Here is a 112,598-nt window from a genome sequence, read left to right as displayed (position 1 = left end):
TTTTTGTTTTGAATTACCCAAATACATAGAGAAAACATGGGTGGATTAACAAAAGCAGAAGGCTTCTCCATACCTTTCTTTTTATAAATTATCGTTAATATAATATATTTGATACTTTTGGATATTTTATGAAAATAAGAGAAGGCAGGAAGAGACATCGGAGAGGGAGTTATGGAGAGTCGGCAAAGAAGAGGTGAGGTGATGGGGCCATGGGGGCAATGGCTCGCCAATAATGGCAATTGGGTGGCATAATAATTACACAACAGGACAAAAATCAAACAAAAAAAATAATTCTATTGAAAAGAACAAGTGTAATGTGTAATGTGTAATGTTAATAGTTGCTATATTTATGTAAAGGAGGGTCCATCCAAGAGCGTAACGTGACTTCACATGGCTGATGATGGCCCAGACTTTTCCTTGTCTGTCGTCGCACATCGCAGTACCTAAACTTCATATAGTTCCTTAAAACCAACTTCTTTTATATGGTTAACAACAACAACGGAAACTTCTTCTGCATGTTCAAAAACAACAAATTCCTGTATATACTTTTGCTTGATTGGTTAATATAGGTTAAATATGTGTAAACAAAAAGAAAGATTAATTGGATAGTGTTTGGAGGATTCAGTTATATACGTAGAACAAATAAGTTATCAAATTGTTAGTGTTTAATGGTAGTAGAATTAGGTTGGTTCTTTTGTGTGTTCAGCTTGAATCTTGTATTATGGTGCAAAAATCTTATCATTGAAATATGAATTTTTACAAACTGATTACAGGTATGTAAGAGATTATGAACTTAAAGTGCAGAACTTATAATGTTAATAACAAAAAACAATTTAATTTGGCGTTTTCATACATGCATGAGATCAAACAAATATCTCAGATGATATATCTTCTCTTTTTAAAAGTAATGAAATGTCTACATGTAAACCTATTACAAAAGAAAAAAGGTTGCATATCCAAAGCACGGGAAGATATTATAATGAGAAGCCTAACTATAGTTAGGACTAGGGGTGTTCAATCCGGATATCGGTTCGGTTTCGGTTCGGTTTTTTTCGGTTTTCGGTATTTCGGTTAGTAAAATATAACTACCATTCTAAATCCATATTTACTTCGGTTCGGTTCGGTTTATATACCGTCGGTTTTTGGTTTATTTGGTTTTATACCAAAAAACATAATTATTTTGTTTGAGATCATATTATATGAATTTTAGAGTCATATTGTCAATACAGTCATTTATTAAAAATATATTACATGTTCAAATAAATGAACAAAAAAGTAAAAATGCCTCTACCATCAAATAAAATAATCAAATATATAACTAAAATCAAAGCTTGAAATTTTGAAAATAAAAATATGAAACAAAATAGAAACATGAAAGAAAAGTTTTTCCACTCTTCCATATTTAGTGTTCATTAAAGTTATACTTTTTCAATTGAAAATTTTCCATTAATTATTGTCCATCAAATTTATAATCTTCATATTAATTTAGTGAAGACTAAAATAAATCAAAAAGATCAAAAAAAAGACTTAGAAAATAAGATGTATGAATTGCGATGTATTGTTATTTAGTTATAGTTCAAACGTTTTACAAATTAAGGTTTTTTATTACTATAAAATTATGGTAATAGTTATTAACACAAATTTAACTTATGTAACAAATAGATTTTCATGTATTGTTATAAAATAGATACATATTTACATGTTTCTACTTTTAATCGGTTTTGTTCGGTTTATTCGGTTTAATCGGTTATATACCAAACCATATCCAAATCCTATGGTTTTTATAAAATTATATCCATTCAGTTTATATGGTATATACCAAAACCAAACCATATTGTCTATTTCGGTTCGGTTCGGTTCGGTACGGTTCGGTTTTACCATATTGAACAGCCCTAGTTAGGACGGATATTTGAGTGTAGATAACTGAGATATCCAAATCCAATAAGAGAGGGATGAGAAGATTCATTTGCAGGCTGTCCTTATGATAGTGACAAGTCACATTCATGAATTCAAATTAGGAAAGGAAGACGGTGTGAACTATATATGATTGTGATTGATTATTATTATCGTCTCCTCTGGAAGTTTTTAACAAGACACTCGTGCAAACGGGCCCATACAAGCATTATCCAACCACCACCACCTTTTGCACAGATCATTTTCAAAATAACTATTTGGTGTTTAGATTATCTATATTCCTTTGATGAGCACACAAATACGAAAGAATATACGCTCACTAATTAAGTAGTTACAATCCATACACCCATGCACGTCGGTGTTTATCAGCACCCAAAGTTGAAGGAGATGTGTGACGACAATATATCTTAGTTTTGATTCTTCTCGCCTAACCAAAGATCTAAGTGGGTACCTCAATGATATTTTTTTTGTTTTAAAATGAAAGAAATTTAGTTATGAAAACAAAGACATGAGATTAGCAGAGTTTAGGTTAGGTACATACATGCATAGCGAACTCTATAATGGGATACGTCGCTATCGAAATAAAAGAACATTAAGTAGGCTTCGATGGAACAAATGAACGTTGTCCCCTTCACGTGGCTTTTACTTTCACAAGTCTAAACCCTATTTCATTTGACCTATCTATCTCTCTCCCTCTATATATATACAACTTCAGCTTCTTCCTCTATCTCAAAACCCATCAACAATGGCTGCCACCTACCATGTTAGATCTTGTAGCTTACCAGCTCGGCTACACTCAAATGGTCTCAACCATATTCAGCAACTCCTCATCAAGCTTCCTACAGATGATAAAAGTAGCCTCTCGTTTCTCTCAGAGCTCTATGACTCTCTTTCTAATCTCTTTAAAGAGTCACCAGCTTCATTACTACTCCCTCATCACTCCTTTTTCACACACCTTCTTGATCTTTCCCTTGTACACCTTGACTTGTGCTCCAAGCTAAGAGACATCACTTGCCGCATCAAGGACAGTATCCGAGACCTCCGTTCTGCTTTCAGACGGAGGAGACACGGTGGAGATTCTACGATCCAATGCCACGTCAAAGCCTTTACCCGCTCTCGGAGATTGATTCATAAGGATCTTGCTAAGCTACTCTTGTTGCTCAAACAAACCGAACATTCCTCCTCAGAGTCAACTCATCCTTTGATCACACTGCTCCAACAAGTTTGTTCCCAAACATGTATTTCCTTTAGGACAGTATTGTTGTCCTTATCCTCACCTGTACGAAAGCCCATGCCTTCCAAATGGGCTTTAGTCACCAAACTGATGATCAAGAACGATACTAACACAAATGCTCAAGTTCAGACAAACGAGTTCCAGATAATGGATGAGGAGCTACAAAGCCTCTCCATGGCGAAAGAGATAAAGAAGGAACGAATCAAGTCTTTGATCACAACCTTGGACAACGTAGATGTTGCAGTTGAAGAACTAGAATCCTCGCTTGAAACCTTGTACAGGCGTATGATACAAGCAAGAGTCTCTATTTTGAACACACTCTCAATGCATGTATGATTTTAATTAGAACTCCATTCACTAGATTCTCAATTGTGTATGTATACAACTTCACTCATATTTTTTGATGAAACATGTTAACCTTCATAGAGTAAAACAATAGATGTAGTTGTTGTCTAACTAAACAAAAGAAACTTAGCAACAACGACATTTCAACATATCTAAGCAAGTGTAGGGTCTTGCTCTATCCTCGAGTTCGAATGCAGTGGGCAGTGAGTCTAGAGTATGGTTACCGCAACAGACGTTGTGTAGATTCCTCTTAATGCCTCTGCTAAATGGATGCACTCGTTCCGGAATATTCCTACAAAACACATAAAGCTCTGTTATAAACCAATACACAATCTGATGTTATCAGTAGGTGATAGATAGAAGAGGGGTTGAATACCTCATGTAGGGAATACGTTTTCGTCTCACAAGTTCATAGGTGCTTTGATTCGTTAGAATGAGGTAGCTGCAGGAAACCAGTTTGGTAAATAGCAATTAGACAAAACGGTATGAGATTTTGAGGAGAATATCAAGAAAAATGTGAGTATACACACACATACCTGTGAAAAAGCAATAGAAGCAGCACAAATATCATGGAGATTACCAATACGACAAGGAGTAGTATGATGATTGCATTCTTCCACCTGTTCCCATTTCCATTAGCAAAATTTTATATTTCAAAGAAACTGGCAAAAACAAGTAGAGGGAGATGAAAAAGAGTAGTATACCAAGGCTTGGCTACGTTAGTAAGGTAGTCAATGTACATGATGAGTGTCCAGATGCATAGAGCACTCTCTTCACATATGTACCACCTGAGGCAAACCATTAAACTTGATTACAATCCAGCTTTGGTTATCTCTAACATAGTACAACTTGAGCATTTCTGCAGGGCTTACCAGAATTTACAATGGTTTTTCTGGCCAACACATGTTCCCAGCCAAACACAGTGATGATCAAACTGAAGAACACATCGATCACAATCATGACAATGCTTGGCTCGCGGTGGCTGCAGGGAAAACATTTAATAAACATGGTATTGAGTAATAATACGAGATTGAAATGTTTACCTGCTCCACATGACAATAGCCGCAAGTCAAATTTCTGCATGTTACAAAAAAAAAGAAGAATTCACAATCAGTAACACACCATCCTACTAATAACAAAAGCTGATTCTTTCAGGATCCATGATATGTACCTTAAGGATGTTCCAGGAGGGTACAAGTCAAGAACCAGCTTCCCCCAAGAGGAAGCTGGAGTCCTTCTACCACCACCTGAAGAAGCTGATTCTCCTTCCACATTAATAGCAAAGCTCCCATTTTTTCTGGAACCATGTTGTTGTCTTCGCTTAAATAACAACGACATAATAAAGAAGCATAAACACAACATTGAAACAGACAGACACAGTTCAATTCCATCCCATCAAAACCCCACCAACACAAGTTTGCTAACAACTACTACAACAATGATAATATAACGATTCTCACATTGAGGTCGTCGGTGTGTTTCTGTAGATAGCATCAGTCCCGGAAACCTCCCTCATTGCATCAATAACATACCTTACAAGACAAGCCAATGAATAAGCTTTTTTAGTACACTAGGGACAGTGTTGTTTACACATGAAGTGATGATGGGTATAGTTTAGTTTAGTTTAGTTTTACCCAGGTGAAGAGCCAGAAGTCACGAAGTACTGAAGAAGCGTGACAGAGAACAACAACAAGTAAGAAGCCATGTACCTGTTAACAGAATCAATTAAAAAAAAAACAAAGTTAAGATCTTTATAGAGTAAATTAGCCAAACGAGAAGAGCAGCTACCATGGATCTCGCTTAGTCTTCTCGATGAATTCACCATCGCAAACGAAGAGGAAGCCGATGAAGACGAGGTGTAGAGCTACAAGTCCCAGTTTCATAAACAGAGAAGATCTTCGAACTAGTTTCGTAATATCAAAAGCCAAAACACACAATTGGGTTTAGTGAAATCGCAACCTTAAACCGATTCAGATAAGGATCATGATGATTAGGGTTCAAAAAGGAAGGAGTGGTTACCAGGATCAGAGAGACAAGGGATGTTATCGAGATAGCTGTCTCGGGTTCGATCCCAGGGTCGGAGAATTGGACAGCAAACGCCCATGGTTGACTCTCTCTCTCTCTCTTTCAAGCAAACATTAGGGGGAGAGAGACAGAGACAGGGAGGATCGCTGCAGGAAAAGACAAAATAAGATTTCTCCAAAATGCGATCTTGTAGACTTGTAGCTGTATTGAGAGAGAGAGAGTAGAGAGATTAGTTGGCGATTGCCTGATTTTCTTATTAGCTTCAAACAAGGCAGTGGTGTGGTGATGAGATGATGTTGTTGTAAGAGCCTTGGAGAAGACATAATTTAGTTGGGCCTATTTTCTAAGTTAGGCCCGTTTTAAATTTAGATAGTTATGGGATTACCAATTATGTTTTGTTTCCACGTGATAGTTTAACAAAAGAAAGCCTTAACCCTAATCAAGCTAGGAAAAGCGAGAAATTAAAATCATACCCCCTCCAGATTTAAAAAGATTGATATTTAAGATTTGCACACAGAGGTTAACAAAAATTAAAGGGGAATTGCCACTAATACCACTTTCCTAATACCACTTTTCAACTTTACACTTTTCAAATTTACTATTAAAATTTTAATGGCTAAAGTACCATTATACCCCTCATTTCATTAATTTAACCTAGATCTATTCTTCTCCAAATGTCTGTCACGAGATGAAAATGAGATCAAATTGAGACGAGCTCCAACGAGATCTCTGGCAAACTCGGCGATCTCCGGCGAATTCGGCGATCTCCGGCGAACTTGGCGATCTCCGGCGAACTCGACGATCTCCGACGAACTCGACCGGATTGGGAGAGCGTGGCGGCGAGTGGACATCCCGCCGTTCCTCCGCCGGCATTATGTAGTCGTAGTAATCCTCCGATGCTAAATCGGTCACGTTCTTCACGAATCGCATGCCGAGAAGTTCTCCGGCAAAGCTGACAGACTCGACAAGCTCAGACGAACGAGACGATTTCTCTCCCAACGCCTAAGAAACACTAACAAAGGTAAGATGATAGTATATGGTGATTTTTGCCTTTTTCTGTAATCTTAGCTTGATTTATCAAAATCGATATGTTTCTAAGAAAGAAGACGAAGTTTTTCAAGTGAAGTTTTCAGATCTCAAATTTATAAGATCTTATAAATTGGGTCCTTTCAAATCTTACTATTGATCTGTTAGCAATCAAAAGACACAAAGCTTAACGTAAGAGTACAATTATTGATTTGGTTGATTTATTGTCATAGTTTTCAGATTTATATAATTATTTAATTCATGAGAAGGTACTAACCTAAGAGTATAATTATTCTATGATTACTTCTTCTCTTGGTTGATTTGGTGATGTTGCAGAGAATTACAAATGTGTGTTGTCAGCTTTTGGATTTAAAGGATGTTGTGGAGAATATGTGTGCTGATATGCATATCTAAGTATCTCACTTCTTTAAGGTGATACAATGCTACTATTTGTAGTTTGACTAGCAATGTTTTAGTATGTGCAGTATATGAGGTGGAACGTTGGTGTTTTGGTAGTGTAACGTTCTATTTATACTTTGTGAGTTTATTTTTTATGTCTTGTTTTGTGTATAATATCTACAGAAGCAGTGGAGATGAATGATGAGTTTGTTGAGTTACGAAAGCATACTATTTTTGAATCTTATTTTTGGAAGTGAATGCTGATGCGTAGAAATAATATGTGACTGGCTTTTGTTCAGATTTTGAAAATTTACGAGGTTGGTGAGCTGTTTGAAGAGGCAAGAGAGACTCTGAAGAAGAATGTGGTTTGTGCTATCAAAGAATTACGTATTTATAACGCTTTATAAAAGTTGCAGAGTTGGCTTCTTAGTACATTCTTCTCTCTCATCTTATTTAGACATCTCTTATACTAAAACAATTGTATCTCTCTTTTAGTAGTTGCATAGTTGAAGATATTAGTTGGACATGTAAGTGAGTTTGGTTTCAATTGTTTCTTTTATAGAAGAGTGAGATATGGAGAAGCCTTGATGTTCTCAGACTATGTTAAAGCAATATATCCCTTGTTGAAGGACGTGGCTCTTTCACCAGATATGTCTTTTTTGTGTTGATTGTCTTTTGGAGGGATTTTAGAAAAATTACCTTATAAGCTATTGTAAATAAATTTATAAACGCTTATAAATCACTTTGAGTTTCTTACACTCATTCTGCCTAGCATTCCTCACAAGACTTCTCAAGTTCAAACATTTATGTGTTTTGTATAGACATATACAATCAACTCTTGTTTAAAAACTTCTTAATAAAAACTTATAAATCGTCGAGTTGTACTTTTAACAATAGACTTATAAATAGCTTATATGTTCTTGTAAATAGTTTAATACACCCTTTTAAATAGTTTTATAAACCTGTATAAATAGTTATATACTTTTGTAAAGAGATGATGATACGTGGCAGATTGTGAGGCACATGAGGACAACAAGCAAGACTCCACCGCTTCAGAAATTTTACATACTTTTATAAATTATTTTATAATCCTTTATTATGGTGTATAAACTTTATAAATTATTTTTATAAACCCTTATAAAATATTTACATACTCTTGTAAACCCTTATATATTATTATACAAACCATTATAAATTATTTTATAAGGCTTTCATAAAGTTTTTATAAACCCTTATTAATAGTATACATACCTCTTATAAATTATTTATAAACTTTCATAACTTTCTTATAAACATTTATAAATGATTTATAGATCTTATAACTTGTTTTATATGCCTTTATTAATGGTTTATATACTCTTACAAATAATTTTACATACCCTTATAAGGCTTTGTAAAGAGATGATGATACGTGACAGATTCTAAGGCACATGTGGACAGCAAGCACGGCTCCACCGCTTCAGAAATTTTACATATCCTTATAAATTGTTTTATTATAATCCTTTATAATGGTGTATAAACTTTATAAATTATTTTTATAAACCCGTATACATTATTATACAAACCATTATAAATTATTTTATAAGGCTTTCTAAATGGTTATAGACTCTTTTAGTTGATTTATAAACCTATACAACTCTTATAATACCCCTTATAAATTGAATATAATCTTTCATAAAGTTTTTATAAACTCTTATTAATAGTATACATACCCCTTATAAATTATTTATAAACTTTCATAACTTTCTTATAAACATTTATAAATGGTTTATAGATTTTATAACTTGTTTTATATGCATTTATTAATGGTTTATAAACTCTTACAAATAATTTTACATATCCTTATAAGGATTTATAAGGAGATGATGATACGTGGCAGATTCTGAGGTACATGTGGACAGCAATCAAGACTCCACCGCTTCAAAAAATTTAAATTCCCTTATAAATCATTTTATAATATTTTATAATGGTGTATAAACTTAATAAATTATTTTTATAAACCCGTATACATTATTTACATACCCTTATAAACCCTTATAAATTATTATACAAACCATTATAAATTGTTTTATACGGCTTTCTAAATGGTTTTAGACTCTTTTAGTTGATTTATAAACCTATACAACTCTTATAATACGTCTTATAAATTGAATATAATCTTTTATACAGTTTTTATAAACTCTTATTAATAGTATACATACCCCTAATAAATTATTTATAAACTTTCATAACTTTCTTATAAACATTTATAAATGGTTTATAGATTTTATAACTTGTTTTATATGCATTTATTAATAGTTTATGAACTCTTACAAATAATTTTACATATCCTTATAAGGATTTGTAAGGAGATGATGATACGTGGCAGATTCTGAGGTACATGTGGACAACAATCAAGACTCCACCGCTTCAGAAATTTTAAATTCCCTTATAAATCATTTTATAATATTTTATAGTGGTGTATAAACTTACTAAATTATTTTTATAAACCCGTATACATTATTTACATACCCTTATAAACCCTTATAAATTATTATACAAACCATTATAAATTGTTTTATAAGGCTTTCTAAATGGTTTTAGACTCTTTTAGTTGATTTATAAACCTATACAACTCTTATAATACCTCTTATAAATTGAATATAATCTTTCATACAGTTTTTATAAACTCTTATTAATAGTATACATACCCCTTATAAATTATTTATAAACTTTCATAACTTTCTTATAAACATTTATAAATGGTTTATAGATTTTATAACATGTTTTATATGCATTTATTAATAGTTTATAAACTCTTACAAATAATTTTACATATCCTTATAAGGCTTTGTAAAGAGATGATGATACATGGCAGATTCTGAGGTACATGTGGACAGCAATCAAGACTCCACCGCTTCAGAAATTTTAAATTTCCATATAAATCATTTTATAATATTTATAATGGTGTATAAACTTAATAAATTATTTTTATAAACCCATATACATTATTTACGTATCCTTATAAACCCTTATAAATTATTATACAAACCATTATAAATTGTTTTATAAGGCTTTCTAAATTGTTATAGACTCTTTTAGTTGATTTATAAACCTATGGAACTCATATAATACCCTTATAAATTGAATGTATGCTTTCATAACGTTTTTTATAAACTTTTATAAATTATTTACATTCATCAATAATCATAAATCTAACCCCATTGGTTGATATGAGAAAGTGAACCATAGATCTACCCCCATTCATCAATAATCTTATTTGCATAAGGTTCTCCTGAAAATTGAATGTTATTCTTTCTAGCTAGTTCTATAACACTTCCGCAAGGTGTGAATTCTCAATTTCACTAAATTCCTCCTTACCTAAAATACAAAAAATCATTTTCAACATAATTCATATTTGAACGTTGGATGATCAGTTTTGGCTTGTCTGGTAGCTCTGTTGAAGTATCACAATACCTCGTAGTTAACTTCAAAACTGTGCAGAATTTATAAACCTTATAAATTATTTAACAAACTTTATAAACTGTCTTATAACTTCAAATGTTGAATCCTCAGCAAGAATCACAACCTGTAAGTATTTTTTCGGATTTTGTTGTTTTGATCTAAGAGAAAGAGTTATCTATTAATATTCTGATCTAAGAGAAAGATTTCTAATAGTGAACATTGAGTTTTTGAAAATTTATAACTCTTTATAAATCGAAGTTATTTAGTAATGTAATTGACATGTTCAGTTCTCGACACTCATAAAATAAGCATATGTTCAAGCTTATATGAGAGCCACAACTCTGCCATCACACATTTTCTTTGATCTACAATGTTAATCATCAAATTCATCATTGTCTCTTGTTTTTTTTTTCTAAAGTCTTATTGACCAACCATTGACATTTTTTAGTTTCTTCTTGTGTCTTAGATTGCAGAGTCTGTTTCTTTTAGCAGCGATAAAAAGTATGATATAACGCAAGTGAAGGCTCCACCTCAGCTGCAGAAAACGATGTGTTAAGTAACTCAATCAACTAAAAGACAATTTAGAAAGGCTTATAAGACAGTTTAGAAAGTTTGTTAAATAATCAACTGCGCATCGCCTCACCGTCCTCTCCATCTCCTCCACGACCCTCCACGGAAACAGAGCATCATCAAGATGCGCAGTAAACGCGAAATCAAACGCACCGTCGAAAAATGAAGGTTATGAGGATCAGCTCTTCTCTCGAGAGGAAGCGAATCCACCAACTCCACGGCGGTAACGTTAGATAACTCGATCTGGGCCATCGCCATCGGAGCGTGTCCGGCGCCGGCGGAGAGGCAGAGAGCTTTGGTGTGGTTGCGAAGCAATCCGAGATCGCAGAATCGGAGGAAGTAAGAGGAGAAGGAGGAGAGACGCGATATCCAAGCCTTGGTTAGGGACAGAGGAGAAGGAGGAGAGACAGGTGGATCTCCGGTGAATCGGAGACAGAGAAGAAGAAAAAAGATCGAGAGAAAGAGAGAGGAAGAAAAGAGGATTGCGAGAGAGAGAGAGAGAGATAAAGTTAGGGCTAATATGGTCTTTTGGTCATTAATGAAAAGTGTATTTGTGAAAATGTCCCCATACTAGTGGTATACTTGAAATGTGGTACTAAAGAAAGTGTAGAAGTAAAATTTCCCCAAAATTAAATATATACTTTGATTTATTAGTTTTTGTTGCTTTTATTTGCTTCTTAATAAAGTTCTACCATTCATATTTATAACTTTTAATTTATATTTTTTAATTTTAAAGTAAAATTTCTATTCTATTAAAAAAATGAAGTACCTTTTAGAAATATTCATTCTTTCATTTTAAAAATTACAACTTGTTCCACTAAATTAATAACTATTAGTTAATTAATCATAAATCATTTATTTTGTTTTTATTTTCTAGTCAAACTTATCAAGCTTAATTAATTAAATACAAATCATTTATTTTGTTAGATTCTTCTTTAATCAAACATGTCATTATTCGCTAACAAAATCTACAATAAAATTAAACAAATTTATTTAAAATGTGATTACAAACTTCAAAAATTATATTTTCATGTATATTATTATTTCATTTCACATACAATATACAATATATAAACTATAAATGTTTTTATTAAAACATATAAAGTTATTTTCAAATATATGTTAAATAATTTGATGATTAATATAATTCACACATACAATATATTTGAATTATAAGAATACAACAAATAAATTTTAATTTAATATTGTCCTCAAAAATAAACATAGAAGTGGAATTTATTTGGCATATAAAAACATAGAAGTGGAAATTATTTCAATTTAATAGATTGATATGTTTCTAAGTTTTTTTTTGTGTTTCAAAAAAAAAAACTTAGAAACATATCAATCTATCTTATTAAAATATAAATATATTTTTTGGAATGATATATTTATTAATATACAGAAACATAATGGTTGGTTTAATTATAAATGAATACATCAAAAATGGTTAATATAGATAAAAAGTATTAATTGACTAATATATTATATAATATTATTTTGATTGGTTTTATATCTCACTGTAATATGAGCAATCAACAAACTACAGAAAATTAAAAATTATTGATCTATCATAAATGTTATATATTATAAATCGAACAAACACTCTCGTATGTCTATGTCTGTGCAACCATTACATTCGTCTGTTGTGAATAATTCCATATGTTTATTTTATTAAAAACAAATTGAGCTCTAGTCTATTCTATTAAAAAGGAATCATTCTTGAAAAATCTACCTATGAAAGTTGTTTGGACCTTTTCTTTTTATTATATTTTGGTCTTCCCCTATATATAAGGTTGGACCTATCTATAACAAGTTATTATATTTTTAGTTATACAATTAATTATTCTAACTATATGCGATTAATAACTAACTATGCATATTTATTTTTTCTGTTACCATAAAAAAATTAAAACCCTAATATAGTGGGATCACGATTATTGTGATGAAGAAATCAAAAGAATATGTAGCGACTTCTTAAACTATACGAGAATACTATATTAAACAAGATCAATCATATTTAATCCAACTATGATTACCAAATTTAATGACTCTTAAATATACTAACAACTACAAAAATATAAGTTAACAAATAATACCTTTTGAAACACTAACAAATAATACCTATAATATTATTTTTCTTCTTTTAATGAAAATGACTATTTTACAAAATGTTCTTAAAATTACAAAACAAATTAATTCTCATTGATGAAAATTTGGTATTTTGGGTTTTGGGATAAAGACTATACATACCCATTAATTAATTTAATTCTTTGCATTCATGATCTATTAAAAATTTCTTATTGTATCAATCTTAATTTTAATTTTATTAATAAGTGTAAACCCATTGTATGCTTCTAAACAAAATAAATAAACAATATACATTTAAATTGTAATAGTATTGATCAATACAAAAACTATAAATTAAAATGCATAACATAAATACAATAAATTTATTTATATGACAAATAAAAAATTTATTCAGTTTTTTTGTAGTATTGTAAAGTATATGAAATGTTTAAAAGGTATTAAAATTATGGTTTTACCGGGTTAATCGGTGTCGGTCCACGGATTAATGGCAAATTTTTTGGTTTTATTGGATTTTAATTAATAAGTTTTCATTGAATACAAATTTTGTGGAAACATATGAGTTTGTAAAAAATCTGACAGAATGCTACATGAAAAACATAAACCAGTCCGGATTATATACGACCACTATATTTACCAGCTCGATCACAGATTTAAATCGGATATAAAAATATTTCTTATATCTTAATTCGTTTATAAATCACATATGTACTCCACTAAAAAGAGTTCAATAATTTTAAAAAAGAAATTTCTTCGCACCATTTAAATGGTATTGATGCACTATTAGTCATCATCATTAATATTTGTGAATGTATAATTTGTACTTTAAATATTCCGGTACCCATTCAGTTTTTGGTTTGATTTTAATTTTGGGTTCTAAAGATATATGATCTGCTCGGTTCTTTTTTTTTCAGTTTGATACAATTCAATTTGAGATTTCGAATAAATGTACTTAAACTTATACTCTTATATAGAAATTTATCAAAAATTTATATTTAATTTCGAAAACAAACCCGCACTTTCCAAGCGCGGGTAAAAATCTAGTATTAATTAAAGTTAAAACATCAATCTTTTATATACTACAAAAAATAAAATAAAATCAATGAATAACAACTTTCCAAAAAGAATAAAAGAGTTGAAACATGTAAACTTGAAACCAAAAGAAAAGAAAAACAAAAATCCTAACTAAAATGAAAATATTAATTGACCAAAGAAGAAAACCAAAAATTGAGCTAAAATCTAAGACAAAGCCAGGAAGAATTCTAAGTTTAACAGAAAATTACCAATAGATAGAAAATAGTCTTTTCTCTTCCTAAAAGCACAAGTGAGAAAAGGAGAAAAACTCAGATATGAAATACAGATTACAAGTAATTTGGATAAGTAAAATTATATGAAATATTTACTAAATTGACGAAGCTTTATAACAAATCAGATAATTCGAATATTTTTATGAAGCATTATAAATATTTTTTTTCATTTTAAATATTTTTGGATAATTGATAATAGTTCAAATTACATGAACAAGTGATTCGGATCTCTCTTCCCTGTCCAACTCGTTTACATATCATTTCCGTATCAATTGGAAAAAATCAAATTATCTCAAACGGATACTTTTTTTTTTGCTTAAATCTCAAACGGATACTTATTTTCAACATGTATTTGTAAATTTAGTCAAATTTTCAAAAAGCTTCCTTTATATATTTTTTACTGAAATTATTAACTAAATGAGTAAATGTTGAAGACAAAAACTAGTATTAACTATATGTAGAAAGACCAAAGACTTTTCTGTCTTCAAAAGTAATAAACAAAATCAAGTACAAAGTAGAGAAGAGCATGGGAGCACGTTCGTTCGTTAACATATCAACAAACAAAAATGGAGAGCACATCATCTCCATCCCTTAAAGCCACCGCCTTCACTTTTGTTTACATTTTACGTTTTCTTCTCCACGTTTCCGTTTTAAAACCTCCTAGCCAAAGCAGAGAGACAAGGGTTTCACAATATGGCCAACTCCAAAAGATTGTTTGGAGTCGTAAGGAGGAAACTTCTCAGTCGATCTCCCAGCAGTATCACCACCATTCGCTCGTCTATCCCAGAAACTACTAAAGAACACATTGCCGCCATTAAAATCCAAGCTTATTTCAGAGGTCACCTGGTAAAAAACATATACATTTTCTCTGGTGATTACAAAACATTGTTCTTGAAAAGTTAATTACCATTGCAAGTGCTGTAGGCAAGGAGAGCGTTTAGAGCGTTGAGGAGTCTTGTGAAGCTTCAGGCGGTGGCGAGAGGAGTGCTTGTGAGGAGACAAGCTCGAATAGCATTACATTGTATGCATGCTCTTGCTCGCTTGCAGGTTAGGGTTCGTGCTCGTCAGATTCTCTCCCATTAAAATCCCATGATATCCACTCCTAAATTTGCCCTTGTTTCTTCTACCTCTCTTTGTGATTGTGACATCTACATATAACATACCATTGTCCTTTCAAATTATTGTGATTTTTGTATATTTAACTAATTAACCCTAACACTCTTTAGTTTGTACTGATAAACAAGATCAGTCGAGCTGAAATTTCTGTCTTAATTTTTGTTTAATGAAAAGTAGTAGACGATATACATTCTAAAAGGATCCATCCCCTATATATTAATTGTGAATCATTTGAAAAGTTATAACCTCAAGTTTGTAATAATTAAAAATAGCCCCTTCCTACGTGTCCTTTTGTTGTGCTCTTAATTGTCTTACGTGGCAGTATAATAGAGCTCATTATGTTGAGCTTAGTATAAAATTAAACATCCTAGCAAAATGTTATGTAATTGTTACACCGTCAAATACAATTGTCACATTCCCCTATCGTCATTACTCATATACTCCTTACACAATGATTCGCTATATCTACATAAGTAAACTTTTGATTATGTATTTAATTCTAAATTTTATTATTAACATAATGGTTGGGCGTATTGAATTCGGAATGGGCTGACCGAATATGTAAAGGTACTATTTATTACGTATATGCTTTTCGTGCAAGGCATGAGTAGAGTAGAATGTCGTGTTTTGGAAGACTTCGTTGTAACTTTTCCTATATATACTTTTATAGTTTGGTACGAAGAATAAAAGTTGACAAATATTTTCTTTAAATCTATTCTAGGATGTCATCTAAAATCGCATGGCCAAACCATGAGAAGGTCATAAAATATAGAAAATATAATTATAGGGGATTTGCATTCAACTTACCGTTTATATAATTTTAGAAATTCATTTGTAAGATGCTTACTTAAAAACCTTTTTAATTTACAGATTGCTAAAGGGATATGGCGCCAGCTTATGTTTTCAAAGGAAGAAAACATAAGAGAAGACGAGTATGTGAATGTACTTGAACACCAACAGAAACAAAAGTTCTTGGAATGGATGAAGAATCAATCAGAACTTGCTGGAAATGTAGCGTGCTCTTCTATATGTTGTTTTGTTTGGCATACTATGTCTAAAACGTGGAAACCAAAATATGATAACAAAGACGAGTGTTCTCTGTTGATCCAATTTATTTAAAGAAAATTTGTTCAATTTTTATTTTGTTTATTAATTTTACTATCCAGTTTTCGAAAGAAACCAAAATACGCTTCTTTCGACGACAGAGTCAATGATGAAATGTGATTGTGTATGTCTATATCATACTAATTTGTTTTAAACTGTTGATGGATTGCCAAGTATTTGATGATAAGGTCATACATAAAGACAATAGAAACACCGTTAATTCTTATGATAACTCAATTTAACCGGTATGCCAAAGTTTAAATATCTTAGAAACACTGTGGAAAGAAAACACTGAACCATGGAATTTATTTTCTATAGGGGATTTGTATTGCGAAATTAAAACAAAATACTATAATATTGTCACATGTATCGTAGTTATTCGATAACATATGGTTTGTTATACTTACTTTGTAAGTATATGTCGTGGCATACATTAAACTTAGTATGCAATATTTAAATATAATATAACTTTGACTTTGGCAACAAGTTTTAAATCAGTAATGGTATTGCCAAAAATAAAGAAGTATCTTTTAATGATCGATTGGCCATCACGTTTATCCTATATTTTTGAGACTTAGTTTAGGAACGAAATTTGCAATCATTAATGCTATAAAACCATATAAAGGAAATAATAATATTTAACTTTACGTACCCATTAAATATTTGTGTGGCCATCACGTTTGCTTCGACACCAAGGTTTCATCGATGTTAATGTGATATATGAGATAAGGAAAACAAAATATGTAGTTTCCTGTGACCCTTTGATGTTAATGTGATCTCTACTGTTTGTTAAAAAAAATTGTCCTTTTTTTAACAGGATTCCACCAAATGCTTATTGATGTCTTGCAACAAGCATTCGAAGGGATAATGAGGAGGACGTTTGGTGTTACATTTTATCGTTTTCAGTTTTTTTCTTTCAGTTTTTGATTTTGCTTTATAATGTTCCTGGGTTTTATAACATAAGATAAATTTATTTTGATCTCTATTTTTACAATGCTAAATGATAGTTAATTTTTCACAAGTGCGTCCTTTACTGGGTCGTATAATTAATTATCTCACTATTGTGTCAATACAGTTGATGCTAACCTTATTAGTAGACGTCCTATTGTCTGAAAAAACACCCTTAGTTCCCACCTCTTCAATCTTTCTCTGCAATGTGAAACTCTTATTCAATATAAACTAAAATATATCGTCAACTCAAATACATTTAAGGATAATTCACAAAGTTTTGCTTTGCTTGATTGTTTAAGTATACTCATATCAAGCAAAGAATTTTTAATACTAATCATAAAAATTCTATTTCAATCAAGCAAACAATCATTAAATTTTAACATTTTTATCAAGCATTTGAATTCAAATAGATACTCCTAAATAGAATTTAGATTTGTTGAAATCATATAGGTAAACGATGGATTTAGGTTTTCTGTGAAAGCTATGTCAGATTTCAACCTATATTCGAGACCCGATTGAAAAATAAATACCGAAACAAATGAAACTCCCTGCAATTGATAATTGATTTTACAGATCTCAAAATATTATCAACTTGACTAACCTTATAGCTTCTCATTTTCTGAATCGATTGTTTACTCTGTGGAAGACCAGTAACCTTCGATTGCTGTTATTGATTAGGTTTGGAACGGGAATACGTATTGCACAGAGAGATAAATCAGAAGATCGCTTTGGAATCGTCTGTGACGGTGATAAACGAAACAGTCGATTCGGGAACGGCAAATATGGGAAAAATTAAAAAAATTTGGGAAACAATATATCTGCAATTTGTGTTAAGACAATGACTTGCTTTTCCCCTCAAATATTGGACAATCATAATTAAGGAACAAATATAATCGGGCCTTTCAATTTATTTGTTTATTATTATGGCCCATTATAATTATTCAACTCATCTATTATGTTATATATGTTACGACAATATAATTTACATAAATGTTGTGAGAAATATTTTTTTTAATTCCAAGTTCTATTAAGTTGTGTTAAAGTCTTTACAATAATCAAATATAAATCTTTTAATAAGATTAGTTACCAAAAAAATGGTATGCTATTTTATTTGTCTTACTAAAAATATATCACATACTCGGTAATAAACAAAAATATTTATAGAAAGATCATTGACTGTAAATACAATTTAATCTTCCAATATCTATAAATACTTATATAACGAAAAAACAAAAATCCTATATCTCTTAATAAAAACCCCACCACATATCAGTAATATTCATCTTATAACCTAATTTTTAAAAAATTTTAAAAAATCTCACCCCGCGCAAGGCGCGGGTCTAATCCTAGTAGATTATTATGAAGCAAAGCAGTAGAAGATATTTATTATACTTGGGAAAGAAGCTGATGGGGTACCTTGGATAGCAAGAAAGGCTTAGACCTCCATTGAGACATACCATTTTGACTAGTAAATTGACTTGTTTTTCTGAGAATCTGGAAATTATAAGCAAGTAATACCATAAAGAAAGGATATATGAATCTCCATTTTCAACACATACATAAGCAAAACGTCAATATATTGCTATAGGTAGATCTACAAGAAACAAAGAGAGACGAGAGAGCACTGAGATATTGACGCGGCTCAATCAGATAACTAAGAGAGTTGTCCGCGGTGTGGTTCGAGAAGATCTGAGTGAACCAGGCCAATATCAAAGAGGACTCTCTAGTGGTGCAGATTCAAAGGAAGACATATGAGAAAATAAAAGAAGATAGACGTTGTGAGGGGAAGTGTGATGAGGAGAAGGTGAGAATGTCTGTGGGGGAGAGTTATAAAGGAGAGGTATTAAATTAGGGTTAAAGAGAGAAGGAAATGGAAGGTATGGAGCATTAAAACCACATCTACTACCAATGCACAAAAGGCTGGCTTAACCCTCTTTACTCCATTTTCTTCTCTCTTCTCTCTCTTTTTATTTCAAGTTTCATATTACATATGTATCCATCGTTACAAACTAAATTGGCTATGCAATGTGAACCAATACTACTTTGTCTCCTACTCTGTCTTTCCTCGTTGAGTTTCACAACCAATTATTTAAAAAAAAAAATTGTGGTAACGTATGAAGATTTGAGGAAGAAGTTAAAAGAACATTGAAGATGCTATGTAATAAATTTTGAGGGAATCTCGCAGAAAAGATGGGACACTGGCTGCCTGCAACCATTAATGTTCTTACTGCTCTTTTTTTTCCAACTACTATACGCCCTCTCTTCCTCTCTCTGTGCCTTTCTGCTTTTTACTACCTCAAGTGAGTTATGAACCCTAATGACCTCTCTCTCTCCGTTGAAGAGATTCGAGTTTTTAATGTCACATTGTGTAACGCCAGAGCTTTGTGATGAATAACTATTCCTTTTTTTTTGTCTGTTGTTGTGATGGGTGGGGAAGGCAAGAACTATTGCACACCCGTATTTACGTTTCTCTCTAGCTCTACATTTAACGTCTACGGTCCACCATTGCCATAAATTTATGCAGAAACACACACTATCTTTTTCTACCCAATTATATTTTCTTAAAGACTTCCAAAATATATTAAAACTTACCTGCTCTTGCTGAACACATTATTTTCAGGTTATAATTACCATTGAGTAGCTTAATATCACTGCTCATTAAAAATAACACTGAGTCATTCAATCATGAATTAATTTTCTAAGTATATATCAAAACTTTTATGATTCAAAGTATATTTTATAAACATACTAGTGGTATTCCGGCGCTACGCGCCGGGCTCGTATGTTTTATTCTCTAAAGATTTCTAAATTGCTTTTTTATCCATTTGATAATAGTTAGTGACTGTAATGCATTACTTTGTTTTGTAGTTGCTTAAGTAAAAAAAAAGAATAGCATAAATGGTTTTCATGGATCAATGCATCAAAAATAGAATTGATACTGATAGTTACACCAAAGTAAATATAATTGAACTTAAAACATAAAGTAAAATCGATGTTCCAAATACATAAAGTAAAATCGATGTTCCAAAAGGAAACACGTAAATGCATGAGTTTGTTTTGTGATCATCTTGTTTGAATGAAAATAGCAAATTTGTTCATCCTCTTAAAGTAATAACAATCTTCGCATGCTTTGTCCATGTCATAGACGTAGCAATATGTTAGGGATTTCATTGTAGACGTATTGGTTAAAGTAGACTATAGTAAGCTAAAATGTGGAACTTGCTTTTCGCCAACAAATGATTTGCAATTTACTCCTTATGCTAGTGATGTGAATTAGAGCATGCCTTATGAGTCGTTGGTGCAAAAACTGAGATAAAGTGAAGCCGATTGTTAGTTTTGAATTGCATGCAATGGCATCGTTGCAAAGGGAAGGTATTAAGGGTAGTTTTAGTGAATGAGCTCTTATACACATTCATCAATCTAATTTAGACAGACTTCCCTTGTTTTAATCTTATATCGGAATCAAAACTGAGATGAGTGTATTTGGTTTAGCTGATTTTGTGTGAATAAGTTTAGTATGCGCCTGGCTTGTTTAAACCATTCTTCTACGACCAAGGAAATACATGTTTTGTTTATGAAATATCGGCAAGAGATTTGAATTATTTGATTGATAACTCATGTTTTAGAAGCTATATTATATTCGCTTCTTTTTAAACTGAATTTGAATTTTAAGAATATATATTTATTACAAATTAATTATTGGATGTGATAATGTATCAGTTATTGTCAATTTTATGATGAACTTTGTGACCGAGAAAGAAAAATCATGAAAGCCGATTCTTATTTTATCTTTTATCTTATTTGGTCTTTGTTTGATTAGACATGAAAAAAAGACAAATTAATCTTATTTTATCTTATTTTATCATATTGTATTTATGAATTTGTTCTTTAACAAATATTTTTGTGGATTATATGTATAATGTAGCTGTAAAATTTACAAACGTTAATCTCGTAATGATATATCATTGCTGAAAACATGGCATATATTCTATTAAAACAGGAACATGACCTATTGACATAGGTTGGTCCAACTATTTTAATATAATTATTAAAACATTTTATTAATCATTTAAGAGAGAATATTATATATAGCAAAACACAAATATGACTAAAAACACAAATATAAAAATTAAATTTCTAAAAAATGTAAAAAAGCGGGTCAGAATCTAGTTTTTTTTTTGAATTCATGCTCCATAGCGAATTGTAACGAATTGAAAGATTTAAGGCAAATCCATTCATTAACATTTAACTTCTTCACAAGATTACGTACACTTTTGTTTTCTAATAAAACTTGAAACGCTGGATTTTTTACCTAGCTAGGGAGGGGGAACGTCAAGTTTGATAATTGGAGTTGATTCCAGACTGTCTTCCTTTTTAACACTGAATGTTATTAAGCCACCAAGGCAAAGGATCCAACAATGTTATACAGACAAAGACAACAAAGACACACCAGTAGGCATAGAAGAAGAGGCCTAACTTCAAAAAAACGAAGTAGGCTAACGATAGAGAGAAGAGAAACAATGTATCATTTCCACTCTTTCACTTCCAGATAGGAGTAAGAAGAAAATGTACGTTCTCCAGGTCATGGATTTGAGGCTACTGCTTCTGCAGAGTTCAGAGGAAGAAGCCACGAAGGAACGCTGTTGGCGATGAACGATTAGTATGTTCAGAGGCTATATATATTATATATGCAGTGTCTTTCCACCAAGAAGCTTCAGCCTCTCTCACATGAAGCCTTTCTTAGCTTCTCCCAATGCAGTCTGCTGCTCTTTTATCTCCTTTTTTTGTCTTCTCTCCATGAGCCCGTGTAGCCTCTCCAGCTCATAAGGACACACTCCTTGTTGTTCCTCCAATGGTTCTGAACAGTTCCAAGCGCCATTTCCAAACGCCTTTTCCAAATGCCTTTTCCTTGTTGGGGTCTTGTGCATCACCAACCTTGATTAGCAAAGACGTGTAATAATGTATTAGACAGTTCTCAAATAATATATACATAACAATTGTGCTTAGTATAGAAGATGAACCTGTTGGTGGGTGACGTCAGCAGCAGGTACATTGGTCAATTTACACACTTCAGTGTCAAATGCTACTAATTCTGCGGTGTCGGTTGCATCATTTCGACATGGTACCTTGCATTTGTCAAGTTTAGTTTGTTATTTTCGTTCTCTTACGGGTTCGTTTTTGTAAACATTTTTTTTAAAAAGAATACAATCATGAGAATTTACCTAACAACTCCAACAGCGTCTTCCTTATTACAGAAAGCACATGTGAAAGATGAAAGCCACGGTTCAATTTCCTTGAGCATATGGAGCAGCCAATATAGCACCATCCATTTGATGTTTCTATTCCCCTCACAACCACTTTGCAAATGAACTCTACCGCCTGCAGAATAATAAACTAAACTTGTAAACCATTGCTCATATAAACCGTTTCAGAAAAAAAAAGTTCCATTAGAGAAGACAATAAAGATAAATGTTATGTGGGAGCCTATACGATGAAGTTTAGACAAAGAATCCAAATCTTTGACTGCTTGAATATCAAGGACTTTAAAGTCAAGTAGTTTACCTTGAGCTTGGAATAATTACCCTCCTGTTTTTATCCAATCTGAAGAAGATCAAACTCAGTTTGAAGTTCTGCTTCAAGCTGATCCAGTCTCCTCCAAAATCTTATTCCCCTTCCTTAAACCCGTAATGTTTTAAAGACCGTCATGTCCAACACACAAAGATGTCTCCAGGAACTGTGGAGGTTAATAGTGATCAGTAGAAGATTCTGGGCAATCTACAACGTCACTCATCGTGGAATACTGGGAAGTTCAGTTCTTGTTGTCCAAAGAGAGGCACTTGCTGTTTTCGCCTCAATTCATCATTGTGAAATTCTAATAATTTCTCTATATTGCCGCATCTCCTAATAATCTCTTGATGTTCTGACATTCAAGAAGCTTCTGTATATCGTTCCTTAGGTCGACGATCTTGTGAATCTCTTCTCTACCAGTAACGATCAGATTTAGTAAATAACAACTCACTCCAATGCTGAACAAAACTCCCTTCTTTGCAGTTCTGAAGACAAAATTGAGTGGGAGGAGGGATTAACTACATGTAAACGCGGAGTAAAGATCTGAGTTATGGCTGGTGAAGACGTTATGTAGATCGGAACGTCACCTTAAGTTTTCGTGGGATTTCATCGTCGAGGTCGCCGCTTAAGAGAAAGACGGAAGAGGGTAACCTCATCCCATGTAGGTTTGTGTGCTAAAGTATGGGCTTGAGGTTTGGACTTAATCTGCAGTTTAGATAAAAGCCCGGAAAAGTAAAAGAAATAATCGATCAGCAGAAAGCAAAAAAAAAATCGGAAGTACCCTGGTAAGCCGACACATGTCGAGATTTGCCCTCTCCTACCTGATGACGTGGCTTAATGAGGAGAGAGACAAGTCTGTTTTATTGTATAAGATTCCTTCTAAATGGACAAATCAATCAAGGAGTTGATTTTCAAGTGTATATTAGGTTGCTTTTTGTCAACATATAGCAGAAAAATTAATGAAAGATAAAATCATTTTAAATTCCTAAATAAACTAATAGAAAAACTAGTTATGAAATCATTCTCAATATAATTTATCTCGGATTGCATAAACTAGACTAGTAACCCAAAAGTGAGGAAAAAAAAATAAACCAAACTCTTTCATTTTGAATTCAAGTTTAACTAAAACGGATTTATATGATTATGGGGGTGATTGGTTGGCCGGTAAGAAGTGACTTTAGTTTTAATTTTCATCTACAACCTTAAATACTATCAATCATGTTTTATCTTAGTTCTTAAAGATACAACCAAAAAAACTAAAGCTACAGCAAAAACATACAAAAAATGGTTGTAAAAATCTTATTTTCTAAACCTCCATCTTTTTTTTTTTTTTTTTTTGTCGGCTACCCATGTGAACTAGATCAAGTGGTGGCAGACGAGCCGATTCTCCGAAGAGCATCTCCGTCTGTCCGGGTCTGATCTATATGGGAAAAGATATATCCTCTAGTTCTTGCTTCTTTCGCTAGCGTGTCCGCTCGACCATTCCTACTCCGAGGAATATGAGACACGCTCACATCTTCGAAGTCTTCCTGTAATCTCCGGAACATCTCGATCTCTATCGCAAAAGTTGGCCACTCCACCGGGTTCGTAGTCATGTCCACAAGGTCCGAACAATCCGTCTCGAACCGTATCGAAGGCATCCTCATGGTTCTCATACATGAGATAGCCCAAAGTAAACCTTCCATCTCAGCATGCAAAGCTGAGAGGCTTCTATTACACGCCCGTAATCCAAAGTGTTCCTCCATCTTTTTATCTGTAAGAAATTTTAAAGCTACATTATTTAAAGCTAAATAAAAAAATTCTACCGACTAAATTCTAAAGTAAATTTTCTACAGTTACAGCCCAACCAATCACCTCCTATTTATTTTGATAATTACAAAAAATAATATTTTTCTGTAACACTAAGCCTTTTTTTTCAAGTAACACTAAGTCAGTAAATGGGAAAACAATATGTAGAAAGAAACTTATAATACTCAGGTTGATTTCAACCTTCTCTCTACATGGCTACAGAATATGATCCCAGTTTACGGTAGATTCCTCCATATGAGAAAAAACTAAAAGTCTGCAAAGTCAACTATTTTAAACTCCTCAAATTTAAGCTTCCACTTGGCACCAAACAAGTAGAGATCAACAAGTAAGGTAAGCTTCACTTTGTTTCATTACTCTGGATGGGAAAGAGAATCATAAACAACTGAGAGGTAAGTGAGCTTAAATACTTCCTTATGGAATAAACCGACATAAACGTGCAACATGTATGGCATCTTATTGGGATAAATATAATGAAAGGATGGACCCTGAAGCGAGGACAAATGTATTCTGATGAATGCTCTGTCATAAATAATGTACACTTGAGAGCTGATTCTTGGATTCATTCACGTATTTAGAATGTAAATCATATTATCAAACACTTCTCTGTAGAGAGTTTTATCCAATACAAACATAGAGGGAAAGGCTTTACTACATTCATTCATCCATCAACAACAATTACATCATCACACACAAGTCTGTTTGAACAAATAAAAATCAATAATAATTACTGGAATGGGTTCGGTTCCAAACGTGTGTGGCTTTCACGTTAAAATTATACATTCTTTTATACCAACAAAGTGATATATATATATATATATATGTATATATTTTTGTAAATAACTACAAAAGATGGGAACCTAAAAACGTGGGAGTAGCTTTTAGAGTTTCTTTGGGAAGGTCATACCGCGGCCTCGGATAGAAAGAGAGGGTCCTCTGGCAGAGCTCACTACATTGGTATCAAGGTAGATGACCACCACAGTGATGTCATCGTGGAAATGCCTCCTCACGCCTCTCTCTATCTTCATCAGATCAGAGTATCTCATCTCTCTCTTCTTCGCTGCCGCTTGCATTGCCATTTTCACCAGCCTACGTGCTATCCCCTGCTTTTAAAGGACACAATCAATACTTGGTTTTTTAAAAAAGAACAAGATGAAGAAAAGAGTGTCTAACGCACGTTTCGTGGGTGGTTCTGAACGATGTCAACAGCTTCTTGGTTGCTAAGCTGTTCCCATAGTCCGTCTGAAGCAAATATCAGAAACTGGTCTTGTGGTTGTAGCTCATGCTCTGTGATCGACGGTTCTCCACTCAAGATTGGTCTTTTGATCGGCTCACGGAGTCTGTACTTAGTGTACAATGGTTCTCTGTTGAACTCTGCCTTCTTAAGATACATGTCTCCTATGGACCTAGATACCTGCCAAACAAACAAACAACCTCTAGCGTCTTTTGGCTTCAAGAAACCAAGTAACAAGTTTAATCATGTACCTGAATAAGGCCCTTAACGCGCCACACATTATGCTTTAACACGACGATATGCGAGTCATCCGGGTGCAAGGAGTGCATCTCCTGTCTAACAGACTCGATGCTCACATTATGTTCAGCTGAGAGCTGAAGCGCAATAGCCTCACCTGTGGCCTTCATAGCTCTTCCAAGGACAGCACGGGAATCTCCAACGTTAGCTATGTAAAGCATCCCTCCGCATATAACACCCACAAGGCAGCAAGACCCCACCGCTGCAATAAGTGGCTTAACTGGCCACTGCTTTGTCACTACCCCAAGAAAGCCTTCTTCAGTCGCTTCATAAGCCTTTCTAATCACGTCCATCGACATAGAGCCTTGCTCAGCTGCAAACCCTGCAGTATTCAATAAGATCTTTTTAGTTTCAATCAACAAGCAAGTATGTACAAATGACTCAGCTACTCACTCTTTAAATGCTGAAAGAGATGATCGTTAACAAAGCGGGAGGTCTCAGGGCCGCCATGACCATCATAGATTCCGATAAAAGTACCATAAGGACCAGAGGCAAGCGTACTCAAAGGACCAGACTCAACTTGGCTCTGATCCTCGAGGAGATTGTTGGCCTGAACAACAGCCATAGAGAAGTCGCCAAGTAGGTGCTGACCAGAGTCTTTGTACCAGAGAAGTCCATCTTGTTTTCCGGAAGAATCAACGGACCTCCCCGATGAAGGCCACAGACAAGCGCTCAAAAGTTTCATTAAAGTTGTTAACATCCCCCTCCCTCACGCCGCCACCATCAGGGAAACTCTCTTTCTCTTCCTCCACATAGGGATACAAGATCAAACAAGTGTAAAGGAGTAAGCTTTATGGATCTGCAGTTCAAAAATAGAAATGGGTTCTCAGAATTTCCCAAAATAGAAACCAAGTAGTAACTTAATCGGTGATGGAAACAAAAAAGATTGGAACTTTATCAAATTGAGGAAGATGGGTACCTGAGATATGTAACAGGGAGAAGTCAACAGATTCGAACGACGATGATGCACAATCAAAAGGAACTCCAGAACTGAGATCAAAATCTTAGACAAAGGGTTTAGTAGTAACCAGAGAAGATATCTGATGAAACTTTAGAAGAGGAAGAAGAAGCGATGGAGATCTGAAAGGATCAAAGAGAGAGAGGGATGGATGGATCTGAGTTGGATCCAGGAGGAGGAAGAAGAAGAAGAAGGGCTTGGTGGTGACGAGCCTCTCTGTGAGAGGAAAGACGAAAGAGAAGAGAAAGGGCTCCACAGCTTCTAACCAGACAATCCAATCCCTGTTACTGGATCAGATTTTTCTATTAAAACCTAACTCTCTTCTCTCTTGTTCCTCTAATTGACTTTTCCTCTTCTTTTTTCTTATTTTGCTAAACGGTCCTCTATCTTTCTAATACTTTCAATTTATGACACTAACTAATCACTCTCTTTATTAGGTCCCAAACGATTTGAGGGTTTATTTTATAGGCGGAGAAGCTACACGAAAAGTGTTGCGATTATATATACGAAACAAATGGAAAGAGAAGTGTGGTGTGTTGGTCGAAGAAGATTGATAGTTTACATAAAAAAAAGAGGAAAAAAAGGTGGAATATCTGTGAGTGATTGAAAGAGAGACACGTGATATAGTGACATCATTTTAAAGTTAGCTGTCTTAATAAGGATATACGTGTGGACCGTGTGGTGTGCAAATCAACTTCCACCTCCATCTCCACCTGCACCTGACCGACCAGCTTCACTTTTTTACCCGTTTCCTCTTCACTTCTCCCATGTGCTTTGCTTTCCTCTCTTCTCTTCTCTCCACATCATATTTTAAGAATTAAAAAAATATCAGTGGGCCTTTTCTCTATTAAATAGTCATTTAGAATGGGCCTTTCAGAGGTATGATTAGCCTTATGAACAAGAGGCCCCGCTGTAGATTCACAGAAGTGAAAAAAGCAAAAAAGGTGGGGGGAGTAGTCAAGAACATCAACCCTACTTTCACTCGTTGCCAAGACACTGAGGAATCGCAGAAATTTCACACGTGTAAATTTTGTCACGTTTTCTTTTTTAGTGTTTTGTCTAAGAATATATAACCAAACTTGGCTTCACTCAATCATCACTACAAATTTTAACGTGTTGCATTTTTAGTTTTCTGTTTCGTGTACATATAGATTCACACTAACTTATTGTTTTCCAGACTACATTTTAACAAAGGATCAATTTATATAATTAGTATCTGTTCTTTGGATTCACATATAAAAAGGAGAAAATATGCAACATCATTCAGAGATAACGACGTCAACGGATCAACCACTTTGCCCGAAGCCACGTCGTGTGTGTCCTTCTCTTCCTGATTTCCTCAAACCTCTCTCATGTCCCCTACACTCTTCTAACTGGTAACATTATATGATCTAGATTGTTAATATATATCTGCTTTCAGTTACGTTTGGTCTCTAGCATTTTCATTTCATAAGGATGTGTGAGGTGTTTCCTATGTATGCGCAAATAAATAATCCTCAAAAAAAAAAAAAAACTCCTCCCCTGCTTTTTCCTTGCCTTTATTGAAACTTCATCATGATGGCTCCTACATGTTTGTGCCAGCCAACAAAGTTCAGAGGGAAGAAGCGGCGTTCTCAGCATAATTGATAAGGTCATACTTGTTTTCTTCATCATAGATATAATTCTCAATCCAAAATTAGTAGTAATAACTTGACCAAACAAAATTAGTAGTAAGAACTAGCATGTAAAATAATTCAAAAGTCTGCTTGTTCTTTTCCTTTTTGTCAACATTCACTGTTTTTTAAGGAATATAAAACATGAATATATATCATAAATCACACGTATAATAGAATGGGAGGAGTATCTCCAAATTTACATGCACATGCATGGTTCTTGAGAGTTAATTAAATAAAAGTATATACTATATTGTGGTAGGTGCAGCCGATAGAAGGTGGAACAGTAGAGTCAATGTGGTACGCAGGGTCTCCACCTAGGCGAACCGGGAATCCTCTTGTACACGACCGTCATTTCATTCACTGCCTCGATCTTCTCCCCAGTTTCTCAAGCACTAAGGCTTGATCTTCACATCTTCTTGGAGGATATATGCATTCATAGCTGCACACAAGAAGAAAACGAAAAAAAAAGCTCCTTACATGCATCCACATTTATTGCCATATATATCTCGATATATCTCACCGTAAAGAACATTAACCTCATCAAGTAGAGGGTTTGCATACAGATATGCATCTGCTACTCAAGAAGTTTGGAGTTTGTTCTTTGTAGAATTGTATTTTGGATTGGTATTCTTGATCACCAAAAGTCCACACTGAAGTCAGCACAACACTGCTTACAAAACCAGCACCCACTTATATAGTACACGATGAGCGCATAGACCATTATCTCTTTTTATTAGGTCTGGATGTTTTTAATTTTTATTATAGACCATTATCTCTTTTGAGTTTGTTATGCCTTGTATTGGAGACATTCCTATAATTTTATATAAGACTTGTGTTCCCTTTGATTCTACCCGTCCGTGTAAGTTCCAGACTTTCTATCTTTTTTTGTTAGAACAGTTGATCGGTTGCTTGTATAGAGCTTCTTTTCCAAAATACAGTTAAAATTTAAATAAATGAGTATGTTTATGGAGATTCAATTTTCTTTTTGAATGTTTATCGAGATTAGAGATAAATCATTTTTCGACCAAAACGTAAAAACAAAAACAAAAAGAGATCAGTGAGTTAATTTATGATTGTGATTACGATCCAGGCTACCAATTTTTAACAACGCTTTTTTTTAAGGCAAAATATTACGGCTGCAACTGGAATGCTAAATTTTGGAATAGAATTGTTTGGAATGCATCATTTCATAGAATTCCAAAAAATATTTACCAGTTACATGAAACACCTTTTAAAATCAATTCCACATATTCCAAAAATGGAATAAAACTTAAAACAAATCCTTTGTAAAATCTTTTCCATTTGTTCCATATAAAAAATGATCGTGAATGTGTGGGATGATTGGAATTCCAATTCCAAAACAAATTTTAGTTTTTATTCCATTTTGTTTATCATTCCAATTTTTCGTATTCCATATATAATTATTCCTTTTATTCCATGTATTCTTATTAGGAATAACCAGTTACAGCCGAGTGGTTTTGAAAGTACTTTCGGTAACAAAATACAAAACGGGATTAAAAGTGACTTATTTTGGGAGCCTTTTAATTTAATAATCAACTAAATGATTGATTAATGCTTTTATATCATGTGTTATAGAGAAAAAGACCAAAATAGCACTAAATCAAGTTTTTGTTCCCAAACTAGCACTGAAGTCCAAAAGTCACAAAAATAACATTCAAGGGGTGGGGTTTAGGGTATAGAATTTAGGGTTTAGGGTATAGAGTTTAGGTTTTAGGGTTTAGAGTTGAGAAGTGAGGTTTTGGGGATAAGATTTCAAATTTTTAAAAATAAAAAAAATTAAAATTTTCAAAAGATAAAATGCTATTTTGGTCATTTTAGTTTTTAAGTGTTATTTTTGTGATATAAACTTAGAAATGTGCTATTTTGGAGATTTGCCCTGTGTTATATCGTGTGTTTAATTTTCAAATGATGCAATATAGATTTATTGAATTTTAGCGTGATGCAATCATGCATATAGAGCTGATTAGACTATAATGTTAATAAATTCTAGTTATGAAGATGAAATTTTTTTGAATAATTCTCTCTTGGTTGTTTTTTAAGAAAATAATTACAAGTAATTTTTTTTTTTGATCAAACAAGTAAAAATATTTTAGACAATAAAAAGAAGAGAAAGTGCGTGATTTGCGCCGGGTCAAGATATATGCGACACGTGGACATGACCTTGTCGGAAGTCAACGGTTTCTACTTACTATACTTTGTCGGTATTTGTATTCCTGTCCTCTTATCTTTATATCATTACAAAATCACCCCTTTGTTTCCCTTGTAGATTTCAACCTTTTCATCATTGCCATTTTGCTAAATGCGTGTTCAGCCTGCACCTAACTCATGGAACCAACAAACATCCCTCCACGTCTCTTTTCACATATCCACAAAATATATATATATACAGCCACACCAATTCAATCTAGATCATATACTTGTGATTTCATTTAGTTTATTAAGGTCATAATCAGAAAGACTATGATTTTATTTTCTATGTATGCTAGAATAATTAAACACAGAGTTGATGTTCTATAATTGAATCAAATATACGAATTTTCGTTGGCAACATATTCCTTCATCAATGATTTTACGAACTCGTTGACTAATACCAAGCACCAGGCAAAACGTTGACCTTTTCCCTCACATACACACACGAAAGAATAAACATGTAGTAAAAGAAACTCAAGTTGCAAGAAGCAACATCATCGTTCTTAATATAACAGAAGTTAGATTCATGGAGGAAGATAAAGATAGAAGAATGGTTCGGAGTATAGAGAAGTTGAGATGGATGTTGCAGTTTGGATTCTGCGTTATGAGTTTGGGATGTGCTTCAGTTTCAGGATCATTCTCCTTTCAAATTCACCATAGATTCTCGGACCAGGTCAAGACCGTTCTTGGTGGCCATGGCTTGCCTGAAATGGGCACTCTCGAGTACTACGAGACCTTGGTTCACCGTGACCGAGGTCGCCGGCTAACCTCCAACAACAATCAGACGACTGTTTCTTTCGCTCAAGGCAACTCCACACAAGAAATCATTTTGTATGATAATTCATCTGCTTTATTTCTTTCATTTTAGTACTATATGTTGACCTTTGATTATGTTCTTTTTTTGTTATTGATCAGTTTGCATTATGCGAATGTGACGGTAGGGACACCGGCTCAATGGTTCTTGGTGGCTTTAGACACGGGAAGTGATTTGTTCTGGTTACCTTGCAATTGCAAGTCCAGTTGCATACGTAGCATGGAGACCGACCAAGGCGAGGTAATAAACAATGAATCTTGCAATGCAGTAAATTATATGACATAAAGTTCGATCATCATTTAAGACACACATTTGTATACACATAGAGGATAAAGCTCAACATCTATGACCCAACCATATCAACATCAAGCTCAAAGGTTCCGTGCAATAGCACACTTTGTGCATTAAGAAACAGATGTGTTTCTCCTCTCAGCGATTGTCCTTATCGAATTCGATATCTCTCGCCCGGTAGTAGAAGCACAGGAGTGTTAGTGGATGATGTGATCCACATGAGGACAGAAGAAGGAGAACCAAGAGATGCTCGGATCACATTTGGGTTTGTAACTCTTTCAACTTTGAAAACAACAGTGTTCTAAAAATCAGAAGGCATCCCCTAAGTGGCAAATTTAAATCGATTATAATCGAAATGTTCTTTCTTTATTTTTTTAAAAAGAATCGGTATAAACGACTCCTAGACAGGTTGATCTTCTATAAAACTTATAACTGTCGTCTAGCAATTTCTTGAACTTCGATCATGAGTGACAATATGTACTACTAATTATCAAAGTAGAGCTCTCAAGAATTGACTAACAAGCTTTTTATACTACTTTCCCCTTTAATTTTAGACCTGAGACTGTTGCCACTTAATAATATAGAAAGTACTCAAATGGTGACTGCAGATGTAGTGAGTCCCAAGTAGGGTTGTTCGAAGAAACGGCTGTAAATGGTATAATGGGACTTGCAATAGCAGACATAGCGGTTCCAAACATGTTGGCTAAAGCCGGTGTAGCCTCAAACTCTTTCTCAATGTGTTTTGGTCTGAAAGGGAAGGGAACAATCAGTTTCGGAGACAAAGGCAGCTCAGACCAGCTTGAAACTCCATTGAGTGGCACTCTTTCTCCGTAAACACTCCCCTTAACACTTTTTTCTTCAATTTTTTCCAATAATATCTGATATGTAACGTATATTAGCATGTCTGAACACAGGCCGTTTTACGATGTGACCATCACCGAATTCAAGGTAGGAAGTGTGACGGTGGAAACAGAATTCACCGCAATATTTGACTCCGGGACTGCCGTTACATGGCTCATCGAACCTTACTACACTGCTGTTACCACAAACGTACCTACCTAACTATATTGGCATGCATCTCTTTTTATCCATGCCTAGCTTATTTGTTTGCATTTTAGTTTATGTGTTGGCGTTATATTTCAAATGAAAATTAGCTATGTTTGGTTTTAGAAAATGAATTTCCTTACAAACAGTAAGAAAATGCAAGCTTAAAATGTATAAATTGTGTTTGAAACAATCAAGACCTTATTATACCATAGCTTACTAATTGATTATATTTATATATATACTGATTTGTTTTGTGTTGTGTTGTGCAGTACCATCTTCAAGTAGCAGACAGACGACTTCCGGCAAGAGTGAAGAGTCCCTTTGAGTTCTGCTACATTATTACATCAGCGTGGGTTATGACTTAATAAGAACACGTAGTAAAAGTATTAAGTTTAAGGAATGTTGATGTATGTGTATTGTTTCTGTTTGCAGTACTGATGAAGAGAAGATTCCTTCAATTAGCTTTGAGATGCAAGGAGGAGCTACGTATAATGTTTTTAGCCCCGTACTTGTCTTCGACACCTCCGATGTACGTAGTATACAGATCTCTCATCTCATCAACTTATGCTAATAGTTACATATATGAATCTTCACTCGATTTACAGGGCGGACAAGTCTATTGCTTGGCCGTCTTAAAGGAAGTTACTGCCGGCTTCAACATCATCGGACGTACGCTACTTTTATTCTTCAACCAACATCATCTTATATATTGCCCATTGTTACCAATTTCTAATCAGATAATTTTATTTCATTTTGTTAGAAAACTTCATGACAAACTACAGAATCGTCCACGATCGTGAGAGAATGATTCTGGGATGGAAAGAATCCGACTGTACTGCCCTAACTTCTTCTCCAAGAAATAAAAACTATTTAATAGGTCTTAACTAATTTGCTTCTTGGAACTTTTCAGGTAACGATAAGAATGGTTTTACTGGACCTACTGCCTCAGCAAACCCGCCGTCGCTGACGCCAACGCCGTCTCCAAGAGCCAGAAGCCCTTCGACGCGTTTGAACCCGCTCGCTGCTTCTTCACTCCTCATCCTTTGCTTCTTTTCTTTTATACTAGGGGTTGGCCCGCCCTACGGGCGGATGAATTTACACTAAGACTATTAATTTTATAAAACATTTGAAAATTTACTTTATAGTCTAAATAATAGATATAATATGTTTATATAAGATGAAATCGTAATATTAAATTTTTACTGGTTTAAGTTGAAGAGAACCACTAACATTGATTTTTGTTAGAGAACACAAAATTTTCAAAGTAAAAAAAATGGAAAATGTAATGATTTATATTTTTCCTTTTTGATTTATATTTCAATTTGATATAGAAGAAGAAAATCTAAACTATAAATAACTAAATTTTTTTTTATTTCTAAAAGTATCAGATTTTAATAGTATTACAATAGGTAATTTTCTCACGATAATAAATTAATACACCCACCTCCAAACAAAATTGAAAATCTAATGTAATGTGATAAATTATAAAATTTATATTTTAAAGTAATATATAATAGTGTCAATAATGTCATATATAATAATTAGTATATATTATGCTACACCAAATGATGTTTTATAATATATGTTTGTTTCAGCTTATATTAGATTTTCAATTTACGATAATATATGATACGTTAGAGGTAATAGTGCTATAAGCTCATGTCATTTTTAGAGGTAGTAATGATATGGACCTTATGTTAATTATTAGAAATAATAATAATCGATTATGTAAATTGCGATAAACTTTTTGATCTTATAATTATGTATTAATTATGTTCAATATGTTTCTCAAAAATTTGCTCTGAAAACCATAGAGGATGTGGCAAAATATGGTAAAGAAGGTATGCACTTTGTAATTTTCTGTTTTTTTGGAAGAAAACACCCGTCTGTAAGAGACCACTGTTTATAACCTTTGCAAGTGTTAATATGTTTACACCCGCCTTGGCGGCTTCATGACATTTCTTTCTATGAAGGCACAAAATAGGGAAATTTTCTGCATAAAAAAATTTGCATTAATAATTTAAACGACAACCACAACATGAAGTTATAAAACAAAAGGGAAATAGAATTAAACGAAAAGTAAAAGATACTAAAAGCAGTAGTCGATAAGAAGTTGACGAAAATTAAAAGATAAGCAGTAGTCGATAAGAAGTTGTGGTTGTCTAAGAGCTAGCAGTGGACTCATTCCACACGTGCTTTCTTGCGGGCATTCCTATCAGCAGTAACTTGTTCTTTGTCCGATGCAGGACGTCCGGCAGTGGAAGCATCAGACGTGGATGGCTCTCCTCTGCCACATTGCAAGTGTTGGCATCTTTCTCCTCTGTTCCTGGTGCCACAACTTCATGCAGCGCTACCTCAGGAGCATTTGCACCTTCGTATTAATAAGGTAACAAACAGGAGACTATATATTGGAAGTAAAAGTAGATGTAGAAAATTAACGTTAAGAAACGGAACTAACAGGTATGACAAAGGCTGGCATAGGTGCAAGCTCTCGCTCTGGAAATATGCGGGAAATGGTGAAGGTTTGATGCTTCGAAGCAAAATTGAAATCGTTCAGTTTATGGAATGTGTAGGTTTTCCCAACAATCTCAGCAAGGGACCGATGCAACTCAGTATCAACCTGCGCATGAACACCTATCCCCTGCAACCCAGAAACAACATTTTAAATGTATTAGGATCTATCTAAATAATAGGGCCACTTAATTGTTACCAAAAAAAAAAAAATAGGACCACTTAATAGTTAACTGGTTGACTTTAGGAAATACCAGTCTGTGCAGCCTCAGAAGCTTAGATGTTTGTCAGTTTAGCAATCTTCGTATCAAAGCAAGGAAAGATGCTGAATCAGTGTCGTCTGACACCTACAATCATCGAGATTATAAATTGAAAACAAAGGTTTTCTTACATTCTCATCAATGAGTGGCATGTCAAGGCTCACCGCCTTTCTTCACATTCCTGGGGCTGAAGACGTTACAGTATTCAAGTCGGTGTTCTTAAGTTGCAGAGAGCCAAAAAAAAAAGGAGAGAGAAAGAGAGAGAGGCCTAGAATATCGTAGAGAAGAAGGCGATTAAACCTAATTAGTATGGGCTTCTCATTTTTTCCTTCAAGCCCACATAAGTTCAAAACCAGAAAAAAACCCAATCAACACAACAAAAACGAAAGCTCGGCAGAAGCTCACCAAACGTAGAGGAGAAGCGAATTTGCATTTTTTTGGGTGAAGCCACGTGGCGGAAAACGTCCCAGCCTTCTTGCTGAGCTGGATAGCCTAAGGAGAGAGACAACTCTCCTTTATTGTTATAGATGTTTGTGAATATCAGTTACATGTACATCTTTCTTTCGGTATCTATGATTGGAGTTTCACATATTGTTTAATCCACCCCCAGAATCCTCCACTTTTCATCTTCTGACCCTCTTATTCTTCCCTATTATATTTCATCCAAGTGGAATCTTGGTAAATAAACTAATTATTTAAAATAGTCAGATTTATATGAGAGCATGTCCATTCCTCATCCAAATTATAAAATATCCAAAAGCATAGGACTGACTTTATTTAAAAAAGTTCAACATAAAAATCGATGGATTAAATATGTAATATAGGCAAAAATATTTCAAACAGAAGAATGATTCAACTTATCCAGAGCTGCGACTCATAACGGCCTTTTTGTGTCTGCTGGTGAGCTTAGTTTCTAATTAGTTTGTTGAATATGTCGAATTAAGTATGACGATAAAATCTGTAACAATCCACCACAACTTCCTTTTTTTTTAAATCAGGTATATACTATTGATATCCTAATGCGACGTGAGTGACGCACTTTGTTAAAAGATCAACTTGTCTACAAGTATGCATTCTAATTAATATATATCCTTCAAATTGCATTCAATAATAGCAGGATTTAAGTGAAAAATAAGAAGAGTAAAGGGTCCTTTCCGCAAAAAGAAACCGTTGACTAATTTAAGTTAGCCACCCTCAACATCATGGACTTTCTTTCCAAAAAAACATCATAGACTCTGTTCTCGTCAACCTTGAGCTTCAGGGGAGAAGAAGATAATGGCTACTACTACTTGGATTAAACAATTATTATTAGTTCTAACAACCAAACCAGCTCTTCTCTGCTTGTCTGTAACAATTCGAAAGAGTCAACCTTTCTACTTTTTCAATACCTCAGTGTCCTTACAAATACAGGATTCGCCCCGCCGTAACACATTATACGAAAAGAGAGTTTGAAAAATAAAATAAATCATGGCGATAGGACGCCATGTCTTCGTGTTATTGTCTGTGTTAGTGTTGTCATGGGGACTAAAGAGATGTGAGGCTACTGGGAAGTTCAGCTTCGAAGTTCACCACATGTTCTCTGATGCTGTTAAACAAAATCTCGGGTTTGACAATCTTGTCCCTGAAGAAGGAAGTTTGGAGTACTTCAAGGTCTTAGCCCAACGTGATCTCTTCAGAGGTCGAGGTCTTGCCTCCAACAACGAAGATTCCCCTCTCACTTCCGCTGAAGGAAACCTCACGGTTTTCGTCAGTTTCTTGGGATCGTAAGCACTAACTTCTCTTCTTCTCTTGATTAGTTATCGTATGAATGTATTACCCTTTTGTTGCAGACTGCATTACGCAAATGTATCTGTGGGAACACCGGCTACTTGGTTCCTTGTGGCTTTGGACACAGGCAGCGATTTGTTCTGGTTGCCTTGCAATTGTGGTGTTACTTGCATCAGCGACTTGAAAGATGCTGGCTTTCCACAGGTTTACCTCTCTCTTTCTACAAGTAGTTACACCTTCTTTTTTTCTGATAACCCGTGGTGTCCCCTGAATCTGTTGGGATTGTGAAATCCCGTGTCCAACTCTATATTATCCGATTAGTACGATATTGTTCACTTTGGGCTTTAGGTAAATCCGCATGGATTTACTTTTGGTTTCTTTACCAAAAAGTTTCGTACTATTAGATTTGGATTTTTTTTTCTATATTAGACACTCCCTTGTCTAATTCTCTAATGTTTAATTCTCCAATGTGGAATTTAGTTTGTTATCTCACAGAATCTATATAAATTTATTAAGACGAATTTGTTTCGTTTTCTTTGAAACAGAGTGTACCACTGAATCTATACAGTCCCAATACATCTTCTACAAGTTCAAGCATCAGATGCAGTGACGATCGTTGTTTTGAATCGGAACGGTGTTCTTCTCCTTCTTCAAGTGTTTGTCCTTATCAGGTTTCCGAGTCTACCACCACAACCTCCACAGGGACATTGTTGCAAGACGTGTTTCATCTCGTCACAGAGGATGTGGATTTAAAGCCTGTGGAAGCTAACGTCACGCTTGGGTAAGTAATGATCCTCCTCGGTTAATGACATGTTCAGGCAAGCAAGAACTTGAATCCTTTGTTTTGTGATGCAGTTGCGGTCAGAGACAGACAGGTCTGTTCCAGAACTTTCAAGCCGTGAACGGTGTTCTCGGGCTTGGTGTGAAGGACTATTCTGTTCCTAGCCTTCTCGCAAAAGCCAAACTCGCCGCAAACTCCTTCTCGATATGTTTCGGACGTGTCATTGGCGTTGTTGGAAGAATCAGTTTCGGAGACAAAGGCTACACAGACCAGTCTGAGACTCCCTTCATATCTGTTGAACCAAGGTACAAACTCAGTTCCATATTACCATCTCCCATAATCATTACTTACCTTTGTGTTTTTTTCACATTCTTGAACCCAAAAATGAAAAACTAGTACGGCGTATGGTGTGAATGTGACGGGACTATCAGTGGGGAAAAAAGCTGTTGGGTTTAGCATGTTTGCACAGTTCGACACTGGCTCATCATACACACACTTAAGGGAGCCAGCATATAGTGCTTTTACCAAAGCTGTAAGTGCGTTGCGTTGCGTTGATTAGCCTAACTTTTGTGTTTGTTACATTCACATGACTTAACGTACGTTCATTTCATTTACTTTTTGTAGTTTAACAGCCGTGCCTTGGACATTCGAACACCATCCGATCCTCAGTTTCCGTTTGAGTTCTGTTACAACTTGAGGTCATGATGATAACTAGCTAAGTTTGCTTTTTGTACGCATGATCTGAAATTCTGATTGGTTTTTTCCTCTTTCGCATGCAGTCCAAACGCTACAAACATTACTTTCCCACCAATAGATATGACTTTTGAAGGAGGGTCAGTGATGAGCATCAAGAATCCTTTTGTCACAATAAAGACCGAGGCATGACATTGGTGTTTTTAATAGTTTTTTTGTTTTGTTTCTTGTCTTGTATTAGCGTATCTATTTACATTGTTTGTGTTTGGTTTTGAACAGGCAGGTGGTCGGATGTACTGTTTGAGTATTCTGAAAATTGAAGATCTTAGGCCTAACATCATTGGACGTGAGTGTCTCAATAACAATAACACAAATTTTAATGTATATGCTTTGATACTGAGAGTATGTGTGGATTACAGAGAACTTGATGGCTGGATACCGCATTGTATTCGACCGGGAGAGGATGGTTTTGGGTTGGAAGCGGTCTAATTGTAAGTGACTAACAATGAGAAAGTGATTGTACATATAGCCTAGGAAGTAAGCAGTTGCTAATGAAGTGCTGATGATGTCAGGTTTTGAGGATGAAAGCTTAACATCTGCTCCACCAGCAGAGTTTGGAGATTCTCCACCACCACCATCAGAGTCTGAAGGTCCTTCACCACCAGAGTCTGAAGCTCCTTCACCACCCACAGAATCCAATCCACTACTTCGTTCTCCTCCGCCTCCTCCTTTGTTTTTTACTACTACACCACCTAGTGACTCCACAGAAAGTCCTGGCTCGAGCGGTGTAGCCAATGTCAGCCCTCTTGGATCCCTGCTTCTGCTATCTCTTTTGGCCTTCCTGTGATTCATACAAAAGGCATTGGTTTGACCATTTAATGTTTCAATTTAATAAGAATCTTCGTTTGATGAGCAGAAGCAATCAATATTCATTGGTTTGAGAATTGTAATATTATCTTATCTCCCTGTTATAACCATGTATGTTTTTTTTTGTTATACTAATGTTTTGGACATGCCAAGTGCCTGGGGTAAATGCGCAAAGGAGGAGATACATTGTCATGACAAGTTTTAGAGGTCAGGATTAACAAATGAAAGAAGAGTTAAGGGGCATTTTTTTCTTGTAAACTTAAAGAAGACGTGAAGTACAATGTTGTTGTCTATAATGCTTTCCATAATAGCAGGAGTTAGGTGAAAGTTTGCTCGTTGATCAGAGAATACTATAATAGTAGGAAGTTTAAGTGCAAAATAAGAAGTTTAAGTGCAAAATAAGAAGAGTAAAGGGGCTATTTAGGCAAAAAGAAAGCGTTACTGATCTGACCTTGTCAACCATACCAATACCATCCAGCTTATGAGAAGAGGAAGCAGCAAAGTAATGGCTTACTAGTCCGAGTAAACAAGTATTATTATTTCTAAGAACCAACTCAACATCTCTCTGCTTGCCTGGAATAGCAAAGTAATGGCTTACTACTCCGACTAAAGTAATGACCTTTTTCATGCCAACGTATCTGTGGGAACACCGGTCAACTTGGTTCCTGGTGGCTATGGTCCTCTGGACACATGAAAGACCTTGGGCTTCATATTTACTACCTTTCTCCTCACTAAAGCAGAAACTTTCTCTTTTCTAACGCCTCTTCTTCTATTGTTTTTTTTTAATGCAACCACATTTTGAGTATGATTGATGCTTAACTAAGATACAAATCTGTTCAAAACACACATAAATACATAATGATGCATTTTGTCAACAACATTTTTATCCTCATTAGTTTCAGTCTTGCCTTAACAAAATCAAAGATCAATCAAACCACATCAGGTGCTGATACCCAAAAATGGTAGCTTGTAGACTTAAACATATGGTTTTGCAAAAAAAAAAAAACTATAACCTTTACATGATTACTCGTTTATCTGGTTAATTTATTCATAAGAAAAAAAATCCACCGGCGATTTCCTCCTCGGTTGATGCTGAGGATCCACCCACTCGATCCTCTGATTCCCACTTCTTCTTCTTATGGCTGCGGCGGCGAGTAGTCATTACCTGTTTCGAGCTTCATTGCGCACGAGGATCTTTCTCTCCTTCCTGGTGATGAATCCTTCCTTTTTCTCCACATAATAACGGCAATGCAAACCTTCCAAATTGCTCCGCCGAGGCCGGGACTCTGATAAAGGCAGAGTCTTTGGCCTGCTTCTCGTCCTCCGGTTTTCTCCAAACAAGTTGCCTTCTTTGGAACCGCTGAATGATTTATCCGAACGATCTCAGCACTGCGGCAGGTACGAGCTTTTTCTGCTCCAGGAATAGGATAAGAGAAGCAGAGGTTGCACCAATTTTTGCGAACGATCCATGCCTTGGTTCGATCTTGTTTTGCATTTTATTACTTTACAACTTTAACATCTACCAACTGCCTCTTGGATTACTGAATGTTTATAGCACCTAAGCAGCTTTTGATCTTGTTCAACATGTTAGCTTAGCTTACCAAGCAAGCATCTCCCTTGCTTGCTGCTACTTCATTTTTCACTAGTATCATCGCTAACCCGTTAATGCAGAAGCTGAGCCTTAGTGTACCAAGAGGATCAGGATTCGGCCCAAAGAGGTTGCTCTTATGTCGTGTCACAAACCCTCAGCTCCGAATTTTTTCACAGAAAACCGGAAAGAGAAGGTTTTTTTTTATCATCTTGAGGATCACAGCCATGGAAACAGGCAAAGCTATGACCAAGGTAATAACCGTAATCCGATTTAGAGATGTGCACATGCAGCCACAAGGCAGATGTTATTGTGCCTTATAGAACCGCGTTGAAGCCTGTGAAGCTGAGGATTTAGTGCTTGTTGTATGTGTTTTATACTGCAGGATGAATCTATATAAGGAGACGAGGTGATTGGCACAAGTATATATGGCGCTGTGATCACAGGAATTTATAACCAGACACATAACACTAATAGTTGGAAGCAGTTGGGGAATCACGAGAGCAAGAAACCAATACCAGCTTCCCTTACTGATATGTGATGTGATGCACATTGCCTTTTCCGGCTGTTGTGGGCATTTTGTCTACATGTACTGTGTGGCAATTGGTTTGATTGCTCCTCAGAAGTAGTACATCAACAACTATTTCTTTTTGTTTTCTGAGAATCGCAAAAGAACCGTGTTTGCATAAGCAAGAGAATAACATGGTAGAAGAAGCTTTGTTTGGTATCTTTTTACAGTAAGGGGATCAAACTTTCTTATACGTTCCCCCTTGGAAAGAAAAAAACTAGTACTACAAGAGACTTTATAGCAGCATTACAAGGAGAAAAGGGTGTTTTGTTTGATCCCCAGAAAAGCAGGAATACAATCAGAAATGAAAAGAAGAGAACCAGAGGAACAGTTCATCGGTCAGGAGGATGGTAGCTGGTGAAAACCGGCAGAGTGGACAGCAAATCTTCCTGCTGACATCGAACCACGTGTCAACGCAGAGACTATGAAACTCATGGGAACAAGGCAAGGACTTGATCACATCCTCATCCTCCATTCTCATCAAACACACACTGCAACATTCCTTTTCTCTCCTTCCTCCTTGCACTCTTGGGAACAGCAAAGCTAGCCACTTGTCAAGACCCATCGTCGTTTGGATTCTCTCCACCTTCGTCTGATCAATTTAAAAGAGTGAGAGGTCTTGTGTGCTGTGAGAGAACAAAAACAAGGAGGTTGGTCACTGTTGCGTGATGTGCAATGCCTATGGATTACAATGTACGTTAGAAACACCTTTTCTCTATGTTCACACACCAACACCAAGACCCTTACTTCTCACCTTCTTTGTTTCTCTCCTTTCTCTCTACGTATCCCCTTTTCTTTTTTTTTACTTGTGCATGCCAATCACATTCTAAAATCCAATTAAAACGATCATTTAGGTATATATAGAGTAACATGTGTGTGTAGATCTGGATTCTAACAAAAGAGACACATCCAGATAAAGTTTATAAAAAGATGATTTAGCATATCTTAATTTTGTTTTTAAAATTAGATGGTGTGTCTGTAATATGATTTGTAACTCAATCTTAACTAAAGTTAGGTCGTGAGGTGCCTTATCCCAATCACGCCATTTTTTAAGTTCCCTTTTATCTTCTTTTCAAACAAACAAAAAAGTTGCATAAAATTCTCCTAAATATTTTACTTTCTCTGTGTGTTCGGTATCTAGTTAGATTTGGATAGATTTTTCCGTTTTCAGTTTTTGGATATAAAGATATAAGAACTGTCAGTGAAATTTGGTTAAATTTAGTTCTACCGTTCTAGTAACAAAATTAAAAATGGTTGATATTCAATTTTTTTGATCTAATTCGGTTTAGTTGAATATATGAATATTTTGGAATAAATCTAATAAAAAGTTATTCAAATTTTTAAATAAACTAATCAGGCAGAAACAGTTTTATATAATTTAGATAAAATAGTAATTTGGTGTTTAGATAGTACATTTTATAATTTAAATATGTACATATATAAATATTTGATTCATAAATTATAATTTGAGATATTTAGTTATTTTAAACATAAATATAATATCTATATAGTATTTTGAGCATTTTTTTGTTTTTTTTTTGTTTTGTTCTAGGTTAGTTAAGGGAATAAGAAAACATAAACCATTTACATTTTAATAAATTTCGGTCTAGTTCGGTTTTGGTTTTGGTTATTGTAGTTCGGTTTGATGCTTTGATTGGTTTGGTGCCTGGTTTCCTCTAAACTATTTGATTTTAACACTCCTCTTTGGCATGATCAGACTTGGTTAGGAAAACCGGTATCCTCTTGCTCTCTCAGAGGGTCTCTCTTAAGGTTTTTAACACTGAACGATTTCTCCTTCCTTCGCCGCCTACGTTCTCCTTTACATCTGTAATCCGTTGACGTTCCTCAGTCCCAACATAGATATGATCGTTGGTTAATGGCGATTTCCGAATCCACCCTTGACTCAACTCTAAGAATCCAAGCTGGAGATGAATGGCAAAAGCTTCTTCTATTCGCCAATTCGTCACATCCAGATCTAACTCCAACGCCCCCGTTCTCGGTCTTCTCAAAAGTTTCAAACTCCTCGACGAATCAAGCTCCGTTGAACACCTCTTCCAAGTCCACGCGAGGCTCATCACCTCCGGTAACTTCTGGGATTCCTCTTGGGCCATCAGATTGTTGAAGTGTTCTTCGCGTTTCGGTGACGCTAGCTACACCGTTTCGATATTCCGCAGCATTGGGAAGCTCTACAACGCGAATGCTGTGTTTAAGGCGTTCTGGGTCTCTTCCACTCCTCATAAAGCATTGAGCTTTTACTTTGATGTACTGAGATGCGGGTTTGTTCCTGACTCCTACACCTTCGTCTCGTTGTTTGGTTGTATCGGGAAGATTGATTCCGGCAAAATGTGTCACGGGCAGGCTGTTAAGCGTGGATGCGATCAAGTTTTGGCTGTTCAGAACTCGTTAATGCGTATGTATACTTGTTGTGGCGAATTGGATCTTGCGAAGAAGGTGTTTGTTGAAATACCCAAGCGAGATATTGTATCTTGGAACTCGTTGATAGCTGGGTTGGTGAGACGTGGTGATGTTTGGTCGGCTCGCAAGTTGTTCGATGAAATGCCTGAGAGAAATTTGGTTTCTTGGAATATCATGATCGATGCTTATATGGGTGCTAACAACCCTGGTGTTTCGATTAGTTTGTTCCGTGAGATGGTCGGAGCAGGATTCCGAGGGAATGACAGTACTTTGGTTTTGTTACTGAAAGCTTGTGGAAGATCAGATAGACTTAAGGAAGGTAGGTCGGTTCATGCTTCTTTGATACGAACATTGGTGAATTCGAACGTGGTTGTTGATACAGCTCTTGTTGACATGTATGGAAAGTGCAAGGAAGTAGAGTTAGCACGTAGGATTTTTGACAGTGTATCCCGTAGGAACAGAGTTACGTGGAATGTGATGATATTGGCACATTGTCTTCACGGGAATCCTGAAAATGGGTTTGAATTATTTGAAGCCATGATCGATGGTGAGCTCATTCCCGATGAAGTAACGTTTGTTGGTGTTCTCTGCGGTTGTGCTAGATACGGGCTTCTTTCACAAGGAAAAAGTTACTACGCCCTGATGGTTGAAGAGTTCCAGATCAAACCCAACTTTGGACACCTATGGTGCATGGCTAACCTTTACTCCAGCGCCGGGTTGCCTGAAGAAGCTGAGGGGATGCTGAAGAACTTGCCAGAGGAAGATGTGACGCCAGAATCTACGAAATGGTCTAACTTGCTCAGCTCTACACGTTTCACAGGAAACTCGGCCCTAGGGGAGAGCATTGCCAAGTCACTGATAGAAAAAGATCCCCTGAACTACAAGTATTACCATTTGCTGATGAACGTTTACAGTGTTGCGGGGCGGTGGGAGGATGTTGATAGAGTGAGAGAGGTAGTGAAGGAGAGGAAAATAGGACGATTACCCGGGTGTGGCCTCGTGGACTTGAAGGAGATAGTCCATGACCTGAGACTAGGATGCGAAGAGGTGGACAAGGTGATTACTGAGACTAGTGTAGACGAAGATGTTACATCTTGTGCTGACATGATAAGCTAATCCCAAGTCCAAGTATACGGTTGCTCCTTTGCCAGATCCAGGCTTCATATTTGGAGGTTGTCAGGAATGCGCATGAATTGCTGTTCTTGCAGACAAGAGTAGAATAGAAACAAGAGAAATAAAAGGTCACTTGATTATATTTGATCCTATTTTAGTTTTTGTTCTTTTTTTGGGGTCAGATAATCCCAATTCTCAGAAGCTCTTTATAACACAAATCAATGTGTGGGAAGGCATGTGAGGAGCTAAAGAGGAGAGTGATGTGAATTTAAATGAGAAAATTGAAATTTTTACCTACTTTTGAATCAGTGAATGATACTAATTTTTTGATGGTATATATTCCCCTCTTGTTTCCAATCTATAGATCCTTTTAGTTTTCGCACATATTCATAAAACTTAATTTAATTATAAGATCATTATTTTTGACTAACTATTTTCAATAATTTTAAATTAATAGTAATCTAATAATTTTAGTTATTCTAAAATGTATCATTTATATATTAGTATTAACAAATAGTAATTTAATAAATATATAGAAAATATTCAAAGAGAAAAAAACTAGGATAACACTAAACCAAGTTTTTGTTCCCAAAGTAGCACTCAAGACTCAAAGTCACAAAAATAGGTTTCATTAAAGAGTTAAATATACACTTATACCCCTTGGTTTAATTAATCCAAACCTTAGGGTTTAGAGTTAAGGGATGGGGTTTTGGAATGGGCAATTGTCAATAATAGCACCTTTTGAAGTTTATGTCTCAAAAATAGCACTAGAAGGAGAAAGTCACAAAAATGACATTCATTAAAGGGTAAAATATCCATAATACCCTTGGTTTAAAATTAAATAAACAAACAAAAATAAATAAAAATAAATAAAATAAAAATAAAAAAAATGAAAAAAAGAATTTTTTTTTTGTAGTTTCAGATTATATGTTTTCAGATTCGAAATTTTTATAATCTTTTTTTTCAAAATTTTTTTTTTTTAATTTTTTTTTTTCAAATTTTCTTTTTATATTTAAAAATACTTTTTGAAACTGTTTTTAAAATTTTTATTTTTTATTTTAGTATTTTTTTTTATAAAATTTTAAACCCTAATTCCAAAAACCCACCCCTTAACTCTAAACCCTAAGGTTTGGATTAATTAACCCAAGGGGTATAAGTGTATATTTACCGCTTTAATGAAACCTATTTTTGTGACTTTGAGCTTTGAGTGCTACTTTGGGAACATAAACTTCGTTTAGTGCTATTTTAGTCTTTTTCTCTTTTGGAATTATGGTTTTAAATTTTATAAAAAATAAATGCTAAAATAAAAAATAAAATTTTAAAAAACAGTTTCAAAAAATATTTTTAAATTATAAAAAGAAATTTGAAAAAAAAAATTTCAAAAAAATTTCAAAAAAAAAATTTCGAATCTGAAAACATATAATCTGAAACTACAAAAAAAAAATTATTTTTTTCATTTTTTTTATTTTTATTTATTTTTGTTTGTTTATTTAATTTTAAACCAAGGGTATTAGGGATATTTTATCCTTTAATGAATATCATTTTTGTGACTTTCTCCTTCTAATGCTATTTTTGAGACATAAACTTCAAAATGTGTTATTATTGACAATTGCCCATATTCAAATGTATTTTGTTGATTTTTTTTTTAAATATGAATTATTTTAATTGTCATTATGTAACTAAATAAAAAAGTGTTTTGGCAAACGGATGATAATGAAGATAGAACAATTAAATGCGGAGAGACTTTATATTATTGGGTCAAAATTGAGACTCTTCTCTGTAAAGTTAGAAGTGAAACAGAATGATCGCCGACGACGATGAGAAGTGGCTCGCTGCCGCCACCGCCGCCGTTAAACAAAATGCTTTCTACATGCAGCGCGCGATCGTATCCATCTCCCCCTCTCTTCTTCTTCACTCAATTTTTCCGAATCGGAAATCGCATCGGAACACCCCTAACTTATGGATCCGTTTTTGCAATAATTGTTCTCGCAGGACTCCAACAATCTCAAAGACGCGCTTAAGTTCTCTGCTCAGATGCTCGGCGAGCTTCGCACTTCCAAGCTTTCTCCTCATAAATACTACGAACTCTGTGAGTCGCTCTATCTATCTATCTTCTTCCGACTCGCATTTCTCGAATTTGGGAGAATAACTCTTGTGCCGATCTGATTTGATCAGATATTCGAGCTTCTGATGAGCTGAGGAGTTTGGAGATGTTCTTTAGGGATGAGACGGCGCGTGGTTGCTCCATTGCTGAGCTTTACGAGCTTGTTCAGCACGCCGGTAACATTTTGCCAAGATTGTAAGCTGTTCGTCTCATTCTCGGAATATACATTGTCCTTTTGACTTCTCTGATTTTGAATGTATAATAATCAAGTTGGATTTCAGGTATCTTCTCTGTACCATAGGATCTGTATATATCAAATCCAAGGACGTTGCTGCTAAGGATATACTAAAGGATCTTGTTGAAATGTGCCGCGCTGTTCAACATCCCTTGCGTGGTCTCTTCTTGAGAAGTTACCTTGCTCAAGTCACTAGGGATAAGTTACCTAGCATTGGTTCAGAGTTGGAAGGGTAAAGCCTTACTAATTAGTTCTCATTCAACATGATGTTGAATGATTTTTGCTATTTTAAGACATATTTAAAGAGACAAATGATTTGTTAATTCTCTCCAGAGATACCGAAACACACATGGATGCTTTAGAGTTCGTGCTTCAAAATTTTACTGAGATGAACAAACTGTGGGTCCGAATGCAACATCAGGTTATTTTTCTTTCCCTCATATTCAGCATTGTATGTACTGAACATGGTTCTTATGTCTGTTCATGCTGTTGTCTACTCTTTTCTGACTTTTCCCTACTTAACTGAATCTGTTGAGGCTTTCTTGTATCTAGGGACCTACCCGGGAGAAGGAGAAACGGGAGAAAGAAAGGAATGAACTACGTGATCTTGTAATGACAGTAACTTGTAACCTATTTTTCTCATCTAGAGATTGCTAGTAATGTCTATTTGCTGAAATTCTTCTCTTGACTGCTAATTAGGTTGGAAAAAACCTTCATATACTTGGTCAGTTGGAAGGTGTTGACCTTGTAGTCTATAGAGATACTGTTCTTCCTAGAATACTGGAGCAGGTCTGGTTTCTCTCTTTCTTTAGATAGGTTCAGCATCCAAGTTTCCGTCTACTTGGTGGTGGAAATGAATTATGCATCACTTTGTAATAGGTTGTCAACTGCAAGGATGAGCTTGCACAGTGCTACCTAATGGATTGCATTATTCAAGTTTTTCCTGATGACTTTCACCTTCAAACTCTCGATGTATTATTAGGTGCTTGTCCACAACTTCAGGTACTTCTTATAAACCCACCCTTTCTTCTTTTATATGCAGTACTTGATAAAAGATAATACTTCTAAAAAACCTTATCCCATCAGAACATAAATTTCCTTTCATCATTTTTTGTTTTTCAGCCATCTGTTGATATCAAGACGGTCCTTTCGGGTCTAATGGAAAGGCTATCGAACTATGCTGCATCTAGTGTGGAAGCATTGCCTAATTTCCTGCAAGTAGATGCCTTTTCAAAGTTGAATCATGCCATTGGGAAGGTAAATCCTGCATCTAATCATGAAGTTAAAGGAACTTAACACTTAAACCTGAGTTTATCATGAGGGCGTCTAGTATTAGAGAATAGCTAAAAATTCTAGCTTTATCTCCGTGGTATTGTTACGAACGTTTAGCTCTTAAACAGTGTAATTTTTATGCTAGTTCCCTCTGATCGTATTACATTGATAATCTCTTTATGGTTATTTCATAAGCAGTTGACTGAGTCTATATCTTATATATGATTCAGGTTGTAGAAGCACAGGTGGACTTGCCAGCCTCATCATCTGTAACATTATATTTGTTTCTTCTGAAATTCACTCTCCATGTCCATTCCGATCGTCTAGACTATGTGGACCAAGTTTTGGTATAAAACCTTCCGAGCATGTATAAGCGTGTTAAGTTTATTAATAATTACGTTTTGTGTCTATTTAATCAGTTCTTTAAGTTGCTAATACACATTGTTGTCTCCCTTTTCAAATTTTCTTTAGGGATCTTGTGTTAGCCAACTCTCCGCCACAGGAAAACTTTGTGATGACAAGGCATCAAAACAGATCGTTGCATTTCTTAGCGCTCCATTGGAGAAGTTTAATGATGTTGTAACTATTTTGAAGCTTACAAACTATCCTCGAGTAATGGAATACCTTGACCACGATACAAATAAAGCAATGGCAATTATCATAATTCAGAGCATTTTGAAAAACGATACTCGCATTGCTACGGCTGATGAGGTGTGCTTTTCTATTATTTAACTTCTTCTTTCAGCATTCTCTATTGATTTGACGTTTCTTTATTGCGTGTTGCAGGTTGACGCATTGTTTGAACTGATAAAGGGACTTATCAAGGATTTTGACGGGCTAACTGATAATGATGAGGTACTAAATCATATATTTGATCAATCCTTATTGTATTCGTGTTCACAGTATTATAGTCACCTGAAAGGGTAATTTTTCTTTCGATAACTTACATGTTCTTGTACCCGACATGGTTTCTATACTGAGTTCTAGATTGATGAAGAAGATTTCCAGGAAGAGCAGAATTCTGTTGCACGGTTGGTTCACTTTCTCTACAATGATGACCCAGAAGAAATGCCTAAGGTGTGTATATATATTTATATTTGATACATTGCTAGGTGGGTGACCTTATCTGCAATTTCTAATTCATATGCCCAACTACAGATAATTTTCAGAATTAGGAAGCACATCCTGACTGGAGGACCTAAGCGTCTACCTCTTACGATACCACCACTTGTCTTTTCCGCTCTCAAGGTTTGTCTTTCTTTATATGATCAGTTATTCACTCTATTCTCCAACTAGGGAAAAGGTATTAAGTTCAGTCTAGCATTTGGAAGTATTTGTGTGTCCTTCCAATTTTTCAAGAAGAATTGATTTTAAATTTAAGTATGTACATGAGTTTTCTTGAGTTGATATGATATGCTTGCACAGTTAATTAGGCGAATGCGAGGTGGAGATGAAAACCCATTTGGAGATGACACGTCAACACCACAAAAAATTCTACAGCTCTTAACAGAGGTCAGTGTATGTACATACATCTTGATTGTTAGAAAAGAGTTCGCAAGGTTTAATTGTCTCGCGAGCTTCAATGGCGTTGTCCCAGTGAAAACCATTTGTTTTTTCTTTGGAAGAATGCTGTGAGGCGATTTTAAATCTCAATTTTTTTTCAGACCGTGGAAGTTCTAGCTGATGCCTCGGCATCTGAATTGGCATTGCGACTCTACTTGCAATGTGCTCAGGTATATGATCGTGTAGTTTACGATCATCCCGTATCAAAACCTGCAGATATAGTGAATGAGCTGATAGTTTTTTGAATCCCCAGGCAGCAAATGACTGTGAATTAGAAACAGTCGCATATGAGTTCTTCACGAAGGCATACCTTCTGTATGAAGAAGAAATTTCGGTAAGTGATATTTTTACGAGGCTACAAGTATCTCTTTAAGAAGGACTTTGACACGAGCCTTAAATTTTGGGTGTTGTAGGATTCAAAGGCACAAGTAACAGCATTACGTTTAATAATAGGGACACTACAGCGGATGCGTGTATTTAATGTTGAGAACAGAGATATTTTGACTCACAAGGCGACAGGGGTATCTTTCCTTACATTCCAGTTGACTTAGTGAGTGTTACATTGAATAATAACAAGGCTAAATTATATTTCGTTGTTGTAGTACTCTGCGAAACTCCTCAAGAAGCCAGATCAGTGTAGAGCTGTTTACGAATGTGCGCATCTTTACTGGGCTGAGGAAGGCGAGAACCTGAAAGATGGAGAGAGGTATGCTACATATGAATGCACTAAATCTTGATAGTTAAGACTGGGAAGGATAGACAATTAGCATACCGATAAATTAGTAGTTGTGATGGGAAACACGGCAACTTTAACTAATATGAAATTTATGAAATTGAGAACAGGGTTGTGCTTTGCCTGAAGAGGGCACAAAAAATTGCAGATGCTGTTCAGAAAATGGCCAACGCATCCCGTGGTGCCAGTAGCACCGGGTCTGTGTCTCTGTATGTCGAACTGCTGAACAAGTAAGTTACCCATTTAAGTTGCACCTACTTGGTACATACGCTGCAAAAAAAAGCTTTTTCTTAATTGAGTGAAAATTGCAGGTATCTCTACTTTTTGGAGAAAGGAAATCCACAGGTAACAGGCGAAACAATCCAGAGCTTAGCTGAATTAATCAGAAGTGAGACGAAGAAAGCTGAGTCGGGCGCAGGGACATTCATAACCAGCACTCTGCGTTACATGGAGTTTCAGAGACAACAGGAGGATGGTGGCATGAGTGAGAAATACCAGAAAATCAAAATGGAATGGTTTGAATGATAACTCTTTTTCTTTTGCATTATTTTAGACTCATCATCAATAGTCATGGCGTGTCGTCTTGTTGGAGAATAATGAAAAGAGTAACAAAACTTGTATCATCACTTTTACTTTCCCAGCTTACACTTATCTATAAACATGTTTGCTGAGTTTGAAACTTGCGCTGAATTACAGGTGATGGATACAACATACAAAATATGATTTAACTGGAGATATGTTGGGGATTGAAACTGGTTCATAATTAATTGCAGAAGCAAAAGTTGTTTAATTCGAATAAACTCCACTTAATTATAAGAACAAAACAAAAGACCAAAACCAAACTTGGGTGTCTGTCCATTAACTCATTGATGCATTGTTAGAAATTTCAACATACCAAAACCACAAATATATAAAAACAGAGCTTTCCCAATCATCACCATCATCATCATCATCATAGGATGGAGCATGCCTTCTGCGCTTTGCTCTTCTTCTTCTTCTGCTTCGGAGGTTGCAAGACCACTCGTATGGCTGCGTCAAACACCGCTTTCACATTCTGCATTCAAACATACAGTCACATTAACATTAGAAATCGGTTATAATAGTAACACAAATCAATGCTGTCACGTGTACCTCTTGAGATTTGGAACTGCATTCGACGTAAGTAGGTGCATCTATAAGCTTCCTCAGCTCCTCTCCCTGAGCAGTAGTAATGGGGACAGCACCAGGATGGTCGATGAAGAACTGCTTATCATCTCGAAGATCTAGAGAGCAGCAGCAAGTCAGCAATAACACTCATGTCATCAAACAGGTGAGAGAAGAAGCAAAGAAAGAAAATCTCACCAAGCTTTGATCCAACGAGAATGATGGGGACACCAGGAGCGTAATGTTTCAGCTCAGGGATCCACTGCAACAGACGCAATTATAAACTTTGTGAGAGAGTTAACCACACTTTACACCAGAAAAAACAAGAATTTTTGATGGATTTCTTTTTAAACCTTTTTGGAGACGTTTTCATAACTGGCTTTACTGATAAGAGAGAAGGCCAAGATGAAAACATCTGCTCCACGATAGCTCAGTGGTCTTAGTCTGTTGTAATCCTCTTGCCCTGTTTTTTTTTTGGTTGTTCATTATACAAATATCACAGATCCAAAAGCACACTAAAATCAAAATTTCAAAAACAACAAGATAAGTTTATATATAGAACCTGCAGTATCCCACAATCCAAGATTAACGGTGGCTCCGTTAACCACCACATTAGCACTGAAATTATCGAAAACGGTGGGCACATAGTCCTGTATGATTACAAACCAAGAACATAACACAATGAGATGTTGTTGTTTCACAGATGAAAGAAACTATTAAAAGAAAGAACGTAAGAGCATGAGAGGTAAAAGAATGGACAGAACCGTAGGGAAAGTGTTGCTTGTGTAAGAAATCAACAAACATGTTTTTCCGACAGCTCCATCACCAACCGTTACACACTTTACGAATCTCGAAGCGCTCATTTTCTCCCTCAAAAGATTATAATTTTCAGGGAAAATTTGAACAAAAATATTTTTTTTTAAAGCACAAAGATTCAGGCTAAGCAGGCCTTGAATTTGAGATCCTTCTGTTAAGCTTCTTCTTCTTCTTCTCGATGCTCAAACTAAATCGACAATCTGGGGATCAGAAGGAACGGACTTTGTCCCAGAAAGATGGGAAGTGACAGAAACGAAAACGAAACAGTTAGTTTAGCTTTGGCCGGGAAAAATGGAGTTGAAACGTTCTCTATTCTCTCTCTTTTATTTCGCCAACTAAAACTCTATTCTCTCTCTCTTTCTATTTCCGACTAATGTGGATTTTCCTCTTTTAATAGCTCTTTCAACAAAACAAAAAAACACCAAATTAGGGGAGGACTTGTCGTTTTCTTCTACCCTCCCAATCTCATCTCGAAATCTTTTATAACGAATCCTTTCTTTCTTTCTTGCGTACTACAAATCATGACAGTGTGTTTGGTTATCATCATTAAACGTTCTTTCCTTTTTAAGCAATGCCCCTAACTAACATCACTAACCAACAATCTGTCCAAAATTAATTAACTAGTAGGTAGGTAGGTTGGTAATTAATTACACAATACACACATTGTCACAATAACTTAACTGGGCAAAAAAAACTCGGAAACGAAGAACCCGAATGGTCCATATATTTCTATATCCAAAATAATCGAACCGGAATCAGAACCGAACCAACCCGAATATCCAAAAAAATAAATACCAAAAACCAAACGGGTACCCGAATATCCAAAAAAAATAAGTTTCAGCTTTCTAATATAAAGTAAAATGACATCAACCTCATTCGAACCCGGATTGGACAGGAAGAGTGAGAACATTGTTACCGTAAATACTTATAAAATTAACACTTTAATGACTTGAATTCTGGTTAAATTGACGAATATGTAAGTGCGTAACCACTAGACCACTTAGATTAACATGTTAAATAATATATTTTGTATATATATATATTTGATTCACATATTAAACAGATACTCGGAACTGATCTGAAACCGAACCAAAATCTCATAAATACCTATTGGATATAAGAATGATTTATCCGACATATCCAAAACCGAATTATCTAGAACCGAATTATTCATATCCGAAACCTAACCGAATATCCGAATGCCTAGGGCTAGACTTAACAAAACCATTTGGCAGTTGCATTGGGACTTGGTTGTCCTCTTATGAGTAACCGGGCCTAATGTGAATAAGTAAGACTTTAGGGGGTTTTGTTGAAACATTAGAGTAGAAAATGGGGGATAGTAACGTGAATATGCAAGAAACCTGTAGTTTTGCAATCAAATAAACATTCCTAAAAGCTAATGGCTTGTTTGGCTCAACGCCTTCGCAAATTCATCTTCCTTTCTCAAGCCCACTCTTCTTCACCATCATCATCATCAGTCACTACCTTGAGGTTAGAGTTTTACAAAAAAATTGATTCTTTCGTTCACTGTCTGATAATTCTGATTGGTTGGTATTATCGATTAGGGTTTTAGTAGCTTCCCGATCTCTCTGCATTTAAACATTTAAACTCACTCTGTTCGTGTCCGAATCTCTAGATGGCGACAGGGAACTCCAGTGACCAGCAACAGTACCAACCTCACCCAGTGTGGACAGCCTTGTTAACAAAGCTACTCGCAAACCTAATACTCGATCAGGTCCGTAAAGGAAACACTGCGAACAACTCCTTATCTAATAAAGCTTGGAACTTTATAACCAATGAGTTCTACACAAGAAGTGGTATCAAACGCGACAAAGAACATCTCAAGAACAGATTCGCTGCTCTCAGACGCGAGTTCTCTGTCGTTAAGCTGATCCTAGCTCGAGATAACTTCGTTTTCGATGAATCAACTGGTTGTATCATCGCCGCTGATGAATCTTGGGACCAATACGTAAAGGTCCTGACTTTTTTAACAATGTTGCTGCATGATCTTGTCTTTCAATCTCTATATATGTTTTTGCTGATCTTACAGGAGTGTCCAGACGCTGAGGCTGTAAGAAGAGGTGGTTGTCCAGTTTACAAGCAGCTCTTTGAGATATTCGCTGTTGTTCATCTTGAGGAGGAACCTGTGTTACCTCAACGCTCGTATGAGTACGCTGCTGTTAAGAGTAGGCCTAGTAGGGGAGTGGAGGCTACTATTGCCAGTGCTATAGTTGAAATGGCTGCTGCATCGAGGCTAAGGACTAATGCTTTGACGCAGATGAGGAGCAGGTTCACTCTTGCTGAGTGTATCAGAGAGCTTGATGGGATTCACGGTGTAGCAGAGAATGTATATTTTGCTGCACTTGAGAACTTCAACAACCCAAGTGCAAGAGAGACATTCTTGTCGTTGAGAAGCGACATGCGTTTGGCTTGGCTTCAGTGGAAATGTACTTAACATGAAATTTCAGGCAATGATTCAATGAAAAAGTTCATTTTTCTAAAATAGCATAAACTCAACTAAAGTTCATAACATTGTTTGTTGCCTAAAGGATGGGCTTTGGATCAAACAAAGACAGAGAAGAAACGGTAAAAGCAATTTCTCTTAAGGAAGCAACCTCTTGACCTCTTCTTGCTCCTCACCGATACACTTAGCTTGGTTGTACACAGACTCAAACGCTTGCATACACACACTTGAGAACCCAACCATTGCCTGAAACACATGAGGAAACCCCATCTGCAAGTTATTCAGAGTCATGGCTCTAGTAACACTCACCGCCTTCTCATGCTTACTCTTCTCCTCTTCCGCTTTGCCTTTCAAGAACTCAACCTTCGCTCTCTTCTCAATCACCGGGTTCTTCTTCCTCCCCTCAGGCACCGAGTAAGGACTATACTTGCTCTCCAGCCCCCTCAGCGAAGCAGCTTTCTTCTCAAAGTCTTTCAGCATGGAGTCTGATCTCTTCTTCTGCTTATGCTCCTCGGCTTGTTGCGCCACTATCCCGTGGACCGCGGTGAGAAAGCTGTTGATCCCTTCGGATGCTACTTTATCAGGGATCCTGTCGATAGCCAAATGCCACTCCTCGCAGAAGCTGTATATCTTTGACTCGTAGCTGCTCCTGACGAGTGGATTCTTGCTGAACTGGAACAGGCTTAGCCTCAGCCAGCCGGTGAGTGACTGGATGTAGTCACGCTGAGCCTTGACTAAGTTGCAGAAAGAGTGATGCCACTGCTGGATCTCGAGCTCTAGCTGAAAAGTCGATTGTCTGTGAAGCTCTGAAGTTGGTTCGGTTGAGGGAATGGTGTTGAGGTACTTAAGCTGTTGAACTATATGAGTTTGAACCTGGTGGCTCTCATACATGCTCCTCCACATACACATCAACCTACAACATTACATTACGCAATGTTCACTTATTCTTAATTTAAGATGCAAGCAGATGGAATGTTATACAACTAACTAACCCTTTAATGAGCTCCACAAGCTGAGGATAGAGCTCAGTCTCTCTGATCTTGATGATCTCGTTCGAGGCGCTCTGGATGGCTTGGGAAGATACAGTGAGCTGAGACTCTAACTTCTCAACGTCTTTCTTTGCCTTTTCGGTTTTGACATAGTCAGCTCTCTTCATCTCAAGCCTCCTCACTTGCTCCACTTTCTTCTCATGCTCCATCTTTATGCTCTCTGCATTCTGCAACAACATTTCACAAAACAACAATAAAGACACTCACTCTATTTGCATGCTTTGGCAAAATATATATTTTGTGTCAGTGTACTATTATTACAAATTTACAAAGAATCATATTGTCAGAATTTAAGTGCACATGTGGGTCTCTTACACAATCTACTCACTCCCTGGACCCACCCACATTTCAAATCTTTTATCTTTTTTATCCATTTTTAGATGAAAACTAAACAAGCAAACTTCAAAACTCCAAACTCCAAACTAAGCAATATTTTAAACTTTTTCAAAGAACTGAACTTTGTTTAAAGATTGAACATGCTTTTAAAATGTGAAATTAAGTGAAAAGGTTAAAACTTTTACAGTGGAATTAAAGTAAATTTACCTTAACCTCTTGAAAGAGCTTCTTCTCCCAGGCATAGAGCCTGTCAATAGTAGAGGAATGGCTACCAACAATGCAGTTTCCACCTCCAACTAATGCTGAGTTTCTGTATTCATTCAACTTAGGAGCAAATCCTTTTGTCCAAAACGACGTCGGATTCAAATTACATTCGTAGTTACTATACATTTTCCCTAAAGACAGAGAGACACACATGAATGAGATTCTCTAAGAAGAAAGACAAGAAGAGCTTAATTTGAGTTTTTTACCACCTTTGGCATGAGCAGAGAAAGCTGTAGCGTTGATAGAAGTCGAGATTTCGAGGAGAGAAGAGAGCGGTGCGCCTGAATCAGCAGCTTTGAGGAAGTACTCATCCACTTCTTTGATAATCTCCATCAGATCTTTGCTGTTCCTCGGCACCACCACTGCTAACTCGCTTCCCGTTGTCGTTGTGTCTTTAGAGAAGCCACTCACTACCGAGGAGCCTTGAGGAGTAGCTGTCGTCGGAGCCGTGGTGGGAGCAGCGTCTGAAGAAGCAGCTGTTCCCGTTGCGGTTCTCGTGGTGGTTCCGGTGGTTGTCTCTTCCTCCCACTCCTCCTCGGAGGAGGAAGGAGGAGGTGGGATGAACGGATCCCAGAAGTCCCATGTAGAGGAAGGCTGAGGAGGAGGCGGTGGTGGAGGTGGCGGCGGAGGAGGGAGAGCGGAGGAGGTTGTTGTGGAGGTCCATGTGGTCTCGGAGCTAGGGCTTAGAGGAGGTTGCTGAGGACGCGGCGGAGGAGGAGGAGGGAGAGGAGAGGGAGAAGGAGGGTTGTGGTGGAGATGGAGAGGGGTTTCTTTGGAGGAGAAGTTGACAAGGGAAGAGCCGGTGGCGCGTAGGGAACGGAGGTAGAGCGCGTGAGAGACAGAGAGAGTTTGTCTAGCTTTAACAAGATGTTTCAAGTATCTCTTCCTCGCTTTGCAACGAGACACTATCTCTTTTCTATCTATCCTTGACTGACAACACCCCATTTTTTACTTGTCTGAAAATGCTTTCTTCTCACTCACACTCACTATTCTTGTTCTTCAACATGCATCTATCTAACAAACAACAAAAGAAACACTCTTTCTCTTGTCTTCACAACGAATCTGAACTGAACTCACACTATACCTACAAATCCCATTTTCTACTCGTGAAGTGAAACCAAGTGCGCTTACCTTCGTTTGTGTCAAAAAAAAAATGAAAACCGAAAAAGAAAAAGCAAAAAAAGAAAAGATCCTAACTTTGTCCTGATCTGAAACTCAAAGGGTTTAACTTTAGGATTTAGAATGCTGAAGATTTTGAAGGTACTTTGGCTTCTCCAGAGGAATGTAGTTGGAGTTTGTGACTCTTCTCTTTTCAGTTTAGCCTCACAACACACTCTTTAAGCTTTGAACGGAGAGCCTTGTCCTTCCCAAACAGTGCACTTTGACCAAACTAACCTTTATTTTTCAACTTTATTACAGGAATGTACCATGGTCAAAGTTACTTTTGTTTTTAACCTTTTCTGAAACTCGAATTAATGAGGATATCAAAACTTTGAAATAGAGAGAGAGAGGTTAGAAAAGAAAACCGTTTAATGCTCAAGTTTGTAACACCGTTTCATTTGCCTTGGTTAAAATTAAAATAACAAGGGGGGGAGGGGTAGTTTCGGAACTGAATACAATTGCAACGGCTACACTTTTGATAATGCCAAGTGGAAGTGGACAAGCGTTTCTATAATCTGGTAGCAGCAGAAGAGTACGAGACCAAGTTGGTATTACTATTATTGTATACACACATTTAAATGTATAAACAGATACTTCACTCCCCTTAAACTTTATAAACTTGATCATAACAGTAAAACAATGACTCAAAAGATTAAGGGGCAACCTTTGGATCAATAGAGATGCACTAATATGTGGAGTTGATAGATGAATGAGACAGAAGAGTTATGGTAACTAACTACTCAGTAGTATATAACACACATGTGGAGCAAGGACACATGCACTAGTAAGTGTGATTGATAGATGAATGAGAGACGAGTAAATGAGTAATGGTAAGTGGTAACCACTTGCTAAGTATGTAAACACATGTGGAGCAAGAACATATATACACTAATGGTAATGCACTAATAAGTGTGAATGAGAGAGGAGAGTAAAATGGTCACCACTCACTCAGTATATAAACCACACATGTGGAGCAAGAGAACCCATAATATGCTTTTGTCATCTTCTCTTTTTGTCTCTCTCATTGGTTTTTACTTTTTAACATCTACACAATATTGTTATTATTAAGCTACAACATAGTCTGGAAAAGAACATAACTTTCAACTTTTTTATTATTGATCTACTACAATAATTGTGAACAATGTAACAACTTTAACCTGACAAAAAAACATTAATAAAAATTACCCAAGGAGAATAAGAGCTCATCTCCTTTTTCTTTACTAATAATAATAAATTAGAAAATAGATTTGGTTAGAGATTATTATTTGAGATATAAGAGCACCCCCATTAGTGAATTTATGGGGGGGTTCACACACATTCCCAAAAAAAAAAATATTAAAATAAGGAATAGTGATGAACCTGTCTCTCTCCACCCCTTCCCAGTGAACCTGGTTCATCACTGTAGCGCGGGCCCCACGGCACGTGGCGGCCCGCGACTGGTCCGAAAAAATATTTTTTTTTTTTTTTTTAAAAAAACAAAAATCAACTAAAAAAAAAAATAATAAAAAAATATTTTGTGAACCCCTTTCATGGGGTTCACTAATGGGGATGCTCTAACACTCAGGCTCTTGGGCTAAGGGAGGACAAAGTGATGTCCTGAAAAACCTTGAGCCTCTTCTTGTCCACCACTTTCATCTATGTCTCCAAGACAGTCATGATCATCGCTTCTTCAAACTCCTTGTTGTCTGGTAATCCACAGTCTATTGCTTTCTTCTCCATTGACAATCTTTTCTTCTTGTTTGTCTCTTCCTCACTAGGGCAGGACATCGTTACTCGTTACTCATCTTAAACTCGCTACTTGACTCGTACCCGCCTTGAAAATTCAAGTATTCGGTGTTATCAAGGCAAGTAACAAGTCTATAATTTTCATTACTTGCAAGATCAAGTCAAGTATCAAGTATCATTATTAGTTTTAGTACTTAACTCGTTACGCCCCGTTACTTGCCCAAGTACTTGCTATTTGTTACATGATCTATTAATTACTTGTTTATATTTGTCTTTTCTTTTACTTGCATTTATGATTGGACACAAATACTCATTACTCTTTTTATACTTATTACTTGTTTCGTATCCATCTTGATTTTTAAATACTCGTTGTCTTCGAGTCAAGTATTACGTAAAGAAGAAGACAAATAAAAAATATATATGCATATTTAGATATATAAACATTGTATAATTTTCACGATAACCAAAATTTCTTCTCTAAACAAGTAACATGTAATAACAAGTCATATAACTAAAATTTTAAGTAGAAAAAACAAAACAATTTTTTTTTCTATTTCTAATAGAGTATTATTTAGTAAGTAGTTCTTAAATATTCCAAAAAATTCGTAAATAGTTCACAAGTACTCGTAAATAATTCACAAATACTCGTAAATAATGAGTAATAGAGCAAGACAAGTAACTTGCAAGTAATTTATTTTTTATCAAGTACTTGAAATAGCAAGTACTCGTTTTAAACATATCAAGTACAAGTCAAAAATTTCATTACTCGTACAAGGCAAGTCAAGTCGCAAGTACACGCAAAATAGCTAGTATCTGCCTTGTGCCCAGCCCTATTCCTCACCACAACAACTCAACATCCCCATCGTTTGGCTAGACGATCTCGTCCTCTTCAGCTTCTCGTTATTTCTTACCAACTTCAAAGAGAAGAATGGTTTAGCATCAACCCTTAATGGGTTGTTTACAACTACATTCACATTCGTCTTCACGTTCTCGTCACCGTACCCACCCGGCTTTGCCTTGGGCTTCACGTTCTGTTGTTCTCTACAAGGCTGAGGCTGCCATATAGAGGAAGAACCAAACATGGCATCAAAAAGCTTTCTATGCTCAACTCTATCATCCCCTCCTCTTCTCATCGTCTCAGATCCAAGATCGTTAAGCATCTGCTGCGCTCTCTCGTAAGCTTTTATATGCGAATCACGCGTCGTAACGTCTCTTTGGCTTCATCGATCCTGCCTTGCTTCATAAGACAGATCCCGAGGTTACACATCTTGTTGTTGTCAGGCGCGATCGATAGAGCTCTCCTGTACGCATCTTCGGCTTCCACGAAGTTGTCTCTCTGCATCAAAGCCCATCCTAAGTTCCCCAGTAGCCGAGTTGCTTCTTGCTCCACAGAGACTTGAAACTTCTTCCCCTGAGATCGAGCTGTTTTGGTTCGTTTACAGTTAAAGGCGAGTCCTTTTTGGATCAAGAAGAGTTTGTGTTTCAATAGTGCAATATGGTCATCTAATCTCCCACATCTCTGCAAACAACAACACGTAAAGTTTCAATACAAACTCAAGCAATTGCAAAAGGAAATAGAGGAAAAACAGAGGATGTTCTGTTTTTTGTTGTAAAGTGAGAACCTTGTAGAGATCTAGGAGGATGTTGTCAAGAGACTCATGAGCTTGATCTGAACATCTGACTCTAAAAGATTTAATAGCTTCAATAGCTTCTTTGGTACGATCCTGCTGCTTCATCACAATAGCTATATCTTTCAAAGCACTGTCAACTCTGTCTCCAGCATTAATGGCGGACCAGAACAGAGGAATTGCTCTCTCGGGGTCCTTCTCTACCAACTGAATCAATAATCAATCGCAAAACAATCGGTCAGATGACAAGTTATATGATTGCAAGATATGAAAGAAAGGATGTAACTTTAATTCACCTGAACGTTTTTGGCTCTGATGTAAGGACTGTCTCCGATGGGAACTTTGTGACCGTGTGCGGGAGATGCCTAGTGGCTTTGCGGGAGAGCACGGAGCGGATTTGGTTGGTCTGAATACATCTTTGTAGTGAATGAAGACGACAAATGAATCTCAGAGGAGTGGTGAATGGAGAAAGATGTTGAGGTTTAATAAGACGGCTTGAGCTAATGTTGTCAAAAGCTCGGCCCAAGCCCACCCCGCCGAAATGCACAGTCCTTTACAGGTCGTTCCGCGGGCTGCGATCCAAAAGGTGCACCAATCGACTTCTAAGCGTTGTGTGCTGCTCCATGACACTTATTGACGCTGCATGCTGCTCCAAGAGACCAGGACGCTTCATCTACATGTTAAAGCTGTACGATTCAGGCTTTTATACTACATATCTAACTTCATGTTGTTCTTGTAGTCAATTTCAATTCATACATGTTTGATCTGTGATGTTTAGAACCCGAGATAGGAGTACCGGAGCTTGTCGCCGTCGCCGGAGCTCCAATTCTGTCGGTGGCGACTCGTCTTTCTCTCTCTCACTCTCTTTCTCCTTTGTTCTAAAGGTGGCTGACGAAATGAGAAGAGAAAAGGTTGTGAGATTTTAGGGTTACCGCGGGTTTGCTTGGGCCATCCCGCTTAAAGCCCATACCGCACAGTCTCTTTCCCGCGAGGCCCGCAACATTGCGGGATAACAAATCCTAGGCCCAAACCCGCCCCGCCACAGGTTTAAATGGGCCTGTCCCGCGGTCCAAGCCTTGAGCGAAATCCGAATTATAAAAAGGTTTAAAAAAATTTAGTAGCCTTTGAGGTCACTAGCCGTTGTGTTGCATTTTCTATTTCCGTTTGTTGAGGGAGCGTATTTCGCATCTAGTACCTTAACTTTCATTGTATTTTCAGATTTGCCCCACCAGAACAAAATCAAACAGATTTGGACATTATTATCTGAGATACTTTCTCTAATCTAACCTATACTAAAAAGAGAATATACTCAACAGAGAAGGTGTCCACGTCAGCAATTAATTCGAACCAGTAAAAGTGTTTTATTCTGCCACGTCATAACAGCCTTAAGTCGACAAGTATGAGAATATCTAACAACGCCTCTGGGCCAATAATAATTCTCAGAGGCCCATTTGAACCCCAATTCAGAGAAACCTAAACTCCAATGATAGCAATTATCGGTCGACTTTTCTTCATCGTCGGTTGGTAGGGGTGGGCAAAAAATCCGAACCGAACCGATCGAACCGAACCGACTGAACCGAAACCGATTTGAACCAAACCAAAGTCCATTTCAAATCATTCGGTTGAAGAGTTTTCCAACCCGAATGGTTCAGTTCAATTCGGTTTAAACTGAACCGAACCGATAAACCGAAGTGTTTTTATAATTATTTAAATTAAAAATATTAGTGATATCAAGATATTAAAATCCTAAGACTTAGCCCAAGTAATTTTCTTTTGCACGAAGGAAATCCTAATATAATTTGATTTCCATGACACTTCGTCTAACTTTTGTAATATTTGTCATTAAGCCCACATAATTTCCATATTAATTGTTATAAAGTTATAAACTATATTTGTAACTTTTAAAAACATTTTTATTTGGTTTAATATTGAATTTAATTTACATACTTAATTTTTTATTATGACCAACGCGATTATTTCATGACAATCATACATTTATGTATTAAAACATGATTTCTTGTACAATAAATAAACTAAGAGAAATCTGATTAAACCGAATCGAACCGAAATACAAACTGAATCGAATACAAACCGAACCGAATATAAACCGAACCGAACATAACTGAACCGAAATCAATCCAAACCAAACTAACTATGGTTTACTTCAGCTGGAAAAATTCTAGAACCGAACTAACCAAACCGAACCGAACTCGAACCGAACCGATAAAATAACCGAAGTGCCCACCCCTATCGGTTGGAATCACTGCAATTCACTGTTATCACAACCCACACTCCATCTTTCAATTATGTTCTTAACTCATTCCTTGATGGTTTCGTTTCAACTTCTTATGTTTCTCCTCTTTTATAAAATTACCTCATCGAATTTTCCATCCAAGCAAACTCTACAATCTCCATAGAAAAAAAAAATCAAGCAATGTCTTTCTATCAAAGAGCCCTCAGCTACGTTATGTTATATTGAAATCCGGTTTAGGTTTCTGTGGATGCATTGTGCAATGGGGATTCATTCAAATTTTAAAGTTTTGGGGATAGAAGAGCAAGCAAATCCATCTCTCTGAACCTGAAAGCAACAAGGTTAGATCCTCATGTCCCATCTTTCATAGATTAATCAAAGCATTCTATTGAAAGTGATCAACATTACAGTCCGAAGTATTTAGGAGTTGAATAAATTGACTTTAATAATTGTGTAGTTATGATTTGGCTAAGCTATGATACTAAACAATTGTTTTTAACAGAAAGATTACCATTTTCAGGATGGGGATGATAAAAGTGAGGACACAACCAGAAGTCAGGACAGGGAATGCGACAAAATCATCATGGCAGCAACGGTATTAATACTTTCCATCTAAGTACCACAATGGAAAGTTGTAATGAAATTTTGAGGCCCATTTTTTCTCATATCTTTTCCACAGGACGTGAAACCTCCATCAAGCTCATCACCTTTCCATTATAAATAGAATCTCCATCAACATCCGGTGGTGGTCTAAAAGATACTGCCCGTCCCGAGAAAGCTTGTTGGGACGCGAGTGTGCACAATGGGGTGTGGGAAACCGCTTTCTTCTCTGACAAAATTTAATCAGTTTCTCATCTATTAACCGAGATGTGTGGGATTTTGGTTTCCTTTATGCACTCTGCAAGTATCTGAATCCTCACTTGGGTATTGAAGATTTTGTACACCTCATTATATCTTTACTTGTGCTACATTTGAATACTTAATTATGAAATAAATATATCGTTCCTTTCTAACTATGTACGTTTTGATTGCCATTAATTAAATCTGTAGAGATCAGGTGTTACGAGGCCTTTATATTGGAATTGATACTCATCACATTTCTACGACAAGCAAAACGGTACACTTCTTGCAGTTCATTCTTCACGTTTTAGAAGCTGAGTTAGTAAAATTTTCTCGGTAAGGTCTATTCCTCATTTTCTCAGGTTGAAGAACACACGGATATGCAAAATGCAGCTGGCAGTCCCATAAGGGTATTGCAGGAGCGAACACATTTGCGCATGAAAGTGGATTTCATGAGGTCAGTTGACGCCTTCTCTTATTGCAAAGAATCAACAGAGCTACAGATAAGTGGTATCTTCAAGGAACCAAAGATTAAGGATTGGTTTCTCTCCTCTCTTGCTTTATGTGGCGAGAGAGACTCCCTTACGCAGCTAAACCTAAAGAAGAGTTTGACTTGCTCTCTTCTCCTGCATATCCAAGAAAACCTTTACCTGGGTCCATAAACGTATTGCCTTTTGTGTCAATGTGACAGGTCGATATTGACGCTTAGAGTTTTGTGGATCCGAGTTTTGTGCATTCGGTAAAAACTAATTGGTAAAGTACATCTTTAAGTTAAACTAGAAGAAGCTATTTTTAATCATGTCTCGACTTGTGATGCCATTTTGTTTATTATCGGTTAAATTACTGAAACAAAAGCAGCGAAGAGTTTTATTTGTACAACATTTTTCTTCAGATTTTGTAAGGTGTATTAGGAATTATAAAAAACAGGAGGTAGTTTTCTATTTATTTCATAGTTGTATAATTGGCCATTAGTTTGGTAAAGAACAATAGATGAATCTGACTTCCATACTTCCCTCACAGTTACAAAGGCTACACACTACCCAAAACGTTTGCATCTATGTAACTTCATAAAAGACCTGAAGACAAAATAAACCTTCAGTGCTATACACAGACATTTCATTTCTCAACTGCCTTACAATCTTTCTACTTTTACTTTTATTATTCCTACGAGGCAAATTCATTTAGTGCTATACACATGCATTTAAACAGTGATATATCATCTTGATCAAGCCATCGGTGGCGTCTGCATTCTAACATTGAATGTTAGTTTATTCTTGGGTGAGAGTTTCTTTTTTTTTGTTTTTTTGGTCAAACGGGTGAAAGTTTCTTCACTTTCTCTTTTGTCAAAAAAAAAGTTTCTTCACTTTCTTGGGTGTCTAAATTAATATCTATATCTTTCTCAACATTCGGCAGAACTACATGAATTATGTCATTATATAGCCACACATGTATACCAAATTAGTGAAATTTCTTACTATAATAATGACATATTTTATCTATCAATATGTTTCAGTTAATACACAAACAAAAAACACTAGAATAGCTAAATGTCAAAAAAAAGGACGAAGAATTTTGCTACTATAAATAAAGCCGGCATGAAATTCGACTCTTAACCAATTATAAGTTTATAACTCACAAGATTTTTTTTTAAATCTACAATTAGTATAGAAGACTATATATTAAAAATAAAATGTACATTTATAAAGAAGTATACTAATAACTCGCAATAAGTTTTTAATTACATCAGATAGTTTAAATCTTAAAAAACAATATACTATATATAATAATTTTAAAAAATATGCATACAATACATATGGGTAAAACAGCATATCTGCTATTTTCCTATTTAGTCATACTGCTCTCTTTTAGTGTTTCCTTATATGTAACATTATTTAAAAATGAACATAAGTTTTTTTTTTTAAAGAACATTATTTACATATACAAGACGTCCATTAAAAATAATATTCATGTTTACAAAAATAGACAAAAATGTCAAACTATAAAAATAGAAAGTTAATATTTGACAAAAACGGTTGAAAATAAAAATGTTAAATATAAATAAAATATAACATGGTAAATAATACTACAAGCAAAATAAATTATAACAAATCTTTTAAAACAATACTCGCGTATAGAATATTAATCCAACAGCACAATCAATTAAGTTACAACGAGCGGAACTTTGCGGTCCAGTGGCAGTGGAGGGCCTCTGGATATAAAAACATTTTGGGTTTAATATTCCTACTACGTAAACTAAATCACATTATTCTGATCACCACGGCTGCACATCTGTCCGTATGAATATCTGAGAGAGGGTATGTCATGGATTGTACATCCCACCTCTCCAAGAGTTAAGGTCTGGATTTTTAATAGATATATGGATTTAATTTTTTTTATTAAAATAAAAATTTACAATGTGGTTGCCAATTATAAAATTCTTTTCTGATTATATAATAAATCTTTCATTCATCCTATGTGGCTAAACTCTATAGATATTACTAGAAGCTCAAGAAGAAAAATAAGAGAAATATTTAAACACACAAATGCACTATTACAAAACAATACGCAATAGATATATGGAGGTCAACAACAAAATGAACAAAAGTGTTAATCAATATCTACCTTTTTATTCTCGAAAAAAGTATTCATATTTGAACTTTTAGGAAACACCAAACATAATAATCAAATACACTTCCGTGTTACGGAACTAAATTCTCAACTAAATAAGAGAATATTTTAGCAACAAAAAACATAGTAGAAAACTATGTGCATATTAATCTTACTTTAAAGAAAAAATACAAAGGAAAAAATATTAAAAAAATATATTAAACATGAAATCACAAAAAAATTGAATATACAATATGCGTATAATGCGGCAGTATTCTACTTTTCAATAAATTTGATTAGTCAATCACATAATTTAACGATTTCTCTATGCACATATTAAAATTTATCTTCGCTCATTATTATAATAAATTAAAATAAAATGTCTTATAGCATAATTTTCGACAAATTATTCACCCTTCAAGTTACGTCTAAAACTATTTAGTGACATAAACTTTTAACATATGTATATATAATCCATGTGTTACTCATCAACTATAGGTCTGACTGGTGACCATTCGAGAATCAAGAGAAACGAATAAAAAATGAATGTACGGGAACAAAATATCAGGAATGAAAATGAATGTTTGTTCCTTATCAAATTTAACAAAGAATAATTTTGTTCTTAAATTCTCTACAAAAAAGAGAATGAAAGGGAATGAGAGTGAATTATTATTCCTTGTGAATGGTGATTTTTTTTATGAACGTTAGGGAATGCATTATTCCTCACCGTTTCCTGGTCACCATTCATACATGTCTTAATAAATTTGGTGTTTGTTCTCATTTAACACAAAATATTACTTTCCTCTATTAAATTTTACAAGAATTTTTATTTAAATTAAAACAAAATATTCAACCTACATAATCGGTCTGAATTTCTGGTAATCCAAATTACAATAAATAAAGACTAATACCACATTCATATATGAGTTTAAATATAGGTTGCACAGAAGCTTCATTGGACATATGCTTTCCGTTTCGAAACCGGAATCAGAATTTTGTGAAAGTTTACGAAATTTTGGTTCCAAAAAGATTCAAAAATCTTCTATTTAAAAACATGTCGGGAGCTTACAATTCCGTTTTACTATCATTTTCCCGTTTAAGAAAACGCAATACATAGAATATAAAATCATGTTTTTTTTTGTTTTTTTGTATAAAATCAAAAAGTTATTAATACTTAAATAAAAAAGAATAAAAATTTGCAAATATTAAAACTAATACAGTAAATAATATTTATGCCCTGAATTCTTATTAGAGATATAACATATATGTATAAATATATTGTGTTAATTATTTATGAAATTTTGAAAATAATTAATTGGGTAATAATTTTTGAAGTTAATTTATTTATATTTTCAAAATTATAATAAATGATTATAAATGAAGATTTTTTTTTAATTTGAATAAAATATTTTAGTCATAAGTTTTATAATTTTTTCTTATATTTAATATGTATATATATATATATTTGGATATATGTTTCAAACGTATCCGCTTCCTAATGTTTTGAAAATTCTCGCTTCTATGCATCCATACGGTTCCGTTTCCGCATACCGATTTCCACGTACCCGCTTCCGTATACCCCTTTCGATTTCATGTAATATATGTTTAAATTATCCAAACTACAAAAATACTCTAAGTAAAACAAAATATACCCAAAACATTCATACATATTATATGTCCAACTTACAATCAGTTGTTACGTGTGGCCGCTGACAACACATATCTACTATTAAATATTTTTTAAAAAAATTGTATTTAAACACTTAAATTTCAAAAAGTATTTATTTTGTTAGACAAGTATATATTATGTAAGAAGTAAACCTTAAAATTATAATGCAGAATTGTTTTTGTAAAATTTCTGTAAAATATGTAAATACGAATCAATAAAATTGAAGAAGAAATATAAGAAATGATTTAATCTAAAATTATTTCCGTGTTTGACATTTTCTGCGTCTCTGTGTATAGGATGAACAATCACCAAAATTTAAACAATTGCAAAACATTCAATATAAGAAAATCAAAATTTTTGATACCAAAACATTAAACCAAACATCAATAAAGGTGAAAGGGGAAGTGCATTGCAAATTATTATTTTTTGAATAATGCATGAAAGTTATTACTCACTTAAACATCATGAACAAGATTTACTTTGGATTTTACCATAGATGTTATTAACAATTCAGAAGAAACAAATCAGTCAAATTAAAATGCTTAGAAGTAGAATCAAAACATAAAGAGCATAAAAGACTAATAGCACATCCAATATGACAATAATATATAAAGCAATTTATATTTATCTAATTTATTACTTTAGAAATGATTTGGTTAATGGTTCGAAATTATACAAAGCTATTAAAAATACATGAAAATAAAATAGGGACCGTGAAAAAATTTATATTGCATAATCTGCGCGTAGCGCGGAGAAAAGATCTAGTGTATATAGAAACTGAATATTCATTTCATTTTAGTCTATCGAAAAAGACAATAGAAGATCAAAATTTGGCCCGTTTAAAATATTAAAAGGCCCATTAAGCCCATAGTTTGTTGAGAGAGAATCAATCATACGTTGTTGGCTTCTTCAATATCTTGCAGAGTTTTGTTTTGTGTACTATAATAAGTTTATTACCAGCCGCTCATGTTGATCTTGGAGTTTTGGGAACGGCCTCCTTTGTCCTTGTATGTGTTTCTTGAAGACTGTGACTTTCTACCTCCCCTGGCTGCTGCCATGGCTCTGCGTCTTTGCTTTCCCAGTTTTTTGTCCAGCTCCTGAAGCAAAGGAAGTTGCATTATTTGTTAAGCTAACGCAATACTCTCTAAGTTACTACACGGAAGATACTACTGACCTCATCTCTTCCAGCTTCGTTTTCATCTCCACTGCTTTCGTCTTTCTTATTATCATCCAATTCAACTTCAGCCTCAACGCCATTTGAACTATTCTGCTCCTACACATCATACGAAAGCATATAGTGTTAGCATGGTAAGAGAGAACATGTTTCAGTTTATATGGAAATGTTTTATACCTCCTCTTGCAACTGTAGTGATCTCATTTCATTTAGGTTTCCTTCTTCATTTGACTCAACAGTCTCCTCTTCATCATCAGATTCCTCATCCTCGTCAGAATCTTCATTCTTCTCCATCCCACCTTCGATAAACTACACAAGACATGAAACCACATCTTCATTCTAATATACCATTCACAGGCAAAACATTGTAGAGATTAGTGCTGCAAAATTACAACACAACTGACACATTAGGCAGCCTGTCATTTAAAATACGTGTTTCATAAGTACATACGGCCCCAGATAGATAAGCAGTGTTATTACTTAGGTAAAAAGGATCACATACTTTGTCGAGGTCATTCTGCTCCTTTTTAGTGAAACCACTAGCTTCTAGTTCTCTATCCAGAGCGTTGGCATCTTTGGTTATATCAAAGAAAGATGGTCTGCTGTTCTCATCCACTTCCACCTCTGTCTCATCATCTCTCTCTTCTTGGAAAGACATATTAAACCTGGAAAGATAGGAATTGAGTTCACAGAAACTAAGAATGAGATTTTGATACCAGGACTTGTGAACAGATGATATGTAATTAACCTTTTTCTGAAAAACTTGAAGATGCATTCTATATCACGGTCAAAGTACCTGAAAGACAAAAAAAAAATCCATAAACAAAACAAGAACACGGCACGGAAAATGAAAAGAGAGGACGGAGGCATGATCCAGAGACGAGAGACATCACATACATCTGTGCATTTTGGTGTGAAACAGATACCATTTGTGGAAAGTCAATCATCGTAATCTTTTCTTCATCATCAATCTAAAACATAGACATATAAACAAAGGTGTAAGAAAATGAAAAAACTAGCATGATTACAGAATCATATAACGAGGCAGCTTCAAACAGATGCATTCAATGTTCAGCAAAAGTAACTTAGAGTATACAAGGCATTAATGAACTAGATAATTCAAAGTGTATCTCACCATGATGTTGAATTCATTAAAGTCGCAATGGATTAGACCATGCTCAGCCAAACGAACAACAATGCCAATAATCTTCTCGAAAATTGTCTCAGGGTTCTGTAATTGCTTCACCTGAACCCTATCATAGATCAAATATGAAAGATGTGATTCACCGCAGCAAGGTTATAACTGTTTCTTAGTGAGTGAGTGAGTGAGTGAAGCAAATGGATCAACTTCTAAGGAGCCTCGAATCCAATGCATGAAGGTAGATCCTTACATGGGGTATCCTTGCACAAGAGACATGATAACACAATGCCTATTGCAGTCGATAGCTTTTGGAACAGGAAAGTCATGTTCTTCCAAAGCCTGCTCGATTCAGAAGCCAAACCAAACATTAGGCCAAGAAGAATAACAAGAATAATGTTTACAATTACATTAATGGAACAAAAGGCAATAATAAAAAACCTTCATGAAAGCAAACTCCTTGAGAGCGGCAAGACGGGAGAGATACAACCAGCTGAAACTACTGCGATGCCTCAAGTAGTCACGCTTAGATTTAACAGCCCTAAAGGAGGTTCTCCCTAGTCTATGCAACTTCATTGCCAGAATAGTTCCGTCTTCCTGAGCCACCTCAAATATGTCTATTTATAACCCATAACTATCAGAACAATATCTCTTCAGCAACGAAATGGATCAAAAAAAAAAAAAAAAAAGGTAAAAGACTGACCAGACTCTTTACCAACCCCAATCTGACGACCAACACCGGTAAAAACACCACGGTTGACCAATGTTTTAATGGCAAGAAAGTCGTATCCCAGATAAGTGAGTCTGAATCCATCATCTAAACAAGAAACAAGGCAACAGAGATTAGAATATGCGAGTTTCTAAGACTAACAAGCAGAAAAAGCTACTAATGCATTTAGAGAGAAGAGAGGTAGTCACATTTAGAGCGGTCGTGATGCAAAAGCTTATACTTGAGCAAGTTCTTGAGGACTTTGTATGTGCCTCCATGTCTGTGCAATATAACAGGTATGTGAATCACACAATATGGTTCATCAAAGCAAAAAAGTAAGCATTCAAAGCATCAAGATAGAGGCATACTTGAGACCAGCAATGCGATCTACGAGCTCAGAAGGAACAATCTCGTGCTGCAAATACGAAAACAACAAAGAAATAAAAAAAAGGCTAATACTAATAAGAAAAGGAATAGAGAAGAGAAGAGAAGGACTGACGTTACGCATTCCCATCTCCACAGCAGTGAGAACTCTAAAATCATCTTTAGATAGATATCTCAGCACATTCACGTCAAGCTTCATCCTTTACGCCTCACTGTGAAACCAACCCCCTTTTGATTCAACCCCCTGGCTGCTAAATAAGATAAAAACAGTTTTTAAATTGATGTAATAGTGAATCAAACCCTAGAACGGTGTGGATTCAAGCTAACACTAAAATGTTCAAACTTGACAACTAAAGTAATAAACATTGGCTCTCGAACAAAAACAAGTAGACGCCGGTTACATACGAATTAATCTCAAACTAGAACTCTAAAAATAAAAGATTTCGACAAGAAGGGAGAGAGCTATATTAATAATAGGTATGTCGATTGATATAACAAAACCTTGGAAGACGGAGGAAGCTTATGTCTAGAAACGAAACACGCAGGAGGAGGGAGCGATGCACAAACAAAACAACTGTCAGAAGCTGGAGGAGCTTTACCTGAAAAGTTAGAGAAAGAGAGAGAGAGCGCGGCGCAAACTCTCGAAGCCCAGAGAGAAGTCGTTAACTAACAGTCGTAAGATTGCAATTATCTAATTAAATAATATATATGTTAGTTATGTTTTCAATCTTCCCTTAACAACAATGTCGTTGTAGTATAGTGGTAAGTATTCCCGCCTGTCACGCGGGTGACCCGGGTTCGATCCCCGGCAACGGCGAATTTTTTTGCTTTGTTAATAAAGTTCAAAATATCGAAAAATTCAATTGGCTTCGCTCGGGTTCGAACCGGAGACCTTCAGTGTGTTAGACTGACGTGATAACCAACTACACCACGAAACCATTTTGTTAGTTTAACGACACAAATAAATTCTATAATACGCTGACCTGAACTGATCTCGTAGCGTTCCAACCAATTATCGAATTTCTTTTGATTCAAAACTCTATTGTTCCTACTTTCCTATGCATTCTTCTGGTTCTGGAAGTTAATATCAGCTAAATTGGTCTTTAGGGGGATGTATTCAATCAAACATTTCAAGTGATTTGATTTTAATTAGGGTTTTAGATGATTTCAAGAGGTTACAGAGATTTAGGTGATTTTTGTTAAACCACTCTAGAATATCACTTAAAACCATGAGATTTGAGTTTAATTTTTTTAATTAAGAAACTTCATCGAAACACCCCGAAATCAATTGAAAACTTTAAAACTTCAGAACTTAAAATATTTTCAATAACAGTGGATTTCAAAGTACTTTATGAAATGTCAAATCCAATAACAGTAAATTTTAAATGAACAGTGGATTTGTCATTTTAATACAAATCACCTAAAATTCTCAGTTGACTACACCCCTCTTAATGTTTTTCTATTCATGCTATTTTTATTTTTTGGGTTAAGTTGTTCATGCTATATTTGTCTACAACAACCATATGGTGAAGCAAAGATGACCAAGAAAAAAAACTCAGTCAAACATTCGTGCATAAAATAGCAAAATAATGAAATGTCAAACAGGCTAATAATCCAACAACATGAACTAAAGCAGTCCAGATATTTTGTATTCAACCCTCAATTATCTTACTTTGAACCAACACCAGAATTTCGAAACCAGACTGTAAGATCGGACTCATGTTTCCCTTGAAGGGGCTTTCTTGGCTGCTTCTGCGGCCGCCTTCTCAGCTTCAATCTCAGCCACAATAGCATCGATTTCAGCTTCTTCTAGCTGCTTCAGAGTACCTTCCTCCCTTGTCATTAAAGCAACCTCAATGTTCTTTCCACCACTCTCAACTACCTGCAAAGTTGTCAAGCTCATCAGCATTTTACAAGATTCAGTTACTTGTTCATTTGCTCATCAAACGTTATTCTCCTTTTCAACTAGTAACATTCTATTACACTGTCACTTTTTGTTCGCTTTGTCCCCAACCTAAAGCCACCTTTCAGTAGTGGAGAAACATAACACGGTAAATTGTATGTTGCTCCACGGTTAAGGCTCGCAAGAGACCAATAAGTACGATCACATTGTTAAGTTTAATAACAGGGCACCCAGTAGGAACCTACTTGGTTTAGTTATAGAAAATTATAGAACAAACTAACCTCAAGCAGAGCACGGATTGCAAGTTTAACAGTCTCTTGTCCCGATGTCTCTTTATAGTTCTTCTCCAGAAACTCCCTGATTGAGTTTGAGTTTCTCCCGGTTGCATTAGCCTTCCAAGCAGAGAACGTACCAGATGGATCAGTCTGGTAAAGCGCAGGTATACGAGTGTAGGGGTCAAAACCAACAATAAGAGTGGAAAGACCAAAAGGTCTCACACCACCACTTTGAGTATACTTCTGTTGAAGCCCAGCTATGTACCGAGTGATGTACTCAACAGTCACTGGATCCTCCAACGTAAGCCTGTGGCTCTGACACTCTATCCTGGCCTTGTTAATCAGGACCCGAGCATCTGCCTTCAGTCCAGCACAGGCCAAGGCAATGTGGTTATCAAGACTCACAATCTTTCTGGCTGATCTGTTGAAACAAAAAAATAAAACTCAGATCTATTGGGACAAGAAGAGATTAACCACCAAAACTCAGCTCACATGTAAAGCTAAAGATTGTTGTTATATACGACCACAACATGATAATGGTAAGATAAGGAGAAAACTTTCGCAGAGACTGATGAAACTATATGATATAAGATACACATCTTAGAGAATTTGTGTATGTTTCATTTTGACGAACACATACCAAACTTAACTCACCTGTAAAGCTAAGGATTGTATATACTACGAACATGATATTGGCTAAAGGGGAAAACTTTCAATCAAATTCAGCATCAAATATTAACAATTCGTTGGAGAATGATCAAACTATATCATAAAACATCTGAGAGAAACTGTACACAGCTTTTCATAGAAGAGGAGCAAGTTTCACCGTAAACACACACACAAAAAAACAAGTCTTTAACAAGAGATCAGCTTCGAATCTACGATCTAACACTACCCAACATCAAGTTTCATCCAGAATGATTTCAAATCGATCGAACATTGAGCTAAACCAAGCGATCCAGATGTGTAACAAAAACCCAAAACACACACTTCAAGCATGTTGAATCGGTAGAGATCTGGAGCCATACCTTGTATCCTGGAGCTTAGGGGTGGATTTCTTCTCGACGGCGAGGACGACAGTATCGGTACCGCGGACTCCGACGGCGGCGTTACCTTTCCGGACAGCTTCTAGGGCGTACTCTACTTGAAAAAGGTGACCATCTGGTGAGAACACAGTGATTGCTCGATCGTATCTAGCCATCTCTCCTTTTGTTCTTTCTGATTCAATACACCTCTCTCTTCCCTTTTCTTCAATGTCGATTCCGACTTAGGCGACAAGTTAAGAAGTCTCAGTTGGGTTATATTCTTCTGCGGACAGGTTCACGTTACCACTCCTTATAGCCAATCAGAATGAACCACCCATCAGTGATGGATTTTGTTTCTCTAGTGGGCCTCATATGTGCTGCATTGGCCCAAAACCAAACAGATAATCTCCATCTCTCTAAGAATTATTATTATCATTAAAAAATACTAGGGAAAACTGTTTTTTTAGAGCAAAAAAATGGTAACTATGTCCTTTTAGACTAATCTATATTTTGTGTCATATTTTCCTATAAACCCTTTAATATTTTTGAAAATAAATTTAATAAATAATTGTACAAACAAAAAAAATTTGAAAAAATAGTAACTTTTGATAAAATATCTATATGAACTTAATGATATTTTTTCCAGTTATAAAAAAATTAAAAATTATAAATTTCAGATTATGTTCTAAATAAAGTAGAAATGATATTCTACGAAGTAGAAAAAAAATCTACTTTTTTCATTGAATCTACAATGTTTAGAATACGTGATCTACGTAAATAGGAATATTCTAAAAATATTTAGAATACATATTCCGCGCTTAACCTACCGTTCTAAAATCTTTAGAAATCAAAATCTACACATTAATATAAATCTAAAACATGTAGAAACCAACTTCTACAGATTTACTATAAATCTAAAACATGTAGAAATCAAAATCTAAACATTACTATAATTCTAAAAAACTGTAGAAACCGATTTCTACAAATTAGCTGTATTCTACGGATAAGAAATCAGTTCCTAAAAATATGGAAACAAAATATTTGGGAATATTCACTTTTATATTTTGAAAAAAAAAATCGATTTTAAATAGGTAACTGTGATCTATGATCTTTAGATAGGTTTCTGTTCCTTACATAGAGAACGTACTACAGAAAGTAGTCTCTTCACAAGGAAGGTCTGTTTAGAGCCAGTTGGAGATCATCTTGCTTGGTGTTGCCTTGGCTGATGGATCTTCTGTGGCTTTGGCCAGTGGACCATACCGAAGCTTAACACTCTCTGCATTGTCTAGTGTTTTCACCAAAACATACCTGCAAAAAAAATGACCGCCCAAGTTAATGGAAACATTTATACAAAAGTTTTTGCTAGAGGATGATGTCTGATTGGTTAATAAGAAAATTTGCAGCAAGGAGTTGATATCTTTTGTGAATCATTGAAATGTATATCATAAAGTCATAATCCAGGAATCATAGACTTCACCAGCCGTTCAAACATTGAGTAGTCCCAACAGCTTTCCATCCTACAAGTGCAGCAAGCTTTCTAAGCGAACATAGCGGAAAAAAAACAGATTTCATAAGCACAAGAAAAGAGAATAGAATAGCAAAGAGTAAAAGAAGAGACTGTGATGAAAGACATAAAACTCTGGATCATTTGTTTAACTTGTTCTATTTCTCCAGTTCCAAAAGTGTGTCCGCAAGGCAAAATCATAGCATCAGACATCAAAGCCCCTCTAAGATTATGCAAATAGACAGAATAAAATTAATAGATTAAACACAAGAATTATCGATAGCAATAGATTAAACTCTGTACCACTAATAGCTGTTTGTCTAAAGATTACTACAGTCACAAACAAATTTACTTTTCACTTCAAAGAACATACTTTATAGGATCAGACAAGATGGTCCTCAAAGACTCGATCAAATTGCTCAAAGGAGAAGATGAAGTGTCTCTTCTACCACTAACATCACACCCACTCTCTGCAGCCACTAGTGATGATTCCTCATGCCTAGAAACAAAACTTGCTTCCATTGCCTTAAACTGTTGCGAGTAATAAGCAGCATTTTCTTGTTCAACTGCTATCCCTGCAAAGATGAAGCCGGAACACACACCGTGAGAGGAAGCCGATAATTTTTGTTTATTTTTAATTATAATTAGTTTATTATATTATACTATTTATAATATTTTTTTTTGTAATTGTAATTTCGAATTTATAAATGAATTTTGAAGGGTATTATTGGCATTTTGAAATTATTTAACCTATTGAGACAATTAGTAGATCATATTAGTCTAATGGGACATGATTACCATTTTTTTGCTCTAAAAAAACAATTTTCCCAAAATACTATTTGAATCTCTAAGCAATATATTATTAATTTTTTTTGGTTAGAAAAACTGACGAGGAACTTATTCAAAATTTTCACATTCATGAGATAGCCACCAACTTTCTTAATGAAACTTATGAACTAATTTAACTAAAATTATATCCAATAATATTAATTTTGTTAAGCAAGTTTTGTATATATTTGAAATTTATAATAATTTAGCTAAATTAAATTTATTGATAAAAGGTCAATAGATAACTTTTGATTGGTTAATAATGTAAGGAAAAACATTAAATATTTTGATTAACAAATATTAAATTTTATTGTGTCATATTAATCATCTTAAACACATGCATCATATAATTATGAAAAAAAGAACCATATACGAGTTGTGATATTATATATATATATATAATATATAAATATTAAGAATATATATATACTAAGTATTTATGCAAAATTCAGAAAATTTTGAAAAAAAAATGTAAAATTCAGAAAAGATTAATTTTGAAAAGATTTTATTATATTATTTGGATATAATATAATTTTATTTTAAGATTTTAACAAATATTAATTTTTATCAAAAAATATTAATTATTAGGTATAGCCGTATAGTTTTGTTATGTACCCATTAATCAAAATATAAAATTAATCTCAATAAATTTTGAAATATAATATTTGAGATTCCATAAATATTCTGAAGATATTATGTGTGTATTTACTTTTATAATAATATAATATATTATTTAATAAAGTTAAGATCTAATTAAATATATTTTTTTAATGCTTATTGAGTAAAACTGTTACAACAGTGTCTTAGAAAAACCCAAAATATATCTACAAATGTATATAATTTAAGGGAAAAACGCCATTTAAATCCTAAACTTTCAAAAATAAGCTAAAAATCTCCAATTTTTAAGTAAGCCAAATAAATCTTAATAAATTATCTAAATTAATCCTAAATGTATGTTGACTTGACCTTTTTAATCATCTCGAAGTCAAACATTAATTACACCTAAACATCTGTTAATTAGGAGTTCTTCCCTTCTTCTTCGTCGACTGCCTAATTGCAGAAGAAAAAAAATTCTCTTCACCATGGTTCAAATAAAGCTCGTGGGTTTACCCAAAAAAATGCATATATGGTGGAATTGTAAAGATATACTTCTATTATTGATGACATTTAGGTGGTTGTTCATGATAATATTTGAACAAGTTTGTGTATTTTTCTCGACCATGTTGCTGGTTATTTTATAATGGTGTTTTGTTATCATCATAACCATTAACATAATACGACAAGGAAAGGATTGTGAACAATTACATAAAATGGAGTTTAGAACCAATACATAAAAAAGAACACATGACATAGAGTTTTGAAGCACTACATAACAAAAGAGCTAAGGATTGTGAACCATTACATAAAAAAGACTCATAACACAACAAAAAAACTTATCAATTCAGACTCATGACATAACAAAAGACTCATGACATAACAAAAGAGATGAAGACCGTGAATCACTATAACCAATAAAACACTTGATCAAGCTTGTGATTGTTCTTGGGAATGTCCTTGTGTTGGTTCCTCCTGTTGGGAAATAAGAAACGGACACGGCGCAGCGGAACTTTGCGGTCGTGTTTCCCCTGACCTTGTGAGAACCTGAGAGGAGAATACTTCGACAGTTGCAGGATTTGATATAAGCAATAATAAAATGAGACAAGCAATTTTAACGTGGAAAACCTCCTCGATGTGAGAAGGAAAAACCACGGGACCGTAGTCCACTCAACAATCCACTATATAAATGTATGTGAGTACAACCACGTCCTCCCTGTTCAACAGCCTGAACAGAACAGAGACACTAGCTTCAAAGAGCTATCTCCAACACAAGAACAACAACAATAAGAGAGCAACACAAAGCTTCAAAACCGGCAGCAACCAAACGACCTCAGCTCACAAGTATTCCGGCAACCAGAGACTAATCCCACCGTACAAATCCAAGATGAACAAGTCAGTAACACCTCTGCCAAATATCAGCTCAATCAGAGAAGATCTCACCGTCGGATTTACCAAACACTCAAGACAGCACCACTGAAGAACTGTGACGACCAGCTTCACGAAAATCCAGACAACAGAAGATCCAACCGTTAGAATCCAAATCCCTTCGGTGAACCTTTAACCCACTGACTGACGAAACTTCCCACAAAATATCAGTCCGATCGGGATCCGTTTGACCCTCCAAACCTGCCTTGACAAACCCAGACGAAAATCTGTCTCTTCTCTCCTTTTCTCTCTTTTGTGTCAAGAGTCTTCTTGAGTACTCTTCTTTCTTTCTTGTGTTCTGTCCCCTCACAAACTGGGTTAAGAGACTTTATATATGTGTCTCACTAACCTTAATAACCTCCAAGGCCCAATACTAATCTCATGGACTAATATCAATAGCCTATCACCAAGTTTGGTTATCACCAACCAAACACAATGGTCTGAATCAGTCTCTGCATAACCATGCTCCCCCATAACAGACTTGAACTTCATGTACCACTGTCTCGGTGCTTGCTTCAATCCATAAAGGCTTTTCTTCAAGCGGCAAACCAAATTTTCTTTGCCCTCTTTAACATAGCCTTCCGGTTGTTCCATGTAGATCTCTTCCTCCAAATCACAATGAAGGAAAGCAGTCTTCACATCCATTTGCTCAACCTCTAGATCAAGGCTCGCTGCCAATCCAAGAACAACCCGAATGGATGACATCTTCACAACAGGAGAAAAGATCTCATCATAATCAATCCCCTTCTTCTGGCTGTAACCTTTCACAACCAATCTAGCCTTGTATCTGGGTGGCTTATTTCCATCTTCATGCTTAATTCTGTACACCCACATATTAAGCAAAGCCTTCTTGCCCTTAGGCAATTCCACCAACTCAAAAGTGTGATTCTCTTTAAAAGAATCCATCTCCTCATCCATGGCTCCAAACCACAGATCCTTGTGTTCATCCTCCAAAGCTTCATAATAGCTTTCAGGCTCTCCCCCATCAGTAAGTAAAACGTACTCACTAGGATCATACCTTGTCGACGGTTTAAGACCTCTCTCGGATCTTCTCACAACAGTAGGTTGGTTCTCAGCAGCTGGTGTCTCACCATGATCGTCACCATGATCACCAGTGCCATCTTCATGTGCGGGAGCATTTGCACCGGGTGTATTATTCTGAACCTCAACCTCAACCTCACCGTGGACTGATGTAGAAGGAGTAGCCTCTATATCGATCAAACCTTCATAAACCTGAGTTGGAATTTTGGACTTGTCAATGTCCTTAATTGTTTGATCTTCCATGAACACAACATCTCTGCTCCTTACGAGCTTCTTCTCAACGGGATCATAAAATCTGTACCCGAACTCATCCTGACCATAACCGATGAACACACACTGCCGCGACTTCATCTCAAGCTTCGATCTATCAACCTTGGGAATATGAACAAATGCCTTACACCCAAAGACTCTCAAGTGACTGTAAGAAACATCCTTACCAGTCCAAACCCTCTCTGGAACATCACCATCCAATGGAGCACTTGGTGACAAATTCAGCACATGAACCACCGTGTTCAAAGCTTCTGCCCAGAAAGTCATCGCTAAGCCTGACTGTGAGATCAAACATCTCATCCTCTCGACAATCGTCCTGTTCATCCTTTCAGCCAACCCATTCAACTGTGGAGTATAAGGTGGCGTGAACTGATGCCTTATTCCATGCTCTTTGCAATAAGCATCAAATGGTCCAAGATACTCTCCACCATTATCACTGCGGATACACTTCAGCTTCTTCCCCGTTTGTCTCTCAACCAACGTCACAAAATGCTTGAAATATCCCAGCACCTGATCCTTCGTCCTCATAGGAAATACCCACAACTTCCTTGAATGATCATCAATGAAAGTCACAAAATATGATGCGCCGCCAAGAGATCTTGTCTTCATTGGACCACACACATCTGAATGTACCAAATCCAGTACCTCGGGTTTCCTAGAAGGCGCAGAAGACTTGAAAGATACCCTGTGTTGTTTTCCCGCAAAGCAATGCGAACACTTCTGCAGGTGCAGACCAGAGATTCCTGGAATCACCTCATTCTTAGACAACACAGTCATTCCCTTCTCACTCATGTGACCGAGTCTCTTATGCCATAGCTCCATGGCATTATCATTCTCCACCGCATTAACTGCATCTTTGGAGACCTTAGCCTGCATCCAATAGAAGGATGAAGACTTCTCACCTCGAGCCACAATCAAAGAACCACGAGAGAGCTTCCATTTACCACCACCGTGCAAACTGAAATAACCCTCATCATCAAGTCTTCCCGTTGATATCAGATTCATCCTAATGTCAGGAACATGCTTAACATCCTTAAGCACCAACCTAGTCCCAAGACTAGTCTCCAAGCATATATCACCAATGCCAGCAACCTGAGCCATCGCATCATTTCCCATCTTCACGGAACCATAATTACCCGTAGTATAGGTAGAAAACAAATCCCGCTGTGAAGTTGCATGAGTAGTAGCTCCACTATCAATCACCCAACTGGTGTCTTGGCATGCGACATTAATGGCATCACCCTCAAGAAGAATGAGGAACTGATCTTCGGTGACAGTCACCCGATCCACCTTTTCTTCTTGATTACCTTGCTGTTTGTTTTTCAACTTCCAGCAATCTTTCTTCATGTGCCCTTTCTTGTGACAGAAATAGCACTCCATATTAGCAAATTTATTAGATTTGCTCCTGCTCCTGTTCTTGTCCCTCTTGGGATCTCTACTCGAACTCCTCCCCCTTGACTCAGTAACAAAGACATCTGAACGCGAACTGCTAGCATTCGATTGTCTTCTTGCTTCCTCATTAAGAACACTGTTCTTCACTGAATCCATCGAAATGACACCTTCCGACGCGGAGTTACAAAGAGACATCCTGAAAACCTCCCAAGAATCCGGTAAAGTACCGAGAAGCCATAGACCGTGAATCTCATCATCAAACCTGATGCCCATATCAGACAGCTTGTTGAGCAATCCCTGAAACGCATTCAAGTGATCCGTCATCGGAGTTCCCTCCTGATACCTCAGCTCAATCAACTTCTTGATCATGTACATCTTGTTGTTTCCGGTCTTCCTAGCATACAACTGCTCCAGCTTCTTCCACAAAGAACGAGCATCCGTCTCAGTCTCAATATGATGCAACACATTATCATCTACCCACTGCCTTATCAACCCACACACTTTGCGATGCAGAAGCTTCCACTCTTGATCCGTCTTCTCCTCAGGTTTCTTCTCCTCGAAGACTGGAACATGGAATTCTTTAACAAAGAGCAGATCCTCCATCTTGCCCTTCCATAGATGATAATTAGCACCATTCAAGCTTATCATCCTGCTCGTATTTTCCATCATTCTCACAAGCAACAATAACCCGAAGTTATCAAACCCAAAGCTCTGATACCACTTTGTTGGGATCAGATAAGCAAATCACGCTAGCTCTGAACCCACACTGTTGGGAAATAAGAAACGGACACGGCGCAGCGGAACTTTGCGGTCGTGTTTCCCCTGACCTTGTGAGAACCTGAGAGGAGAATACTTCGACAGTTGCAGGATTTGATATAAGCAATAATAAAATGAGACAAGCAATTTTAACGTGGAAAACCTCCTCGATGTGAGAAGGAAAAACCACGGGACCGTAGTCCACTCAACAATCCACTATATAAATGTATGTGAGTACAACCACGTCCTCCCTGTTCAACAGCCTGAACAGAACAGAGACACTAGCTTCAAAGAGCTATCTCCAACACAAGAACAACAACAATAAGAGAGCAACACAAAGCTTCAAAACCGGCAGCAACCAAACGACCTCAGCTCACAAGTATTCCGGCAACCAGAGACTAATCCCACCGTACAAATCCAAGATGAACAAGTCAGTAACACCTCTGCCAAATATCAGCTCAATCAGAGAAGATCTCACCGTCGGATTTACCAAACACTCAAGACAGCACCACTGAAGAACTGTGACGACCAGCTTCACGAAAATCCAGACAACAGAAGATCCAACCGTTAGAATCCAAATCCCTTCGGTGAACCTTTAACCCACTGACTGACGAAACTTCCCACAAAATATCAGTCCGATCGGGATCCGTTTGACCCTCCAAACCTGCCTTGACAAACCCAGACGAAAATCTGTCTCTTCTCTCCTTTTCTCTCTTTTGTGTCAAGAGTCTTCTTGAGTACTCTTCTTTCTTTCTTGTGTTCTGTCCCCTCACAAACTGGGTTAAGAGACTTTATATATGTGTCTCACTAACCTTAATAACCTCCAAGGCCCAATACTAATCTCATGGACTAATATCAATAGCCTATCACCAAGTTTGGTTATCACCAACCAAACCCATTTGGGTTTCCTCCATCTAGAAGGAACCCAACACCTCCTAGAAGAATTGCAAGAGTAAGCGAACACAAACATGTTATTAACAAGAAAAACTGAAATTTAGAAATCAAATTATACTGCATATTGAAGCCTTGGCCGTCCCCTTGGCCTCTTTGGTTCCCTTTCAGCTGTCGAATTTACACATGTGGTTTTGTTGTGGCCTATGTCTAAGCAATTAGAACATGTCATCAAACATCTCTCTCGTCCAAGCTTTGTCTTTTGGTTTGAGGAAGATTCATTTGCTCCTTTTCGCCTATCATAGTTACTTGGTCTGCCACGATTACCTAGTATATATGGCGGTGGCAACACAGGTAACCTATTCATCCTAGGCCATAGTTTCATTCCTTGAACCAGCCTAATACCCCTAGAGTAGGTTACTCTCCACATGTCACTGGTGTAAAACTTGGACACAAAATCTTCCATCGTCTTCTTTTTCTCTGCAATCACTGGAAAGATTTAAGGAATTAGTTAATTATGGATTAGGGTTCACGACTTGAGCATAATCATTAATGTTAATGAATCACCAAAACACAGTGTTTTGGTAATTAACAGACGTTTAGGAATAATTAACGTTTGACTTCGAGATGATTAAAAAGGCCAAGTCAACATAAGTTTAAGATTAATTTGGATAATTTATAAAAGTTTAAGATTTATTTGACTTACTTAAAAATTAGAGATTTTTTTGGCTTATTTTTGAAAGTTTGGAATTTAAATGGCGTTTTTCCCTATAATTTAAAGAAACTTCAAGTTTTTAATGCTTATTGAGTAAAACTGTTACAACAGTGTCTTAGAAGAACCCAAAATATATCTACAAATGCATATAATTTAAAGAAACTTCAAGATGTAGATAATTTTGTTTGTCTTATACCTACAAATTCATATGCTAATAAAGATAAAATAATATAAACCACATATATTATTATTTCATTTTAACAAACTATAAATTAGCTATTTATAATAAACTAATACAAATTAAAATATTAGGCCACATACTCCATAAATATTATTTTTAAAAGTGCCTCATGCTGAATATTTAATATAATATAATACTTCATTTTTTTTTAAAGATATATTCTTAGAATTAAGTTATAATCTCACTTCTATTTATTTGATTATTTTTATATGTACTAAGTATACATACAATACAATACGTTCTATATTTATGATATATGAAATTAATCTAACAGCACATACAGATCGAACTTAGTTCATTTGTATTATTTGTTTGAGAATTATGAAAATCTTAAAGTTTTGATCAATACAGTGACATTCAATTCATTATGTATATATTTTTTTTCTTTGAGAATGAGTGAAGCACAATAATTAAATTACAAACATTATATAGTATTTACATATGATAGGGTTTCCACTAATTAAAACCTCTTACAAATTGATTGAGATATATTACACTACATATCCCATAACAAATATGATTTAAAGATTGAGTCGAACAAAATATTTAGATCTCTATTATACTTTTTTATTTAATTAAGTTTAGATATTATGATAAATTTAAATTGACGACTCTTTGGTCAAAATCACAAGAACATAACAGTTAAGTGAAATTATCTAAAATTATAAAGAACATGAAAAATAAACAAAATTAGTTTTTCTCAAATAATAATATAGATAGATATGAGATTTAAGCTAATATACAATAAAAATTGATAAATATATTATTTTATTTTATGATTTTCAGGAAAAGAAGATTAGAATAAAGATATATTTATATATATATAACTATTTAATTGGTAATCTAAACTATGGATTTAATTTATTAAAAGACTAAGTGTTTTGCCCGCACATGGAAGCATAATTGTTTGATAAATATTTATTATTTTGTATCTTATTAATTCAAATGTTCTCAAGAAGTTTAAATTGAACAACAAATTATTTATATATGATAAAAGTTTTTCATGAATATATATCTGAATATTATTGAGTCAAAAGTTTGAAAACACTAACATATTAAAAATATTTTATAAAATATCCTTATACAAATGTTTTTGTTTAATTAATTTTTAGTTATAAAATGTATATATCTTAATTTTAACTTTTATAACAGAAATATATTATTTCCAAATAACAACACAATGTATATAACAATTATCTTATTTTCTAAGAATATGATTTACGATAAATAAATAAATCTACTAATTTTGGAAAATGTTTAGGAGATCTCTTATGTTTTAAAATATTCATCTTTGTTTTATTTGCAATTTTGTTTTTTGTAATGTTTTTCGTAAGACATGAAAATGTATTTTTTGATTAAACACTAACAAATTAAAATAATAAACTGTTTATATGCTATTGATGAGATATTAACAAAATCCAAAATATATAACCTTTTAATACCAAAAGTATAGATATAATTCTTTCATGACGTATATTTTTATATAATATTAATAAGATAATATCAAATATTTTGTGGTATAATATTAATAAGATAATATCAAATATTTTGTGTAGATGATACTTATCAATATTTTTTTCTTAAAACCATTTATTATCTAATATAAATATTAGTAAAATAATTTATTAAAATCATCAACTCACCTAAGATAATGGAAATTTATTTTTATATAATAATAAATATGATAATATAAATATTTGTATAGAAACGATAATATCAAAATATTTGTATAAATGAAATATTGTAATTATCATGTTTCCAAAACTGTTTATTATTTAATATATAAATAAAATTTATGAAAACTATTAACTAAGCCTAAAACTATGGGAAATGTGACAAATAAGAAAATTCACTTATCAAATAATAGTATAGTTAACTTTAACCAATTCTAAAATACATGTGTCTATGTAAGAATTTGTAAAAGGGAGTTTAATATTTCAGACTCAAAAAAATATTTAAAATATCTAAATATTAAAAAGACTCATTTATAAACTCTCAAAGTTTTCTTTATAAAGACTCTCGAAGATGATAACCTTAATTTGGGAGAAGCAAACAAGAGAACGAGAAACACTAATTCTTGACACAACTGTTACGATACATAAAACCAGAAAAAGCTCAGACCCTACCTTGCATCGTAGGGTAAACAGAGATGTGTAAACCCTTGACTGTTGTCTACTTGGTTGCTCTACTTTTTATAGTCTCCGCGGCGGCTGAGGAAGGAAACGACTGCGGGGTCTCCGCCGCTGCTGTAAATTCAGCAACGGATCTTAAGTATAAGATCGTGGCTATCTTCTCCACGTTTATTGTCGGAGTTTTTGGTGTTTGTTTGCCCATCTTTGGCCTCGATCTAGATGGTATTTTCTACGCATTTGTCAGGAGATTCGGTGCCTATGTAATGGGATTCTCCACTGTCATCTACATTCTTCCTGATGCTATAGACAGCCTCACAAGTTCTTGCATCGGAGACTTCCCGATGACTGGAGTTGTTGTAGCCATGGCTGCTGCCATCTTAACCATGATTGAATCCATGTCCTTCGCTTCAGCTTTTATGAATAGAGCTCAGAACGGTGATGATCATAAGATTGGACATAAGCTCGTAACTCAGTTCTTGGAGTTAGGGACTGTGGTCCACTCATTGATCATTGGAATAGCTTTAGGAGCATCTCCAAATCTTAGCACTATTAAGTTTCTTATACCTTCAATTACCTTCCATCAATTGTTACAAGGAATTCGTCGTGGAGGTTGCATCTCCAAGGCAAAGTTTGAATTGAAGAAAACTTTAATTATGGTGATAGTGTTTTCTCTCACAACACCTGTAGGAATCGGGATCGGTATTGGAGTCGCTGAGATTTACTACAAGAGTGGCCCGATCACGTTGATAGTGTCCGGTTGTTTAAACGCTGCAGCCGCTGGAATATTGTCGTTCGTGACTGCTGGGAATATTGGTTCCAACCTCAAACCTCATAGTACTTGTCACATGTTACAAGCTTTAGGTTTTGTCCTCTTCTTGTTGATGCTGTAGGGTGGGGGTTCGAATACTTGGATTGTTCTCTTCTCTTTGCAATGTATCTTATTTATAGACGAAGAAAAAATGATACTCTAAACATGTAATTTGTTTTCGCTAAGGGTCGATTAGGATTAAACATAATATATAGTAAGAAAAAATACGAAGAAACTGTTTATACATAGTTATACATAGAATCACAATATACACAGGAAAAATGTAGAATGCATTGGTAATTCATCATACAATTTTTCCAAAAAGATAAACTAAATGAAAGTATGAATACTTCATAGACATACTTTCTGGGAAGGCTGTTACTTGGAGCCTTTCTTAGCCTTGAAATCAGAGACAGCAGATTTGGCTAATGTTGAAGGCTTTAAGACACTTTTGGGGTTAAGTGCCTTTCGGATCTTAAAAGCAACCCATGCCGTTCCAAAAGCGTGTCCTGCTGCGTCTAGCCCTTCGTTAGTAGCCTCGGCTGCTTTTGTTCCATACCTGCAAAACTCCATGAGGTTTCAATAAATTCTAAGCCAGTTTTGATCATTTGCTAGAGATCACTCTTTGCTGTGAGATATGCGATAGCTTTCATAGGAGATTGAAAAACAATACTTGTGATCAACGAGTTCCGTTGTGACGGTTGAGGAAGTCGACATGACGTTTTTTCCAGCCACTTCAACAGCATCACATATCTTGCCTGCAGAAATCAAAGAAGGCACAAGGTTACTGATGCCATAGGCCTCAAAAAAAGAAGCAGCACGTTGAAAGTGTAAATCACAGATTAGTGGAAGAGATAAAAAAAAATAAAAGGAGAAGAAAAAAAAAGACATTTATTCATGATGAAGAACCCTCCAGTTTAAAAGCCAAAAGGTTTACAAAACGTGTGGCAACTTCCACTCAGATATGCCCAAAAGAATAATGCTCCAGAGGTTATTAGCGTATATTTATCAAGGTAAGAAGCAGAATCAAACACCATATCAAGGAATATCTGGATAATGTCATTCGAAAAGACAGAAAAAAACTTGGAAATTTATGGGAATAGTCACCAGAAAGAAACTTAGATAAGCAAGCATGATTGTAATTTGTAAAGCAAGTAAATTCAAGATCAAGAAGTTTTTCCATAACCCTCCAAGCATGGGACAAAAAAACTGAGAAACAAAAAAACAAGTAAACCACTTACTAAACCCATCGAGGGATGCAAGAATGATCTCTCCAGGCAAGAGGCCAAAAAACTTCTTTCCAGCTTTTGAGTTTGCCACCGAACCAGTGATGAGTCCAGAGACTTTAACAACACCAGAAAGAACACCAGTCGCCACTTTCTCCGTCATTTGTGTCACTCTCTTAACCCTTTACATAGAAACCACAATAGAGAAATTAGCACAAGCACACAAATTGTTAGTTCAATAAAAACTACCATAAGAATGCACATTGACTATTTATATATATATATTAAAAAGTCTCAACCGTTCTTCAAAACACAGAAGCATCTCATACTACTAATGAAACTAAACGTCACCATACCTCTTGATTCTCCTCAACGTCTCAGGACTAACATCTTTCTCCTTCTCAGCACGACTCAGCCTGTTCTTCATAACCTCGTTCCCCCTCTTAAGCCTCTCCACAGTCACATCCCCACACCAAAGTATCCCTCTGATCAGCTGACCTGACCCAGAAGCTATCATCTTAGCAGTCTTGCTACTGTAATCCTCAATGTTAGGCGCGAGCGTGGTCCAATACGCCGCGCATTGACCCTCCACAATGTCCTTCCTCTCACCCTTCAACTCCTCGGGAGAAGTCGCAGCAGCCATTGAGTTTCCAAGCACCTCCTCTCCCTTCTCCGACATCCTCTGCTCCGCGAAACAGCAATAGTCCCTAAGAACCTGATCAAGCCCATGTAACACGTTCTCTTGCCCTTTGGAAGCAATGGTCAACCCGTAGTTTAAGATCTCGTCATCCGAATCGGATCCGGATTCCTTCGGCGGGTGGATCGAGAAGAAGTAATGCGATCCGTCAACCTTGGTCGCAACCTCGCGCTTCGTCAACGGCCACTGGATCTCGTCAGCGACGTTGGCGAGAACGGCGACGATGCTCTCTCCCTGGACGATTCGAACGATAGTGAGATCGCCGCACGCGAGCTCCACGCTGTAGGATTTGTCGATGAGGTTGAGGATGGCGCCGGGGACTCGGATGAGGATCTCCTCCACAGCCTGCGGCGGAGCAGACGGTGGCTGGTTGTTGGATGAGTCGCCGTGGTTAGGGCTCGAGGAGACGACGGGAGGGTAGAGATTGGGGGAGGAAGAGACGTAAGGATTCGTCTGAGCGAAGGGGTTATCTGGAATAGATTGATCGATTTCGGGATACATCGCCGGTCGTTGCTTGCCGTCGGCGGCACCGTGAGAAGGATTCATCTCCGCTGCGTCGTTGATTGAAAATGAAATTTTACTCGAAACGAGAAAAATTTTGAAACTTGAAAAAGGAGATGAGTTTTAATTTCCAAAATAAATAGTTATTTAATGAAAATAGCCATTATCCCGCGGGTTTTGAGTCCCCTCCCCATGCATTGCCGACCCAAAAAAAAACTATTTTTCAAATGTGAACGCAAGATATGACAACCTTTCGTGATGTTGATCGGTAAGCAAGAGCTCTATTGAATATCTAGAATTAAACAAAACAAACAATTTTAATTATAATTAGTTTTAACATACTTATGAAGATTTAAGTTACTAAAATGATACAAGTGTCATTTGAGGTTCTTAAGGTTATTTGAGAAGTTTTCAAATGAATATCTTTAGCATTTCTCTTTCTTGTCATTTGTTGTTTTGTTTATTTTTATTGTGAAATATTCCTTTAAATTTCTATACCAATAATGTTATTGGGAAATGTTGTTAAAAAAATCGGTTTAGATAGTGTCTAATATCTAGATGACAAAATAAAAAATATAGATGGCAAATTGCCATAAACAAAATGAGTTTTAAAATCTGATTTATACAATTTAAATTGGTTTATTATTTTAAACTGGTTAATTTTTTTTTAAATCAATTTAAATTAATTTTAATATATTAAATTAAACAATAATATTAGTGCAAATTTACAAACAAGTTTATTTCTTTTTGTATATGTAATTTTTTAATTCATCAAAATAATTTTATAATTAAACTCAAAAACTAAAATAGCTAATATAAATATATAAAGAAATAAATCCATCATTTGTTAACGCCTAGATCTCGTATATGCTTCGAATTATCAATTGTTCTCTTCGAAAAACATATTTACGGTCTAGCAATTTTTAAAACATTGTTAGGAAGTATCTACCCAAAAAGTTAAAAATAAAATATTCAAATCTTAAAAGTCATTTTAAAATATTAGATATATTAAAATACTTTTGGTCTGTTTTTTTTTTTACATTAAGATATCCAATATTTTTTATATAATTATGTTTTTTGAAGACTTCCCATTTGATAACTTTCCAAATGACCTTATTTTTTTTAAGTTTATTTTCAATTGGAGTTTCTAAGTTCTCAATTTAAATATAAGTGTATATCTATATAAATATAAATATTAGTATCTAGTTATGGGTATCTCAAGATCATGTGAACTTTAATCCAAAATATCTTAAATGCGATAGTTTTTTAAGATTTAGTATTTCAAATGTAATACTTTGAAACAAAGTTTTCATAATTTAAAAATATTGTTAATAAAATATGAAAATTTATGTAATATATTTAGAAATTTTGTTTGAAAACTTTCTACTGGGATTGCTCTAAGTATTTATAGTTTTCTGAGAATCTTGCTTGAAAATTATGACTGAGGTGGACGCTCACTACCATTGTACATTTGTACAAAGAGAACTTCAATCGTGGTGAAAAATAATACGTGGTAGTATTGAAGGTTGTTGTCGATAATGCTTTGACATTAGTGGCAGGCATATGATGTTTACGTCATAGACATTGTTATCATTATTTTTATATTATAGAAACGATATAAAACTTAAATTCACCCAACATGACATAACTTAATTTCAGTACCGACTTACACAACCGAACCAACACAATAGTAAGGGGCCAACACAAGGAGTCTAAGCGATGATTTGGTCTAGAGGCTTCGCAGCTTCCTTGTGGTCATGTTCTTCTTTCGCCAGCTTCTTGAGGCGAGCCAGCTCGATATCTCTACTCATCTTTCTCCTATACATCTCCGCAAACGTAATTGGCTCCTCCAAGATCGGCTTCTCTCCTTCTCTCACTTTAAGCGGATACACGGTTGCTTCCGGCGCCGGATTCTGGAACGTGGCTATTGATAGTCTGCTCGAGTTGGAGTTCACCACCGCCTGGTGGTCAGCGTTCTTGAACCTCCCGTTGCTCAGATACTTCAAGAGACATGCAAGTTTTACCAAGTCAAAAATCACAAACAGAGAAAACAAAAGCAGAGTGTGAGAGAGGTTGAGAAAGTACTGACGTGACCATGGTCACCAAGATTAACAACAAAAGCTCCTTCAACAGGCTGAACCGTAATCCATGTCTTCCCATCGTCTCGTGTGGCTTGTAAGCCACCGACTTGGTCTTGGAGCAGCAAAGTGATGGTTCCAGGGTCAGTGTGACGCTTGAGTCCGAGGGTTAGATCAGGCTGAGGGCATTTTGGATAATAGTTAACAACTATTTTTTGGTCCATGTCGACGCATGCATTGGTAAGTGCCTCTTTCTCAAGCCCCATAGCTTCAGACAAAACCTCAAGAAGTTTACAAGCCAAACCCATCAGCCTCTCGCTGTACTCCTCCGTCACTTTCACCCATCCTTCCGGCTTAGTCGGCCACCGTGAGTAGTCTCTGTTTCTCACCGGGTACGAGAAATACGTCACGATCTCTCTCCAGTCTTGAACAGACTCTCCCTGCATTTATAATGATTATTTCGTATTTAACTACAAGAGCATAATTTGCAGTTTACGGCCCTAAGAAACATGTGTCTAAAGGTCGAGTAATTCTTCAAAATATGTAGAAAACTGTTAGGATCTTAAATTTCTCAAGGAAGACCTAACATAAGATACAAGTGACATATGATGAATTACATGACAAACATAACCGATCTAGGTATAACAAGTGGGACATTGACATATAATCCGATCTAGGTATAACAAGTGAGACATTGACCGGCCAAATTAAGCTAAACAAAATTATGGTGGATATACCTGAAGATGACTAGAGACAATGAATCCTCCTTTTTTACCACCGGACATGTCGAACTTTAGTTTCTCCTCAGGAGGTAAGGCGAAGAAGTCTCGAGCGAGACGAGTCATATCGGCCACCAAACTAGTATCCACTCCATGATCGACCACCTGAAAAACACCCCAGTTCTCACAAGCCTCAACGATCTGACGACAGATCTCTCCTCTTTTCCCACCAACATCGTCGATTCCGGCGAGAGAGATCACGGGGATCTCCGTGCTAAACTCATTGTAGGCAACCTTGGGACGTTCATCCTCGTCCCGGACGAACTTAGAGTTGAGCTTAGTCTCTCCGGCAAGCTCAGTTAGAGTACCTGGAGCCATTTATAATTATCAAGAATGTAAAAATAATGCATGAACAAGAAAAAGAGAGAGAATATGTAATGGATATATAAGAAGAGAAAGAGAGTGCGTGGTAGCTGGGAAAACCTTTCAAAGCTTGTGATGACTGACAAATGAAGAGATCGTTAGCTACCTACCACCGTGCTTCTATCTCCTCTCTTTCTAGAATGACAAGTAACTCAACTAACTTAGTCCATATGACTCAACTAACTACGTGCTTATGCATTTATTCTTGTAATAAACTTAAAAACATCCATACTTATTATTATTTTTGCTAGATTTCAGCATATTATATGACATGGACGTTTTACGCTACAGTTTTTTTTACACCATGACGAATTGTAGTCGTATGTTTTTTTAACGATGAAAAGAAAAGCCACGTCTTAACAAATTGTTGTGGTCCGTGAATAATCCACGTGATTGAGATATTGTTCTGGTACGGGCTTGCGTTACAAATTTACAAAAATCCAGATCATCATCAACTTGCAATGCATGGTTACTTAAGAACGAGATTTGATGTGAGCACGACCAGGGGCGAAGCTAGGAAAATAAATTAGTGGGTGCACAATGCTGATAATATATATTATATATGTAAATAAATATGATTCTGGGTGAATCGAACTCCCTACCACAAGATTTACTGGGTGCAGTCACTACCAGCTGACCTAATTTGAAGTCCTAATTGTTATATGAAACACTATATTATGGGTGCACTTGCACCCAGAAGCGCCAACGTAGCTTCGCCCCTGAGCACGACTGAAACTTCGATTAAGAAGAAGAAGAACATCGGCGGAGTCTTAGCGGAAAAAAGGAACACCGGCGACGGCGACGGCGGTCTCTGACAAACCGGTGGCTTTGAGTCGTCTTCTCTTTTTCGTCAAGAGGAGGTGAAAAAAGATGTGAAATTAGAGTTTGATATACACGATTTGGGGATAAAACGGTTTTGTCCCTTTTGTTTTTTTTCTAACTTTTAAATTTTAAAATAATTAAATTAACAAAAATCGTTCTGGATTTAGATTAGGGGTTTAACTGGATTTACAGAAAAAATTATGCTAAGTGGATAACTTATACTTCATTTTTTGGCATATGGACAATGTACTTATTGTTTTGTTCTATATTTCCAATTTTTCCTTATTATTATTACCTGATTTTGTTGAGAAGAGAAGATAGATGATCAGATTTGTAGTGAATGGGTTTTTCTACTAGTAATTAATCAACTAATCAACAGCTTGATTTCTTTTTCATAGTGTGTGAGTTGTAGTCTTGAAGATTATATATGCAATTAAAATTTGACAATAATAAATTGTACCTTTGAGGTTTATTTATTTATTTGAGTTTAGTAAAATCTTTTCAAACCACTCAAATTTGTTGTAAAATTAAATTTATAAGTTTATATAATTTTATAACACATGATTAATTTTAAATTAAGATTTCTTAATTATGAAATTAATAGGACATTATTCAGTAAGAATTTTAAAATTAAAAAATGAATAAAATTCTTTCAGTTCAGTTTTTTTTTTCAAAAATATATTAATTGTATCTAGTCATTGATTGATTCAGTCAAATTATGCTGGGCTGCTTCGTATTTGGTCATACAAGTGTAATCTGGTGATAAATTTTCATTTGTAATTTCTGAGGCCCATTACTGAGGACGAATAAGGAGAAAGGTCGTTGTCGTTGATTATTTGGTAGTAGCAAAGAAGAAGTTAAAGAAAACTAACAGAACACATGAAAACCAAAGGACGTTCCAACAAACCTCTCTACTTGTATTTACCCAAAGTTATATTTTGTGTGAAGTAAACGCAAAGACATTTTCAACTATCCACTCTATCAAAATAAAATGCAATTTGAAAAGTTAACAACTTTCCAATCATGTTTGTCGTTTAGTTTGATTTCAAGATGAAATGACTATAAAATGATTGAACCATTAGAGCAACATTATCAATGCTAATTCTTATCAAACTTCTTAGAATATTTAATTAGTATTTTTAGTCTAAGAAGTTTTCTAAGATACTTAAGTAAAATACAACATTATCAATGGAACTTTTAGAAGGTTCTTAGGTATAGAATCATTTTTTTATTAATAAGTAGTAATTAAGATATATCCATTTATATTCAATACATTAAAAAGAGGAAAAAATTTAATTTAATTAAAATTACAAACATTTTATTACATTCCATACATAAAAAAAAAATTCATAAATCACACATTTATTCAATTCATAGAAACTTTAAAATCATTGGTTATTTGGAAAATGTCGAAATTTAGCCCAAATATTTTCGATTAAATCGAATTTTAATTGTTCATGGGCTTGTCTGTTACGGACGCTCGATCGACGATCCATTGCAGTGCCGAGATTTGAATTCGGAGTAACGGTGAATGTATCATCTTCCTCGCTTTCTTGAAATTCTCTCACGTTATACTGAGTGTATGATGATCGTTCATTCTCGACAATCATATTATGGAGTATGATGCATGCCTTCATAATATTTGCTATTTTGTCTTTATCCCATAGCTTGGATGGATTTTTCACTACGGCAAATCTAGCTTGCAGAACTCCGAAGGCACGCTCGACATCTTTTCGAACAGCTTCTTGGGTTTTAGCAAATAACGAATGTTTCTCACTTTGAGGAAGTCGGATAGATTGAATAAAAGTCGCCCATTTAGGATAAATACCATCAGTGAGATAATATGCCAAATGATATTGATTACCATTAACATAGAAGTTCACTTCTGGCGCAATTCCGTTAATAATGTCATCAAAAACGGGGGATCGATCAAGAATATTAAGATCGTTCATAGTACCTGGAGCTCTAAAAAACGCGTGCCATATCCAGAGGTCACTTGAAGCTACCGCCTCCAAAACAATTGTTGGTTTATCTGTTCCTCGGGAATACATTCCTTTCCAAGCAGTGGGGCAATTCTTCCACTCCCAATGCATACAGTCGATGCTGCCAATCATCCCCGGAAACCCACGTTGGTCTCCAATATAGAGAAGTCTTTGCAGATCCTCTTGTGTCGGTTGGCGTAGGTATTCATCACCAAACAAGCTGATTATTCCGGTGGTAAATTTGTGCAAAGATTTCCGAGCTGTCGTTTCAGCAAGCCGGACATACTCATCAAGTGAATCAGCTGCACCGCCATAAGCCAACTGTCGGATTGCTGCAGTACATTTTTGTAGGGGTGTTAGACTAGACCGTCCGGTACAATCGGTTCCTTGTTGAAAATACGGTATGTTGGTTTCGAGACGTTGTACAATACGCAAGAACAAAGATTTGTTCATTCGGAACCGTCGGCGGAATAACTCGGGATTGTAAGTTGGAGTCTCGCTAAAGTAATCATTCCAAAGCTTCTGGTGGCCGTCTTCTCGGAACCTCTCCATATAAATACGTTGCTTCCGCTTTTTTGGTTCTTCATCAAAGTTTTGAACGTAATCATTAACGTAATCTTCAACGTAATCATTAACATAATCTTCATCATCGTCATCGTTATGGTAGTGATAATGAGAAGAAGATGCCATTAGAGTTTTTTTACATTTAAAATGAAGAGTTGATGAAAGGGGAGAGATGTCTTTAAATTGCCAATGATCTTTCATATTTATAGGGGCAAATAAGCTCTTCTCGTGATACAACTTGTGAATGTATATTGTGTTCTCGTGATACAACTTGTGAATGTATATTGTTTTGTTGTGGAAGTAAAAAACAACTCATGTGACTCTTACACCTTTGAATTATTATGTTGTACCTTTGAATTATTATGTTGTTTAAAGTGGTTCACGAGACAAGTAGTTGTTGTTTCAAAGTCACATTGCACAGTTGGGTGACAAATTCGATATCAATAAGTTAATTATGCAAGTGATTGAATCGAACAATATACATGGAGTGGAGGCATAAACAATTAACTATGGAGGAATAAACAATTAACTAACAAAAAAGTGCACCAACCCTTACATTTAATTCATTACAATACAACACATTTGTAATTCATAAAGTTCATAACAATACAACACATTAGTACATAGTCTCATAAGGGTTAACAGCATGACACCAACACAAACTTCCCTCCGATCACCAGACCAAGTACCACTAATACAAAGAGCATGACACCAACATCACTTCCCTCCGATCACCAGACCAAGTACCACTAATACAAAGAGCATGACACCAACACAAACTTCAAACTCAATTTTTAAAGTAAACGACTTCTTTGCCAAGTCAGAAACTAAGTTCTCTAGCCTAACCACCTTTTCCTCAGACTCAAAGTTACTCATTAAGGTAAGGTTATCTACCTTTTCCTCCAACTGCAGAATGTGTTTATCCCTCGCCCTCATCTCCTCCATCACCGCGACGTCCCAAAACTTCCAGACATGGCAATCGCCATCATCCACATTCTTGCAGGTGTATACCCTCCTCCCCGGATCGTTTTTTGATGTAACTAGAATTGGTGCATCACCACAATAGCAAACCTGGGGGAATCCAAACTCCACCTCAGGTTGTGGAGGATACTGCATAGGGTACTGAGACGGCTCAGGATACTTCAACTCCAACTCAGCTTGGTCACGACCAATAAGCTCTTCTGTCTCGCTGTACCCACTATCAGCTTGATCCCCACCATAGTGTGATGAATCTGAAGGCTGGCTGTAACTATATCGGCAACACGTTTCCAGAACGTCCCTGATTTTTGTCATTCCCAACCACTGCATCCTTAGATGTGTTGAGCCAAGCACTTATGACGACCTCGTCATCAGCTGGAGTCCATTGCCTTCTCTCCTTAGAGGCAACTGCTGGGTCTTCACGTTCAGGTGGACTTTCAGGTTGTTGTGAACTATAAGGAGGGATCTCCGATGGATACTGAGTAGAAGGATAACTTCCATACTGATAATTTTGGCTGTGGAGAAGATAACTATAACTAGGGGACTCACTATAGGGATTCAATGGATTCCTTGGATCCATTTCGATTATAAGGACAGGAATAGAAAAGAAAGATACGTGAGAGAAAGAAGAGAGTAAGGGATAACCACAACAAGAATTAAACTTGTTGCTGCTATTTAAAGAAATTTGAGAGAACAACCATCAGAGAGCTTAAATGTTTCTCTAACAATCAACTACCAGGGTCTAATCAATATTTATTACTCGGAAAATAAAGAATCAAAGCAAACAAGTAAGTAAATATGATACACATTAGTTACTTATACTCGTTACACATAACTAATCAATATTTATTACTCCTCCGAAACTAACTACAAAACCAAGCAAACTAACTACAAAACTTTCCCAAGTAACACTCCTTTGAAACCAAACTAAGTAAAAAAGTCAGTACAACGTTTTCATTAAATGTCGAAACCTACTTACTTCAATTTACACACCAACTAAAACAACACATGTCAATGATGAAGCCAATGTATCTAAAACAACTAGTGTAGAATCAAAATTCAGTATAGATCACAACATATAACGTGGCTCTCCATCAACTATACAATCAAAATTCAGTTCACTAATCAATCAAATATATAACTCAAAATTCAATTCACTAATCAATGAAGCATTTTTTATTAACTAAAGTTCACTAATCAATCAAGCATTTTTTTTAACTAAAGTTCCCTAATCAATCAAGTATACGAAAAATTCACTAAAAAACCTCTGCTTTACAATCAAAAACACAGATCACTATACAATCATATTCATCGGTAAACAAAAGTCCATCAGAAACACGAACCAACAGATCACTATACAATCATATACAACCAAAAGGCGAATCACCAATCTATTTGTTTAAATGATTCCTCTATATAGCTAACGGAGGACGGAGAAAGAAGACAAACCTGTTGGTGACGGCGGCGGAGATGGTTTCTAACCGGAGAAAGAAGAGAGTCGACGACGGCGGAAGTACCCGTCGAAAGCGACCGAAGGAAGAGACGATGAAACCCAAACTCCGCGGACCTTGATCAAACCCAAAGCATGCAAAATATTAGAAACACATAATCGATACGAGAGAGAGAGACAGAGAAGAGGGAGACAGAGAGAGAGAGAGTAATACGAACCTGCAGATTCGATGGCGAGATTCCACGATCGATCGATGTGAATCGCCGTCTACGGTTTGAGAGAGAGAGAGAGAGAGAAGAGGGAGACGGAGAGAATAGATCCAGAGCAAAACGACGCGACCCTCTACCGCTTCACGTCACGTATAACAGAATGACACGTGACAGAAGAACGAAGTCAAAAAACTTCTTACCTAAAAATCGCCTCCTTCATTTAAACGGACTTTATATTTATTTTTGGGCCAATATTGGGTAAGAATCGCCCATAAGAAGTGTTCAAATGTCTTGATAATGTTGCTCTTAAATAATCATAATCATAACGTGGTCAATTCTACTCTAATCTAGTCACCATCCGTTTCAGCAATAACAACCAACCGTTGTAAGGCTATTTGAGAGGCGATGCAATTCTTTCTTTATAAAAAGCTTAATATGGTTCGTCATGACATATACCACAAACTCATACAACTAAAGCAACAAAACAACCCTTAACCAGCTGCATTCTGCAATGGTTCGCGCTGAGATCGACACTGGAGCTCCTTTCCGGTCTGTTAAAGAGGCTGTCACTCTCTTCGGCGAGAGAATTCTTCTTGGAGATAATTACATCAACAAGTCCGCAGAGGTTATAAAACTAAACGCATACATGTTTTGCATATAACATTAACCTGAGATATGTGACTACACATATATATATATGTATATGTATCAATAATTAACATTGTTGCAATGATTTTCCGACCGTGTGGCTTAGAGAGACAATGGAGATAGTGATGCGGTTTTTAAAAGTAAAAGCATAGAAGCTGAGTTGGATGAAGCAAAGGAGAATCTGAAGAAAGCTGAAGAAGAGAACAAGGTTTTGTCTCAGCTCCTCGAAACACTAACCCAAGAGCTTGAAACTACTAAGGAAAAGCTAAATCATTCACATAAAAAGTTCCCAGAACACCCTCAAGTCGACGATGACCTCAAGTTCATAGAGCATTCCACGGTTATTGAACCGGATAGCATAACCGAGATTAAGATGAACCGGTTTGATCAAAATGATGTGTATGATGAGGATCGTCTGGAGACGAGGCGTTCGGTGAAGTTTGCGAATCCACCGTTGTTAACGAAGGTCATTGAGAGAAAAGATGATAAGAAGAACCAAGCTATAGTAAAGAAGCAGACAAAGAAAATGAAGCCGTTGGTCCCATTGGCTGCTTGGCTCTTTGCAAGAAACCGGTCACGTTAACCGCTTTTAGCGATCCTTGTCTTGCGTTTATACTCACGCACGCCTTACGAATTCTGAAATAATATTTCCAAAACTAGTTGTTCTTATTTTGGGGGTTCGTTCGACTTTATTTTGTTATATTTTTATTTTCGACATGTAAGTAACTGATAAGCCGAAACTATAGGAGGCCATGACTACAAAATATTCAAAACTACTGTATTTGGCCTGTTTGCTACCAACGAGAGAGCAGAAGAAAAGTCTCAAACTAGCTTTGAGTTCAACAGAGAGGATACAAACATATAAGATGCCACTCAAAGTCACGTCATCCCCATCACACTCCTCAATCATCCAATCTTCCAGATGATGCTGCATGAAGCGGAGAAAGAGTTTGGGTTTAGGCAAGAGAGAGGCATCACCATTCCTTGCGACCAAAATATATTTCTCTTTCTCTTGGACATCATATCAAATCTCACTAGCTAGCTAGCTAGTTCATAGTTTGAGTTTCCTCCCATTATAAGCGGAATAGTTACTATGGATGCACAACCCTTTTTTTCTCATGGACATCCTTGGGTTCCACGTTACTCCACATGTGTGTCTGTCTCTATAAACATATGGATGATCGATGATCATGATTGAAGCTAATCTGGTCTCTTCAACACTCATATATCAACAACTCATTACAAGATATTTCAGCATTAATTTATTGATGACTGTTCTTGTTGTGATACAAACATCGTAAATGTTGCGGTCAAACTTAAATTTTGTTTTACTCTTACATTTTATAGCCATAACATGTAAACGATAAAGATTTATCGCCCTCCATAGACGTTTTCATTCGTCTCGCCATATGAGATGAGAGAGCTGCTATCAAATTGTTGCTTCGTGTGTTGAGAAAAAATGCCATAATCTAAGCCCACATTTTAATTGTAAAATAAGACATGATTTATCTATTTAGATTTATATTTTTTTTGTCACTTGAAAAGTACATGTTATTCTTCATATTTGCGTTGTCTGAAGCTTGGTTATCATAATAATACAGATAATATTTGTCAATAAATACCGGATTGTGTAAGTTTTGTAATTGATTTTGTTGGTTTTCATTGAATGTTTTTCTTAAGGCTTGGTTTTCATTAGCCTTATTTTGCATGTTTTGATATATATTAAGATTTTTTTTACAAAAGAAAATTATGACAAAAACCACAATAGATAGGTCGCGTTAAAGGCATGGCACTACATGATGCCCGCCCACAGTTTTAAATTGTGGAAGATTACATTTTATTTTCAGTTGTTATGGTATTATCTTAGGATTAAATATTGTTGTAAATTATATTAAAAAATATTGTTGTAAAGACAAAACAAGTAAATGCGTGTAGCATGAATGTGACACAAGAGCATGAAAATGCGCTTCCTGTTTACAAAAAAAAAAGTGCTTCCTCCACCGTCACATGAGCTGAGTTTGCTTATCGAATATTCTATATTTGTATTTGTGGACTCATTTATCTAGATTCTATGATTTAACATTTCATCCTTTTTAATCATAAAAGCGTAAGTCATGCGTATGTATAGCAGCATGCAAATTGGTTACAAAAAAATGACAAGCCTGGATTGACGTATTTGCTTACATAATGCGCCCATTCATATCAGTAATTAAGTTGACCTATAATATCTTAGATAATCAGAAATAGCTTGTTTTCCCTCTGGATTATTATGATATATATTTCAAATTAAAAGTACTATGGGAAATCGACATGAAAAGGCCATGAGAATGTGGTTTGGAAGTCGATGATACAACTATATCTTCCTCTTTTAATCTCTGTTTGAGTATATCAGCTTTCCAATGGTTTCAAATGTAATCCAAATCATCTTCAAACTGTAGACGCATTAATCGTAAAAAAAATAAATTCGGATGACTAAATTTAATATTCATTCAAAAAAAGTTTACTTATAATATACTGAAACTTTCGTTAAACTAACTTTTATTGACCTGCAAAAATTGTATTCTTTCATAATCAAAACACATTTTTATTGTTATTGCTCTTGTTGTACGGCCACTTCTGCTTTAGATGCGTGCATTTATAATTCGGTGGATATAGGGTCATATATTGGTTCTATTCCACCATCTTTGCTTTTAGACTGTTGAAAAACTGAGTTCTAATTTATCTTTTTGTCAATTTTCAGATATATTTTTAAATTTTCAGATTTTCACACACTACTTCTTCATTTCATTAGTTTTTCATCTAAAATGACACTTAGCAAAAACTAAGGATCGACAAAGCTATTTGAACCTCTAAGTTTTGCATATATCTCCGATCCTTTCCGTATCCAACACAATTATTGTGGTCTACTCGACGGTTACTAGTTCAAAATATAGAAAACAAATTTGTCATGTTTTCACATATTTTTTCGTTTTACAAAAGAACTTATCTCCAAAAGTACAAAAATTAAGATGCTAATTTGTTTATCTAGCTCAGTTTTAGTTCAAATTTTTCTTTGTTCATGTTTAAAATTCTTAAAAGCTATGGTTTTGTTATTCTTATTGAGAATTGATGAGGATTTATCATCATGATCTGTAAAATTCAGGATTTTTTTTATAACATGATAAGTGTACAAAAATACATTTTGAATTCATTAGTTTTACTTATTATTATATTTGACTCCGGTTAATATTTATTTTGGATATATCTTCCTACCATAACATTTAATTTATCAAACTCTTTTAAAATGACAAAAAGTACATTTAAAAATATAAATAGAGCTAATATTATCTATGACTTAGTAGAAAATTTAAACATTAGTATTGATTCAAAATAGTGTAGTTTAAGAATATATGTAACTATTATTTTAGCACTTTTCTCATTCTCATTATGTAAATCAATGTGGCTAATTTAACTGAGTTTGCATGTAATTACGCTACATGGAGGCCCGATAGTAAAGCTCCAATCCAAATAACTTTGGTTTTCCAAGAAGACACGCTACTTAAACATAGTTCGTGCAAAATCCCAATGCCGTGCGGAGAGGGAAGAAGAAAACTAAGACTAGTCATGGGTCGTGTGATTAGGGCTCAACGTAAGGGTGCATGCCACTGGTGCCGTCTTCAAGTCCCACACTCACCACCGCAAGGGTCCTGCTAAGTCCGTAGCCTCGAATACGGCGAGAGAAATGGTTATCTCAAGGATCCTGGACGTGGCGCTCCGTTAGCTCGCGTTGATTTCCGACATCCTATCCGTTACAAGAAGCAGAAGGAGCTCTTTGTCGCCGCCGAAGGTATGTACACGGGACATTTCCTCTACTGTGGTAAGAAGGCGACTCTCGTTGTCGGGAACGTACTTCCACTTAGATCTATTCCCGAGGGAGCTGTTGTCTGCAACGTTGAACTCCATGTTGGTGACCGCGGAGCCCCCGCTAGGGCTTCCGGTGATTACGCCATCGTGATTGCTCACAATCATGACAACGACACCACTAGCTAGGTAATATTCTCACCGTTGCTTGTGTGGCACGTGAATTGATCCTTTCTCTTTTAGATTTCTTGTTTGATTATTAATAAATAAAAGTGAATAATATTATTGTCATATTAAAGGATCAAAGAAGATTATGCAAAGTGGATGTGGAGCCATGATTGGTCAAGTTGCAGGTGGAGGAAGAACAGAGAAGCCCACTTCTTAAGGCATGTAACGCATACCACAAGTACCGCGTGAAGAGAAACTGCTGACCAATAGTTCGTGGTGTGGCTATGAACCCAGTCGAGCATCCTCACGGAGGAGGAAACCGCCAGCACATTGGTCACGCCAGTACGGTCAGACCATACGCGATAAATCAGCTGGTGCGAAAGTTGGTCTCATTGCCGCGAGAAGAACGGGTCGTCTCAGAGGTCAAGCTGCCGCATCAGCAGCCAACTCTGACTAGGCTTAGACTTGTGACACACACTTCTATCCTTTCTTTAATTTTGTTAAAGACTTTCGTTGTATTTTATTTTATAATTCTTTTGGAGTTTTGGTGCTTATTGCTTATGAACTTTGTATTAGATTTACCTATAGAGAAAACAGTTATTATGGTTTATTTATTTGCCGTTATTTTACTTTTTGTACGTCCAATTTCGATTTTCATTGAAAAAAAAAAAAGTTGGCTGATAATTTAGACAAAAGTGAACTACGAAGACGTAAGAGTTGGTTGTGGTCACTTTGGTGCGCTAAACTTTTGTCTGCTCAATAAATGGAAACAATTGATGCACAAAAATTAATCAAATTTGAAACTGTTTCAACTCGGGTGTTTTTTTACTAAAGAAAAAAATTCTACTTGGTGATTTGGAATGAATCAAGAGTCAGAATTTATATGTTCAAAAACCATTTCTATCATAGCTTCCAAACTTCAACCTCTTAGCCCCTGGAGCCTCGGCTTCAAAATTAGGTCTCAATCGGTCATGCACACAGACACATCTATCACCCATCTGACAACCTCTCGCAGTGCCATAGTACATGCACTGTTTCTGAACCTTATTTTGATCAAAGCGTCCATTGAATTTTCCATTTTGTGAATGGTATTGGTTAGTTTCATGATTCACGGTACCATGTTCCCTTATAAGGTTTTTGAAATAGTCATCACTCTTCATTGGTTGCACTACCGGTTTACCAGTCCGGTTAAAGTTCATTGGATAATTGTTGAAACCATTTTCAGGACCCCTTCCAAATCCAACTGGTGCCTGAACAATGTTCATTTCAGGAGTGCGGTATGCAGGATTGTGGTGAGGAGGATTCATTGTTACCTTTGGTTCAGAGAAAACACGTGGAGGTCTCTGGTGGGGGTTAACGTTCATTGGTAGAGAACTCGACGGGATACGAGCTGGTAGAGATGGTTGCGTAACACATGGTTGAACAGGCATTGGTATACTAACCGGGTTTCTATTGATCTGATTTAGTGGGGATATGTTTTGGTTTACAGGCTTAGGTGGTGACACTCGTCTCTGCTCAGGCTTAGGTGGTGACACTCGTCTCTGCTCAGTCTTAGGTGGAGACACTCGTCTCTGCTCAGGGTTAGTAACAGGCTGAGAAGCTGTGAAACCCTGTTTTTGAGGTATGATTGTTGGCTGTGGCTTTGTCATGGGTAAGGCAGTGGCGTGTTCCGGAACAAGCCTAGTAGGGTTGATGGTTTTAGTCTCAAGGGGCTGATTCTTAGGTGCAGAGGATTTACCTGTTGTGTCAGTGATCAGATTCTTGATCATTTTCGGGTCGCGGAGGAGTTTGATAAGTAGATCAGGATCGATCATACTCCCTTGTTCCTTGGTTTTCATCAGTGCAGCAAGAGCTGCAGAAGCAGCAGCGAGGCTCAACTCTGGTGCAGGACCAGAAACCAGTTCTTGGATTGCACACTGAGGTTTGGTCTCCAAGGAACTTTGCTTGCTTGCGGTAATGTTGGATTCAAGAGAAGTGTTGGATGATTCCTCTGAAGATTCAGACTCGTCCTCGATTGGAGTGAGACGGATGGTGGGTGTTTTGCTGTCGTCAAAGCTTTCGGCTCCAACAACCGGTGAAACAGACGGTCTGTGTGAAAAAGACAGAGGATATAAGAGACAGCTATAAAATGGTTGAATAGCAAGAAAGAAGGAAAACAAGTACCGAGAAGGGATGGTAGAGCGATGAGGATAGAGGGCTTCCAACACTTTAGAAATCCTCAAGTTTTCAGTTCGCCTTTCTGTGCTCTCGCCACCATCTCCCATTAGCCAAGCACCACTGACTATGAACTGTTTAAACCCAAAAGACACTTTGATATAAAATAAAAGCTTTTCAAAAGAGCATTTACCAAATCTCTAGATTGTGTATAATAGACTACCTTAGCAGGTCGTTTCCATTTGATCCGAGGAATGGTTGAGACACTAATCTTCTCTGCATAATGATTCCCTTCAAAACCAGGTGGAAGATCTGGGACTTGACGTCTCCCAGGTGATTGCTTTGGGTAGTTAAGACGTTGTGGCTGAGATGCAACTTTGGCCGGACAGTCCTCTGTTCGAAATATCTTAACCTGTTCAAACATGCATTGTTAGAACTTGACAAAAGCTGACATCTTCGAGTAACATCTATCAAAGATGAATAATCAACCACAGGTTTTTACAGAGCATCTTGATGGTTGCAAATATGCATTTACCAATCTGTGTACTCAAATTCATCATACTTTGTATATAAAATAAAATGGATCAAATTTTCAAAGTCAATTTTTATTTTTTTTTATAAATGATTCATCATCATCATATATATACAAACGTGGTGTGCACCTCTTGTCATTATCTGAACTGAGTTCAACGTTAGCTTCAAATAATATCAAGATTAAAGTCCAAAATACCAAAGTTTCTTTGAAGTATTATTCATCAAAATTGTTTCTTTCAAATTCTAAATTTTGTTTATTTTAACAAGAATATTAATTTTATATCACCTTTATACCGATTTGGATTCAATATTGCACAGTTTTAGATCCGATTAAAGATCCAATTAAGATTCAATCAAGTAACGGATTCACGAATCATGTGGCACAAATCAAAAGCTGAATCAAAGAAACAACATCGACCATACGACGATTTAGATAATATAATATTATATACCTGACAAAGCTTAGGACCTGATGGCCAAGAAACCCTCGATTTCTTCGATCTCTTCATAATATTCATATTAATCTCAAAAGATCTAATCCAGTAAACACAAGAAAAATCGAATTTATTTTTTTTCCAGGTAATTCGATTATCCGTTTATCAGATTCAAACAGACGATGACCAAATACGATTCGCTAGATCTACAGATTCAATTCGGGGAGCGTGAGTTAGAGATCTGTGAGAGAAGAAAAAGAAAAGCGAGGAGCGGCGCGATGATTTGGGTGGCTAATAAGAAGAACCCTAGAACAAAGCTACAACTGTGTCTCTTCTTTATCTATTTATTGTGTTTTTTTTTTTAGACTGTATTTATATATATATATAAGGTTTTTTATTTTTATTAATTATTTGCGTGTAATTCGCAACTCTCAGCGACTCCGAATAATAATGGGTTTCGTATTTGATGGCGTAACGTTTCTAATATTTTGGAAACCTATCTTTTTCATGTAATGAAATCCTTTATTTAGCAGCACAAAAAAGGATATAGAAATCATATTTTTAGTAGTAGAATAGACATGGGGAAATATATAAAAAGAGATTTCGTTTTCCAATTTTGTCTTGTTTGTCTAGATTATTTTTATAAAGTTATAATTATTATGAAACATTATAATAAATTGAATAAAAACGCACATGAACCAATTTTCAAACTAAACCATAAGTTCATTCAGGTAAATGAAAATATTGATCCGTGTAAAATATCATTGAAGATATAAGATAAAATCACACACTTTACTTTTATATGATTATTTAACTATATTAAATTAATAAGGATAAAATGCAGTTTATAATATGAATATCTTAGAAAATATATCCGGATGTAGAAAATAAAATTTCAGATTTGTCAAAAATATATACATAGCGTTATCACCCCTGATTGGAACGATACAGTAGCTTCACTCTTGCAACTTGCTTGAAGTAGTATTGATTTTTTCGTTTTGGTAAAAAAAAAAGGATGGTTTCACCTCTTTACCGAGAACTCAAGCATTATAAATAGTCACTTTCATCGTGAATTGAACCTGGATAGCGGTAGTTACAACCGTAACTCCTTTACCACTAGGCCAACTCAACGTTGGTGAAGTCGTATTGATCATGTGCTTAAAAGGGATGGCTTTTACTCTGTTTGGAAAGAACGAAATTCATGGAAGCATGATCGATGGTGTATGGGTCACGACAGAAAAGCTCACTTGAAACATAGATAAGCAGACTAAGAATCAGATATCATCACTTCGTTACACCAAGGATTATCCGCTGGAAGAGATGATGCAAAGATGATTTGAGGTTAAATAACGTTGAGAAGGGTTACGTCTCATTATTTCATTTGTTTCTAGTCGAATAGAGACATATCCACCGACTTGTAAATGAGCAATTTTGATCAATAAATTTGATATTTAATAAATAAATAAATAAATAAATATTTAATTTTAATTTTTAAAGTAAGGATATTCAGATTTGAATCCTGGATTTGGATTCATGTATCTTATTTCTAAGTTTGGATATCTATATTAGAATTTGAAATTTTAAATATATTCTCTAAATTTATCATTAATTTATTATTGTATTAATATTTATTAATAAATCAATTTTATTATATTATATTTTCATTTTTATTATAGCATATCTATATTTGTATAAATTTAAAATTTAGAATTTATAATTATTTCAATATTTTATTTTTAATTTTAGTTTATTTTTAGTAATTTAGATCTAGATATCTATAACTATTTTAATATTTAAATTGATATTCATCAAAAAGATATCTGAAAGCTATTATAGCTCTGAATGGTAACCAATCGCTTGCACTGCACCGCTGTCAATAGTAACAAAAAATTATACATATATTATATATGTATATTTTTTTTTACTATTTGAACCGCGTCGTATTTATCCCACAGTTGTCCCGTACATTATCTTTCGGAGCCTATATACCAATAGTGAAACACGTTCTGATCCTTCCCACCTGTGTTTGCTAGGTTGTCAGAAATACTACATTCACCCGTAAGTAACAAGCTTGTCAGAAACTAACTAACTAGCATGCTTTGTCATATCAATCAAACTTATTGCAAAAACAATTCATACAAATAAACGTTAAATGGTTGACCAAGAAAAAAAACGATAAATGATTACAGACTTGTTACTTTATGAATGACGTTAACAACGTTCACGCAAAAGAAGTGAAACATAATAAACGAGTTTAATGAAATCTATAATATTAAAGTAGAATCATATGGATGTCAAAAAAAAAAAAAAAAAAAGTAGAATCATATTTATTTTTGACCCCTATACTACCTTTTTACTTACTACATATGCCACTCATTTCCAATAGAAATCGCTAACTTCATTAAGGGCATTTCCATTATTTTAGACCTTTACGTGTATATTGGCTCTTGTTTATTGACGTTGAGGTTTTGAATGTAGCCCAAATGTTATGGAACATGACATATTGAATGTCTTTCTTTAGTAGGCCATGTCTCTTAACAAAATGTTTAACGTAAACCCATTTTTCCTAACAAATTTTATTAATACGTTATATAATATAGTTTACTAAATATTGAATGTAATCTAATGTTACTTAGTTAAAGCAAATCCTTAAAATTTGTATCTAACCCTCATAATGCATAAACCAAACCATATCAAAACATTTAGTTAACTTCACCAAATACAAAACATTAACTATAGATTATGTAATCTATACCCCCAAACATACCTAAACTAAACCATAACAATAGTGTAGTGTTCGTCTCCCTAACCCTAAACCCAGTGCCGTCCCGGTAAATTTGGTGGCCTAAAGCATATTTATATACAAACAATATCATATATTTATAAAATATAAATAAATATATATATATATATATATATATGTATTATATTTTTTATTTGAAATATAAAATGATATAGTAGGTTAGTTACATCAGATTAATATCAGATAATTAATAGATATTTTAGTAAAATAAAAACTACTAGTTTGTTTGAACTATTATTATTTGTAATCTAAGTAACACAGAAAATAGAAACACTGATAACAAATAAATTATTTCAATTAAAAGAAGTTGTTTCAAAAAATTCAAAATAAGAAAGGAACGCACATGTAAAAAAAACAAGTCAACATAAACCATAACATTGAATGTGCAAATTCCAACTCAAACAAAAAGTGAAAATAATGTTTTTAACCACTTGATCATAATCATTTTTCAAAAAATGTGGCCTCTAAAATTGTAAAAACAATTGTGGCATAAAGCTCTTGCCTCAGCGATCTTATGGCAGGGACGGCCCTGCCTTTTTTTTTTGTCACAGCCCTGCCTAAACCCCAACAATCCAACCCCTAAAAAGTTTTTTATATCATTTACCAATTAGTAAAAATTTCACGAAACTGCTATCAACAATATTTTTGATAATATCTTATTTTTAAAGTATATTCCAAAATTCAGATAGTAGTTGTGGTAGATGTTGATTTAAATTAGAAAAAAAATCAAATGCTTATTTTTAATGTTTTATGACTAACAACTCATGGATAATTTAAGAATTCGGTTCCAATGGTATATTCCAAATTTGTTACGAGCTGTTAACTATCTGATTTTATGCATAAAAAAAATATATGACTATTCTTTAAAATCTTTGAGAATGCATTAAATCATTTAGTTTGGCCATGAAAAATACATAATAACTACTCAAAGATATTATTTCTTTAAATCGTAGATTTTATAAGAATATATGTACCAACCGAATTGTAAATATGCTTAAGATATGTACATTTTCACTAACAGTATATATTTTAAATCAGAGAGAATGCATTAAATCGTTTAGCTTGGCCATGAAGTATACGTAATAACTACACAAATTTTTTGTTCCTGTAAAACGTAGATATTATAAAGATATCTGTACCAACTGAATTGTAAATATTGCTAAGATATGTAAATTTTGGCTAACAATATATATTTAAATATTTTTGCTTGATCACTACACTAGGGATTTTCTAAACTGAATCTGAATACACTAGAGATGTAGTTTAAGCGTCAGTTAGAAACCATCGACTAAACTACTGCTATATAAACACCCATAGCATGCCAAAGTTTTCTCAC

The 112,598-nt window shown here is 35.4% G+C and overlaps 21 protein-coding genes, 4 long non-coding RNA genes, 2 other non-coding genes and 2 pseudogenes across 34 annotated transcripts; 14 read left to right on the top strand and 15 right to left on the bottom strand.

Moving 5' to 3' along the window:
• The first annotated feature begins 2,429 nt into the window (after positions 1-2,429).
• Positions 2,430-3,571, top strand: LOC111200308. The gene has a single exon (XM_022691071.2). It carries the CDS (start codon positions 2,660-2,662, stop codon positions 3,482-3,484), a length of 825 nt encoding a protein of 274 aa, XP_022546792.2. The 5' UTR covers positions 2,430-2,659; the 3' UTR covers positions 3,485-3,571.
• Positions 3,482-5,792, bottom strand: LOC106367736 (protein S-acyltransferase 10). 2 transcript variants are annotated; one of them, XM_013807566.3, is made up of 11 exons: positions 5,513-5,792; positions 5,282-5,396; positions 5,128-5,202; positions 4,954-5,025; positions 4,665-4,808; positions 4,537-4,570; positions 4,366-4,475; positions 4,198-4,281; positions 4,030-4,113; positions 3,870-3,935; positions 3,482-3,785 (listed from the first exon to the last, which is right to left on the bottom strand). In XM_013807566.3, the coding sequence occupies exons 1-11, from the start codon at positions 5,595-5,597 to the stop codon at positions 3,620-3,622; spliced, it is 1,035 nt and encodes a 344-aa protein (XP_013663020.2). In that variant the 5' UTR covers positions 5,598-5,792; the 3' UTR covers positions 3,482-3,619. The 2 variants fall into 2 exon arrangements, with proteins under 2 accessions (XP_013663020.2, XP_022546791.2); XM_022691070.2 differs by having other exon boundaries at positions 4,665-4,790; positions 5,513-5,787.
• Positions 5,793-5,953: 161 nt separating this feature from the next.
• On the top strand, positions 5,954-7,856 carry LOC125578417. The gene is made up of 2 exons (XR_007316512.1): positions 5,954-6,976; positions 7,243-7,856. It is a non-coding gene; the product is annotated as an uncharacterized LOC125578417 (long non-coding RNA).
• A 6,957-nt stretch (positions 7,857-14,813) lies between these two features.
• On the bottom strand, positions 14,814-20,631 carry LOC111200307. Of its 2 annotated transcripts, XR_007316511.1 has the most exons (3): positions 18,122-20,631; positions 17,656-17,718; positions 14,814-15,497 (listed from the first exon to the last, which is right to left on the bottom strand). It is a non-coding gene; the product is annotated as an uncharacterized LOC111200307 (long non-coding RNA). The 2 variants fall into 2 exon arrangements; XR_002653917.2 differs by lacking the exon at positions 17,656-17,718 and having other exon boundaries at positions 18,937-20,631.
• LOC111208777 (protein IQ-DOMAIN 20) lies at positions 15,043-17,649 on the top strand. Of its 2 annotated transcripts, XM_048741051.1 has the most exons (3): positions 15,043-15,195; positions 15,274-15,396; positions 16,336-17,649. In XM_048741051.1, the coding sequence occupies exons 1-3, from the start codon at positions 15,043-15,045 to the stop codon at positions 16,582-16,584; spliced, it is 525 nt and encodes a 174-aa protein (XP_048597008.1). In that variant the 3' UTR covers positions 16,585-17,649. The 2 variants fall into 2 exon arrangements, with proteins under 2 accessions (XP_048597008.1, XP_022563952.1); XM_022708231.2 differs by lacking the exon at positions 16,336-17,649 and having other exon boundaries at positions 15,274-15,621.
• A 4,897-nt stretch (positions 20,632-25,528) lies between the features above and the next one.
• LOC111200306 (probable protein phosphatase 2C 46) lies at positions 25,529-27,911 on the bottom strand. The gene is made up of 5 exons (XM_022691069.2): positions 27,345-27,911; positions 26,819-27,224; positions 26,380-26,747; positions 26,072-26,308; positions 25,529-25,997 (listed from the first exon to the last, which is right to left on the bottom strand). The coding sequence occupies exons 2-5, from the start codon at positions 27,123-27,125 to the stop codon at positions 25,776-25,778; spliced, it is 1,134 nt and encodes a 377-aa protein (XP_022546790.1). The 5' UTR covers positions 27,126-27,224; positions 27,345-27,911; the 3' UTR covers positions 25,529-25,775.
• A 354-nt stretch (positions 27,912-28,265) lies between these two features.
• LOC111200599 lies at positions 28,266-29,852 on the top strand. Of its 2 annotated transcripts, none has more exons than XR_002654263.2 (3): positions 28,266-28,759; positions 28,965-29,013; positions 29,304-29,852. XR_002654263.2 is itself a non-coding variant. In XM_022691813.2 (3 exons), the coding sequence occupies exons 1-3, from the start codon at positions 28,635-28,637 to the stop codon at positions 29,439-29,441; spliced, it is 318 nt and encodes a 105-aa protein (XP_022547534.1). In that variant the 5' UTR covers positions 28,276-28,634; the 3' UTR covers positions 29,442-29,852. The 2 variants fall into 2 exon arrangements, 1 of the variants encoding a protein (XP_022547534.1); XM_022691813.2 differs by having other exon boundaries at positions 28,276-28,759; positions 29,298-29,852.
• A 1,382-nt stretch (positions 29,853-31,234) lies between these two features.
• Positions 31,235-34,615, top strand: LOC111200598 (aspartyl protease family protein 1-like). Its single transcript, XM_022691812.2, has 10 exons — positions 31,235-32,080; positions 32,165-32,303; positions 32,390-32,619; positions 32,963-33,184; positions 33,269-33,404; positions 33,671-33,750; positions 33,834-33,930; positions 34,007-34,070; positions 34,162-34,233; positions 34,312-34,615. Exons 1-10 carry the CDS (start codon positions 31,776-31,778, stop codon positions 34,503-34,505), a joined length of 1,539 nt encoding a protein of 512 aa, XP_022547533.2. The 5' UTR covers positions 31,235-31,775; the 3' UTR covers positions 34,506-34,615.
• Positions 34,616-35,297: 682 nt separating this feature from the next.
• LOC106382295 lies at positions 35,298-36,501 on the bottom strand. The gene is made up of 4 exons (XR_007316510.1): positions 36,304-36,501; positions 36,167-36,212; positions 35,860-36,042; positions 35,298-35,751 (listed from the first exon to the last, which is right to left on the bottom strand). It is a non-coding gene; the product is annotated as an uncharacterized LOC106382295 (long non-coding RNA).
• Positions 36,502-37,416: 915 nt separating this feature from the next.
• Positions 37,417-42,597, top strand: LOC111200597 (aspartyl protease family protein 1-like). Its single transcript, XM_022691811.2, has 11 exons — positions 37,417-37,935; positions 38,002-38,143; positions 38,485-38,720; positions 38,795-39,025; positions 39,117-39,252; positions 39,345-39,418; positions 39,500-39,599; positions 39,693-39,759; positions 39,833-39,904; positions 39,986-42,122; positions 42,254-42,597. The coding sequence occupies exons 1-10, from the start codon at positions 37,640-37,642 to the stop codon at positions 40,258-40,260; spliced, it is 1,629 nt and encodes a 542-aa protein (XP_022547532.2). The 5' UTR covers positions 37,417-37,639; the 3' UTR covers positions 40,261-42,122; positions 42,254-42,597.
• Positions 42,567-43,022, bottom strand: LOC125578416 (E3 ubiquitin-protein ligase RNF165-like). The gene has a single exon (XM_048741049.1). It carries the CDS (start codon positions 42,999-43,001, stop codon positions 42,735-42,737), a length of 267 nt encoding a protein of 88 aa, XP_048597006.1. The 5' UTR covers positions 43,002-43,022; the 3' UTR covers positions 42,567-42,734.
• Positions 43,023-44,178: 1,156 nt separating this feature from the next.
• On the top strand, positions 44,179-46,299 carry LOC106367731 (pentatricopeptide repeat-containing protein At3g51320). Its single transcript, XM_013807560.3, has one exon. It carries the CDS (start codon positions 44,369-44,371, stop codon positions 45,965-45,967), a length of 1,599 nt encoding a protein of 532 aa, XP_013663014.3. The 5' UTR covers positions 44,179-44,368; the 3' UTR covers positions 45,968-46,299.
• A 1,375-nt stretch (positions 46,300-47,674) lies between these two features.
• On the top strand, positions 47,675-52,542 carry LOC106367726 (vacuolar protein sorting-associated protein 35C). The gene is made up of 21 exons (XM_013807556.3): positions 47,675-47,849; positions 47,957-48,053; positions 48,140-48,263; positions 48,350-48,535; positions 48,637-48,724; positions 48,856-48,912; positions 49,003-49,092; positions 49,183-49,305; positions 49,426-49,560; positions 49,806-49,922; positions 50,047-50,286; positions 50,362-50,430; positions 50,563-50,652; positions 50,734-50,823; positions 51,001-51,087; positions 51,240-51,308; positions 51,392-51,472; positions 51,552-51,659; positions 51,741-51,844; positions 51,982-52,101; positions 52,183-52,542. The coding sequence occupies exons 1-21, from the start codon at positions 47,766-47,768 to the stop codon at positions 52,394-52,396; spliced, it is 2,373 nt and encodes a 790-aa protein (XP_013663010.3). The 5' UTR covers positions 47,675-47,765; the 3' UTR covers positions 52,397-52,542.
• Positions 52,543-52,656: 114 nt separating this feature from the next.
• LOC106367730 (rac-like GTP-binding protein RHO1) lies at positions 52,657-54,245 on the bottom strand. The gene is made up of 6 exons (XM_022691068.2): positions 53,779-54,245; positions 53,577-53,664; positions 53,368-53,477; positions 53,213-53,276; positions 53,003-53,133; positions 52,657-52,925 (listed from the first exon to the last, which is right to left on the bottom strand). Exons 1-6 carry the CDS (start codon positions 53,875-53,877, stop codon positions 52,824-52,826), a joined length of 594 nt encoding a protein of 197 aa, XP_022546789.1. The 5' UTR covers positions 53,878-54,245; the 3' UTR covers positions 52,657-52,823.
• Positions 54,246-55,193: 948 nt separating this feature from the next.
• Positions 55,194-56,333, top strand: LOC106367729 (L10-interacting MYB domain-containing protein). Its single transcript, XM_013807558.3, has 3 exons — positions 55,194-55,321; positions 55,467-55,805; positions 55,881-56,333. Exons 2-3 carry the CDS (start codon positions 55,467-55,469, stop codon positions 56,283-56,285), a joined length of 744 nt encoding a protein of 247 aa, XP_013663012.3. The 5' UTR covers positions 55,194-55,321; the 3' UTR covers positions 56,286-56,333.
• LOC111200304 (protein ALTERED PHOSPHATE STARVATION RESPONSE 1) lies at positions 56,303-59,476 on the bottom strand. Its single transcript, XM_048741047.1, has 4 exons — positions 58,153-59,476; positions 57,887-58,074; positions 57,287-57,510; positions 56,303-57,207 (listed from the first exon to the last, which is right to left on the bottom strand). Exons 1-4 carry the CDS (start codon positions 58,886-58,888, stop codon positions 56,433-56,435), a joined length of 1,923 nt encoding a protein of 640 aa, XP_048597004.1. The 5' UTR covers positions 58,889-59,476; the 3' UTR covers positions 56,303-56,432.
• Positions 59,477-60,664: 1,188 nt separating this feature from the next.
• On the bottom strand, positions 60,665-63,130 carry LOC111200741 (annotated as a pseudogene).
• An 836-nt stretch (positions 63,131-63,966) lies between these two features.
• Positions 63,967-66,558, top strand: LOC106396439. Its single transcript, XR_002653915.2, has 5 exons — positions 63,967-65,049; positions 65,229-65,303; positions 65,388-65,632; positions 65,759-65,825; positions 65,911-66,558. It is a non-coding gene; the product is annotated as an uncharacterized LOC106396439 (long non-coding RNA).
• Positions 66,559-70,531: 3,973 nt separating this feature from the next.
• LOC106364837 (serine/threonine-protein kinase rio2) lies at positions 70,532-73,915 on the bottom strand. 4 transcript variants are annotated; one of them, XM_022691066.2, is made up of 14 exons: positions 73,829-73,915; positions 73,345-73,477; positions 73,214-73,260; positions 73,055-73,125; positions 72,840-72,953; positions 72,578-72,753; positions 72,390-72,478; positions 72,134-72,251; positions 71,896-71,969; positions 71,747-71,794; positions 71,501-71,663; positions 71,176-71,307; positions 70,999-71,097; positions 70,532-70,921 (listed from the first exon to the last, which is right to left on the bottom strand). In XM_022691066.2, exons 2-14 carry the CDS (start codon positions 73,426-73,428, stop codon positions 70,778-70,780), a joined length of 1,359 nt encoding a protein of 452 aa, XP_022546787.2. In that variant the 5' UTR covers positions 73,429-73,477; positions 73,829-73,915; the 3' UTR covers positions 70,532-70,777. The 4 variants fall into 4 exon arrangements, with proteins under 4 accessions (XP_022546787.2, XP_048597001.1, XP_048597002.1 ...); XM_048741044.1 differs by having other exon boundaries at positions 73,345-73,480; positions 73,829-73,885; XM_048741045.1 differs by having other exon boundaries at positions 73,345-73,480; positions 73,731-73,881.
• Positions 73,916-73,974: 59 nt separating this feature from the next.
• TRNAD-GUC lies at positions 73,975-74,046 on the top strand. Its single transcript has one exon. It is a non-coding gene; the product is annotated as a tRNA-Asp (tRNA).
• Positions 74,047-74,093: 47 nt separating this feature from the next.
• On the bottom strand, positions 74,094-74,167 carry TRNAV-AAC. Its single transcript has one exon. It is a non-coding gene; the product is annotated as a tRNA-Val (tRNA).
• A 617-nt stretch (positions 74,168-74,784) lies between these two features.
• Positions 74,785-76,712, bottom strand: LOC111200303 (proteasome subunit alpha type-7-A-like). The gene is made up of 3 exons (XM_022691064.2): positions 76,436-76,712; positions 75,414-75,828; positions 74,785-75,111 (listed from the first exon to the last, which is right to left on the bottom strand). The coding sequence occupies exons 1-3, from the start codon at positions 76,606-76,608 to the stop codon at positions 74,947-74,949; spliced, it is 753 nt and encodes a 250-aa protein (XP_022546785.1). The 5' UTR covers positions 76,609-76,712; the 3' UTR covers positions 74,785-74,946.
• An 11,183-nt stretch (positions 76,713-87,895) lies between these two features.
• Positions 87,896-89,203, top strand: LOC111200302 (probable zinc transporter 12). The gene has a single exon (XM_022691063.2). It carries the CDS (start codon positions 88,242-88,244, stop codon positions 89,112-89,114), a length of 873 nt encoding a protein of 290 aa, XP_022546784.2. The 5' UTR covers positions 87,896-88,241; the 3' UTR covers positions 89,115-89,203.
• Positions 89,204-89,224: 21 nt separating this feature from the next.
• Positions 89,225-91,599, bottom strand: LOC111200301 (senescence/dehydration-associated protein At3g51250-like). The gene is made up of 4 exons (XM_022691062.2): positions 90,615-91,599; positions 90,274-90,440; positions 89,706-89,790; positions 89,225-89,591 (listed from the first exon to the last, which is right to left on the bottom strand). Exons 1-4 carry the CDS (start codon positions 91,499-91,501, stop codon positions 89,411-89,413), a joined length of 1,320 nt encoding a protein of 439 aa, XP_022546783.2. The 5' UTR covers positions 91,502-91,599; the 3' UTR covers positions 89,225-89,410.
• Positions 91,600-93,025: 1,426 nt separating this feature from the next.
• Positions 93,026-94,712, bottom strand: LOC111197703 (naringenin,2-oxoglutarate 3-dioxygenase). Its single transcript, XM_022691061.2, has 3 exons — positions 94,272-94,712; positions 93,546-93,974; positions 93,026-93,456 (listed from the first exon to the last, which is right to left on the bottom strand). The coding sequence occupies exons 1-3, from the start codon at positions 94,629-94,631 to the stop codon at positions 93,169-93,171; spliced, it is 1,077 nt and encodes a 358-aa protein (XP_022546782.1). The 5' UTR covers positions 94,632-94,712; the 3' UTR covers positions 93,026-93,168.
• A 1,831-nt stretch (positions 94,713-96,543) lies between these two features.
• On the bottom strand, positions 96,544-98,170 carry LOC125578180. The gene is made up of 2 exons (XM_048740518.1): positions 97,594-98,170; positions 96,544-96,557 (listed from the first exon to the last, which is right to left on the bottom strand). Exons 1-2 carry the CDS (start codon positions 98,168-98,170, stop codon positions 96,544-96,546), a joined length of 591 nt encoding a protein of 196 aa, XP_048596475.1.
• Positions 98,171-100,251: 2,081 nt separating this feature from the next.
• Positions 100,252-102,174, top strand: LOC106364836 (WEB family protein At3g51220). Its single transcript, XM_013804323.3, has 2 exons — positions 100,252-101,306; positions 101,436-102,174. The coding sequence occupies exons 1-2, from the start codon at positions 101,193-101,195 to the stop codon at positions 101,910-101,912; spliced, it is 591 nt and encodes a 196-aa protein (XP_013659777.2). The 5' UTR covers positions 100,252-101,192; the 3' UTR covers positions 101,913-102,174.
• Positions 102,175-102,624: 450 nt separating this feature from the next.
• On the top strand, positions 102,625-105,808 carry LOC111200594 (annotated as a pseudogene).
• A 302-nt stretch (positions 105,809-106,110) lies between these two features.
• Positions 106,111-108,824, bottom strand: LOC106367718 (zinc finger CCCH domain-containing protein 45). Its single transcript, XM_022691060.2, has 4 exons — positions 108,478-108,824; positions 107,715-107,903; positions 107,501-107,625; positions 106,111-107,425 (listed from the first exon to the last, which is right to left on the bottom strand). Exons 1-4 carry the CDS (start codon positions 108,541-108,543, stop codon positions 106,225-106,227), a joined length of 1,581 nt encoding a protein of 526 aa, XP_022546781.2. The 5' UTR covers positions 108,544-108,824; the 3' UTR covers positions 106,111-106,224.
• Between the last annotated feature and the right edge of the window lie 3,774 nt (positions 108,825-112,598).

The sequence above is a fragment of the Brassica napus genome, chromosome A9 (genome assembly GCF_020379485.1).
Source record: "Brassica napus cultivar Da-Ae chromosome A9, Da-Ae, whole genome shotgun sequence".
NCBI classification, from domain to species: domain Eukaryota; kingdom Viridiplantae; phylum Streptophyta; class Magnoliopsida; order Brassicales; family Brassicaceae; genus Brassica; species Brassica napus.
This window is presented reverse-complemented; position numbering and strand designations above follow the sequence as displayed.

Coding starts and splice junctions, on each gene's coding strand:
- LOC111200308 (XM_022691071.2), top strand. CDS start 2,660: ATGGCTGCCACCTACCATGTTAGATCTTGTAGCTTACCAGCTCGGCTA.
- LOC106367736 (XM_013807566.3), bottom strand. CDS start 5,597: ATGGGCGTTTGCTGTCCAATTCTCCGACCCTGGGATCGAACCCGAGAC. Junction 5,397..5,512: donor CCCTTGTCTCTCTGATCCTG/GTAACCACTCCT, acceptor TTACGAAACTAG/TTCGAAGATCTTCTCTGTTT. Junction 3,936..4,029: donor CTTCTATTGCTTTTTCACAG/GTATGTGTGTGT, acceptor GGTTTCCTGCAG/CTACCTCATTCTAACGAATC.
- LOC111208777 (XM_048741051.1), top strand. CDS start 15,043: ATGGCCAACTCCAAAAGATTGTTTGGAGTCGTAAGGAGGAAACTTCTC. Junction 15,196..15,273: donor CTTATTTCAGAGGTCACCTG/GTAAAAAACATA, acceptor CAAGTGCTGTAG/GCAAGGAGAGCGTTTAGAGC. Junction 15,397..16,335: donor ATGCTCTTGCTCGCTTGCAG/GTTAGGGTTCGT, acceptor TTTAATTTACAG/ATTGCTAAAGGGATATGGCG.
- LOC111200306 (XM_022691069.2), bottom strand. CDS start 27,125: ATGTTAACAACTTTAATGAAACTTTTGAGCGCTTGTCTGTGGCCTTCA. Junction 26,309..26,379: donor GCGTTAAGGGCCTTATTCAG/GTACATGATTAA, acceptor TTTGTTTGGCAG/GTATCTAGGTCCATAGGAGA. Junction 25,998..26,071: donor TTCAGAACCACCCACGAAAC/GTGCGTTAGACA, acceptor CTTTAAAAGCAG/GGGATAGCACGTAGGCTGGT.
- LOC111200599 (XM_022691813.2), top strand. CDS start 28,635: ATGCAACATCATTCAGAGATAACGACGTCAACGGATCAACCACTTTGC. Junction 28,760..28,964: donor CCCCTACACTCTTCTAACTG/GTAACATTATAT, acceptor TGTTTGTGCCAG/CCAACAAAGTTCAGAGGGAA. Junction 29,014..29,297: donor TTCTCAGCATAATTGATAAG/GTCATACTTGTT, acceptor ATATTGTGGTAG/GTGCAGCCGATAGAAGGTGG.
- LOC111200598 (XM_022691812.2), top strand. CDS start 31,776: ATGGAGGAAGATAAAGATAGAAGAATGGTTCGGAGTATAGAGAAGTTG. Junction 32,081..32,164: donor TCCACACAAGAAATCATTTT/GTATGATAATTC, acceptor GTTATTGATCAG/TTTGCATTATGCGAATGTGA. Junction 34,071..34,161: donor CGGCTTCAACATCATCGGAC/GTACGCTACTTT, acceptor TCATTTTGTTAG/AAAACTTCATGACAAACTAC.
- LOC111200597 (XM_022691811.2), top strand. CDS start 37,640: ATGGCGATAGGACGCCATGTCTTCGTGTTATTGTCTGTGTTAGTGTTG. Junction 37,936..38,001: donor TTCGTCAGTTTCTTGGGATC/GTAAGCACTAAC, acceptor CTTTTGTTGCAG/ACTGCATTACGCAAATGTAT. Junction 39,026..39,116: donor TTCATATCTGTTGAACCAAG/GTACAAACTCAG, acceptor ATGAAAAACTAG/TACGGCGTATGGTGTGAATG.
- LOC125578416 (XM_048741049.1), bottom strand. CDS start 43,001: ATGGGTCTTGACAAGTGGCTAGCTTTGCTGTTCCCAAGAGTGCAAGGA.
- LOC106367731 (XM_013807560.3), top strand. CDS start 44,369: ATGGCAAAAGCTTCTTCTATTCGCCAATTCGTCACATCCAGATCTAAC.
- LOC106367726 (XM_013807556.3), top strand. CDS start 47,766: ATGATCGCCGACGACGATGAGAAGTGGCTCGCTGCCGCCACCGCCGCC. Junction 49,923..50,046: donor ACTATGTGGACCAAGTTTTG/GTATAAAACCTT, acceptor AATTTTCTTTAG/GGATCTTGTGTTAGCCAACT. Junction 51,845..51,981: donor AACCTGAAAGATGGAGAGAG/GTATGCTACATA, acceptor AATTGAGAACAG/GGTTGTGCTTTGCCTGAAGA.
- LOC106367730 (XM_022691068.2), bottom strand. CDS start 53,877: ATGAGCGCTTCGAGATTCGTAAAGTGTGTAACGGTTGGTGATGGAGCT. Junction 53,478..53,576: donor TGGATTGTGGGATACTGCAG/GTTCTATATATA, acceptor AAAAAAAAACAG/GGCAAGAGGATTACAACAGA. Junction 52,926..53,002: donor GCAGTTCCAAATCTCAAGAG/GTACACGTGACA, acceptor GTTTGAATGCAG/AATGTGAAAGCGGTGTTTGA.
- LOC106367729 (XM_013807558.3), top strand. CDS start 55,467: ATGGCGACAGGGAACTCCAGTGACCAGCAACAGTACCAACCTCACCCA. Junction 55,806..55,880: donor CTTGGGACCAATACGTAAAG/GTCCTGACTTTT, acceptor CTGATCTTACAG/GAGTGTCCAGACGCTGAGGC.
- LOC111200304 (XM_048741047.1), bottom strand. CDS start 58,888: ATGGGGTGTTGTCAGTCAAGGATAGATAGAAAAGAGATAGTGTCTCGT. Junction 58,075..58,152: donor TTTCTCTGCTCATGCCAAAG/GTGGTAAAAAAC, acceptor CTCTGTCTTTAG/GGAAAATGTATAGTAACTAC. Junction 57,208..57,286: donor CTTGTGGAGCTCATTAAAGG/GTTAGTTAGTTG, acceptor GTAATGTTGTAG/GTTGATGTGTATGTGGAGGA.
- LOC106364837 (XM_022691066.2), bottom strand. CDS start 73,428: ATGAAGCTTGACGTGAATGTGCTGAGATATCTATCTAAAGATGATTTT. Junction 72,252..72,389: donor CTTGTGCAAGGATACCCCAT/GTAAGGATCTAC, acceptor GATCTATGATAG/GGTTCAGGTGAAGCAATTAC. Junction 71,795..71,895: donor TCACACCAAAATGCACAGAT/GTATGTGATGTC, acceptor TTTGTCTTTCAG/GTACTTTGACCGTGATATAG.
- LOC111200303 (XM_022691064.2), bottom strand. CDS start 76,608: ATGGCTAGATACGATCGAGCAATCACTGTGTTCTCACCAGATGGTCAC. Junction 75,829..76,435: donor CCTAAGCTCCAGGATACAAG/GTATGGCTCCAG, acceptor TTGTTTCAACAG/ATCAGCCAGAAAGATTGTGA. Junction 75,112..75,413: donor CAATCCGTGCTCTGCTTGAG/GTTAGTTTGTTC, acceptor ACAACTTTGCAG/GTAGTTGAGAGTGGTGGAAA.
- LOC111200302 (XM_022691063.2), top strand. CDS start 88,242: ATGTGTAAACCCTTGACTGTTGTCTACTTGGTTGCTCTACTTTTTATA.
- LOC111200301 (XM_022691062.2), bottom strand. CDS start 91,501: ATGAATCCTTCTCACGGTGCCGCCGACGGCAAGCAACGACCGGCGATG. Junction 90,441..90,614: donor ACGTTGAGGAGAATCAAGAG/GTATGGTGACGT, acceptor TTCTATGTAAAG/GGTTAAGAGAGTGACACAAA. Junction 89,592..89,705: donor ACGGAACTCGTTGATCACAA/GTATTGTTTTTC, acceptor GGAGTTTTGCAG/GTATGGAACAAAAGCAGCCG.
- LOC111197703 (XM_022691061.2), bottom strand. CDS start 94,631: ATGGCTCCAGGTACTCTAACTGAGCTTGCCGGAGAGACTAAGCTCAAC. Junction 93,975..94,271: donor TTGTCTCTAGTCATCTTCAG/GTATATCCACCA, acceptor TTATAAATGCAG/GGAGAGTCTGTTCAAGACTG. Junction 93,457..93,545: donor ATCTTGGTGACCATGGTCAC/GTCAGTACTTTC, acceptor TGTCTCTTGAAG/TATCTGAGCAACGGGAGGTT.
- LOC125578180 (XM_048740518.1), bottom strand. CDS start 98,170: ATGGCATCTTCTTCTCATTATCACTACCATAACGATGACGATGATGAA.
- LOC106364836 (XM_013804323.3), top strand. CDS start 101,193: ATGGTTCGCGCTGAGATCGACACTGGAGCTCCTTTCCGGTCTGTTAAA. Junction 101,307..101,435: donor ACATCAACAAGTCCGCAGAG/GTTATAAAACTA, acceptor CGTGTGGCTTAG/AGAGACAATGGAGATAGTGA.
- LOC106367718 (XM_022691060.2), bottom strand. CDS start 108,543: ATGAATATTATGAAGAGATCGAAGAAATCGAGGGTTTCTTGGCCATCA. Junction 107,904..108,477: donor CAGGTCCTAAGCTTTGTCAG/GTATATAATATT, acceptor ATGTTTGAACAG/GTTAAGATATTTCGAACAGA. Junction 107,626..107,714: donor AATGGAAACGACCTGCTAAG/GTAGTCTATTAT, acceptor GGGTTTAAACAG/TTCATAGTCAGTGGTGCTTG.